This window comes from Pseudophryne corroboree, chromosome 3, assembly GCF_028390025.1.
Source record: "Pseudophryne corroboree isolate aPseCor3 chromosome 3, aPseCor3.hap2, whole genome shotgun sequence".
NCBI lineage: Eukaryota > Metazoa > Chordata > Amphibia > Anura > Myobatrachidae > Pseudophryne > Pseudophryne corroboree.
The window spans coordinates 103,205,245-103,349,423 of NC_086446.1; the positions used below are offsets into that span (position 1 = coordinate 103,205,245).

A 144,179-nucleotide genomic window follows, 5' to 3' on the forward strand; every position below is an offset into this window, starting at 1 on the left:
AGATTATTACATTAGCTTATATCCTCATTAGCTTCCAAGTATAAGCTTTAGTGGAGTATATTAGTAATAAACAGTAATAAGTAGTATTTAGTGAGTGACAGGGCAAACCAAGAGGTGAATTCTGTTAATGGTGTATATGACGAACAGTCTTCCAAACAATGTTTGATGGTGTAGGCAAACAACAATTACTGCCAATATATTGTAGGTCTGGTAGCAAATACAGTCAATGTCCCAATAGAAGCCCTTATGAACAGAGAGCTACTCAGAATAGTTAGTAACAAATATCCAGACCAAAGGGAGGAAATCGGGAAGGAAAAATGAACAAGGCAAATTTGAAGGGTGAGGTAGGAGAGGGAACAAACAAAAGGAGGGGAGAAAAGTAACTATGGTAGTAGGGATACAATACAGGTACAAGGTTAGAAGAAAAAATGACACTCTCCGTGCAGCCAAGATGTTGAGACGCTGTCCAGCTCCAGTAATGATCAGTATTCAGCCCGTATGGGAAAAGTGTTCCTGGAAGCCACCGACCTAAAATTCAGCAGGGATGTGAAGCAGGAATCCCAGACTCCGATGCTCAATCAGGCAGCCAGAAAGCTCACAGGGATCTCGGCTTGACACAGGGACTCTGGACCAGGTAGAGTATGCAGCGTCGATCCAGCAGTAAACAGCAAGCAGCCCGGAGCCCCCAGACAGATAGGCAGCTGAATAAAATCTCCATGGCCAGTGGTTACTCTCTGTATCCTCTCAGTTTACATGCAAGCATGCCACATAGGGCACTAAGCACTACTCGACTCCAAGCCCTGAGGAGTAGCAGTCCAATGCAACAGCGGGTCACAACAGAGAGTGTCAGAGGGGACGAGAGTGAGACACGCCAAGCAGGGAACTCAAGCCTCCTGGAGAAGTGAACTCCAGCGTTCGCGGTCCAACATCCAGCAGCGCGGGAGATCCGTGGGCAGCCCCCGTCCAGCACACAACAGCAACCAGGTCGATACCACCAGGCAGATCGTCACGTGAGCGGTAAGTTGTTTGTAATGTTCAGCGGTTTCCCGCAGCTCTTCCACAGTCCCCAAAGCAGGAATGCCACGTGTCGCGGCAGGCACCTCTCCGCTCCAATTTGTAGAGAATAATAGTCCAGATCAGTGTCAGGATCTGACGGAGGGCACAGGACAGGGTGAAGATGAGGTAAGAAAAGCAGGGGATATGATTAATGCAGCTTGAGCTTCCCGGAGATGAGAAGTCCAGTATTCGCGCCAAAATGTCTGGCGGTCATCAGCACCACTAATACAGGGCTGGATTCCGGGGAATAATAAGTGCTCCGTCCAAAATACACAAGTCCTCCACTACCTCAAGCCCCAGTGAGTGTATATGAGCAGAAAAATATCATTTCAGATGGGTTTAGAGGCCAGATGAAGGTAGATATATCCCGACTTGTAGGAGCTGTAATAAAAAGCGGCCATGCACGATGCTCCGCCCCTGGAAGTCCCAGAGCGGGCATTTTAAATATTTGTTAGAAAGCAATTTGGCATTTACAACATATATATATATATATATATATATATATATATATAGAGAGAGAGAGAGATAGATACACAGGTATTCTGAGAGATCACTGCATAAAAATGGGAGGAGTCAGAACTGGAAGGGGGAGGAGGAATAAATGGGAGAGGAGGAGTCAGTATTAATTTTAAGTCTAGATCCGCCCCTGGTATCAGCCCAACCCCCAGACTTATGCATTATTTAGTCAATAAAATTTAAGACGCATAAATTGGATATATGGGGCGGTGTTCAAATGATATATCACACCCAATCTCCTTTCTTAAGTGATCCCCCTGTTATCGCGCATATTACGCCCATAGTAATCAGGTTTAGTTGCATAAAGGGTTGGGCGCCCTCGCTACCTCCGTCAGCAGAAACAGAACGGGTGTAGAAGTAACTGTGTACTAAAGAAAGCACCATGCAATGCCAAATGGACAGAATGTGTGAAACATGAGAGGTGGACTGTACAGGACTGTTCAATGCCGAGGTGCACGTAGTGTATAAATCAGCAGCTGACAATCCTAATACAACACAGGGTGGGCAATGAGTACAACAGGTGCAAGGCCACAGAGTGAGATGCTTAAAAAGACAAGTACTCTGCTTATGAGGCAACATAGTGCACTACTATAACTTACTGTCAACTAAATGACATTTATGTTACATTAGAAGGACACTAATATAAGGCAACTGCAACCTAGCAAGCCAGAACGTACGTAGCTGCAGTGGGGGCGTGGTCAGACTGTATAGGGGGCGTGGTTTATCTCCCAGCTGTCCCTCTCTCGGTGGCCCCAGCTGTACGCCCATCACCGTTAGGGGGCGATGTGCTGAGGGAAAAGACTCATCTGCTGCTGCTCCTCCCACTGGCCGCCAGGTGGCTGCGCCGATGCGACTGAGGAATGTGCTGTTGGAGGCTTTTATTATTTGCTCAATTCCGCTGCAGCGCCGCCACCTGGTGAGCCGGTGGAGACGCGGGTGATTGTGTCGCTATCCCAAGAGGCCAAAGTGTTCCCTTGCGTCCTGGGAGCTTAGTTATTAGACGCCCCGATAAAATGTGGCTGACGGCTGCGATATTGGCGGCCTACGCATGCGCGTGTGTGTGGCGTGTAGACTGTGGAGCGTCAGCTATGCAAATGTAATACAGGCAAACTTTTACAGTGAGAACAACAATCAAAGTTCAGAGAGCAGTCAGCAGCAGTACAGTAGTGGAAAGAGAACCTGGGGTGAGTGTTACCTATTAAAGTACAATAGTTTTATATACTGTCCCCTTGGATAATTAGGTGCATTAGCCAAGGAGGGGCAGTATAGAAGCTATAACTGTATATTTAAATGTTAAGAGAAACTTTAGATGAGTGACTCTTATCACACAGGACAGCTGCTCACCATGTGGCCAGTGACCCATGTACTTGGTGCCTGCAATAATGAGCTGTGCATAGGGATCTAGCAATTCCATACTTGCCTACCTGACCCTCTCCATGAGGGAGAAAATGCTCTGTTCCTGGACTTTCCTGGTAATGTGTGATTGCCATCACCTGTGGTGAGCTAGGTAATTGATAAGAAAGGTGTTTCACCTCAGGTGATGGCAATCATACATTACCAGGAAAGTCCAGGAACAGAGCATTTTCTCCCTCATGGAGAGGGTCAGGTAGGCAAGTATGAGCAATTCTAATGGCTTCTCCTGCAGGGTCCTTAGCGGTAAGTGCCAAGAAGGCGGGCACCGTATAGCCATGTTAATGTAAATATTAGCTAATTGAACATTATTCAGTTGTGTGTTTTTTTTTTTAACAAATATGCTGATTTTATACGAGGCTGAAGCCAGCTTCTTATTCACTTCTTTATTCAAATTACAGCTTCTTATTCAGACAATTGAGTTTTGCAAGGGTTAACTAGTCTTGGGCCACAAATTTGACACCTGAAATCAACAATGCGTGGTCACTTACATGTGACCCACTTGTATTTTGCCTGGCCTAACGCTGAAATCAATGACCCGTCCCGCTACGTGACCGCCTCTGCCTGTCAATCAGGCAGTGGCGATCGCAGCCCTGAGATGCTGATAGAATCTCACTGGGCTCCCGAGGTGCGCTCGCTCAGGGCACACTCCACAAAGTAATTCAGACTGCGATCGTTGCCGCTGCAGTGATGCAGTCTGAATTACCCCCTAGGCCTGCAGAGACTGCTTTGCAGAATTTAAGAAAAGCTCCTGATTTCAGGTGTCAAATTTGTGGCCCAAGACTAGTTAACCCTTGCAAAACTCAATTGTCTGAATAGGAAGCTGTAATTCGAATAAGAAGTGAATAAGAAGCTAACTTCAGCCTCGTCTGCTTTATTAAGAAATTTGATGCTGAAGTTTAAATAGCTAAGTTTCTCAAAATCTGATTTAAAAAGAAATTATGCATTTTTGGGGCATTTCTTGGGGGGAAAAAAATAATTTTATACAGTGTTGTTTTTATAATGTATATTTTATTATTTATTAATAGTTCAGCTGGGTACACACTACAATAATCTCGATACGATATGTAGTTTCCGACAAAATCCAAACAACTTATCGTCCGGATCGTACAGTGTGTATGCCTGAATACGCGCTCCCGCAGGTCGTACATGATTTCTTCTGGTCGGCCGCGCTGTGTGGTCAATCAGAAGATATTGTGTACGATGCCATGCTGACTAATGCAGCATGGCATAGCACGGCGCTCTGTTGTACCGCAGCATCGTGCAGTGTGTATTGGCGGCACGATAAGTTAGGCCAGCGGACACATTGTTCTCTTGTGTACCTAATCTTACATATATTTACCAACATATTTGATTGCACTTTACAATTGGGAACAAAAGGCTAAAGTTCAGAACACGGGGTACACTAACCTTTTTCCATAGATCAATCTATCTATAGAAACAGAGATTTTGACGGAAGAAAAGAACCACTGGTCCAGACCTCCCAACTTTTGATGTAGGTGATGCAGGACTCTGCGGCCACTGGCAAAAAGGGGTGTGGCCTCTGAAGGTGTGGGTGTGACTTCGGGTGGAGGATGTGGCCTAGTGCCACGACCCCCCCCCCCTTTTTTGTCATTTGGGGGCGTACCCAGCGCTCCCTGAGCAGCTGTGCAGTCTCCGGCTAACCCTCCCTGCACTGACTGATGCCGTGCGCAGGCTCATGGCATCTAGTCAGTGATCACCAGCTGCTGAGCAGAGCAGCGGTGATCACTGACTCTCCCAATCTGCTCCCGCTGCCCGCAGGACACTGCGGCCAGTATATTTTTGGATTGTGGGAGGACACAGGAGCACCAGGGAGAATATACAAACTCCACACAGTTAGGGCCATGGTGGGAATCAAACCCAGTGCTGTGGGTCAGTAATGCTAACCATTACATCGATCTATCGATCTATCGATCTATCGATCTATCGATCGCAGCATTCATGAAAGGATTTTTTCACCAAATCACCATCTTTGTTTACTGTGAATAATAAAGCTCTATATGGGCAAAGATTATAGTACAATGCAGAGGAACAGTTATATAAACATTGTGAATGTCTCCAGTAGCAGTCAGTATAAATCAATGACCCTTATTGCAATTTGACACCAATTTGTATCCATAAATGCATGTCAGTGAGAAGTAACCAGGGAGTATAGCAATAAATAAGTCCTAATTAAATATGTCCTAATTAATGTATAAACACAAAGATGGTTCTTGAATCTAGGGTCACTTCTGGTCATCCAGGGAGATATTGATGAGGCCATGATGTGATTCTGGTCAACGTGGCAATTAAAGTCCATAACTGTTGAGGGCTATGCATATTCTTTTAACTCTATGATGAGTTGTTAAACGCAAATGAACTGAGAGACCATGTTAAGCGAGAAATTATATCCATTAAAGCATAATCAGTAGGCAATACAGAACATTTTAATTTTAGCTTCAACACCCAGATTCCCGCACTTGCTCCAATGTTTCGCAGAGGGGGAGATTGTGGACTGCATTTGGAAAACACACTCTAAAAATCCTGCATTTGACACTGACCCTAGTTCACATCTGTGGTGTATACCTCTACTATGTACAACGCAGCTGTGCAGCATGCACTTGCTGCATAACCTATAGACTTGCAGTATGCATAGGGTTTCGGAGAAAAGATGAATCCTCTTGAATTTATACAATAACACACAAAAAACTGGATCCGAAAAAAGTGTATGCTAGAATCACAGAAGCTCACCCAGATCCACGAGATTTAAAAAAAAAAAAAAAAACGTACCCAGATCCACAATTTGATTGGAGGAGTTCCTCTGACCCCTTGTGGTTGGCGTCACATGAAAGCTCCACTTCCCGGTCTCCAGCAGTACCTGCTGTGTGAATGTGGTTTCCTGCTCCAGTGGATGCTGCTGTTAGGCTGAGCACATCTCCTCCAGAGTGTTTAGCAGAAAGAGACAATGGTGCAGACAACCTGAGGAGCCAAGGGATGAAGAGCACTGAGCTGCCAAAGAATCTGTGAGTGAAGCCCTGACGTCATCCCACCTGCGCCAAACGGGTGTGAAGACGGGAGCGCGTGTACCAGCATTGGGACCAGCCGGCAGGACGCGATCCGCAAGAAAGAAGTACAGTCTGGACGTGACTGAAAGGTAGGCAGCACTAGGGACAGTTAGCTAGACTTCCCAACTGCAGCCGCAGTACGGACCAAAGTGCCGGCATTTACAAAAAAGGACTCGAGCACAGGACTACTCACACTAGCACGAAAGTGCTGTAAACATTGCTCACTAACCATTTTTTCTTTTCACAGGTGTTTGCAAAAAAATCTTTTTAATTTTATTATTTTTTTAATTCATTTTACATTTAAGCGCTCCTGTCATTCTGTTTTATAGCTTCTCGACTTGATCACTTTCTAAAATCTAATACACTGGTAAATGTATTTCTCTTATGTCCTAGAGCAGGGGTGGGGAACCTCAGGCCCGCGGGCCATATAAGGCCCGCAAAGCCACTTGATCTGGCCCTCCCGGGCTCACCTAACCAAGGGAGATGCCGGGCACCCACTGAGATTTTGTTACTAGCGGGCACCCGGCTTCTTCCCCTCAGCAGCAGCCAGAGGTAGGAGCTCACTCCTGAGCTCTGGCACTGACAGTGTGCATGAGTGCCTGTGCGGTGCTATGGGAGAGATGTCATGACATCTCTCCTATAGTTCTGAGGAGCAGGCGGCCAGGCAAAGGGCAAGGGTCTGGAAGCAGGAGAGGGGCTGGTGAGTATTGTGTTTTTCTCTGACGTCCTAGTGGATGCTGGGAACTCCGTAAGGACCATGGGAATAGCGGCTCCGCAGGAGACTGGGCACAAAAGTAAAAGCTTTAGGACTACCTGGTGTGCACTGGCTCCTCCCCCTATGACCCTCCTCCAAGCCTCAGTTAGTTTTTTGTGCCCGAACGAGAAGGGTGCACACTAGGTGGCTCTCCTGAGCTGCTTAGTGAAAAAGTTTAAGTATAGGTTTTTTATTTTCAGTGAGTCCTGCTGGCAACAGGTTCACTGCACCGAGGGACTAAGGGGAGAAGAAGCGAACTCACCTGCGTGCAGAGTGGATTGGGCTTCTTAGGCTACTGGACATTAGCTCCAGTGGGACGATCACAGGCCCAGCCATGGATGGGTCCCAGAGCCGCGCCGCCGCCCCCCTTACAGAGCCAGAAGACAGAAGAGGTCCGGGAAATCGGCGGCAGAAGACGTCCTGTCTTCAATAAGGTAGCGCACAGCACCGCAGCTGTGCGCCATTGCTCTCAGCACACTTCACACTCCGGTCACTGAGGGTGCAGGGCGCTGGGGGGGGGGCGCCCTGAGACGCAATAAAAACACCTTAGATGGCGAAAAATACATCACATATAGCTCCTGGGCTATATGGATGCATTTAACCCCTGCCAGTTTTTCCTTAAAAAAGCGGGAGAAAGGCCGCCGAGAAGGGGGCGGAGCCTATCTCCTCAGCACACAAGCGCCATTTTCCCTCACAGCTCCGCTGGAAGGACGTCTCCCTGACTCTCCCCTGCAGTCCTGCACTACAGAAACAGGGTAAAACAAGAGAGGGGGGGCACTAATTTGGCAGATTAATCAATACAGCAGCTATATAAGGGAGAAACACTTATATAAGGTTATCCCTGTGTGTATGTGTATGTATATGTATATGTGTATATATATATATATATATATATATATATATATATATATATATATATATATATATATATATATATATAATATATATATATATATATAATATAGCGCTCTGGTGTGTGCTAGCAAACTCTCCCTCTGTCTCCCCAAAGGGCTAGTGGGGTCCTGTCCTCTATCAGAGCATTCCCTGTGTGTGTGCTGTGTGTCGGTACGTTGTGTCGACATGTATGAGGAGGAAAATGGTATGGAGGCGGACTGGATGGTCTTATGGAAGGAATTACGTGATAGCGTCAGCACTTTACAAAAGACTGTTGACGACATGAGACAGCCGGCAAATCAGTTATTACCTGTCCAGGCGTCTCAAACACCGTCAGGGGCTCTAAAGCGCCCGTTACCTCAGATGGTCGACACAGACCCAGACACGGACACTGACTCCAGTGTCGACGGTGAGGAAACAAACATGTTTTCCAGTAGGGCCACACGTTACATGATCACGGCAATGAAGGAGGTTTTGAACATTTCTGATACTACAAGTACCACAAAAAAGGGTATTATGTGGGGTGTGAAAAAACTACCCGTAGTTTTTCCTGAATCAGATGAATTAAATGAGGTGTGTGATGAAGCGTGGGTTTCCCCCGATAAAAAACTGCTAATTTCTAAAAAATTATTGGCATTATACCCTTTCCCGCCAGAGGTTAGGGCGCATTGGGAAACACCCCCTAGGGTAGATAAGACGCTCACGCTTATCAAAACAAGTGGCGTTACCGTCTCCTGATACGGCCGCCCTCAAGGAGCCAGCTGATGGGAAGCTGGAAAATATCCTAAAAAGTATATACACACATACTGGTGTTATACTGCGACCAGCAATCGCCTCAGCCTGGATGTGCAGTGCTGGGGTGGCTTGGTCGGATTCCCTGACTGAAAATATTGATACCCTGGACAGGGACAGTATATTATTGACTATAGAGCATTTAAAGGATGCATTTCTATATATGCGAGATGCACAGAGGGATATTTGCACTCTGGCATCAAGAGTAAGTGCGCTGTCCATTTCTGCCAGAAGAGGGTTATGGACGCGGCAGTGGTCAGGTGATGCGGATTCCAAACGGCATATGGAAGTATTGCCGTATAAAGGGGAGGAGTTATTTGGGGTCGGTCTATCGGACCTGGTGGCCACGGCAACGGCTGGGAAATCCACCTTTTTACCCCAGGTCACCTCTCAGCAGAAAAAGATACCGTCTTTTCAGGCTCAGTCCTTTCGTCCCCATAAGGGCAAGCGGGCAAAAGGCCACTCATATCTGCCCCGGGGCAGAGGAAGGGGAAGAAGACTGCAGCAGGCAGCCTCTTCCCAGGAACAGAAGCCCCCCTCGCTTCTGCCAAGTCCTCAGCATGACGCTGGGGCCTTACAAGCGGACTCAGGTACGGTGGGGGGTCGTCTCAAGAATTTCAGCGCGCAGTGGGCTCACTCGCAAGTGGACCCCTGGATCCTGCAGGTAGTATCTCAGGGGTACAAATTGGAATTCGAGACGTCTCCCCCTCGCCGGTTCCTGAAGTCTGCTTTACCAACGTCTCCCTCCGACAGGGAGGCGGTATTGGAAGCCATTCACAAGCTGTATTCCCAGCAGGTGATAATCAAGGTACCCCTCCTACAACAGGGAAAGGGGTATTATTCCACGCTGTTTGTGGTACCGAAGCCGGACGGCTCGGTGAGACCTTTTTTAAATCTGAAATCCTTGAACACTTACATACAAAGGTTCAAATTCAAGATGGAGTCACTCAGAGCAGTGATAGCGAACCTGGAAGAAGGTGACTATATGGTGTCTCTGGACATCAAGGATGCTTACCTCCATGTCCCAATTTGCCCTTCTCACCAAGGGTACCTCAGGTTTGTGGTACAGAACTGTCACTATCAGTTTCAGACGCTGCCGTTTGGATTGTCCACGGCACCCCGGGTCTTTACCAAGGTAATGGCCGAAATGATGATTCTTCTTCGAAGAAAAGGCGTCTTAATTATCCCTTACTTGGACGATCTCCTGATAAGGGCAAGGTCCAGGGAACAGTTAGAGGTCGGAGTAGCACTATCTCAAGTAGTACTACGACAGCACGGGTGGATTCTAAATATTCCAAAATCGCAGCTGATTCCGACGACACGTCTGCTGTTCCTAGGGATGATTCTGGACACAGTCCAGAAAAAGGTGTTTCTCCCGGAGGAGAAAGCCAGGGAGTTATCCGAGCTAGTCAGCAACCTCCTAAAACCAGGCCAAGTGTCAGTGCATCAATGCACAAGGGTCCTGGGAAAAATGGTGGCTTCTTACGAAGCGATTTCCATTCGGCAGATTCCACGCAAGAACTTTTCAGTGGGATCTGCTGGACAAATGGTCCGGATCGCATCTTCAGATGCATCAGCGGATAACCCTGTCTCCAAGGACAAGGGTGTCTCTCCTGTGGTGGTTGCAGAGTGCTCATCTTCTAGAGGGCCGCAGATTCGGCATTCAGGACTGGGTCCTGGTGACCACGGATGCCAGCCTGAGAGGCTGGGGAGCAGTCACACAGGGAAGAAATTTCCAGGGCTTGTGGTCAAGCATGGAAACGTCATTTCACATAAATATCCTGGAACTAAGGGCCATTTACAATGCCCTAAGTCAAGCAAGGCCTCTGCTTCAGGGTCAGCCGGTGTTGATCCAGTCGGACAACATCACGGCAGTCGCCCACGTAAACAGACAGGGCGGCACAAGAAGCAGGAGGGCAATGGCAGAAGTTGCAAGGATTCTTCGCTGGGCGGAAAATCATGTGATAGCACTGTCAGCAGTGTTCATTCCGGGAGTGGACAACTGGGAAGCAGACTTCCTCAGCAGACACGACCTCCACCCGGGGGAGTGGGGACTTCACCCAGAAGTCTTCCACATGATTGTGAACCGTTGGGAAAAACCAAAGGTGGACATGATGGCGTCCCGCCTCAACAAAAAACTAGACAGATATTGCGCCAGGTCAAGGGACCCTCAGGCAATAGCTGTGGACGCTCTGGTAACACCGTGGGTGTACCAGTCAGTGTATGTGTTCCCTCCTCTGCCTCTCATACCCAAGGTACTGAGAATCATAAGAAGGAGAGGAGTAAGGACTATACTCGTGGCTCCGGATTGGCCAAGAAGGACTTGGTACCCGGAACTTCAAGAGATGCTCACGGAGGACCCGTGGCCTCTACCTCTAAGAAAGGACCTGCTCCAGCAGGGACCCTGTCTGTTCCAAGACTTGCTGCGTTTGACGGCATGGCGGTTGAACGCCGGATCCTGAAGGAAAAAGGCATTCCGGATGAAGTCATCCATACCCTGATCAAAGCCAGGAAGGATGTAACCGTGCAACATTATCACCGTATTTGGCGTAAATATGTTGCGTGGTGTGAGGCCAGGAAGGCCCCTACAGAGGAATTTCAACTGGGTCGTTTCCTGCATTTCCTGCAAACAGGACTGTCTATGGGCCTAAAATTAGGGTCCATTAAGGTTAAAATTTCGGCCCTGTCGATTTTCTTCCAGAAAGAACTGGCTTCAGTTCCTGAAGTTCAGACGTTTGTCAAGGGGGTACTGCATATACAGCCTCCTTTTGTGCCTCCAGTGGCACCTTGGGATCTCAATGTAGTTTTGGGGTTCCTAAAATCACATTGGTTTGAACCACTCACCACTGTGGACTTAAAATATCTCACATGGAAAGTGGTAATGCTGTTAGCCCTGGCTTCAGCCAGGCGTGTCTCAGAATTGGCGGCTTTATCCTATAAAAGCCCTTACCTAATTTTTCATACGGACAGGGCAGAATTGAGGACTCGTCCTCAATTTCTCCCTAAGGTGGTTTCAGCGTTTCACTTGAACCAGCCTATTGTGGTACCTGCGGCTACTAGGGACTTGGAGGACTCCAAGTTGCTGGACGTAGTCAGGGCCCTGAAAATATATGTTTTCAGGACGGCTGGAGTCAGAAAATCTGACTCGCTGTTTATCCTGTATGCACCCAACAAGCTGGGTGCTCCTGCTTCTAAGCAGACTATTGCTCGTTGGATTTGTAGTACAATTCAGCTTGCACATTCTGTGGCAGGCCTGCCACAGCCAAAATCTGTAAAAGCCCATTCCACAAGGAAAGTGGGCTCATCTTGGACGGCTGCCCGAGGGGTCTCGGTGTTATAACTTTGCCGAGCAGCTACTTGGTCAGGGGCAAACACGTTTGCTAAATTCTACAAATTTGATACCCTGGCTGAGGAGGACCTGGAGTTCTCTCATTCGGTGCTGCAGAGTCATCCGCACTCTCCCGCCCGTTTGGGAGCTTTGGTATAATCCCCATGGTCCTTACGGAGTTCCCAGCATCCACTAGGACGTCAGAGAAAATAAGAATTTACTTACCGATAATTCTATTTCTCGTAGTCCGTAGTGGATGCTGGGCGCCCATCCCAAGTGCGGATTGTCTGCAATACTTGTACATAGTTATTGTTACAAAAATCGGGTTATTATTGTTGTGAGCCATCTTTTCAGAGGCTCCTCTGTTATCATGCTGTTAACTGGGTTCAGATCACAGGTTGTACGGTGTGGCTGGTATGAGTCTTACCCGGGATTTAAAATCCTTCCTTATTGTGTACGCTCGTCCGGGCACAGTATCCTAACTGAGGCTTGGAGGAGGGTCATAGGGGGAGGAGCCAGTGCACACCAGGTAGTCCTAAAGCTTTTACTTTTGTGCCCAGTCTCCTGCGGAGCCGCTATTCCCATGGTCCTTACGGAGTTCCCAGCATCCACTACGGACTACGAGAAATAGAATTATCGGTAAGTAAATTCTTATTTTTTCTTTCTTTTAATGTGTGTGTGTGTGTGTAAGCGGTGCTACTAGGGGTCATATCTAATGGGGGCAGGCTAATTTTTAAGTTGATAATTTTTGTATGGCCCCCGAAGGATTTTATAAATATCCAAATGGCCCTTGGTAGAAAAAAGGTTCACCACCCCTGTCCTAGAGGATGCTGGGGTCCACTTTAGTACGATGGGGTATAGACTGGTCCACCAGGAGCCATTGGCACTTTAAGCGTTTGAGAGTGTGGGCTGGCTCCTCCCTCTATGCCCCTCCTATCAGACTCAGTTTAGAAAATGTGCCCGGAGGAGCCGGTCACAGCTTGGGGAGCTCTCCAGAGCTTTTCTGTTAAAGTTTATCTTCGAGATTATTTTTTTTACAGGAGGCTGTTGGCAACAGCCTGCCTGCATCGAGGGACTGAGGGGAGAGCAGTGTCTGCCCTGCGGGGTCTGAGCCACTGTCTCCGCTGACTGGACATTGAGCTCCAGAGGGGAAAAGATTGCGCCCCGCCACAGAGGAACGCTCACCCCAGCAGCAGGCCGCCAGCCCCTTGCAGAGCTGAATTGTGGCGAGTGAGTCAATGTCCCCCCTAACAAGCGGGGGGGTCGGTGCAAAGATGGCGGCTTCAGGGTAGGAGCGCAGTATTAACTGCGCTCCCGGACGGCTCAGCGGTACTTCGGTGTGGCGCGGAGAGGGGCGCCCTGAGCCAGCACCTGACCCTACACTGACCAAACAAGCCTGTTGTGGTCTGCGGATCTCGGCCAGTACAAAATCCTCAGGCCAGTATAATCTCAACAGAGCGGGAAGACGGCGCCATTAAGGGAGCGGAGCTTCTCAGAGCGGACCCAGCAGCGTTTCAGTGCCATTTTCCTGACTGCAGTTGGATGCAAGTGGAAGATCAGTCCCTCCAGTGCAACTCCAGCTGTCTGTACGGTACCAGCGGGTTGTAGAAGGGAGGGGAGGCTGTGTAGAGACTGTCACCTATTAAGGGACACAGTCAGCGCTGGTTTAGGGTCTCCCTATACCTATAATAGCGCTGTGTGTGGGTTGGCTCCATCTCTGTGTCTCTCTGCCATTCTTGGGGGGGGGAAACTCTGTCTGCCCAGTACCGTGTGTATGTGGGGTGATTGGTGTGTATTTGCAAACATGTTTAGAGACTCTGTTTCATATGCTGCAGAGGATTTATCTTCTCAGGAAGATCCCATCCCATGTAATCAGGATTGCACTGTTGTAGCGCAGTTCCCAGCTAGAGAGCCGGAATGGTTAGCCTCTCTTAGGGGGACTATTTCTCAGATTTCTGAAAGGGTTGCTTGGACTGAGCATGCCACTCAGGTGCTGCAATCCTGTATGGTTGTATGGTCTGATACTGCTCCCTCAGGGTCCCCTGCGGTACATTCTCACAAACGTGCACTTGCCAAAATTATACAGGATGACACGGACACCGATTCTGATGCTGCAGACGGTGACGGGGATGTGCTGAGGGTGTGAACTTCAGATTCATTTCTATAAATATCTAAATGCCAGCATTAATATATGCAGCGGACGCAAGGCGCATCTCATTACCATATACGATAATAGTGCGCTGTACGTTGCAAACACTACATCCCTTAAGAGAAAACAAGCACTCACACACATTGTATGAGTTCCAACGCTCAGTGATGTATATAGTTCTCTCTCTCTCTCTTTCTCTCTCTTTTCTCTCTCTCTCTCTTTCTCTCTCTCTCTCTCTCTCTCTCTCTCTCTTTCTCCTCTTTCTCTCTCTCTCTTTCTCTCTCTCCTCTCTTTCTCTCTCTCTCTTTCTCTCTCTTTTTCTCTCTCTCTCTCTTTCTCTCTTTCTCTCTTTCTCTCTTCTTTCTCTCTTTCTCCTCTTTCTCTCTTTCTCTCTCTTTCTCTCTTTCTCTCTTTCTCTCTTTCTCTCTTTCTCTCTTTCTCTCTTCTCGATCTTCTCTCTCTTCTTCTCTCTTCTCTCTTTCTCTCTTTCTCTCTTTCTCTCTTTCCTCTCTCTTTCTCTCTTTCTCTCTTTCTCTCTTTCTCTCTTTCTCTCTTTCTCTCTCTCCAAAAAACAGCAACGAGCAAACAGATCTTCTTGTGACTGGAATCACCTATACACTGTGTATATTGGGGGAGTACAGGTCTGGTACTGAGTCTTCTGTTATTGGTCCAGTGGAGGGAACATTCTCATTCATGATGTGTTATTTGTCAGTTCATATGCAAGCAACGTCCAGCTTTGAAGATGACATCATAGGGGTTGGGCACTGGTTTCCTGTCCATTTGCTTTCCTTGGAATGTTCTTTGTTCCAATACGAGTGACTTCATATTCCTACATTTAATCATAACTACTCATTGCAATATGCTACAATCTAATCACAGGTATCAAACCAACACACTCATTCCCCTGATTATTTTGACACCAAGCATGACATGTTTATCTTGTTCCGTTCCTTTAATAAATATACATGATGTTATACTCCATTTTATAATTTAAAATGTTATAATGTCTAGTGCTTGACGTGTAAATTATGTGTGGTATGAAATATGTGTTGAATATATCCTTGTGGCTTGTCTGTGTGAATGCGTATGCTACCACATATCGCTATGCACGCTGCGTGTATACGCACGCACAGCGGGTCATCCGTGTGGAGTTTGTATGTAATATTTTTGACTTCGACAAGGGGGACGGCATCACTTACTAAGGGGGTGCAGTTGATGATTGAGGCCGTACGGGATATGTGGCACATTTCTGATACAACTCCTGAGCAGGTTGAGGAGGCCTTTTTCACGGATAGTAAAAGCCCCCCCTCATCTTCCCAGCATCTAAGGAATTAAATGCTATCTTTGAAAAAGCCTGGGAAAATCCAGAGAAAAAATTCCAGATTCCTAAGAGGGTCTTGGTTGCTTTTCCCTTGCCAGAGGAAGATAGAAAGAAGTGGGAGTCTCCGCCGATAGTTGACGCCTCTGTCTCCAGGCTGTCAAAACAGGTGGTTTTACCAGTCCCAGGATCTACCGCGTTGAAGGACCCGGCAGATCGCAAAGTAGATTGTACACTAAAATCCATTTACACGGCTTCAGGGGCTATACTGCGGCCTACTATTGCCTGCGCATGGATCTCTAAAGCTATTGCCAGGTGGTCAATCACTCTGCAGGAGGACTTGACTACGATGGATAAAGGTGACGTTGATTTATTTTTACATAATATTCAGGATTCTGCAGGGTTCCTGGTAGATTCCATGAAGGACCTGGGTTCCATGGCTGCGGGGATCTCCTCCATGTCCGTCTCTGCTCGCAGGGGTCTCTGGCTGCGCCAATGGTCTACGGACGCGGAATCCAGAAAAAGTGTGGAGGGCCTACCATATACGGGTCAGGCTCTCTTTCGGGAGGCGCTGGATGCGTGGATTGCCACGGCTTCCACAGGTAAGTCTCCTTTTCTCCCCTCAGCTGCGCCTGCTACGAAGAATCCTTTTACACCAGCCACGTCACAGTCCTTTCGGCCCACGAGGCTTAGAAAGAAGCATTCTCACACCTTCTTCAGAGGTGGTCGTGCTAAAGGAAAGAAGCCTGCTCCCGCAGGTTCCCAAGACCAGAAGCCTACTTCTGGTACCCCAAAGTCCTCCACATGACGGTAGACGGCTCAGCCTGGAGGAAGGTCAGGTGGGGGCAAGGCTCCGGCATTTCAGCCATGCCTGGATGTCGTCAGGCCTGGACCTCTGGGTACAAGACATTGTGTCCAGGGGATACAGGCTGGAGTTTCAAACTCTCCCACCTCACCGTTTCTTTAAATCAGGCTTGCCAGCCCTGCCGGCAGACAGAACAATTCTTCTGGAAGCTATCCGAAAATTGGTAGTATCCGAGGTCATTGTTCCAGTTCCGCCCCATCAGTGGAACAAGGGTTACTATTCGAACCTTTTCGTGGTACCGAAGCCGGATGGTTCGGTACAGCCAATTCTGAATCTGAAGTCTTTGCACCCTTATCTCAAGGAGTTAAAATTCAAGATGGAGTCTCTGAGAGCTGTCATCTCAGGATTGACGGAGGGGGAGTTCCTGGTGTCCCTGGACATCAAGGATGCGTACCTCCATATTCCCATTTGGACTCCACATCAGGCATATCTCAGGTTTGCACTGTTGGACGATCACTATCTGTTTCAGGTGTTGCCGTTCGGCCTCTCCACAGCACCGAGGGTCTTCACTAAGGTGATGGCAGAGATGATGTGTCTACTCCGCAAGCAAGGTGTGAACATAATTCTGTATTTGGACGACCTCCTAATCAAGGCGTTGTCCAGAGAGAAGTTAAGATCCATTGCTCTCACGACACAATTGCTCAAGGAGCACGGTTGGATCCTGAACCTTCCAAAATCCCATCTGGAGCCGACAAGGATGGGAATTATCCTAGACACAGAAGTGCAAAGAGTGTTTCTACCGGTAGAGAAAGCATTGGTGATTCAAACAATGGTCCGGGATGTCTTGAGGCCTACCCGGGTATCGGTTCATCAGTGCATCCGCCTTCTGAGGAGATGGTTGCCTCCTACGAGGCTCTCCAGTACAGAAGGTTTCATGCTCGTTCCTTTCAGCTGGATCTCTTGGACCAGTGGTCGGGATCTCACCTACACATGCACCAGAGGATACGTCTGTCACCGAAAGCCAGGATTTCGCTCCTCTGGTGGCTACAACTACCACACCTTCTGGAAGGCCGAAGGTTCGGAGTTCAGGACTGGATCCTTCTCACCACAGATGCAAGTCTAAGAGGTTGGGGAGCAGTCGCTCAGGGGGAAACCTTCCAAGCAAGGTGGTCGAATCAAGAATCCCTTCTCCCAATAAACATCCTGGAGCTAAGAGCCTTGTACAATGGCCTTCTGCAAGCAGCACACCTTCTACAGGATCGGGCTCTTAAGGTGCAGTCGGACAACGTGACCACAGTGGCCTACATAAACCGACAAGGCGGAACGAAGAGCATGGCTGCCATGTCAGAGGTGTCAAGAATCCTCCTCTGGGCAGAAAGACACGCGGTGGCGATGTCGGCAATCTTCATTCCAGGAGTAGACAACTGGGAAGCAGACTTCCTCAGCAGACACAATCTCCATCCAGGAGAGTGGGACCTCCATCCGGAGGTGTTCGAGGAGGTAACCAGTTGGTGGGGGGGTTCCTCACATAGACATGATGGCCTCCTATCTCAACAAAAAGCTGCGGAAGTACTGTTCTAGGTCGAGAGACCCACAGGCAGTGGCGGTGGAAGCACTGGTGACGCACGTCAGTGTATGTGTTCCCTCCACTTCCTATGATACCAAAAGTTCTTCAACTGGTAAGAAGAACAAAGGTTCTGGCAATCCTCATTGCTCCAGACTGGCCAAGGAGGGCTTGGTACGCGGATCTACTGGATCTTCTGCAGGAAGATCCACGGCCCTTACCTCTTCGGGAGGATCTGCTGCTGCAGGGGGCGTTCGCTTATCAAGACTTACCATGGCTACGTTTGACGGAATGGCGGTTGAACGCCAGATCTTATCTCGGAAGGGTATCCCGAGTGAGGTTATTCCTACCCTGATAGAGGCTAGGAAGGGGGTAACGTCTAAACATTACCATCGAATTTGGAAAGAATATGTTTCTAGGTGTGAATCCAAAAAAGTTCCTGCGGTGGAGTTTCACCTGGGACGTTTGCTCCTTTTCCTGCAAGCAGGTGTGGATTTGGGACTGAGATTGGGCTCCATCAAGGTCTAGATCTCTGCTTTGTCCATTTTCTTCCAAAAACAATTGGCTGTCCTCCCTGAGGTTCAGACCTTTTTGAAAGGGGTTCTGCACATTCAGCCTCCCTTTGTGGCGCCAACGGCACCCTGGGATCTAGATGTAGTATTGCAGTTCCTACACTCAGCTTGGTCTGAGCCTCTACAGGAGGCTGACATCAAGTTTCTCACGTGGAAGGCGGTCACTTTGTTGGCCTTGGCTTCTGCTCGACGTGTGTTGGAATTTGGGTCTTTGTCTTGTAAAAGTCCCTATCTGATCTTCCATGAAGATAGGGCGGACCTTAGGAATCGTCCGCAGTTCCTGCCTAAGGTTCCATATCAACCAACCTATTGTGGTGCCAGTGGCTATTGACTCCTCGGTTGCTTCAAAGGCCTTGGATGTTGTGAGGGCTTTGAAGATTTATGTGAAGAGGACTGCTCGTCATAGAAAATCTGACTCTTTGTCCTCTATGATCCCAAGAGAATTGTGTGTCCTGCTACTAAGCAGTTGATTTCGCGCTGGATCAGGTTCACTATCCAGCATGCGTATTCTACGGCAGGATTGCCATGTCCAAAATCGGTTAAGGCCCACTCTACTCATAAGGTGGGGTCTTCCTGGGCGGCTGCCCGGGGTGTCTCGGCTGTACAGCTTTGCAGAGTGGCTACTTGATCTGGGTCGAACACGTTTGAGTTTTACAAGTTCGATACTTTGGCCTCTGATGACCTCAAGTTTGGTCAAGCAGTCTTGCAGGAGCCTCCGCGCTCTCCCTCCCGTTCTGGAAGCTTTGGTACATCCCCATGGTACTAATATGGACTCCAGCATCCTCTAGGACGTAAGAGAAAATAGGATTTTAATTACCTACCGTTAAATCTTTTCTCGTAGTACGTAGTCGATGCTAGGCGCCCGCCCAGCGCTTCGTTTTCCTGCATTGGTTTGTAGTTCAGTAGTGCCTGGTTCCTAGGTAAGTTCTGCATTCTTTACTGTTTCAGTATTGTTCCAGCTGTTGCTGTGATTTTCCTGTTGTGTGAGCTGGTTTGAATCTCGCCACTGTCTGTGTAATTCCTTCTCTCGAAGTATGTCGTCTCCTCATGCACAGTTTCTGGACTTTGGTGGGAGGGGCATGGAGGGAGGAGCCAGCCTACACTGTTAAACTCTTAAAGTGCCAGTGGCTCCTGGTGGACCCGTCCTATAGCCCATGGTACTAATATGGACCCCAGCATCCTCTACGTACTACGAGAAAAGGATTCACCGGTAGGTAATTAAAATCCTATTTTCTCTGACGTCCTCGTGGATGCTGGGAACTCCGTAAGGACCATGGGGAATAGCGGCTCCGCAGGAGACTGGGCACAAAAGAAAAGCTTTAGGACTACCTGGTGTGCACTGGCTCCTCCCCCTATGACCCTCCTCCAAGCCTCAGTTAGATTTTTGTGCCCGACCGAGCTGGGTGCAATCTAGGGGGCTCTCCTGAGCTTCTTAGGAAAAGTTAGTTTAGGTTTTTTATTTTCAGTGAGACCTGCTGGCAACAGGCTCACTGCATCGAGGGACTAAGGGGAGAAGAAGCGAACCTGCCTGCTTGCAGCCAGCTTGGGCTTCTTAGGCTACTGGACACCATTAGCTCCAGAGGGACCGAACACAGGCCCAGCCTCGGAGTCCGGTCCCAGAGCCGCGCCGCCGGCCCCCTTACAGAGCCAGAAGCAAGAAGAAGTCCGGAAAATCGGCGGCAGAAGACATCAGTCTTCACCAAGGTAGCGCACAGCACTGCAGCTGTGCGCCATTGCTCCTCATGCACCACACGCTCCGGTCACTGATGGGTGCAGGGCGCTGGGGGGGGGGGGGGGCGCCCTGAGCAGCAATATAAACACCTTGGCTGGCTAAAATACATCACATATAACCCCCAGGGCTATATGGATGTATATTAACCCCTGCCAGATTCCTGAAAAAAGCGGGAGAAAAGTCAGCCGAGAAGGGGGCGGAGCCTATCTCCTCAGCACACTGGCGCCATTTTCCCTCACAGCTCCGCTGGAAGGACGTCTCCCTGACTCTCCCCTGCAGTCCTGCACTACAGAAAAGGGTAAAACAAGAGGGGGGGGGGGGGGGGGGGCACTAATTAGGCACAGTATAATATACACAGCAGCTATAAAGGGAAAAACACTCTGTATGGTGTTATCCCAACATATATATATAGCGCTCTGGTGTGTGCTGGCATACTCTCCCTCTGTCTCCCCAAAGGGCTAGTGGGGTCCTGTCCTCTATCAGAGCATTCCCTGTGTGTGTGCTGTGTGTCGGTACGACTGTGTCGACATGTATGAGGAGGAAAATGTGGAGGGGGAGCAATTGCCTGTAATGGAGATGTCACCCCCCTAGGGAGTCGACACCTGAGTGGATGGGCTTATGGAAGGAATTACATGAAAGTGTCAGCTCTTTACAAAAGACGGTTGATGACATGAGACAGCCGGCTACTCAGCTTGTGCCTGTTCAGGCGTCTCAAAGACCATCAGGGGCTCTAAAACGCCCGCTACCTCAGATGGCAGATACTGACGCCGACACGGATACTGACTCCAGTGTCGACGATGAAGAGACGAATGTGACTTCCAGTAGGGCCACACGTTACATGATTGAGGCAATGAAAAATGTTTTACACATTTCTGATAGTACAAGTACCACTAAAAAGGGTATTATGTTTGGTGAGAAACTACCTGTAGTTTTTCCTGCATCTGAGGAATTAAATGAAGTGTGTGATGTAGCGTGGGTTTCTCCCGATAAAAAACTGATAATTCCTAAAAAGTTATTGGCATCATACCCCTTCCCGCCAGAGGATAGGGCACGTTGGGAAACACCCCCTAGGGTGGATAAAGCGCTCACACGCTTGTCAAAACAGGTGGCACTACCGTCTCCTGATACGGCCGCCCTTAAGGAACCTGCTGACAGAAAGCAGGAGAATATCCTAAAATGTATATACACTCACACGGGTGTTATACTGCGACCAGCAATCGCCTCAGCTTGGATGTGCAGTGCTGGGGTGGCTTGGTCGGATTCCCTGACTGAAAATATTGATACCCTGGATAGGGACAGTATATTACTGACTATAGAGCATTTAAAAGATGCATTTTTATATATGCGTGATGCACAGAGGGATATTTGCCGACTGGCATCAAGAGTAAGTGCGCTGTCCATATCTGCCAGAAGAGGGTTATGGACGCGGCAGTGGTCAGGTGATGCTGATTCCAAAAGGCATATGGAAGTATTGCCTTATAAAGGGGAGGAGTTATTTGGGGTAGGTCTATCGGACCTGGTGTCCACGGCAACTGCTGGGAAATCCACATTTTTACCCCAAGTAGCCTCTCAACATAAAAAGACGCCGTATTATCAGGCGCAGTCCTTTCGGCCCCATAAGGGCAAGCGGGCAAAAGGCTCCTCATTCCTGCCCCGTGGCAGAGGGAGAGGAAAAAGGCTGCAGCAAACAGCCAGTTCCCAGGAACAGAAGCCCTCTCCCGCTTCTGCCAAGTCCTCAGCATGACGCTGGGGCTCTACAAGCGGACTCGGGCACGGTGGGGGCCCGTCTCAAGAATTTCGGCGCGCAGTGGGCTCACTCACAAGTGGACCCCTGGATCCTTCAGGTGGTATCTCAGGGGTACAAATTGGAATTCGAGACGTCTCCCCCTCGCCGTTTCCTAAAGTCTGCCTTACCGATGTCTCCCTCCGACAGGGAGGCGGTATTGGAAGCCATTCACAAGCTGTTTTCTCAGTAGGTGATAATCAAGGTACCTCTCCTGCAACAGGGAAAGGGGTATTATTCCACGCTGTTTGTGGTACCGAAGCCGGATGGCTCGGTGAGACCTATTTTAAATCTAAAATCTTTGAACACTTACATACAGAGGTTCAAATTCAAGATGGAGTCACTCAGAGCGGTGATCGCGAACCTGGAAGAAGGGTATTATATGGTGTCTCTGGACATCAAGGATGCTTACCTCCATGTCCCAATTTACCCTTCTCACCAAGGGTACCTCAGGTTTGTGGTACAGAACTGGCACTATCCGTTTCAGACGCTGCCGTTTGGATTGTCCACGGCACCCCGGGTCTTTACCAAAGTAATGGCCGAAATGATGATACTCCTTCGAAGGAAAGGAGTTTTAATTATCCCTTACTTGGACGATCTCCTGATAAGGGCAAGATCCAAGGAACAGTTGGTAGTCGGAGTAGCACTATCTCAAGTAGTGCTGCGGCAGCACGGTTGGATTCTCAATATCCCAAAATCGCAGCTGATCCCGACGACACGTCTTCTATTCCTAGGGATGATCCTGGACACAGTCCAGAAAAAGGTGTTTCTCCCGGAAGAGAAAGCCAGAGAGTTATCCGAGCTAGTCAGAAACCTCCTAAAACCAGGCCAAGTATCAGTGCATCAATGCACAAGGGTCCTGGGAAAAATGGTAGCTTCCTACGAAGCAATCCCATTCGGCAGATTCCACGCAAGAACATTCCAGTGGGACCTGCTGGACAAATGGTCCGGATCGCATCTTCAGATGCATCAGCGGATAACCCTGTCCCCAAGGACAAGGGTGTCTCTCCTGTGGTGGTTGCAGAGTGCTCATCTTCTAGAGGGCCGCAGATTCGGCATTCAGGGCTGGGTCCTGGTGACCACAGATGCCAGCCTGCAAGGCTGGGGAGCAGTCACACAGGGAAGAAACTTCCAGGGCTTGTGGTCAAGCCTGGAGACATCACTTCACATAAATATCCTGGAGTTAAGAGCCATTTACAATGCTCTAAGCCAAGCAAGACCTCTGCTTCAAGGTCAGCCGGTGCTGATCCAGTCGGACAACATCACGGCAGTCGCCCACGTAAACAGACAGGGCGGCACAAGAAGCAGGAGGGCAATGGCAGAAGCTGCAAGGATTCTTCGCTGGGCGGAAAATTATGTGATAGCACTGTCGGCAGTGTTCATTCCGGGAGTGGACAACTGGGAAGCAGACTTCCTCAGCAGGCACGACCTCCACCCGGGAGAGTGGGGACTTCACCCAGAAGTCTTCCACATGATGGTAAACCGTTGGGAAAAACCAAAGGTGGACATGATGGCGTCCCGCCTCAACAAAAAACTGGACAGGTATTGCGCCAGGTCAAGGGACCCTCAAGCAATAGCTGTGGACGCTCTGGTAACACCGTGGGTGTACCAGTCAGTGTATGTGTTCCCTCCTCTGCCTCTCATACCCAAGGTGCTGAGAATTATACGGCGGGGAGGAGTAAGAACTATTCTCGTGGCTCCGGATTGGCCAAGAAGGACTTGGTACCCGGAACTTCAAGAAATGCTCACAGAGGACCCGTGGCCTCTACCTCTGAGAAGGGACCTGCTCCAGCAGGGACCCTGTCTGTTCCAAGACTTACCGCGGCTGCGTTTGACGGCATGGCGGTTGAACGCCGGATCCTAAAGGAAAAAGGCATTCCAGACGAAGTCATCCCTACTTTGATAAAAGCCAGAAAGGATGTAACCGCAAAGCATTATCACTGCATCTGGCGGAAATATGTTGCGTGGTGCGAGGCCAAAAAGGCCCCGACGGAGGAATTTCAACTGGGTAGATTCCTGCATTTCCTGCAAGCAGGAGTGTCTATGGGCCTAAAATTAGGATCCATTAAGGTCCAGATTTCGGCCCTGTCGATTTTCTTTCAGAGAGAACTGGCTTCAGTGCCTGAAGTCCAGACGTTTGTTAAGGGAGTGCTACATATACAGCCTCCTTTTGTGCCTCCAGTGGCACCCTGGGATCTGAATGTTGTTTTGGGTTTCCTAAAATCACATTGGTTTGAACCACTCAACACTGTGGACTTAAAATATCTCACATGGAAAGTGGTCATGCTGTTGGCCCTGGCTTCAGCCAGGCGTGTGTCCGAATTGGCGGCTTTATCCTGTAAAAGCGCTTACCTGATTTTTCATACGGACAGGGCAGAATTGAGGACTCGTCCTCAATTTCTCCCAAAGGTGGTTTCAGCGTTTTCATCTGAACCAGCCTATTGTGGTACCTGCGGCTACTAAGGACTTGGAGGACTCCAAGTTGCTGGACGTTGTCAGGGCCCTGATAATTTATGTTTCCAGGACGGCTGGAGTCAGAAAATCTGACTCGCTATTTATCCTGTATGCACCCAACAAGCTGGGTGCTCCTGCTTCTAAGCAGACTATTGCTCGCTGGATTTGTAGTACAATTCAGCTTGCGCATTCTGTGGCAGGCCTGCCACAGCCAAAATCTGTAAAAGCCCACTCCACAAGGAAGGTGGGCTCATCTTGGGCGGCTGCCCGAGGGGTCTCGGCTTTACAACTTTGCCGAGCTGCTACTTGGTCAGGGTCAAATACTTTTGTGAAATTTTACAAATTTGACACTCTGGCTGAGGAGGACCTGGAGTTTTCTCACTCGGTGCTGCAGAGTCATCCGCACTCTCCCGCCCGTTTGGGAGCTTTGGTATAATCCCCATGGTCCTTACGGAGTTCCCAGCATCCACTAGGACGTCAGAGAAAATAAGAATTTACTTACCGATAATTCTATTTCTCGTAGTCCGTAGTGGATGCTGGGCACCAATCCCAAGTGCGGATTATCTGCAATACTTGTACATAGTTATTGTTAACATATCGGGTTATTGTTGTTGTTGTGAGCCATCTATCCAGAGGCTCCTCTGTTATCATGCTGTTAACTGGGTTCATATCACAAGTTGTACGGTGTGATTGGTGTGGCTGGTATGAGTCTTACCCGGGATTCAAAATCCTTCCTTATTGTGTACGCTCGTCCGGGCACAGTATCCTAACTGAGGCTTGGAGGAGGGTCATAGGAGGAGGAGCCAGTGCACACCAGGTAGTCCTAAAGCTTTTATTTTGTGCCCAGTCTCCTGCGGAGCCGCTATTCCCCATGGTCCTTACGGAGTTCCCAGCATCCACTACGGACTACGAGAAATAGAATTATCGGTAAGTAAATTCTTATTTTTACAAGGAGGCTGCTGGCAGCAGCCTCCCTGCAGCGTGGGACTAAGGAAGGGAGAGTAGTGTCCGCCCTGCGGGGTGCCACTTACTCCGCTGACAAGACACTGAGCTCCTGAGGGAATAGATCGATCCCCGCCACGGGATCGCTCACCCCAGCAGCATGCTGCTACCCCATTACAGAGCTGAAGATTGTGGCGAGTAAGACACCGACCCCCCCCCCCCCCACCACCACCACCCCCAGCAAGCGGGGGGGGGGGCGGTGTGAAGATGGCGGCAGCAGGGTAGGAGCGCAGTATTAACTGCGCTCCGGGATGGCTCAGTGGTACATAGTGCGACTCGGTGAGGGGCGCCCTGGGCCAGCGCTTGCACCATACATTGGTCACAAAGCCTGTTGGGGTCCCAGGATCTCAGCCAGCATCAATCCTCCGGCCAGTATAATCAGATGAAGAGCGGGAAGACAGCGCCATTTTGGGGGCGGAGTTTCTCCTTAGAGCGGACCCAGCAGCGTTCAGCGCCATTTTCCTGCCTGCACAGCGCTGATCAGGAGAAATAAGGTCCCTCGACAGCAACTCCAGCTATCTCTCACGGTACCAGGGGGTTGTAGAAGGGGGCGAGGGGGGGGGGGAAAGGAGGCTGCAATACGACTGTGTATCCTATTAAAGTCCACAGTCAGCGCTGACAAGGGGTCTCCCTTTGGTTAAAAGCACTGTGTGTGGGTTGGCTCCAATCTCTGTGTCTCTCTCTTGCCATTCTTGGGGGTGAAACTCTGTCTGCCCTCCCCTGTGTGTGTGTGTGTGTGTGTGTGTGTGTGTGTGTGTGGAGTGTTTTGTGGTCTCCCTTTAGCTATGCCCAGGGACACTGTGTCATATGCTGCGGAGGATATGTCCTCCCAGGATGATCCCATTCCATGTAATCAGGATAGCACTGGTTAAGCACAGATTCCAGCAAGGGATCCTGAGTAGTTTTCCTCTATCAAATCTTGGATTTCTCCGATTTCAGACAGGGTTGCAAGTAATGAATCCGCAACCCAGGTATTACAGAACTCTATGGCAGTATGGCCCGATTCTGGTACCTCAGGACGCTCCGCTATATACCCCCACAAACGTGCGCTTGTTCATGTCATGCAAGATGACACTGATACCGATTTTGATACCATAGACGGTACTGGGGATGTGTTGTGGGGGTCTGCCTCTCTTGCAAAGGGGGTGCAATTGATGATATAGGCTATCGGGGATGTGTTGAATGTTCATGATACCACACTTGAGCAGGTTGAGGAGGCTTTTTTCGCTGAAAATAAGAAAGCCTTGCTAACCTTTCCTGCATCAAAGGAATTAAATGCTATATTTGAGAAAGCATGGGAAAACCCTGAGAAAAATTCCAGATCCCTAAAAGGGTCCAGGTGGCGTTTCCTTTCCCTGAAAAGGATAGGAAAAAATGGGAAAACCCGCCAATTGTTGATACATCTGTGTCCAGACTCTCAAAAAAGGTGGTTTTACCTGTTCCGGGATCTGCCGCCTTAAAGGAGCCGGCTGATCGAAAAATTGATAATACACTTAAATCAATGTACACCTTTCGGGGGCCATATTACGTCCCATTATTGCTAGTGCATGGATTGCAAAAGCTATAGTAAAATGGTCAGGCACCATACTTGAGGATTTGGATACAATGGATAAGGGTGATGTTGAATTGTTTTTTGCGTAACATTCACGATTCAGCAGGTTTTATGGTAGAATCCATGAAAGACCTGGGTTCCATGGCTGCGGATATCTCTTCCATGTCTGTTTCAGCTCGTCGGGGACTGTGGCTGCGCCAGTGGTCGACCAACGCAGAATCCAGGAAAAGTGTAGAGTCCCTACCCTACACAGCTCAGGCTCTCTTTGGGGAAGCTTTGGATGCGTAGATATCCACGGCTACAGTGGGTAAGTCTTCGTTCCTTCACTCAGCTGCACCTGCTCCCAAGAAATCCTTCTCTTCATCAGCATCATAGTCCTTTCGGTCTAAGAAGCCTAGAAAGGCCAAACCGTCCAATACCTTCTTTAGGGGAGGTCGAGCTATATCCAAGAAACCTGCTGCGGCAGGTTCCCAGGAAACTAAGCCTGCTTCCAGTACACCGAAGTCCTCCGCATGACGGCGGACCGCGCGGCCTGGAGGTGGGGGCGAAGCTCAGACAGTTCAGTCACGTCTGGGTATCGTCCGGCCTGGATCCCTGGCTGATAAATATTGTGTCCCAGGGATACAGGTTGGAATATCAAAATCTCCCTCCTCACAGATTTTTCAAATCAGGCTTGCCAGTTCTGCTGGCGGACAGTACTGTCCTACAAGCAGCGGTCCAGAAGTTGGTGGAGGCACAGGTCATTCTGCCAGTACCTCCTCATTTACAAGCCACGGGTTACTATTCGAACCTTTTCGTGGTACCAAAACCGGATGGTTCGGTCAGGCCCATTCTGAACCTAAAATCACTGATCCCTTTTCTGAAGGAATTCAAGTTTAAAATGGAGTCTCTCTGGGCGGTGATATCCGGTTTGGAAGAGGGGGAATTCCTAGTATCCCTGGATTTCAAGGATGTGTACCTCCACATTCCGATTTGGCTACCGCATCAGGCTTATCTCCGTTTTGAATTACTGGACTGTCATTTCCAGTTCCAGGCCTTGCTATTCGGCCTCTCTACAGCACCAAGGGTGTTCACCAAGGTGATGGCGGAGATGATGGTTCTACTCCGAAAACGGGGTAAACATCATTCCGTATCTGGACGATCTACTGATAAAGGCATCGTCCAAGGAGGAGCTGTTGCAGTCCATTGTTCTCACAACCCACCTACTCAGAGTCCACGGTTGGATTCTCAACCTTCCAAAATCTCATTTGAAACCAACCCGGAGGTTGTCTTTTCTGGGGATGATCCGCGACATAGAAGTGCAGAGGGTGTTTCTTCCACAGGAAAAGGCGTTGGTGATACAAACAATGGTCTGGGATGTCCTGAAGCCAGCCCGGGTGTCGGTTCATCAATGCTTTCGCCTTTTGGGAAAGATGGTGGCCTCTTACGAGGCTTTCCACTACGGTAGATTCCATGCTCGGGCCTTCCAACTGGATCTCCTGGACAAGTGGTCACGATCTCATCTACACATGCACCAGAGATTTCGTCTGTCGCCAAAGGCCAGGATTTAACTCCTCTGATGGCTCCATTTGCCTCACCTTCTGGAGGGCCGCAGGTTCGGAATTCAGGACTGGGTCCTTCAAACCACAGATGCGAGCCTACGGGGCTGGGGTGCAGTCACTCAAGGGGGAAACCTTCCAAGGAAGGTGGTCAAGTCTGGAAGCCAGCCTGCCGATCAACATCCTGGAACTAAGAGCCGTCTACAACGGTCTTCAGGTGGCCCATCTTCTAAGAAATCGGGCCATTCAGAATCAGAATCCGCTTTATTGGCCAGGTATACTTGCGTATACTAGGAATTTGTCTTCGGTTTGCTATACAACAGCCAAGTAGGTATACCGTAGGGACACAAGTTAGTTACATGTACGTCTAGTCAGTCAGTGTTCAGGAGTTCAGCAGGCGGACCGCTTGGGGAAAGAAACTTTTGAGGCTTCTGGTGGACCTGGCGAGGACAGCCCTGTAACGCCTGCCTGAAGGAAGCAAGTTAAACATGCTGTGGCTGGGGTGTAGCTGGTCTTTTACTATCTTCATTGCCCGATTTTTAGCTCTGGACAGGTACAGGTCCTGGACTGAGGGAAGGTCGGCACCGATGATCTTCTCTGCGGTACTGACCACCTTTTTGGAGCCTGCATCTGTCCCTCGTGTTGGCGGAGCTGTACCATACGAGTATCGAGGAGCACCGTACCGACTACACAATCGCGGAGTAGAAGAGGAGCAGAAGCTTCTGTGGGATGTTGAACTTCCTTAGTTGCCTGAGGAAGAACAACCTCTGCTGTGCTTTCCCAACAGTGGCGTCTGCGTTGGACCCCCATTTAAGGTCTCGGGAGATTGTGGTCCCTAGAAACTTGAAGGAGTCCACTAGCGATACCACACTGTCAGCAATCGTTAGCGTAGGTGCACTAGATGACGTCTTCCTGAAGTCCACTATCATCTCGACAGTTTTGAGGGGGTTGAGCTCAAGGTTGTTGTGAAAGCACCACTGGGCCAGCCGGTCTACTACCCGTCTATAGGCCGATTCGTCCCCGTCCTTGATGAGGCCAATGACGGTGGTGTCATCAGCGAATTTGATGATCTTTACTGATTGCGCCTCTGGGGTACAGTCATTTGTGTACAGGGAGAAGAGCAGGGGTGAGAGGACACAGCCCTGAGGGGCCCCTGTACTAATGGACTGCACTTGAGAGGTGAATTTCCCCGCTTTCACCACCTGTGTCCTATCTGTCAGGAAGTCTACTATCCAGGAACAGGTAGCTTCTGGGACCCCTAGGCGAAGTAATTTGGGGTGGAGGATGCTGGGGATGATTGTATTGAAGGCCAAGCTGAAATCGACAAACCGGACCCTCGCGTAGGTACCGGGAATGTCTAGGTGTTGTAGAATGTAGTGCGGGCCCAGGTTGACTGCATCCTCGACACACCGATTCGATAGATAGGCGAACTGCTGGGGGTCCAGTTGGGGGCCAGTCACAGTTTTCAGGTGATTCAAAACCAGGCGCTTGAACGTTTTCATGACCACAGACGTCAGTGCTATCGGCCTGTAGTCGTTCAGGTTCATGATAGTGGGTTTCTTGGGGACCAGGAAGGTAGTAGACCTTTTGAGGCAGGAAGGGACTTTCTGTAGCTCCAGCGATTTGTTGAAGATCTTGGTGAATATGGGGGTGAGCTGACCCGCACATGCTCTTAGGGCAGATGGTGACACTCCGTCAGGACCCGAAGCTTTCCTGGGTTTGGCTCTTTTGAACAATGCCTCCACCTCTTCTTGGGCGACTTGCAGTGCCTGGGGTTGGCCGTCGGTGTTCGGAGCATCGTAGAGGTGATTGTTTGGGTTGCAGGGGACTTCTTTTGCGAACCTGCAATAAAAGTGGTTCAGTTCGTCTGCTAGTACAAGTACAGTCGGACAATGTAACAATGGTGGCTTACATAAACCTGCAGGGCGGAACGAAGAGCAGAGCTGCGATGTTGGAGGTGACCAGAATCATCCTCTGGGCAGAAAAACACGCGTTGGCGCTCTCTGCAATCTTCATTCCGGGAGTGGACAACTGGGAAGCGTACTACCTCAGCAGACACGATCTCCATCCGAGGGAGTGGGGTCTCCATCCGGAGGTGTTCAAGGAAATAACAGACCTTTGGGGGTTACCCCAAATAGACATGATGGCCTCTCGTCTCAACAAGAAGCTTCGACGCTACTGTTCCAGGTCGAGGGACCCACAAGCAGTGACAGTGGACGCCCTGGTGTCTCCGTGGGTGTTCCAGTCGGTGTACGTGTTTTCACCACTCCCACTCATTCCAAGAGTTCTAAAGCTCGTAAGGAGAACAAGAGTTCAAGTGATCCTCATTGCTCCAGACTGACCAAGGCGGGCTTAGTACGCGGACCTTCTGAATCTCAAGTCCTCTTCGGGAGGACCTGCTGCATCAGGGGTCGTTCGCCTATCAAGACTTACCGCGGCTACGTTTGACGGCATGGAGGTTGAACGCTTGATACTAGCTCGGAAGGGCATTCCGAAGAAGGTCATTCCTACCGTGATACAGGCTAGGAAAGGGGTAATGTCTAAACATTACCATCATATTTGGAAGAAATATGTCTCTTGGTGTGAGTCCCAAGAAGTTTCCTGCGGTGGAATTTCAACTGGGATGTTTTCTCCTCTTCCTGCAAGCAGGTGTAGATATGGGCCTGTGGTTGGGATCTGTGAAGGTCCAGATTTCGTCCCTGTCCAGTTTCTTCCAGAAACAATTGGCTGCCCTCCCTGAGGTTCACACCTTTTTGAAGGGAGTTCTGCACATTCAACCTCCCTTTGTACCGCCTATGGCGCCTTGGGACCTTAGCGTGGTGTTGCAGTTCCTCCAGTCGGACTGGTTTGAGCCTCTACAGGAGGTTGAGGTCAAATTTCTTACATGGAAGGCTTTCACGTTGTAGGCCTTAGCTTCTGCCAGACGTGTGTCAGAATTGGGGGCTTTGTCCTGTAAAAGCCCTTACTTGATATTCCACGAAGATAGAGCTGAGCTCCAGACACGTCAGCAGTTTCTTCCAGTTTCGCCATTTCATATCAACCAACCCAGCGGTGGTGAACCCGCGGCTCTCGAGCCACATGCGGCTCTTTCATCCACTGCATGCGGCTCGAGTCGATCCGCTTCTGGCCACCACTGCCCCACACAGTGCACACGCTGACACAGCCGGGCCGGGCGCACAGACTTCTAAGGTCTCCGGCGGCGGTGTGCATCTTAAATTCGGCGCAGGCCCGTGAGCCAATCAGAGCTCGCGGACTGGCAGCTGAGGCTCCTGATTGGCTGCCGGACCGATGGGACAGTCATCAGTCAGAATTCTGTACTTAGCAACTGGTTGGAGGTCAGAAAATGAAAAGATCACACACAGGATTATGTGTAACCTAGACAGATCAGGCTGACCTGCTAGGGCCCGTCCTAGGGGTTTATTTAATACTTTGTGAACAAATAAACGATATGTGCCAATAACTTTAGCCAATTAGAATATACCATGTATGTCTTGGAACATGAAATACATCAACTGTCATATACGATTATAATTAGCAATTAGAGCATCTTTGAATATGTTTTTTATTGCTTCTCGTGCTTATCAGCCTTCCGGACATATAGACAAGACATCCTTTCTGATGGTCAAATGGTCAGGGTCCCACTGTTCCCGATGTTCAGACATATTGGCGATCTGCCTGACTGGCCTTGGATACATCTTGTGTTGTATGCCCTTGAACAATTCATGCTTGTAATATAATTTTCTGAGTACATAGTTTCTGAATATCTGTGCAGTATTTAAGGATTCATCAATACATGTGATTAACAGTAAATATCTTAATCAATGCGAAACAGCTTGAATCAATATATAATTGCCATACTGCGAAAGCACTTACACTATCAGGGGCATATCTGGCACACTGTGTGGGGGCATGTGTATCTGCACTGGGGGCATATTTGGCACTGTGGGGGCATACATGTATTTGGCACTGTGGGGACGTGTATTTGGCACTGTGGGGCATATATGTATCTGGCACTGTAGGGACGTGTTTATCTGGCACTGTGGAGGCATTTTTATATGTATGTGGCACTGTACTGGGGAATTATATGTATGTGGCACTGTACAACATGACTAAAAACGGGGTTATGACACAAGGTCATACTCCTACAAACGTCGTACCGAAAGGTGTGCGCACAAAAAGAGGGTGTGGCTTTGTGACAACTAGGCCACGCCCCATTTTTTGTGCACACACCTTCGGGGCACGCATGATAGTGGCTCTTATCCCTTGACTATGGAACTTTTTTGCCTCTGACTGGTTGGCCACCCCTGAACCAACCTACTGTGGTGCCATGGCTACTGACTCCTCAATTTCATCAAAGTCCTTGGATGTTGTGAGGGCTTTGAAAATCTATGTGAAGAGGACAGCTCGTCACAGGAAATCGGACTCTTTGTCATGTATGATCCCAAGAAAATTGGGTGTCCTACTTCAAAGCAGACTATATCTCACTGGATTAGGTTCACTATCCAGCATGCTTCAGTGATCGCGCTCCGCAAAAAAATTATTGGGTCCCAGGGACCCCTCACTACGCCACTTTTTCTGGATCCCATCACATATTATGGGGGGGTGAGGGCAGGCAGCAGTTGGGACAATGCTGGGGAAAAAGGATAGAGATATATATATATATATATATCTCTATCTCTCCAGAATTAGGGGACTTTGCAAATTTTTTAAACCGTGCCCAGATTGCTCTGACACTTGTGTTGTTAAAGAGCTCACAGATACTGCCCAGTTGCTTTTGTAGATGCAAATATATATATTTTTTCAGCTTCCAGATACTGTCCCCACTTGCTTGCTTGACTGATAGCTAGCCCCTATACTGCCCCCACTTGCCAGCTACACAGAATGCCCCCCAGTAACAAACCCTTGACGTGTCCGAAAAACACGCCGTGCTGACGTAAGGGAGTTGCAGCTTTTGGACGCATCTCTGTGCTAGGAGGGTTGAGGGAAAGCCGTTAAAATACCGCTAGTCGGGATCCCGGTGGTCACAGTGCAGACGCCAGAATCTCGACTAGCGATGAAATGCCACCGCCGGAATTACAGCGAAGTAGGTGATGTTCCCTCTATGGGTGTCGCAGAATATAACCTGTGGTGAGCGTAACGAGCCACCAGGCCCACATCGTGGCGAGCCCACAAGGGACTTTCTAGCACTCGCCCCGCTGCTGGCATACTGTTGGCCGGGATGCCGCTGTCTGTATACTGACGATCCCGGCCGCCAGTCATTCATACTGAACCCGGGGTGAGTGCTGGTGACAGGCAGCAGGGGATTTTTGCTGGGCTGACAGCCCGGGCAGAACACTGTATTGTACCTGGTGACCCCTACCCACAGGCCTGTAATACGGCTCTGACAGCACCCCTCAATCTGTCATATTGCCCTCACAGAATTCCTCGCCCACCCATTTGTCTCTGTAAATTCCCCCCACACACAAGTCTGTCATACACTGCTTCAGGGGTGGTTTTAAGGCCTACTATTGCCTGTGCATGGACTTGGAAAGCTATCGTAAAGTGGTCAGACACTGTACTAGAGGGCTTGGATACACTAGCTAGAAGTGATATTGAATTGTTTTTAAGTAACATACAGGATTCTGCTGGGTTCATGCTGGAATCCATGAAGGATCTGGATACGCTGAATGCAAGAATATCTTCCATGTCTGTCTCAGCTCGCAGGGGACTCTGGCTACGCCAATGGTCTGCCGACGCGGATTCCAGGAGGAGTTTGGAGAACCTACCCTACACAGGTCAGGCTCTGTTTGGGGAAGCGCTAGATTTGTGGATTTCCACGGCAACCGCGGGTAAGTCACCTTTTCTTCCCTCAGCTCCGCCTTCTACGAAGAAACCCTTCTCCATCTGCTTCGCAGTCCTTTTGGGCCGCTAAGACAAAGAAGTCCAAGCCTTCTACCTCCTTCTTCAGAGGAGGTCGTGCAAAATCCAAAAAACCTGCACCTGCAGGTTCCCAGGACCAGAAGCCTGCTTCTGGTACCTCAAGATCCTCCTCATGACTGTGGACCACACAGCTTGCAGGACGGACAGGTGGAAGCGAGACTCAGACGTTTCAACTACGTCCGGGTGTCGTCCGGCCTGGATCTCTGGGAACAGGATATTGTGTCCCAGGGGTACAGACTGGAGTTTCAAAATCTCCCACCTCACCGATTCTTCAAATCAGGCTTGCCAGCTTTACTGACAGACGGCTATCCTACAGGAAGCCATCCAAAAATTGGAAAGATCAGAGGTCATTGTTCCAATTCCACCTCATCAGCAAAACAAGGGTTAATATTCGAACCTTTTTGTGGTACCGAAGCCAGATGGTTCGGTCAGGCCAATTTAGAACTTAAAATCGTTAAACCCTTATCTAAGGTAGTTCACATTCAAAATGGAGTCTCTGGAGGTGGGGGAGTTTCTGGTGTCCCTAGACACTGTTAGAAAATCACTATCAGTTTCAGGCTCTGCCATTGGTATCTCCACGGCACCGAGGGTCTTCACCAAGGTGATGGCAGAGATGATGATTCTCCTCCGCAGACGGGAGGTGAACATAATTCCATATCTGGACGATCTGCTGATAAAGGCGTCGTCCAGGGAGAAATTGATAGTCCATTGCTCTCACAACTCATCTGCTTACGGAGCACGGTTGGATCCTGAACCTTCCAAAGTCACATTTGGAGCCGACAAGGAGGCTGTTTTTCCTGGGGATGATCCTCGACACAGAATTGCAGAGGGTTTTTCTGCCGGTGGAGAAAGCGTTGGTGATGCAGACAATGGTCCGGGATGTCTTGAAGCCTGCCCGGGTATCGGTTCATCAGTTCATTCGCCTTATGGGGAAAATGGTTGCCTCTTACGATGCTCTGCAGTACGGAAGATTTCAGGCTCGGCCTTTTCAGCTGGATCTTCTAGACCAGTGGTCTGGTTCTCCCCTACATATGCACCAGAGGATATACGTCTGTCGCCGCAAGCAAGGATTTCACTCCTCTGGTGGCTGCAACTGCCTCACCTTCTGCACTGGATCCTTCTCACCATGGATGCAAGTCTTAGAGGTTGGGGAGCGGTCTCCCAAGGGGAAGCCTTCCTGGGAAGGTGGTCCAATAAACATCCTGGAGCTAAGAGCCGTGTACAACGGTCTTCTACAAGCAGCACACCTTCTGCAAGATTAGGCCATTCAGGTGTAGTCGGACAACATAACGACAGTGGCCTACATAAACCGACAGGGCGGAACGAAGAGCAGGGCTGCAATGTCAGAGGTGACAAAAATCTTCCTCTGGGCAGAAAGGCACGCGGTGGCACTGTCAGCAATCTTCATTCCGGGCGTGGACAACTGGGAAGTGGACTTCCTCAGCAGGCACGATCTCCATCCAGGAGAGTGGGGACTACATCCAGAGGTGTTCGCAGAAGTGTCGAGTCTTTGGGGTGTACCTCAGATAGACATGATGGCCTCCCGCCTCAACAAGAAGCTTCGGAGGTACTGTTCCAGGTCGAGAGACCCACAAGCAGTGGCGGTGGATGCCCTAGTAACACCTTGGGTGTTCAATTCAGTGTATGTGTTCCCTCCACTTAACACTCATTCCAAGAATTCTAAAGCTTGTACAAAGAACAAGAGTTCAGGCGATCCTTATTGCTCCGGACTGGCTTGGTACGCGGATCTGCTGGATCTTCTACTGGAAGATCCAAGGCCTCTTCCTCTTCGGGAGGACTTTCTGCAAGAGGGGCCGTTCGCTTATCAAGACTTACCACGGCTACGTTTGACGGCATGGCGGTTGAGCGCCAGATCTTAGCTCGGAAGGGTATTCCGAGTGCGGTTATTTCTACCTTGATACAGGCTAGGAAAAGAGTAACGTCTAAACATTACCATCGAATTTGGAAAAAGTATGTGTCTTGGTGTGAATCCAGGAAGTTTCCTGCTGTGGAGTTTCAACTTGGACGGTTTCTTCTATTCCTGCAAGCAGGGGGTGGATATGGGCCTGCGTTTGGGATCCATAAAGGTCCAGATTTCGGCTTTATCTATTTTCTTCCAGAAACAATTGTCTGTCCTTCCATGAGGTTCAGACCTTTTTGAAAGGCGTTCTGCACATCCAGCCTCCCTTTGTGGCGCCGATGGCACCCTGGGATCTTGACGTGGTGTTGCATTTCCTGCTATCATATTGGTTTGAGCCTTTACAGGAGGCTGAGGCTAAGTTTCTCACGTGGAAGGCTGTCACTTTGTTGGCCTTGGCTTCTGCGCGACGTGTGTCGGAATTGGGAGCTTTGTCCTTTAAAAGTCCCTATTTGGTCTTCCATGAAGATAGGGCGGAACTCAGGACACGTCAACAGTTCCTTACAAAGGTTGTGTCGGCTTTTCATATCAACCAACCTGTTGTGGTGCCAGTGGCTACTGACCCCTCAATTGCTTTGGATGTTGTGAGGGCTTTGAAGCTCTATATGAAGAGGACTGCTCATCGCAGAAAATCTGACTGTTTGTCCTTTATGATCCCAAGAAAATTGGGTGTCCTGCTTCTAAGTAGACGATTTCTCACTGGATCAGGTTCACTATCCAGCATGCATATTCTACGGCAGGATTGCCGTGTCCAAAATCTGTTACGGCCCACTCTACTCGTAAGGTGGGTTCTTCCTGGGCGGCTGCCCGGGTGTCTCGGCTTTGCATCTTTGCCGAGCCGCTACTTTCGTCTGGGTCGAACATGTTTGCTAAGTTTTACAAGTTCGATACTTTGGCCTCTGCAGACCTCAAGTTTGGTCAAGCAGTTCTGCAGGACCTGCGTGTTCTCCCTCCCGTTCTGGGAGCTTTAGTACATCCCCCATGGTACTAATGTGGACCCCAGCATCCTCTAGGACGTAAGAGAAAATAGGATTTTTATTACCTACTGGTAAAAATCCTTTTCTCGTAGTCCGTAGAGGATGCTGGGCGCCCGCCCAGCGCATTGTTATCCTGCAGTGGTTCTTTGGTCCAGTACTGCCATGTTCTTAGGTAAGTTCTGCATTTCTTTACTGGTTTTAGTACTGTTTCAGCTGTTGCTGAGTTTTCAGGGTTGTTAGCCTGATTTGCCTTGTTTGTGTGAGCTGGTCTGAATCTTGCCACTCTCTGTGTATTTCCTTCTCTCGAAGTATGTCGTCTCCTCGGGCACAGTTTCTAGACTGAGTCTGGTAGGAGGGGGATAGAGGGAAGAGCCAGCCCACACTATTAAACTCTTAATTGTGGTATAGACTGGTCCACTAGGAGCCTTGGGCACTTTAAGAAATCAATAGTTTGCACTGGCTCCTCCCTCTATGCCCCTCCTACCAGACTCAGTTTAGAAAATATGCCCGGAGGAGCCGGTCACACTTAGGGAAGCTCCTGAAGAGTTTTCTGCATTTATTTTTCTGTTTGTTATTTTCAGGCACTTCAGACTTAGTGGGGGGGGGGCGGCCCAACCTCTTGAAGGGTTAATGGTCCCGTTCCCCGCTGACAGGACATAGCTCCTGGAGGACCTATTCGCAAGACCCACCACGGCGAGCGTACAGTCCCGCAGCATGCCGCCACCCCTAACAGAGCCAGAAGTAAGAAGAGCGGTGAGTAGATGGCCGGCGTCCCGGTTAGTGGGTCGCCGGCTGTAATGGCGCCATCAGGGTATGGAGCGCAGCGCTGACATGCAGGCTGTGCTCCGGGGCTCAGGATGACATGCGGTGAGTGTGTTTTCACTGTGAGGGGCACGCTGAGCCACTAATGAATACCCACACTGGCCAAATAGCTTCACAGGGGTTCTAACCCACTGTTAAGCAAAACACATACCTCAGGCCAGTATAAAAAAAACTGGAAGCCGCGCGCCATTACGGGGGCGAGGCTTCACTGTGGCCCTCATTCCGAGTTGATCGCTAGCTGTTTTCGTTCGCAGCGATTAGGCAAAATAGCAGCACTTCTGCTCATGCGTATGTGGCGCAATGCGCACCCGCTACGTACTTTCACAACAGTAGATGCTTTTTTACACAAGGTCTAGCGAAGCTTTTCAGTCACACTGCTGGCCGCAGAGTGATTGACAGGAAAGGGGCGTTACTGGGAGGTAACTGACCGTTTTCAGGGAGTGTGCTGGAAAACGCAGGCATGTCAGGTACAAACGCAGGCGTGCCTGGGAAAACGCAGGTGTGGCTGACCGAACGCAGGGCATGTTCGTGAAGTCAAAACAGGAACTAAATGTCTGAAGTGATTGCAGGCTAGGAGTAGGTCTGAAGCTGCTCAAAAATATTTTGATGCCGCTCTGCGATCCTTTCGTTCGCACTTCTGCTAAGCTAAGATACACTCCCAAAGGGCTGCGGCTTAGCGTTTGCACGGCTGCTAAAAGCAGCTAGCGAGGGAACAACTCAGAATGAGGACCTATGAGCGGATCCAGCAGCTCACTAGCGCCATTTTCCCTCTGCAGCTTACACTGACAGGCATCACAGGGAAGCGCAGCTCCTCCACAAAAACTCCATGTCTCCTCAGCGGTACCAGGGGGTTTTAGAAGGGGGGGAGCTCTTAGGGGACTTAGGGGGTCATTCCGAGTTGATCGCAGCACAGCAAAAATCGGCGTGAGCGATCATGTTAAAACAGCAAAACTGCGCATGCGTATGCACCGCAATGCGCAGGCGCGACGTACAGGTACAAAGCGGTTCGTTGCTGAGCGATGGATTTAACGAGGAATCCATTCGCACAGCCGATCACAAGGAGATTGACAGGAAGAGGGCGTTTGTGGGTGAAAACTGACCGTTTTCTGGGAGTGTTTGGAAAAACGCGGGCGTGTCCCAGCGTTGACGTCAGTTCCGGGAACAAAAAGACTGAAGTGATCGCAAGGGCTGAGTAAGTTCAGACCTACTCTGAAACTGCACAAACTGTTTTTCCAGAGCACAGCTGCAAACCCGTTCGCACACTTGCAAAGCGAACATACACTCCCCCGTGGGCGCGACTAAAAGTAGCTAGCGAGCGATCAACTCGGAATGAGGGCCTTAGTTTGGCGACCCAGCTGAGTTTACTTGGCTAAAAGGGCGCGGTGTGGCTGGCTCCATATTCTGTGTCTCCCTGCGGGCTCTGTGAGGGTTAAACTGTGTTTAACCTTCACGTTACCATGTCTATGGACTGTGTTTCCTGCATAGCAGAGTGTCTGTCCTCCCCGGGAGACTCGATACCGTGTACCCAGGATAGTACACATTCTCAGGCCAGTGGGTCAGATCCCCAATGGTTAGATTCCATTAAGGGGATGATCTCTAATATTTCTAATAAATTGTCCCATACTGAGAGATGCAATACTTAAGACAGTATATGGATGACCTGGTGACTAAAGATTCAGTTCCCATACCAGCGTCTCAGACCCCTGCCATTTACCCACAAAAGCGTACTATGTCTCAGCTCATGCAGGCTGATACTGATGACGATACATCAGACACAGAGGAGGGTGAAGTGGACGCAAGTGGGGGGGATGCGGCCCTGTCACAAGGAATACATGCCCTGATAGAAGCTATTAAAGATGTCCTGCACATTACTGACAAGGTGGCGGAGGTAGATGAGGAATCTTATTTTAATGTAAAAAGAAATCCGCTACCTTTTCAGCATCAAAGGAATTGAATGCTCTGTTTGAGGAAACTTGGGCTAATCCTGACAAAAAGCTTCAGATCCCTAAACAGTTAATTACATCCTTTCCTTTCCCTCTAGAGGATAGAAAGAAATGGGAAAACCTGCCAATTGTGGACGCATTGGTATCTAGGTTGTCGCGTAAGATAATCTTACCTGTTCCTGGGGCAGCATCCTTAAAGGACACGGCTGACCGCAAGATTGAGACCACTCTCAAATCGTTATACACTGCTGCTGGGGTGGCCCAGAGACCCACTATTGCTTGTGCTTGGATCAATATGGCCATTGCTAAATGGTCAGGTAATCTAATTAGCGGGTTAGATTCCTTACTCAGGGGGGAGATAATTTTACTCCTACAGCATATTTAGGACTCTGCTAACTTTATGGTGAAGGCCATAAAAGAAATTTGTTTGCTCAACGCATGCATCACTGCCATGGCAGTGTCAGCACGCAGGGGCTTGTGGCTACGCCAGTGCACTGCGGATTCCAGGAAAGGCATGGAAAGTTTACCATTCACAGGTGAGGCCCTTTTTGGAGATGAACTGGATACGTGGATACCCGCGATAGCCTTGGATAAGTCTACATACCTTCCTTCCGCAGCACCCCCAGCTAGAAAAACCTACTCTGCTCCAACTCTGCAGTCCTTTCGGACAGCGAAATTTAAAGGTAAATCCAAGGGTTCTTCTACAGCCTTCACATGCAATAGAGGTAAAACCAGAAATCCAGCAGCTGTAGGTTCTCGGGAACAAACCTCTGGTTCTGCCTCCTCAAAGCCTTCAGCATGACGGTGGACCACACTGCCTGGAAGCCCGATTACGTTATTTCAGTCACATTTGGGCAACATCATGCCAGGATCCCTGGGTCAAAGACCTTATCACCCAGGGTTACAGACTGGAGTTTCAGGAATTTCCACCTCACAGATTCTTCAAATCAGGCTTACCAGCTTCTCCAAAAGCAAGTATGACTTTACAGGCAGCAATTCTGAAACTGGTACAAACTCAGGTCATTGTCCCAGTTCCACTTCAACTACAAAACAAAGGTTATTACTCCAACCTGTTTGTGGTACTGAAACTGGACGGTTTGGTAAGACCCATTTTAAACCTCAAGTCACTGAACCCGTACTTAAGGGTGTTCAAGTTCAAGATGGAGTCTCTGAGAGCGGTGATCTCAGGTCTGGAGGAGGGGTAATTTCTGGTGTCTCTGGACATCAAGGATGCGTACCTTCATATTCCGATTTGGCCGCCTCATCAGGTTTATCTACAGTTTGACTACAGGACTGTCACTACCAGTTCCAGGCCCTGCCATTTGGCCTCTCCACGGCACTGAGGGTGTTCGCCAAGGTAATGGCAGAGATGATGTTTCTACTCAGCAAGCAAGGAGGGAACATAATACTGTACCTGGACGACCTGCTTGTAAAAGCACCATCCAGGGAGAGGTTGTTGGCCAACATTGCCCTCTCAACCCGACTACTTCTGGATCACGGGTGGGTTCTGAACCTACCAAAATCCCACCTGGAACCAACACGGAGGCTTCCGTTCCTGGGGATGATACTGGATACGGAGGAACAGAAGGTATTCCTTCCATTGGAAAAGGCATTGGTAATCCAGTCGATGGTGCGGGATGTTCTAAAACCGACCCGGATATCGTTGCATCTATGCATTCGTCTTCTGGGGAAGATGGTAGCCTCTTATGAGGCTCTGCAGTACGGAAGGTTTCATGCAAGGCTCTTCCAGCTGGATCTGTTGGACAAATGGTCCGGATCTCATCTTCACATGCACCAGAGGATCCGTCTGTCGCCAAAAGCCAGGATATCTCTTCTGTGGAGGCTTCAGACTTCTCACCTGACCGAGGGTTGAAGGTTCGGGATTCAAAATTGGATTCTGCTAACCACAGACGCAAGCCTCGGAGGTTGGGGAGCAGTCACCCAGGGGGAACCGTTCCAAGGAAAATGGTCATGTCAGGAAACCATTCTTCCACTCGACGTTCTGGAGCTAAGGGCCATATACAACGCCCTTCTACAGGCGTCACATCTTCTTCAAGATCACGCCATTCAAGTTCAGTCGGACAATGTGACGGCAGTAACGTACATAAACCGACAGGGCAGAACGAAGAGCAGAGCAGCAAGGTCAGAGGTAACAAAGATTCTCCTCTGGGCGGAACGGCACGCGGTGGCACTGTCGGCAAACTTCATTCCGGGTTTAGACAACTGGGAAGCAGACTTCCTCAGCAGACATGACCTCCAGGGGCCTTCACCCGCAGGTATTTGAGTCCTTGACACGTCGGTGGGGAATTCCATAGATCGACATGATAGCCTCTCATCTCAACAAGAAGCTAATGCAGTATTGTTCCAGGTCGAGGGACCCACAAGCAGTGGTAGTGGACGCTCTAGTGACTCCATGGTTCTACCAGATGGTGTACATGTTTCCACCCATTCCATTGATCCCCAGAATTCTGAAAAGAATAAAAAGGGAAAAGGTTCAAGCAATTCTCTTTGCTTCGGACTGGCCAAGAAGGGCATGGTACGCGGATCTACTGTAGATGCTCCTAGAGGACCCGTGGCCTCTGCCTCTTCACGAGGATCTTCTACAACAGGGGCCATTCGTCTATCAAGACTTACCATGCCTACGTTTGACGGCATGGAGGTTGAGTGCCAAATTCTAGCCTGACAAGGGATCCCGGACAGGGTTATTCCAACCTTGATCCAAGCCAGAAAAGGGGTAACGTCTAAACATTACCAACGTATTTGAAAAAAATAAGTCTCTTGGTGTGAAGACCGTCACACTGTTGGCCTTGGCTTCAGCATGGCGTGTGTCGGAGCTGGGGGCGCTGTCTCACAAGAGCCCCTATTTGATTTTTTCATGAAGATAGAGCTGAACTCGGAACTCCTCAGTAATTTCTTCCTAAGGTGGGGTCTGCATTTCATAGCAACCAACCTATTGTGGTTCTGGTACTTACTGGCACCTCTGCTACCTCACAGTCCTTGGATGTTGTCAGGGTTTTGAAGATCTCTGTGAAGCGGATAGCTTGTCACAGGAAATCTGACTCGCTGTTTGTTCTCTATGATCCAAGAAAATTGGGTGTCCTGCTTCAAAGCAGTCAATTGCTCACTGGATCAGGCTTACTATCCAGTATGCTTATTCTACGGCAGAATTGCCAATTCCTAAAGTACAGGCCCACTCTACTAGGTCGGTGGGTTCTTCCTGGGCGGCTGCCCGGGGTGTGTCAGCTTTACAACTCTGCCGAGCAGCTACTTGGTCAGGTTCAAACATGTTTGCTAAGTTCTACAAGTTTGATACTTTGGCCTCTGACGACCTACAGTTTGGTCAATCAGTTCTGCAGGAACCTTAGCACTCTCCCACTCTGTTTGGAAGCTTTGGTACATCCCCATGTTACTAATGTGGACCCCAGTATCCTCTAGGACGTAAGAGTAGATAGGATTTTGATTACCTACGGTAAATCCTTTTCTCGTAGTCCGTAGAGGATACTGTGCGCCCGCCCGGTGCTTCGTTCTTCCTGCGCGGTTACTTGGTTAAGTATTTTTGGTTCAGCTGTTGCTGTTCTTGTTTAAAGTTGGGTTAGCATTGCTTTCCTCTGTTTTGTGTGTGCTGGTTCGGAATCTCACCACTATCTTTATCTATCCTTCTCTCAAAGTATGTCCGCCTCCTCAGGCACGTTTTTTAGACTGAGTCTGGTAGGAGGGGCATAAAGGGAGGAGCCAGCCCACAATATCAAATTCTTAAAGTGCCCATGGCTCCTAGAGGACCTGTCCGGTGCCCGTGGCTCCTAGTGTACCCATGGTACTAAATGGAACCCCAGTATCCTCTAGGGCAGTTATTTTCAACTTTTTTTTTACTCGCGGCACACCGAACAATGTTTTAAAATTGCCAAGGCACACCATTCGTTCCCCACAGAACCCCCCCCCCAAAAAAAAAACACACATTGGCCCTCACAGTAATACAAAATCCACACATACATTGGCCTACACAGAAAAAAACAATGACATTGCTCCCCACATAAATCATGTTGCTCCTTACATAAATCCTATTGCTCCCCACGTGAATTATTCACATTGTTCCCCCCATAAATCCTATTGCTCCCCACAGGAAAAATAAAATAGCAAATATTAGCCCCTACCGGTCCGCTGTCCTCCCTGTCCCTCAGTGGCGGGGGTTTTTCATAGTGGATTGCTGCGAATACTGAGCAGCGGGCGGTCGGGCAGTTGTGGATGTGGGTTGGCAAGGAAAGCTGTGGATGCAGGCGGAAATTGGAAGATGTGTATGTATGCAGGCGGGTGGGCTGGCTGGGTGGTGAGATGCGGCGGCTGTGACCTATAATATCACACCGCCGTGTCATCAAGGCACAGGTCACAGCCGGAGCATGAATGATCCTCTAAGAAGAGCCTGGGCCAACAGTTCACTCTAAAGGTGCAGAAAGCTGCTCTGGCTCCGCGGCACACCTTGCAACAGGTCGCGGCACACTGGTTGAAAAAGCCCACTCTAGGGATGACGAGAAAAGGATTTACCGGTAGGTAATTAAAATCCTAATTTCCTTACTTCATACTGCTACAGTATAATACATCAGGAGGTCACAATTCTGACACCCCCATCCCGTCCAATGAAACCCTGACATCCGGCATGCCGACTAACAGGTACTATTCCCATAGAGTGGGAATAGTCCTGTTAGTCGTTTCGTTCCCCCTCCCCCACCGGCATTCTGCGGCCGGGATCCCAGCCATCGCTAAAGCGTACCCAGCCCATACTTCAGTACTAAATACATTTAAGCCATAGCATTATTAATATCTCTAAAGTGTCTGATATTTGGTCCAGGCACTGCACACATGACCTGAAAAACGTGGCCACCAAAATAATGTTATGTTTATGTACCTAATCTATAGAAATTGTATATATTACTTGTTCATTTCCTAAAATCAAAACATACACAGTAAAACATTTACAGCAGATTCAAGGGGGGCAATTCAATTGGCCACGGGAGTTACCACTGGTTTTAGCTCCTCAGATCTACAGTATATGTGAGGACATTTTGTAAAAAAAAAGTTGTCCATTAAAGGGTTAAAGGTTCCTCATCAACAGGAAGCCTCCAGCTGTTGCATGTACTGGTGCTCAGCCTACTCTAGTAGACCATATATTGCAAGATGTTCTCAGCTATTCACAGATAAGGGAAACTCCCTTTCTCTACAGACACCTTTTAGAAAAACAAATGCAAATGGAGGAGAAATCGTATTAAGGTGAACGTACTGGAAGGTCGACTTTCTATAGGACTGTGAGTACCCTTTCTTAGTAATTTACTTAGAGCCCTTGTGGAGTTCTACTCCAGATACTAGTATATCGTGTGTCAAGTGTTCCATAATGTGCAGGAAAAGGGCTTTCGTAATTCTGGGTGTACTGTGACAAATGTGTAACCGTGATTAAGGCAATTATATATGCATCATTTAGCAAATATTTTAAATCTGCTAAACCAAAAAGAAAAATACTAACATGGGAAAAATACTAGAATAAGAGCTGTACTCTGTCCTATATACCTATTACATGGTGCCCAGATAGAGGATTGACAGTGACCGCCCTTGCAGGTTTTGGTTTTGGATCTGTATATTATTTTTTAAATCCTGAAAACAGCTAAAATTACAGAATTATTGCCTGTTTTTGTTTACGTTTCTTCAGTATTATTAACCTCAATAACATTCATTTCCAGTCAGTTTTGACCACCTCACAATATTGTTTTCATCCAGTGTCTGATCTTGCAGATTTTAGATTCCATATAAGAGAGCTGCAGCTGGGAATCAGCGCAATTTCACTCCCTTTCTGCCAGGATGTCTGCAATAAAGTGGAAATGTTTAATACAAAAATTAGTTGTGTATATCGGTCAAAAATAGACATATTTATTTATATGGTGATGGTACATACCTTGCGTAAAGCTGGCTGAGGCAACCTAAGGCTTTCCACCCGTTGTTGCCAAACTACTCCAGTGGGTGGATCCTTTTCCAGGTAGAACATAACTTTCAGAAACTGATCCTACATTGAGGCTAAAAATAATTTGTAGAGATGATTACAGCATCTAAAAATATATATTGTACAATATTTAGTTTTCATTGTTTGTACTGTGGTCAAAATTGCCTGGAAATTAATATTATTGGGGTTAATAATATTCTAGTGAAACAAAGGAAGTAGATATGCTACCCACTAGAAATTCCACAGCAGCTGGGAGGGGTTTGTCAGACCCCGCTAGAAAATAAACAATATGTAATGGGGTACCAGCGCTAGGAGTTGTATCACCAATTATTCAATAAATCAAATACCACTGGATCAGTTGTAATATTTAATAGACATAATTATCACATGTATTAAAAACGTGAAGATGAAGGTATTTAGGAATTAACCATACAATTAAAATATAAAATAAAATATAAAATAAATAAAAATTTGCTCTGAGGTGATATTGATTCAAATTACTGGAAAGAACCCAACCATTATTTTAGTGATCCCGGACTTATTAAAGTGCAGATTTCCTCCTCCTTAGAATTATTTGTGCAGTCAGCTGGTAATACCCTTAATAGTACCTCTCACACAGTTCCATGTAAAGATGGTGGTAATTGCTCGTCTGTGCAGATATTCAAGGGGTTTCCATATTCTTGCTGGTTGTGCTGAAAAGGAGTGGTTTGAAAGTATAGTCCTTGGAAATCCAAGTATGCAGAGAAGTCGTTATCTGGATCAGGCTGGACAAAGGTTGGGATTCCACAGCAGAGATAATTATCTAACACTACGGTTTACTTTCAGCTACAGTGTCGCACAATACGTCTGAGTATGAAATAAAATATATTACTGTGGTATCGCCTTCACCCACAGTGTCAAAATAATATATATATATTTCGCTGACGTCCTAGTGGATGCTGGGAACTCCGTAAGGACCATGGGGAATAACGGGCTCCGCAGGAGACTGGGCACAACTAAGAAAGATTTAGGACTACCTGGTGTGCACTGGCTCCTCCCTCTATGCCCCTCCTCCAGACCTCAGTTAGAATTCTGTGCCCGGCCGAGCTGGTTGCACACTAGGGGCTCTCCTGAGCTCCTAGAAAAGAAAGTATATTTTAGGTTTTTTATTTTCAGTGAGATCTGCTGGCAACAGACTCACTGCTACGAGGGACTTAGGGGAGAGAAGCGAACCTACCTGCTTGCAGCTAGCTTGGGCTTCTAGGCTACTGGACACCATTAGCTCCAGAGGGATCGAACACAGGCCCAGCCTCGGTCGTCCGGTCCCGGAGCCGCGCCGCCGTCCCCCTTGCAGCGCCAGAAGCAAGAAGACGTTCCTGGAAATCGGCGGCAGAAGACTTCGGTCTTCATTAAGGTAGCGCACAGCACTGCAGCTGTGCGCCATTGCTCCCCATGCACACCACACACTCCGGTCACTGATGGGTGGGGCTGCAATAAGAGTACCTTACTTGGCAAATTACCACATAATATAGTCATTAAGACTATATATGTGTAAAATCCCCTGCCATAACTATATATAAAAAAGCGGGAGAAGTCCGCAGAAAAAGGGGCGGGGCTATCTCCCTCAGCACACTGGTGCCATTTTCCCTCACAGCTCCGCTGGAAGGATCGCTCCCCAGGCTCTCCCCTGCAGTTTCCAGACTCCATCGGGTAAAAAAGAGAGGGGGGGCACTAAATTTAGGCGCAATCTGTATAATATTAGCAGCTATAGGGGAAAAATCACTGTGTGTAGTGTGAATCCCTGTATTATATAGCGCTCTGGTGTGTGCTGGCATACTCTCTCTCTGTCTCCCCAAAGGGCTTTGTGGGGTCCTGTCCTCAGTCAGAGCATTACCTGTGTGTGTGCGGTGTGTCGGTACGGCTGTGTCGACATGTTTGATGAGGAGGCTTATGTGGAGGCGGAGCAGGTGCCGATAAATGTGATGTCACCCCCTGCGGGGTCGACACCTGAGTGGATGGATATGTGGAAGGAATTACGCGACAGTGTCAACTCCTTACATAAGAGGTTTGACGACATAGCACAGCCGGCTTCTCAGCCTGTGCCTGCCCAGGCGTCTCAAAAGCCATCAGGGGCTCAAAAACGCCCGCTACCTCAGATGGCAGACACAGATGTCGACACGGATACTGACTCCAGTGTCGACGACGATGAGACTAGTGTACATTCCAATAGAGCCACCCGTTATATGATTACAGCAATGAAAAATGTGTTGCACATTTCTGACGTTACCCCAGGTACCACAAAAAAAAAAAAAAGGGTATTATGTTTGGGGAGAAAAAGCTGCCAGTGGTTTTTCCCCCATCAGATGAGTTAAATGAAGTGTGTGAAGCAGCATGGGCTTCCCCCGATAAGAAACTGGTGGTTTCTAGAAAGTTACTCATGGCGTACCCTTTCCCGCCAGAGGACAGGTTACGCTGGGAGACATCCCCTAGGGTGGATAAAGCGCTCACACGTATATCAAAGAAGGTGGCACTACCGTCTCCGGACACGGCCACCCTAAAGGAGCCTGCTGATAGAAAGCAGGAGGCTATCCTGAAGTCTGTATATACACACTCAGGTATTATACTGAGACCGGCTATTGCTTCAGCATGGATGTGCAGTGCTGCAGCTGCGTGGTCAGATTCCCTGTCTGAAAATATTGATACCCTAGACAGGGACACTATATTGCTAACCATAGAGCATATTAAAGACGCAGTCTTATACATGAGAGATGCACAGAGGGATATTTGCCGACTGGCATCTAGAATTAATGCAATGTCCATTTCTGCCAGGAGAGTATTGTGGACTCGGCAGTGGACAGGTGATGCAGATTCTAAAAGGCACATGGAGGTTTTGCCTTACAAGGGTGAGGAATTGTTTGGGGACGGTCTCTCGGACCTAGTTTCCACAGCAACAGCTGGGAAGTCGACATTTTTACCCCATGTTCCCTCACAGCCAAAGAAAGCACCGTATTATCAGGTACAGTCCTTTCGGCCCCAGAAAGGCAAGCGGGTTAGAGGCGCGTCCTTTCTGCCCAGAGGCAGAAGTAGAGGGAAAAAGCTGCAACATACAGCCAGTTCCCAGGAACAAAAGTCCTCCCCCGCTTCCTGTAAGTCCACTGCATGACGGTGGGGCTCCACAGGCGGAGCCAGGTGCGGTGGGGGCTCGTCTCGGACACTTCAGCGACCAGTGGGCTCGCTCACGGGTGGATCCCTGGATTCTACAAGTGGTATCTCAGGGGTACAAGCAGGAATTCGAGACGTCTCCCCCTCGCCGTTTCCTCAAATCCGCCTTACCAACAACTCCCCCAGACAGGGAGGCAGTGCTGGAGGCGATTCACAAGCTGTATTCTCAGCAGGTGATAATCAAGGTGCCCCTCCTTCAACAAGGACGGGGTTACTATTCCACAATGTTTGTGGTACCGAAACCGGACGGTTCGGTGAGACCCATTTTAAATTTGAAATCCTTGAACACTTATATAAGAAGGTTCAAGTTCAAGATGGAATCGCTCAGGGCGGTTATTGCAAGCCTGGACGAAGGGGATTACATGGTATCACTGGACATCAAGGATGCTTACCTGCATGTCCCCATTTACTCTCCTCACCAGGAGTACCTCAGATTTGTGGTACAGGACTGTCATTACCAATTCCAGACGTTGCCGTTTGGTCTGTCCACGGCACCGAGGGTGTTTACCAAGGTAATGGCCGAAATGATGATACTCCTTCGTAAAAAGGGAGTTTTAATTATCCCGTACTTGGACGATCTCCTTATAAAGGCGAGGTCCAGGGAGCAGTTGTTGGTCAGAGTAGCACTATCTCGGGAAGTGCTACAACAGCACGGCTGGATTCTGAATATTCCAAAGTCGCAGCTGGTTCCTACGACACGTCTACTGTTCCTGGGGATGGTTCTGGACACAGCCCAGAAAAAAGGGTTTCTCCCGGAGGAGAAAGCCAAGGAGCTGTCCTCTCTGGTCAGAGACATCCTAAAACCAGGACAGGTGTCGGTACATCAATGCACACGAGTCCTGGGAAAAATGGTAGCTTCGTACGAAGCAATTCCATTCGGAAGGTTCCACGCAGGGACGTTCCAGTGGGACCTGTTGGACAAATGGTCCGGGTCCCATCTCCAGATGCAACAGCGGATAACCCTATCGTCCAGAACCAGGGTGTCTCTGCTGTGGTGGCTGCAGAGGGCTCATCTACTAGAGGACCGCAGATTCTGAATACAGGACTGGGTCCTGGTGACCACGGATGCCAGCCTTCGGGGCTGGGGGGCAGTCACAAAGGGAAGAAATTTCCAAGGACTGTGGTCAAATCAGGAGATTTCTCTTCACATAAATATCCTGGAGCTAAGGGCCATTTACAATGCCCTAAGCCAGGCAAGACCCCTGCTTCAAAACCAGCCGGTACTGATCCAGTCAGACAACATCACGGCGGTCGCCCATGTAAACAGACAGGGCGGCACGAGAAGCAAGATGGCGATGGCAGAAGCCACAAGGATTCTCCGATGGGCGGAGAATCATGTGTTAGCACTGACAGCAGTGTTCATTCCGGGAGTGGACAACTGGGAAGCAGACTTCCTCAGCAGGCACGACCTCCACCCGGGAGAATGGGGACTTCATCCAGAAGTCTTCCAAATGCTGGTCAACCGGTGGGAAAAACCACAGGTAGACATGATGGCGTCCCGCCTCAACAAGAAGTTAAAAAGATATTGCGCCAGGTCAAGAGACCCTCAGGCGATAGCGGTGGACGCTCTAGGGACACCATGGGTGTACCAGTCGGTTTATGTGTTTCCTCCTCTGCCTCTCATACCCAAGGTACTGAGAATAATAAGAAGGCGAGGAGTGAAAACCATACTCGTGGTTCCGGATTTGCCAAGAAGGGCTTGGTACCCGGAACTTCAAGAGATGCTTGCAGAGGACCCTTGGCCTCTGCCGCTCAGACAAGACCTGCTGCAGCAGGGACCCTGTCTGTTCCAAGACTTACCGCGGCTGCGTTTGACGGCATGGCGGTTGAACACCGGATCCTGAAGGAAAAGGGTATTCCGGAGGAAGTCATCCCTACCCTGATCAAAGCCAGGAAGGATGTCACCGCAAGACATTATCACCGCATTTGGCGAAAATATGTTGCTTGGTGTGAGGCCATGAAGGCCCCGACGGAGGAATTTCAACTGGGTCGATTCCTGCACTTCCTGCAAGCAGGGGTGTCGTTGGGCCTCAAATTGGGGTCCATAAAGGTCCAGATTTCGGCTCTGTCGATTTTCTTCCAGAAAGAACTGGCTTCCCTGCCTGAAGTTTTGACTTTTGTCAAAGGAGTTCTGCATATTCAGCCTCCTTTTGTGCCCCCAGTGGCACCTTGGGATCTCAATGTGATTTTGGCATTCCTGAAATCACATTGGTTCGAACCACTTAAGACTGTGGATTTAAAATGTCTCACGTGGAAAGTGGTCATGCTGTTGGCCCTGGCGTCGGCCAGGCGGGTTTCAGAATTGGCGGCTTTGTCTTGTAAAAGCCCTTATCTGATTTTCCATATGGATAGGGCAGAATTGAGGACTCGTCCTCAGTTTCTCCCAAAGGTGGTCTCAGCTTTTCACTTGAACCAACCTATTGTGGTGCCTGCGGCTACTAGGGACTTGGAGGATTCCAAGTTGCTGGACGTAGTCAGGGCCCTGAAAATGTATGTTTCCAGGACGGCTGGAGTCAGAAAAACTGACTCGCTGTTTATCCTGTATGCACCCACCAAGCTGGGTGCTCCTGCTTCTAAGCAGTCTATTGCGCGCTGGATTTGTAGCACTATTCAGCTGGCGCATTCTGCGGTAGGCTTACCGCAGCCTAAAACTGTAAAAGCCCATTCCACACGGAAGGTGGGCTCATCTTGGGCGGCTGCCCGAGGGGTCTCGGCTTTACAACTTTGCCGAGCAGCTACTTGGTCAGGGGCAAACGCGTTTGCAAAATTCTACAAATTTGATACCCTGGCTGAGGAGGACCTGGAGTTCTCTCATTCGGTGCTGCAGAGTCATCCGCACTCTCCCGCCCGTTTGGGAGCTTTGGTATAATCCCCATGGTCCTTACGGAGTCCCCAGCATCCACTAGGACGTCAGAGAAAATAAGAATTTACTCACCGGTAATTCTATTTCTCGTAGTCCGTAGTGGATGCTGGGCGCCCATCCCAAGTGCGGATTGTCTGCAATACCTGTACATAGTTTTTGTTACAAAAATCGGGTTTTGTTGTGAGCCATCTCTTCAGAGGCTCCATTTGTTATCATACTGTTAACTGGGGTTCCTATCACGTGTTATATGGTGTGATTGGTGTGGCTGGTATGAGTCTTACCCGGGATTCAAAATCCTTCCTTATTGTGTCAGCTCTTCCGGGCACTGTTTCTAACTGAGGCTTGGAGGAGGGTCATAGGGGGAGGAGCCAGTGCACACCAGATGGTCCTAAATCTTTCTATAGAGTGCCCAGTCTCCTGCGGAGCCCGTCTATTCCCCATGGTCCTTACGGAGTCCCCAGCATCCACTACGGACTATGAGAAATAGAATTATCGGTAAGTAAATTCTTATTTTTTTCAACACTGGGGCAGATCCCCCTGAATGGACATACAGAGCACCCCTATACAGACACAACAGCCCCTGGATGTATTCTGGGGCACAGCATAACAAAATTATATATTTTTTCTTATTTTAAATGTATAAAATATTAGTTTTATTTTTTTAACACTCGGGCAGAGCTCCTGAATGCATGGACAGATCACTCCTGGAGGACACAGTAGCCCCTTATCAGATACAGACCACCCCTGGACTAATAGTGATAGGACACACCAGCCCCTGGATGTATGGACAGACCACCCCTAGGTGGGCAGAGCACCCCTTGTCGGATACAGCAGACGACAGACAGAGCACGCCTGGACTGATACACTAGCCCCACAGCAGCCACCAGCCCCTTGTCCCACAACCCACACTGAAACGGATACGTCTGGTCAGTCGACAGCCGGAGTGAAAATGGCGCTGATCACCGGGAACCTTTATAGAATCCAAAACCCTCGGAGAATCCATCAGCGGGTTGATGATGTTTTGCCTCGGTTTGGGTTCAGAGTCTGACAGTGAAACCCCGAGCCGGACTCTAATCTCAAAGTTTGGTTGGGTCCGGTTCTCGGAGAACTCCGCTCATCTCTAGATACTATAATACATTGTAATTCTCTAGCAACTGGTATTGAGTTGTATTTTTTTACACAAAATGTATATTTCTTTCTGATGTGAGTGCATGGTGAACCGGTATAGTGTGGAGCTGTGGCGCTCGGAGCAAGTGCATTCACTGGGGTAAATTTATTAAGATGGGAGTTCTATTTGAGATGGGATGTTGGCCATAGCAACCAATCAGATTCTACTTCTCATTTATCTAGCACCTTCTAAATGATAGTACCTGGAATCTGGTTGGTTGCTATGGGCAACATCCCATCTTAAATAGAACTCCCATCTTAGTAAATTTACCCCACTGTATTTGCTACAGTTCAGTATCCATCAATAGGAAAATACATATGACCCCATTCTTTGTTCACTGTAATGCCGCTCACCACCACTCCCTGACCCCATACTTCACCCAGTGTAATTCCTCTTACTATCATACTCCACCTCCTCTCCAACACGCCACCCCTCTGATACACTAGTATGTGCCCCCCTGCACACTAGATAGGTCACCACATTACACTTTCTGCGCATTTTTAGTTTTCTGGCATTGGTGTCGCCCGACAAGGGGCGCAGTCACGGTTCACATGGGCATGGCACGCCCCCCTCTTTTTGTACGTTGTGCGGCTGATCAGAGCACAAGGAGGCGGAGTCAGCTGTACTCTTGTCTATGACTGTCCTGTGTCATGAATGCATAATTGCATGTTTGTGAATATTAAATTTAGAAGGCGGAATCCAGCAGAATAGTTGCTAGTTATGTAGTTATAGCTATCTCACTTACCTGTATATATTATATAGCAAACACCTATGTATTATATGTAGCACCCACCCACACACAGATGCATATAAGATATCGTCCTGTTGGCCACACCCCCTCCCCATAGACTCGCAGCATTATTCCATGAGAGGGCAAGGTTCTGATCGCGGGCTCGCAGCTTTAAAAAAATAAAAAAATAATTATATCCGTTTAGTTTCTCTTACGTCCTAGAGGATACTGGGGTCCACATAAGTACCATGGGGTATAGACTGGTCCACTAGGAGCCTTGGGCTCTTTAAGAAATCAATAGTGTGGGCTGGCTCCTCCCTCTATGCTCTTACTACCAGACTCAGTTTAGAAAATGTGCCAGAGGAGCCGGTCACGCTTGGGGAAGCTCCTGAAGAGTTTTCTGCATTTATTTTCTGTTTGTTTTCAGACAGGGCTGGTTGGCACCAGCCTGTCTGCTTCATGGGACTTAGGGGGGGGACGGCCCAACCTCCTGTAGGTTTAATGGATTGGTCCCGTTCCCCGCTGGCTGGACACTGAGCTCCTGAGGGTCCTATTCGCAAGCCCCACCACGGCGAGCGTACAGTCCCGCAGCACGCTGCCACCCCTAACAGAGCCAGAAGTAAGAAGAGTGGTGAGTAGGTGGCCGGCGTCCTGGGTAGCGGGTCGCCGGCTATAATGGCGGCATCAGTGTATGGAGAGCAGCACTGACATGCAGGCTGCGTCTCCAGGCTCAGTACAACATGCTGTATGTGTGTGTGTGTGTGTGTTTCCGCTGTGAGGGGCGAGCTGAGCTTTTTAAAATTACCCTACACTGACAAACAGCTTACAGGGGTTCTCTAACCGGGAAGACCGCGCGCTATTACGGGGGCGGGGCTTCGCTATGAGCGGATCCAGCAGCTTACCAGCGCCATTTTCCCTCTGCAGCTCACACTAACAGGATTTGCAGGGAAGCGCAGGGCCTCCACAAAGACTCCACGTTTCTTCAGCGGTTACAGGGGCTCACAGTAAGGGGATACTAAGCCCTATTAAGGAGCTTCGTTTGCGACCCCGCTGAGCTTGGCTTTAGCATAAAGGGCGCGGTGTGGCTGGCTCCATCTTCTGTGTCTCCCTGTGGGCTCTGTGTGGGTTAACTGTGCTTTCACCTCTACTGCGTGTGAGTGTGTGTGTCCCTTCACATTACCATGTCAAGGGAGTGTGTTTCCTGCACAGTAGAGTGTTTGTCTTCCTCGGGGGATTCACTCAGGGCCCGATTAACAATGGGGCGGATGGAGCTGCAGCTCCAGGCCCCCAATGAAAAATAGTCCCTCCGGATCTGCTGCAATTTGCCATCCGTTGCATGCAGCGCGACTACCTAAGCAACTCCTGTAACATCATGAACCTAGCCTATGGGGTAGCCGGTGCCAGTAGTGTCAGGCAGTACATGTCGAGTACCACCCGCCCTGCTGTCTGCCTCCGCTGGTGAACGGAATCCGACATGCTCGGATGCTGTGGCTAGCTATTTCCTCCTGAGGAGGAGTATCTAGGGCGGGCGCCCAACAGAGGGGGTCGTTGTCAGCCAGAGCAGCATACCTGCTGGGTGCTACTGCTTCCTGAAATGATGTGCTCCCAGCGTAGTGGAGGCTGGGCGTCTCTCCCTTCTGCCAGGAAGGTATCTCAGTGAGTATTTCTCTTCCTCTTATGCAATGATACAGCTGCTGTATGGTGCTGTGTCCCAGCATGGGACACAAGCACCACATTACTATGATGAATGGAATGTGTGGTGGAGAGAGTAGCAGCAACATCAGCTTCTTGGGGGAGTGCTAGCTGCGCTCTCGGAGGAAGCCATAGACACTGTGCATTGCAGTGTTATATCTTCCTGTAAATGCTGCCTGTCCCGTGTATGTACTAGGAGAGCCAGGTGCTCTCACTCTCCCTGTGCAGCTATATATAGTTGTAAAACCCCCACATGACTTCCCTGCCAGCAGAAGCTCCTGCATACCTCTCCAGGCCAGCTGCAGGATCCTTGTAGTGTAGGTTATGTTACTGGGTCCTAGTGCTGCTACTGGAAACGTTTGTGTGCTCATTTTTGTTAGAAGATTAACAAAACATACGTAGATGTTAATAAAGGCTGGTATTAGCCATATGGGTGTTAAAAATTTAGTTAGTGATGATTTTGCTTAAACTCCTTAAGGGAATATTTAAGCCCTTATTATGCATATTTTGCCACTAACTAGGGTGATAGGAGCCATGCTCATGTTGTCAGTGCCAACCGTAACTACCTCACCCCTGTACTGCCCCCTTACCCTTAACCCAGGGTGCCTGACACCTCATCCCTGTGCTGCCCACTCACCCCTGTGTCTAACACCTCATTCCTGTGCTGCCCCCTTACCCTCACCCCTGTGTTCGTCACCTCATCTCTGTACTGTCTTTTTACCCTCACCACTGTGCCTGACACATCACGCCTGTGCTCCCCTTTACCCTCACCATGTGTGCCTAGCACCTCACTCCTGTGTGCCTGACACATCACCCCTGTGCTTCCCCCTTACCCTCAGCCTGTGTGCCACGTTACATCACCCCTGTGCTACCCACTTACCCTCACCCTGTGTGCCCAATGTCTTACCCCTGTGCTGTCTCCTTTCCCTCCCCATGTGTGTCTGCCACCGCACCCCTGTGCTACCCCCTTACCCTCATCATATGTACTTGTGTCCTCTTACTGTGTGCTGCCTCCCCTGTGCAGGGTTCATTAGCTGTTAATTTTATTGGGTGTAATTTGGGGGTAGCATAGTGATATAGTGCTTGTATGTAGTGTGGGGATGTAGTTCACTGATATATGGATATGTAGTGTGGGTAGGTAGCATTGTGGTGTAGTGTAGGAAGGCAGTTGGGGAGGTATAGGCCCTCATTCCGAGTTGATCGCTCGCTAGCTACTTTTTGCAGCTGTGCAAATGCATAGTCGCCGCCCACGGCGGAGTGTATTTTCCCTTTGCAAGTGTGCAATTGCATGTGCAGCCGAGCGGTGCGAATACGTTTTTTGCAGTTTCTGAGTAGGTCTGAACTTACTCAACCCTTGCGATCACTTCAGCCTGTCCAGTCCCGGAATTGACTTTAGACACCCGCCCTGCAAACGCTTGGACACACCTGTGTTTTCCCTACCACTCCCAGAAAACGGTTAGTTGACACCCATAAACGCCCTCTTACTGTCAATCTCCTTGCGATCGGTTGTGCGAATGAATTCTTCGCTAGAAGCATTGCACAGCAACGATGCTGTTTGTACCCGTACGACGCGTGTGCGCATTGCGGTGCATACGCATGCGCAGTTTTGCGGTTTTCTTAACTGATCGCTGCACTGCGAAAATCGTCAGCGAGCGATCAACTCAGAATGACCGCATAGTGCGGAGACTTTAGGTGCATTCACAAGGTGAGATATTGACTATGCCCGATTTTGACTATGTGATTTCCCTTGAACTCCCCCGGAGCCCAGAAGCACTGATTTTTGACTATCTGTACTTTCGATTTTGACTATGTACGATTTTGACAATCATTTGTACACTATATAGTTAAGATTGACTTGCCTGTCTAGAGTCTATCTAGCCTTGCGATGGCAACTCCGCGGGAGTGCGCATTGGGATCGCAAGGTGGCTAACACCTTGCAATTTGCATTTACTTTCCGTGCGATTTTGACTATAGTCAAAATTGAAAGGAGAAATCTCACCGTGTGTACACACCTTTAGAGAGTAGGTAGCATAGTGATGTAGTTTGGGGAGTTAGATATAATGAAGGAATGCAATTTGGGGAAGTAGTGATATGGGGTAAGTTTTTATGAAGCAGTGATAAGAGTGGAGAAGTGAGCCAGGGAAGAAGTTGCCCATGGCAACCTATCAGCTGCTCTGTATGCAAATTATAAATATTACATCAATGCTGATTGGTTGCCATGGGCAACTTCTCCACTCTTTTCACTTGCTAGTACATATCCCCTCTTTCTCATACGTCCTAGAGGATGCTTCAAGAACCATGCGGTATAGACGGGATCCGCAGGAGATATGGGCACACTATAAGACTTTGAATGGGTGTGAACTGGCTCCTCCCTCTATGCCCCTCCTCCAGACGCCAGTTAGATTCTGTGCCCAGTGAGACTGGATGCACACTGAGGAGCTCTACTGAGTTTCTCAGAAAAAGACTTTGTTAGGTTTGTTATTTTCAGAGAGACCTGCTGGCTACAGGTTCCCTGCATCGTGGGACTGAGGGGAGAGAAGCAGACCTACTTCTGTGAGTTTCAAGGCTCTGCCTCTTAGGCTACTGGACACCATTAGCTCCAGAGGGTTTGAGCACTACAGTACGCCTAGCTGCTTGTTCCCGGAGCCGCGCCGTCGCCCCCTCACAAAGCCGGAAGATAGAAGCCGGGTGAGTATGAGAAGAACGGAAGACTTCAATAACGGCAGATGAGATGCCGCACTGCGCGCAATGCTCCCACACATTACACAGCACGCTAGGGCGCAGGGGGGGCGCCCTGGGTGGCATGAGACCTCAGATCAGACTGGCATGAGCGATAACAGTGCTCCGGGCACTAGTTAAGGGACCCCCGCCAGTATAATCATAAATTTGAGCGGGACTGAAGTGCGCCATGTAGTGGGCGGGGCTTAGCCGCATAGCTCTGACCAGCGCCATTTTCTCTCCTCAGAAGCTGCAGAGACCGCTGACCCTGTCCTCCACACTGCTGTACAAGTAGCAGGGTGAAAAAGGGGGCGGGGGGGGGGACACAAATAATTTGGTGCTGATTGATATATATAAAAAGCGCTAACAGGTCTGGGCAGTCACTTTACTGGCCTCAGTACCGGGATAGGCGCTGGGTGTGAGCTGGCAGAACTCTCTCTGTGTCCCTCTTGCAGGCTTTATTGTGGGTCTGTCTCCTATAGCCCCAGTGTGGTTGTGGGTGTCGGTACGTGTGTGTCGACATGTCTGAGGCTGAAGGCTCTTCCCAGGAGGAGGCTGGAGTGGGGACAGAAAATACTGTGAGTGGCGCTGTGTCGGCACCGCCGACGGATGATTGGGTAAATATATTGAGTATTTTAAATGCAAACGTGACTAAGTTGACTAAGAGATTCGATAAATCTGAGTTTAAGAACTAAACATGGAGAAAATACATGGAAGATGCTTTGTCACAGACCCAGACCCCTTCGTGGTCACAGATACGTGCATTTGCCCAGATAGTAGATACAGATACCGACACGGACTCTGATTCCAGTGTCGACTATAGTGATGCCAGATTACATCCAAAACTGGCTAAGAGTATTCAGTATATGATTGTGGCAATAAAAGACGTACTACATATCATTGAGGACCCTGCTGTCCCTGATACTAGGGTCTGTATGTATAAAGGAAAGAATCCTGAGGTTACGTTTCCTCCCTCTCATTAACTGAACGCGCTGTTTGAAAAGGCTTGGGAAAATCCTGACAAAAAGATTCAGTTTCCCAAAAGAATTCCAGTGGCATATCCGTTCCCCTCTGGGGACAGGGAAAGGTGGGAGTCAATCCCCACGGTAGACAAAGCTTTATCGCGTCTATCTAAAAAGGTGGCGCTTCCGTCCCCTGACACGGCAGCCCTAAAGGATCCTGCGGATCGTAAACAGGAACATACACTAAAATCCATTTATGTCACTACAGGGTCGCTACTCAGGCCTGCCGTTGCGGCAGGATGGGTGAGTAGCGCTATTGAAAAGTGGGCAGATAACTTGTCATCTGAGGTAGATTCCCTAGACAGAGATATTTTACTGTTGACTCTGGATCACATCAGGGACGCTGCAGCATATTTAAAAGAAGCCGTAAGGGATATTGGCCTTTTGGGTTCAAATCGGCCTTGCCAGCTTCTCTTCCAGAAAGGGAGATAGTAAGAATTGCGATATTAAAGTTGTGTCAAAATCAAGTGATTGTCACGGTACCCCCGTCTCAACAAGTGGAAGGTTTTTATTCGAGTCTGTTCGTGGTCCCGAAGCCGGATGTCTCAGTCAGACCGATTCTGAACCTAAAATCCCTCAATTGCTTTTTAAAGAAATTCAAGTTCAAGATGGAGTCTCTACGAGCAGTGATCTCGTCTGGAGGAGGGGGATTTTATAGTGTATATCCTCCACATCAGGCTTACCTGAGGTTTGCTGTGCAGGATTGTCATTACCAATTTCAGACGTTGCTATTTGGTCTGTCCACGGCTCCGAGGATTTTCACCAAAGTAATGGCGGAAATGATGGTTCTCCTGCACAAGCAGGGAATCCCAATTATCCCGTACTTGGACGATCTCCTCATAAAGGCGAGGTCCAAGGAGCAATTGTTAAAGAATGTTGCCCGTTCACTGACGATTCTGCAACAACACGGTTGGCTCCTAAATTTGCCAAAATCACAGTTGGATCCTGGGTATGATTCTGGATACAGAATTGCAGAGTTTTTCTTCCAGTGGAAAAAGTTCTGGAAATACAGAACATGGTAAAACAGATTCTGGAACCGGCAAAGGTGTCAGTTCTTCACTGCACTCGGTTGCTGGGGAAGATGGTGGCGGCCTATGAGGCCATTCCGTATGGCAGGTTCCATGCCAGGGTGTTTCAGTGGAACCTGCTGGACCAGTGGTCCGGGTCTCACCTGGACATGCACCGGAAAATAATTCTATCTCCCAAGACCAGAATTTCCCTTCTGTGGTGGTTGCACAGTTCTCACCTTCCGGAGGGACGCAGGTTCGGGATTCAGGATTGGATCCTGGTAACCACAGATGCAAGCCTCCGAGGCTGGGGAGCAGTCACACAGGGAAGAAACTTTCAGGGAAAGTGGTCAAGCCAGGAAGCTTGTCTACACATAAACATTCTGGAATTAAGGGCCATCTACAACGGCATACTGCAAGCAGAACATCTTCTTCGAGGTCTGCCGGTTCTGATTCAGTCAGACAACGTGACAGCAGTGGCGTACATAAACCGCCAAGGCGGAACAAAGAGCAGAGTGGCGATGGCCGAGGCCATGAAGATTCTTCGCTGGGCGGAAAGACATGCCAGCGCTCTTGTCAGCAGTCTTCATTCCAGGAGTGGACAACTAGGAAGCAGACTTCCTCAGCAGGCACGATCTCCATCCAGGAGAGTGGGGTCTTCATCAAGAGGTCTTTGCAGAATTGACAAGTCGTTGGGGAGTTCCTCAAGTGGACATGATGGCGTCCCGCCTCAACAAGAAACTTCAGAGATATTGTTCCCGGTCAAGGGACCCCCAAGCGATAGCGGTGGACCCCCTAGTGACACCATGGGTGTTTCAGTCGGTTATGTGTTCCCTCCACTTCCACTCATTCCGAAGGTGATAAAAATTATAAGAAGAACAAGGAGCCAGTCACCGCTAGGGGAGCTCTACAGAGTTCTCTTAGAAAAAGGTTTTTTTCTTTATTTTTTCAGAGTTTGTTATTTTACAGGGAGGCTGCTGGCGAGGAACTGATGGGGGTGGGGGGGAGGAGTGTCCGCCCTACGGGGTCTTGAGCCACTGCCCCCGCTGACTGGACATTGAGGTCCAGAGGGGTCCGATCGCACCCTGCCATAGGGGAACGCTCGGCCCGGCAGCCAGCCACCACCCCCAAAGGGAGCTGAAGTGAGGCGAGTGAGTCACTGTCCCTCCTTGTAAGCGGGGGGACAGTGTGAAGAAGGCGGCTAGAGGGTAGGAGCGCGGTTAAAGACCTGGAAGGCTCAGCGGTACTGTGGTGCGGCGCTGGGAGGGGCGTCCTGGGCCAGCTCCGGTCCCTCCACTGACCACAACAAGCCTGTTGGGGTCTGCGGATCCAGGCCAAAATCCTCCGGCCAGTATAATCAGTATAATCTTTCAAGGAGCGGGAAGACAGCGCCATTGAGGGGGCGGAGCTTCTCCTCAGAGCGGACCCAGCAGCGTTCAGCGCCATTTTCCTGCCTGCAGCTCACTGCCAGTGATTACACCGGTCCCTCCAGAGCGACTCCAGCTATCTTTACGGTACCAGGGGGTTGTAGAAGGGAGGGGAGGCTGTGTGAAGACTGTGTCACCTATTAAGGGACACAGTCAGCGCGGGTTTAGGGTCTCCCTATACTCTAATAGCGCTGTGTGTGGGTTGGCTCCAATCTCTGTCTCTCTCTGCCATTCTTGGGGGGGAAACTGCCAGTACTCTGTGTGTTTGTGGGGTGTTTGGGTGTGTGACAACATGTCTAGGGACACTGTTTCATATGCTGCAGAGGATTTGTCTTCCCAGGAAGACTCCATTCCATGTAATCAGGATTGCACTGTTTTAGCACAAATCCCAGCTAGAGAGCCTGAATGGTTAGTCTCTCTGAGGGGGACTATTTCTCAGATTTCTGATAGAGTTGCTAGGACTGAGCATGCCACTCGGGTCCTTTATGGTTGTATGGTCTGATACTGCCTCCTCGGGGTCCCCTGCGGTACATTCTCACAAATGTGCACTTGCAATTATGCGGGACACTGACACCGAATCTGACGCTGCAGACGGTGACGGGGATGTGTTAAGGGGGTCAGCATCACTTGCCAAATGGGTGCAGTTGATGATTGAGGCTGTTAGGGATGTTTTACACATTTTGGACACAGCTCCGGAACAGGTGGAGGAGGCCTTTGTTACAGATGCTAAGAAGCCCCCCTCAACTTCCCGGCATCCAAAGAATTAAATGCTATCTTTGAAAAGTCATGGGAAACTCTGGAAAATAAATTCCAGATTCCCAAGAGAGTCTTGGTTGCTTTTTCATTCCCTGAGGAAGATAGAAAGAAATGGGAGTCCCCACCAATAGTCGACGCCTCTGTCTCCAGGCTGTCCAAACAGGTGGTGTTACCAGTTCCGGGATCTACCGCGTTAAAGGACCCGGCAGATCGCAAGGTGGATGCTACGCTGAAATCCATTTACACGGCTTCAGGGGCTATATTGCGGTCTACTATAGACTGTGCTTGGAATGCTAAAGCTATTGCCAGGTGGTCAATCACTCTGCAGGAGGAATCGACTACGCTGAATAAAGGTTGATTTATTTTTACGTAATATTCAGGATTCTGCAGGGTTCCTGGTGGATTCCACGAAGGACCTGAGTTCCATGGCTGCGGGGATCTCCTCCATGTCCGTCTCGGCTCGCAGGGGTCTCTGGCTGCGCAACTGGTCTGCGGACGCGGAATCCATGAAGTGTGTGGAGGGCCTACCATACAAAGGTCAGGCTCTCTTTGGGGAGGCGCTGGATGCGTGGATTGCCACGGCTACCGCGGGTAAGTCTCCTTTTCTCCCCTCCACTGCACCGGCTATGAAGAAGCCTTTTTCATCAGCCACGTCACAGTTCTTTCGGCCCGCGAGGTCTAGAAAGAACAAGCCTTCGACCACCTTCTTCAGAGGTGGTCGTGCCAAGGGAAAGAAACCTGCTCCCGCAGGTTCCCAGAGCCAGAAGCCCGCTTCTGATACCCCTAAGTCCTCCGCTTGACAGTGGACAGTTAGGCCTGGAGGAGGGTGAGGTGGGGGCAAGACTCCGGCAGTTCAGCCACGTCTGGGTGTCGTCGGTTCTGGACCCCTGGGTCCTGGATATAGTGTCCAGAGGGTACAGACTGGAGTTTCAAGATTCCCCGCCTCACCGTTTCTTCAAGTTAGGCTAGGCAGACAGGACGATTCTTCTGGAGGCCATCAGAAAATTGGTGGTGTCAGAGGTCATTGTTCCGGTCCCACTTCAGCAGTGGAACAAGGGTTATTATTCAAACCTTTTTGTGGTACCAAAACCGGATGGTTCTGTACGGCCTATTCTAAACTTAGTGTTTGAACCCTTATCTCAGGGAGTTAAAATTCAAGATGGAATCTCTAAGAGCTGTTATCCCAGGACTGTCGGAGGGGGAGTTCCTGGTGTCTCTGGACATCAAGGATGCTTACCCCCACATTCCCATTTGGGCGCCGCATCACGCATATCTCAGGTTTGCGCTGTTGGACGACCACCATCAGTTCCAGGCGCTGCCGTTTGGCCTCACCACAGCACCGAGGATCTACACCAAGGTGATGGCGGAGATGATGGTTCTCCTCTGCAAAGGGGGTGAACATAATTCCATATCTGGACGATCTCCTGATCAAGGTGTCGTCCAGGGAGAGGTTGTTGCGGTCCATCACGCTCACGACGCAGCTGCTCAGGAAGCACGGTTGGATCCTGAACCTTCCGATGTCTTGTATGGAGCCGACAAGGCCGCTGTTTTTCCTGGGAATGATCCTCGACACGGAAGTGCAGAGGGTATTTCTCCCGGTGGCGAAAGCGTTGGTAATTCAAACAATGGTCCGGGATGTCCTAAAGACTACCCGGGTTCTGTTCATCAATGCATGCGCCTTCTGGGGAAGATGGTTGCCGCCTACGAGGCTCTGCAGTACGGCAGGTTTCATGCTCGACCTTTTCAGCTGGACCTCTTGGACCAGTGGCCGGGCTCTCACCTACACATGCACAAGAGGATATGCCTGTCTCTGAAAGCCAGGATTTCACTCCTTTGGTGGCTGCAACTTCCGCACCTTCTGGAAGGGCAAAGGTTCGGAATTCAGGACTGGATCCTTTTAACCACAGATGCAAGTCTAAGAGGTTGGGGGGCAGTCGCTCTGGGGGAAACCTTTCATGGACGATGGTTGGATCAAGAATTGCTTCTACCAATAAACATCCTGGAACTCAGGGCCGTGTACAACGCCCTTCGGCAAGCAGCACACCTTCTACAGGATCTGGCTGTTCAGGTGCAGTCGGACAACGTGACCAGTGGCCTTCATAAACTGACAAGGCGGAACGAAGAGCAGGGCTACCATGTCAGAGGTATCAAAAATCCTCCTCTGGGCAGAAAGGCACGCGGTGGTGATGTCCGCAATCTTCATTCCGGGTGTAGACAACTGGGAAGCAGACTTCCTCAGCAGACACGATCTCCATCCAGGAGAGTGGGGCCTCCATCCGGAGGTGTTAGAGGAGGTAACCGGTTGGTGGGGGTTCCTCACATAGACATGATGGCCTCCCGCCTCAACAAGAAGCTGCGGAGGTACTGTTCCAGGTTGAGAAACCCACAGGCAGTGGCGGTGGACGCACTGGTAACACCGTGGGTGTTCATGTCAGCGTATGTGTTCCCTCCACTTCCTCTGATACCAAAAGTTCTTCAACTGGTAAGAAGAACAAAGGTTCTGGCAATTCTCATTGCTCCGGTCTGGCCAAGGAGGGCTTGGTATGCGGATCTGCTGGATCTTCTGTTAGAAGATCCAAGGCCCTTACCTCTTCGGGAGGATCTGCTACTGCAGGGGCCGTTCGCTTATCAAGACTTACCATAGCTACGTTTGACGCCAGATATTAGCTCGGAAAGGTATCCCGAGTGAGGTTATTCCTACCCTGATACAGGCTAGAAAGGGGGTAATGTCTAAACATTACCATCGTATTTGGAAAAAATATGTTTCTTGGTGTGAATCCAAAAAAAATTCTGCGGTGGAGTTTCAACTTGGACGTTTGCTCCTTTTCCTGCAAGCAGGTGTGGATATGGGCCTGAGATTTGGTTCCATCAAGGTCCAAATCTCTGCTTTGTCCATCTTCTTCCAAAAACAATTGGCTGTCCTCCCTGAGGTTCAGACCTTTTTGAAAGGGGTTCTACACATCCAGCCTCCCTTTGTGGCGTCGACGGCTCCCTGTGATCTGGACATGGTGCTGCAGTTCCTGCAGTCTGCTTGGTTTGAGCCTCTGCTGGAGGCTGACATCAAGTTTCTCAAGTGGAAGGGGGTCCCTTTGTTGGCTTAGCTTCTGCTCGACGCGTGTCGTAATTGGGGGCTTTATCTTGTAAAAGTCCCTATCTGATCTTCCATGAAGATAGGGCGGAACTTAGTACTCGTCCACAGTTCCTGCCTAAGGTTGTATCGGCTTTCCATATCAACCAGCCTATTGTGGTGCCAGTGGCTACTGACTCCTCAAATGCTTCAAAGGCCTTGGATGTTGTGAGGGCTTTGAAGATTTATGTGAAGAGGACAGCTCGTCATCGAAAGACTGACTCCTTGTTTGTCCTCTATGATCCCAAGAAAATTGGGTGTCCTGCTTCTAAGCAGTCGATTTCACGCTGGATCATGTTCACCATCCAGCATGCATATTCTACGGCAGGATTGCCATGTCCAAAATCTGTAAAGGCCCATTCTACTCGTAAAGTGGGCTCTTCCTGGGTGGCTGCCCGGGGTGTCTCGGCTGTACAACTTTGCCGAGCTGCTACTTGGTCTGGGTTGAACACGTTTGCCAAGTTTTACAAGTTCGATACTTTGGCCTCTGATGACCTCAAGTTTGGTCAAGCAGTGTTGCAGGAGCCTCCGTGCTCTCCCTCCCGTACTGGGAGCTTTGATACATCCCCATGGTACTAATATGGACCCCAGCATCCTCTAGGACGTAAGAGAAAATAGGATTTGAATTACCTGAATGGTAAATCCTTTTCTCGTAGTCCGTAGTGGATGCTGGGCGCCCGCCCAGCGCTTCGTTTTCCTGCATTGGTTTTTATTACACTGCTCAAAAAAATAAAGGGAACACTAAAATAACACATCCTAGATCTGAATGAATGAAATATTCTTATTAAATACTTTGTTCTTTACATAGTTGAATGTGCTGACAACAAAATCACACACAAATTATCAATGGAAATCAAATTTATTAACCCATGGAGGTCTGGATTTGGAGTCACCCTCAAAATTAAAGTGGAAAAACACTACAGGCTGATCCAACTTTGATGTAATGTCCTTAAAACAAGTCAAAATGAGGCTCAGTAGTGTGTGTGGCCTCCACGTGCCTGTTTGACCTCCCTACAACCCACACAAGTGGCTCAGGTAGTGCAGCTCATCCAGGATGGCACATCAATGCAAGCTGTGGCAAGAAGGTTTGCTGTGTCTGTCAGCGTAGTGTCCAGAGCATGGAGTCGCTACCAGGAGACAGGCCAGTACATCAAGAGACGTGGAGGAGGCCGTAGGAGGGCAACAACCCAGCAGCAGGACCGCTACCTCCGCCTTTGTGCAAGGAGGAATAGGAGGAGTACTGCTAGAGCCCTGCAAAATGACCTCCAGCAAGCCACAAATGTGCATGTGTCTACTCAAACGATCAGAAACAGACTCCATGAGGGTGGTATGAGGGCCCGACGTCCACAGGTGGGGGTTGTGCTTACAGCCCAACACTGTGCAGGACGTTTGGCACTTGCCAGAGAACACCAAGATTGGCAAATTCGCCACTGGCGCCCTGTGCTCTTCACAGATGAAAGCAGGTTCTCACTGAGCACATGTGACAGACGTGACAGAGTCTGGAGACGCCAAGGAGAACCTTCTGCTGCCTGCAACATCCTCCAGCATGACCGGTTTGGCAGTGGGTCAGTAATGGTGTGGGGTGGCATTTCTTTGGAAGGCCACACAGCCCTCCATGAGCTCGCCAGAGGTAGCCTGACTGCCATTAGGTACTGAGATGAGATCCTCAGACCCCTTGCCATATGCTGGTGAGGTTGGCCCTGGGTTCCTCCTAATGCAAGACAATGCTAGACCTCATGTGGCTTGAGTGTGTCAGCAGTTCCTGCAAGACGAAGGTATTGATGTTATGGACTGGCCCGCCCGTTCCCCAGACCTGAATCCAATTGAACACATCTGGGACATCATGTCTCGCTCCATCCACCGCCACGTTGCACCACAGACTGTCCAGGAGTTGGCGGATGCTTTAGTCCAGGTCTGGGAGGAGATCCCTCAGGAGACCAACCGCCACCTCATCAGGAGCATGCCCAGGCGTTGTAGGGAGGTCATACAGGAACGTGGAGGCCACAGACACTACTGAGCCTCATTTTGACTTGTTTTAAGGACATTACATCAAAGTTGGATCAGCCTGTAGAGTGTTTTTCCACTTTAATTTCGAGTGTGACTCCAAATCCAGACCTCCATGGGTTAATAAATTTGATTTCCTTTGATAATTTTTGTGTGATTTTGTTGTCAGCACATTCAACTATGTAAAGAACAAAGTATTTAATAAGAATATTTAATTCATTCAGATCTAGGATGTGTTATTTTAGTGTTCCCTTTATTTTTTTGAGCAGTGTAGTTCAGTACTGCCTTGTTCCTAGGTAAGTACTGCGTTATTTACTGTTTCAGTACTGTTTCAGCTGTTGCTGAGTGGTTACGGTATGTTGGCCGGATTTGCCTGTTGTGTGAGCTGGTATGATTCTCGCCAGTATCTGTAATTTCTTCTCTCGAAGTATGTCGTCTCCACGGGCACAGTTTCTAGACTGAGTCTGGTAGGAGGGGCATAGAGTGAGGAGCCAGCCCACACTATTAAACTCTTAAAGTGCCAGTGGCTCCTGGTGGACCCATCTATACCCCCACGGTACTAATATGGACCCCAGCATCCTCTACGGACTACAAGAAAAGGATTTACTGTTCAGGCAATTAGAATCCTATTTCCCTCTTGGTTGTGTGTGCTGGTTCGAATCGCACCACTGTTCTTTTAAGTCCTTCTCTAAAAGTATGTCAGTCTCCTCGGACACAGTTTCTAGACTGAGTCTTGTAGGAGGGACGTAGAAGGAGGAGCCAATGCACACTATTGATTTCTTAAAGTGCCCAAGGCTCCTACTGGACCCGCCTATACCCCATGGTACTAATGTGGTCCCCAGTATCCTCTACGGACTATGAGAAAAGGATTTATATTTTGCATACTGGTTTAGTCATTGTGCAGTTATTGCCAGACTAATATGGATAAGTGAATACAATATGGAAGCTGACCGATCGAGAATATAATTGTAGCTTTGCTTTAACAAGGCTGGGTAAACACTTGAACCATGGCCCGGCATCCCGAATGGGTTGACCAATCCAATGATTTGGCAAATTGTGCATACACACCTACGAATCCGCAGCCCCACTTGCCTGGACACAGGAACCAGTAGTGACGTCATTGTTGGTGGTTCTTTGCGGCCGGCATATGCATTGGTTGGCGGGACACCCATACAGATGTAATGATATAGCTGCAGAATATATTGGCCTCTGCTGTGCTGTACAGCCGACGTGATACTAGTGCCGCTGGCTCTGGGTGCACTCAGCGAATCAGATTGTCTCCCTTTCATTACAGTGTGGTGGCTGCAAGGGGCTCTCAGTCTGCACATCATTGTGATCAGGGAAGCTCTAAGGCAGGGGTGGCCAAACAGTCGACCACTGTGTAGAGAGCGCAGCGCACGCTTTTCCTGCCTGCCGCCTTGCCCCTCAGTCTGGTCTCCGGCAGTGACGGCGAAGTGTATAGCTAGCTCGCGGACCGGCGCCTGATTTGAGATATTCATGCTGCCGTCACCACCGGAGACCAGACTGAGAGGTAGGGCGGCAGGCAGGAGAAGCGCGCGCTGTGCTCTCTACACAGTGGTGAACGGCACTGTGGGGGCATATCTAGCACTGAGGGCACATGGCACTGCGGGAGCATATCTGGCACTGTGGGCACATGGCACTGTGTGGTCATATGTGGCACTGTGGGGGCATATCTGGCACTGTGGGGGCATATCTGTATCTGGCACTGTGGGGTCATATCTGGCACTGTGGGCACATGGCACTGTGGGGTCATATCTGGCACTGTGGGCACATGGCACTGTGGGGGTATATCTGTATCTGTCACTGTGGGGTCGTATCTGGCACTGTGGGAGCATATCTGGCACATTAAGGCTACGGACCCTTTTTTTTTTTTGTTATACCACGCCCACTTTTTTGTTATGCCACGCCCCTTTTTTGGGGCGCGCGCTGTTATCCCACCTAGGTAGATCACAATAGCTTTTCAGCTTTAAAAGTAGATCGCCGACTCAAAGTCTGGCCACCCCTGCTCTAAGGGGTCTAATTACTAAGCCTTGGATGGAGATAGGGTGGATGGAGATAAAGTCCCAGCCAATCAGCATCCAACTGCCATTTCATAGATTGTTTTTGAAAAATGTTAGTTAGGAGCTGGTTAGCTGGTGCTTTTATCTCCGTCCACTTTATCTCCATCCAAGGCTTAGTAAATAGCAAGATCAGGATAATCTCCTGAGACTAAAGCTGGGTACACACTGGTGTATGACAGCGCAATGTATCGTTACAGCATGCATGTAACTGCATGCTGTCGTTCATTACATCGTGCCATCTGACGTACAACACATCAGATAGGAAGTTGTGATAAATAACACTATATGTCGCGCCTAATATATCCTTCTGATCCACGTCAAAGCGATATATCGTACAATGTATTTCTTAGTGTGTTCCCAGCCTAAGAGCTTTCCTGCTCACCACAGTGATGTACAGAGATTGAAAGAGACTGACAAGTCACTTTGAGTCCCGCTTGGCTGCATGTCATACATGTCACTGCTGCCTTGGTGACTATGAATAGCTGCACAACACACTCCACCACCACTGGTTGTGTATAAAATCTGTGTCTCCAGCTGCCCCACCTCACCACTAGAACTGTCTGTCACTGTCTACAGTTTTGTATATATGTGGGGTTTCTGCACACTGGGTGCCCCATCAGCTGACTCGAGCAGATGGAGGCTTGGGTGACTTGTTGCTGCAAAATGCTGACCAGGTTTGATGGCGGTCACTCAAACTTTGTCTAGGATATCATCAGTGGCGATGAATCCTGGACTACAGTTTCAACCCCGAGACCAAACAGTCGGACCAGTACACCCCAGTTGTAGGTTTGCTGCCACAGAAGTTCTGATGTGAGCGCAGTGTGGGCAAGCAGGTGGTGGCTGATTTTGTGGCCAAGAAGCCATTTTCCAGGCACTGTCCAAGATATCACGCTTATAATGCCCTTCTTCATCATGTCAATGCACCTGCCCACAAGTCCAGGATAGTGGTGGATTTTCTGGCCCATGAATGCATCCAGGAGCTTTGTCATCTGCCATACAGTCCTGGCCCCATGCGACTTCTTTGTGTTCGCCCATTTCAAGCGCAAGATTGGTGGGGTTCATTTTAAGTCACCGGAAGCTGCAGTGGAGACCTTCATCCAGCATGTAGAAGACATGCCTTCTTCAGACTGGTCCAGCTGCTTCACCAAGTGGTTTGAGTGCATGCAACTTTGCATAGACTTACTCCTCTGGCAAATACTTTGGAAAAATGTCATGTTCACTTTTTTTGTAAATATAATACCTTTTGTGCATCTGGAAATTTATAGCACGCCCTCATATTTCTAGATATTTAAACCTCTCTCTCCCCCCTCCCAATATGTTTCTCTATTCACCTCCCCTTGTGTGCCTCTGCCTGTCCCCCATCTGTCCCTCTGCCCACCCAACCCTTGTGAGCAACTTCCACCTTCCTAGCTGTGTCTCTCTGCTTGGGGGGGCTATTTTTTTCTTACTGGACCCCACAAATTCTGTTGGCAATTCTTCCTGTACCCAACACATCCCTGTAAAAATCTGAAAATAATAACAAATATCAACATACTGTATATTTAAAATCTTGTTTGGTGTGCCATGAGTTGAAGAAGGTTGAAAATCACTGGCTTATTGGGTGGTATGACCGTTTATACTGGATCACCCAAGATCCTCTTTTCATTATTTGTTGTTCACTAAATGTTAAACCTGTCGGAATGTCCTTTTTCCTGCATTAAATTGACCACGGTCTCAGTGTCTCCCTAAAAGAAAGCAGCGTGGAAACATCGCCCAGCTGCCTGCAGCCTTCTCATTCCAAAATAATGATTTTCTTGGAATGTAGGATTTATGAAATTTTTATTAAATGAGGTGATCAAGAAATTAACCAATAGTCCCCATATTACCCTACAAAATGTGACAATTGTTAGACTTATTTTATTTATAATGCACCGGTATATTACGTTGCACTGTATATGAGGAGGTTTTTACACAAACAGATGGCATACATTGCCACAAAATAGAAGGGAAAACTGCTCTGCTTAAACAAACGTGCGCCAGGAGGTGCAGACAACCACTGATACATAGAGTGAGGCAGTAACCAGTGTAGCTGGTAATGGAGACGCATGTACCTGGATATAGGTGCTGTGCTATTCCTGGCTCTAAATACATGATTATTACAGGTACAGAGCTAGTTCCTGGCATTGAGCAAGTCATGACTACAAGCATTGCCCTCTTGTGCTGATGACCTCTGGACTTGATTATCCAGGATTGCAGTAGAACACGGGGTGATTCAGACCTGATTGATGTGCTGCAAATTTTGCTGTCCTGCGATCAGATAGTCGCCGCCCAGGGGGAGTGTAAAATTGTCCCGTGCAAGTGTGCGATCGCATATGTACGCCGTGCGAAAATGTGCCTCAGTCAGTGGACAGCTGCAAATCAGTTCGCAACTCACCATTGAATGGTTTTTCCTACTCCAACTGTGCGAAAAAAGAACAGGTTGATCGGGGGCCGGAGATGACATCAGACACCCTCCCAGATTACGCTTGGGAACGCCTGCGTTTTCCGTGACATTCCCAGTAAACAGTCAGTTACCACCTATAAACAGCCTCTTCCTGTCAATCACCTTGCGAACGCCCGTGAGATCAAAATTTTCGCACACCATCCTGTCGCTGTTTGGCAACACACGTGTGCATTGCAGTGCATACGCAGTCAATCGATAATTGCCCGCTGAGCGAAAAACACACAGCAATAATCAGGTCTGAAACTGGCCCACAGAACTAAAGCAGTTGGATGATGATTTTCTCGCTGTTACAGGATGTTCTGTAAATTCCTCTTATTTAGCATACGGTATAATTTACTCTGCAATTCCCCTACTCAAATAGTTCCTTATGTTAGCTATTCTAACTTAAAATAAAGATGGAGTATACAGTCAGTTTTCACACTACTTTAATTGGGCGCCTGTTTCTTTTTACTATTAAAAAAACAAAAACTCAACCGAAAACTTGACCCTAATTTAAAAAGCTAAAAATAAGACCCTAAGGGGTCTATGTACTAAGCCTTTGAAAGAGATAAATTGGAAGGAGATAAAGTACCAGCCAATCAGCTCATAACTTCCATGTTACGGCCTTTGTTTGGGGAAAAAAGGACAGTTAGAAGCTGACTTATTGATACTTTATCTCCATTCACTTAATCTCTATCTAAGGCTTAAACATAGACCCCTAGCACATTTTACTGATTAAATAGTGTTCCTGATAGATCTAGGCTCTTTGGCTACACAGGTATTAATGAGACACACTTATGGGCCCTACACATTTGGCGAGGTGCCCGACGGCCGATACGGGCGACCCGGCGGCGGGGGGGCAGTGACGGGGGGAGTGAAGTTTCTTCACTCCCCCCGTCACCCGGCTCCATAGGCGTGCAGGCAAATATGGACGATCTCGTCCATATTGGCCTGCATGTACAGCCGACGTGTCACCAGCGATGAACGAGCGCGGGGCCGCGCATCGTTCATCGCTGGTGACTCCACTCTGCACGATATGAACGTTATCTCGTTAATGAACGAGATCGTTCATATCGTGCAGTGATATCGGCATGTGTGTAGGGCCTAAAAAAGGCATTAGTAACAGAAAAAAGTCTATTGAGAAAATGATTCATATATCTTAGCCTTAGCATAATACACAGGTTCTCAAACTCGGTCCTCAGGACCCCACACGGTGCATGTTTTGCAGGTCTCCTCACAGAATCACAAGTGGAATAATTAGCTCCACCTGCGGACCTTTTTAAAATGTGTCAGTGAGTAATTAATACACCTGTGCACCTGCTGGGTTACCTGCAAAACATGCACTGTGTGGGGTCCTGAGGACCGAGTTTGAGAACCACTGGCATAATATTTAGTCTGTTTATACCAGAGAAACCCATCACTTGCTTCTGTGTCTGGAATAAGGTTGGTCTTCTTAATGTGGACAGGTTTTGGGGGTTATTTAGGTTTGTTTAAAAATAAAGCAGACAGTAATTACTATGCGCAGAAACAATATAACCCACCCAAATCTAACTCTCTCTGCACATGTTACATCTGCCCCACTTGCAGTGCAACATTTTTGCCCAATTGCTAACTTTCTGCAGTGGGGTACACTGTGTTCCACAGGGAAAACAATGGGTGTACAGTGGATCTTGATCCAGAGAGGCACCAACATGCTAAAGCTTTAGGCTGTCCCAGGATGCATTGTGGGTCCTCCTCTATAACCCCGCCTCCAGGCACTGTGAGCTCAGTTTCGAGTTGGTACCTGTAGAAGCAGTTCACTAACAGGAGGGCTGCGCTGGGCAGCCCTGAAGAAAAGCTTTTTCAGAAGACTTCAAGGGACGCAGCACTGATATGTCAGGGTGATATTCAGCGCTGCGACTCCGTCACCTCCCAACCGGCATTGCATACTCCCGCGGCCTGTTCCCGGGTACTTGCGGCAGAGACACTACGGCTCTAGACACGCGGTTGCAGACGCTCTCCTGGTTCGCGTGGCTGCTACGGGGAGAAGGTACCCCAGGCGGGACCTGCCATTAAATTGCGTTCCGATCGCATGTCTAGGGAGACAGACTGCGACTCTGGCATGGACACTGTCACCGAGCAGGGACCCCACTATATCCACCAGGTCATAGGATTACAGGTCGGGTGTACTAACGCCCCTGTTAATAAGGCTCCGTAGTACCAGCGCTGAGGCCCAGCATAGGGGAGGCGGCACTTGACCTGTAGCTCCTCCCCGGCCCAGGGCACCATCTACTGCAGATTTTCCCATCCTGGAGCGTCCTCACACTCTACCTCACTCCCTGACTGAGACGCTGGGCGCCATCTTAGAGCATAGCTACAACTGGACTCTGGGACTGCAGGGCAAGGTCTCCCTTGTAAAGCCGCCTGTATACAGCGCTTTGATTTTACAAACACTTGAGTATTCTACATGTCTATATAGACAGCGTTAGTTAAGAAAAAGTGTACCAATTACAGGATATATTGTACGAGTATTCTGATATATACCTCCCAGTTTTCCGGTCTAGGACGGTGCTGTATGTATATATATAAGTTGTAACACTGTAGGGGTGCAAGGTGCCTTTTCCTGGGGAATATGGCAGCACGCAGCAGCTGAGGAACAACACAAGTCCAGTTTCTGGTACAACTGACCCCGGCCAGTTTTATTGAAACAGAAAATAAAACAAACCCCAAAATAAAAATACCTTGCCTATCCGGCACTAACTAAACATAAGACGTTCCTAACTGTCACTAAACAAAACACAGAGTTCTTCAGTACATACTGTATAGCTTACTTGCATCAGAAAGCGTGTCTCTCACACACAGATCCTGCAGCCTTCCCAGGCAGTCTGCCCATACTAATCAGGTTAGAAGCACTATATCACTCTTACACAGCTGAAACCCTGATTAGCCCTCTGTGAGGCCAAAGACCCGAACTGGGCCCAATGTCTAGAACTCGCCTTATCTCTCTCTCAGAGCCTTTACCCAGCTTTTACAGCAAACTGAAAAGGTTCAGACAAAACAAAAAGCATTTTTCCTAGAAGTTAACATTTTCTAAAACATGTAAGACAAGAACCTGGGACAAATATACCTGCCCTCAAACACTATCCCAGTGTTCTTGTCACATATCCCCCTCCCCTGTTTCGACCTAGGGGCCGGAACACTTGTAGCCCCCAAACAGAAGATGCGAGACAATGCATCTGCGTTGGCCAATTGTGTTCCCGGTCTATGTTCGACAGTAAACTTAAAGTCCTGCAACGCTAGAAACCATCTAGTTACACGAGCATTCTTGCCTCTATTTACATACATCCATTTTAAAGGGGCATGGTCTGTCACTAGTCTGAATTGTCTACCCAAGAGGTAATATCTCAAGGTATCTAGTGCCCACTTAATGGCCAAAGCCTCCTTTTCCACAATGGCATACCTTTTTTCATGCTCATTGAGTTTCCTACTCAAATAAATGATAGGGTGTTCGTCCCCATCTCTGGTTTGGGACAGCACAGCACCTATCCCTACCTCTGAGGCATCTGTCTGTACCACAAATTCTTTTGAAAAATCTGGTGTTATCAACACCGGTTGTGAACACAAAGCCACTTTTAACGCTTGGAACGCCTTTTCTGCATCAGGGTTCCATTTCACCACATTTGACTGCTTCCCTTTGGTAAGGTCTGACAACGGCACCGCTGTGGTCGCAAAATTAGGAATAAACCGTCTATAGTACCCAGTAATTCCCAAAAAAGCCCTTACCTGTTTTTTATTCACTGGACGAGGCCAGTTTTGAATAGCATCAACTTTATTCAATTGGGGCCTAATCAGACCTCTGCCTATGGTGAAGCCCAAGTATTTGACCTCCTCCATTGCGAGGCAGCACTTCTTTGGGTTAGCAGTTAACCCTGCCTCTCTGAGTCCAGTACTGCTTGTACTTTAACCAAATGTGACCCCCAGTCTGTACTGTGAATTACCACATCATCCAAATAGGCAGCTGCATATTTTCTATGGGGCCTCAAAATTTTATCCATCGCCCGTTGAAAGGTTGCTGGAGCCCCATGCAACCCAAAGGGTAACATCTTATACTGGTACAGCCCCTCCGGAACCGAAAAGGCTGTTTTTTCTTTGGCGCTATCAGATAAAGGTATTTGCCAGTAACCTTTGGTCAGGTCCAATGTGGTGAGAAACCTGGCTGTTCCCAGCCTTTCTACAAGCTCATCCACACGGGGCATGGGGTATGCGTCAAACTTGGACACCTCATTTAACTTACGAAAGTCATTACAGAAGCGTATGCTACCGTCGGGCTTCGGGATGAGCACTATGGGACTGGACCACTCACTGTTAGACTCCTCTATGACTCCAAGTTCTAACATGGTTTTAACTTCCTTAGAAATAGCTTCTCGCTGAGCTTCAGGAATCCTATATGGCTTTAAATGAACCCTGACCCCTGGTTCTGTGACAATGTCATGTTTTATTATGGTCGTTCGGCCAGGCAGCTCTGAAAATACCTCCCTATTTTGGATGAGAAATTCTTTAACCTGATTGTTCTGATCAGCTGATAATGTCTCTGACACCTTCACTGCGGGAAGCAACCGGGGTGAAGACACCGAAGGGCAAGGCTCCGCTGACAGAGACAACCTATCTTTCCAGGGTTTGATTAAGTTAACATGGTAGATCTGTTCGGGTTTTCTCTTTCCCGGCTGGTATACTTTGTAATTAACCTCATTCATTTTTTCCCTAATCTCAAATGGACCCTGCCATTTAGCTAGGAATTTGCTTTCCACAGTGGGTACCAAAACAAGAACTCTATCTCCAGGAGCAAATTCCCGTATCTTGGCACTCCGGTTATAGACCCTCTGTTGAGCACTTTGGGCCTGTTCCATGTGCTCTCTGACAACAGGTACCACGGCTGCAATCCTATCCTGCATTTGTGTTACATGCTCAATAACGCTTCTATAAGGAGTGGGCTGTCCTTCCCACGTCTCTTTGGCAACATCCAACAGCCCTCTGGGGTGTCTACCATACAACAAATCAAATGGAGAAAACCCCGTAGAGGACTGAGGAACTTCTCTGATGGCCATTAACAAGTAGGGCAACAAACAATCCCAGTTTTTCCCATCTCTCTCAACAACCTTTTTTAACATACTTTTTAATGTTTTATTAAACCTTTCCACCAACCCGTCAGTTTGGGGATGGTAGATGGACGTCCTGAGGTGAGTGACCTTAAATAACTTGCACAATTCTTTCATGATCCTTGACATAAATGGAGTACCTTGGTCAGTCAAAATTTCTTTTGGTATTCCCACTCTACTAAATACCTGCACCAGCTCCCTAGCTATCGCCTTGGTTGTGATAGTGCGTAAAGGGACAGCCTCAGGATATCGAGTGGCATAGTCCATAATTACCAGGATATACTGATGGCCCCGAGCAGACTTTAACAAGGGCCCCACGAGATCCATGGCTATTCTGTCAAACGGGACCTCTATAATAGGCATGGGAACTAGTGGGCTCCTGAAATGGGGTCTAGGGGCATGATACTGGCATTCAGGACAGGAAGAACAATATTCAGACACTTCTTTATAAACCCCTGGCCAAAAGAACCTTTGTAAAACTCTTTCAGTGGTTTTTTCTGCCCCTAAATGTCCTGCGGTAACGTGACTATGAGCTAAATCTAGTACCGTTCTCCGATAAGGCTGGGGAACTACCAGCTGTTCCACCACATCCTCACCCCTTTTGACAATGTGGTACAAGAGCTCATTACAGATGGCCATGTGGGGATACGTAACCCTGTCACCTGGTACCACAGGTTCCCCATTAACAATCTTAACATTCTCTCTAGCCTTTATTAAGGTAGGATCCTTTAACTGTTCAGACGCAAACAGATCCTTCTTTACCTCCAGGTCAGGCACGCTTTCAGTTCTAACTACTATGTCTCTGTTCCCGGCAAGAGGGTCCTCACTGGACTCCCCATCTGTCACTTCCCCAGCCAAACTAGCAAAAGGCAAAGGGCCAGAAAGTTCCGAAGACCCACGTACATCCATAAAATCACCGGTATTATCAACTGGCTTTTTACTTCTCACATCTGTTGATAACCGTGATTCCCACAGTTTCCAAAAATGAGGAAAATCCCTCCCTATTATGGCCTCATGCACCAAGGTAGGGACCAGTCCCACTTTAACCATTGCTGACCCACAACAAGTTTCTATATTCACCTCAGCAGTGGCATAATGTTGGGTATCCCCATGTATGCAAGTTACCCCAATAGGTATTTGCTGGACCTTTAAGGGGTTCACTAACCCAGCTTTCACGAGGGTAACTAAACTTCCTGAATCTAGCAAGGCCTCTACCCGGTTACCTTCTAAGAACACATCACACATTTGTTTTTCCAGCTCAGGTGAAGGTACCACAGTACAGGCTAACCTAGCAAAGAAAGACATTCTGCGACATTCAAAGGCAGCATCACATTGCATGGGTTCTTGCGTGACTGGGCAATTGGCAATAACATGACCTGGCATACCACACCTAAAACATTTAACCACACGATTATCAACCCATTTGGGCAGCATAGACCGTTCTAGCCCCATTGGCCTGTTTCCAGGGCCAGTGTTTACAGTCTCTCCAGCCTTGCGTTCTCTTAACCGCCCAGCAACGTTTTCCCGCGGAACAGTCTTACCAGTCTTTACTGAAGGGCGCTGTCGAGGATCTATGGGTTGCTGGGTGGTCATCAGTAGTTCCTCTGCTGCCAAATACCTCTCTACCATGTCCACTAATTGGTCAGCAGTACCCGGGTTTCCATGGCTCACCCACTTGCGCAGGACCATGGGCAAAGATCTCAAGTAGCGGTCCATGACGACTCTTTCCACCATCTGGGGACCAGTTAATGTCTCTGGCTGTAGCCATTTTTTTGTTAGCTGAATAAGGTCGTGCATCTGGGAGCGCGGAGGCTTCTCCATGGCGTACAGCCAACGGTGCACCCGTTGTGCTCGTACTGACAGCGTGACTCCCAGGCGGGTCAGGATCTCAGTCTTTAGTTTATCATAGTCCCGAGCCTCAGCAGGGCTTAAATCAAAGTAAGCTTTTTGGGGCTCACCTGACAGGAAAGGTGCCAGCAGACTGGCCCACTGTGCTTTCGGCCAGTTCTCACGCTCGGCAGTCCTTTCAAACGTGGTCAGATAGGCCTCCACATCATCAGCCTCTGTCATTTTCTGCAGGAAGTGACTGGCTCGTATAGAACTAGAGCTGGTTGGAGCACTGACGGCCACATCTCCAACCCGAGCTGCAAGTCTCTGCACCACTTCTGCTAAGGCCTCTCTATCCTGACGCTGTTGCCTGTAAAGTTCATCAACAACTGCCTGCTGTTGTCTTATTTTCCTCCATTGCCACCTGCTGCTGTCTGTTGGCCTCCTGCTGTAGTCTCCAATTTTCCTCCATTGCCACCTGCTGCTGTCGGTTGGCCTCCTGCTGAGCCGCTGTAGCTTGCAGCAAGGCTTTAAGCAGATCCTCCATGTCAACAGATTTTTCAGGCGGCTTTGCAGCTGCTTTCACCCAGGACATATATCAAACCCTCAGGGGTGAGTCTCAGTAACTTCACACTGGGCTGTATCTGCATAAACCACCGTTTTCTGCAGGCCTCACAAAGCTGCTGCTTTCACTTATGCGCAGAACGGCCTGCTCGCATTCTCCACCAAGTTGTAACACTGTAGGGGTGCAAGGTGCCTTTTCCTGGGGAATATGGCAGCACGCAGCAGCTGAGGAACAACACAAGTCCAGTTTCTGGTACAACTGACCCCGGCCAGTTTTATTGAAACAGAAAATAAAACAAACCCCAAAATAAAAATACCTTGCCTGTCCGGCACTAACTAAACATAAGACGTTCCTAACTGTCACTAAACAAAACACAGAGTTCTTCAGTACATACTGTATAGCTTACTTGCATCAGAAAGCGTGTCTCTCACACACAGATCCTGCAGCCTTCCCAGGCAGTCTGCCCATACTAATCAGGTTAGAAGCACTATATCACTCTTACACAGCTGAAACCCTGATTAGCCCTCTGTGAGGCCAAAGACCCGAACTGGGCCCAATGTCTAGAACTCGCCTTATCTCTCTCTCAGAGCCTTTACCCAGCTTTTACAGCAAACTGAAAAGGTTCAGACAAAACAAAAAGCATTTTTCCTAGAAGTTAACATTTTCTAAAACATGTAAGACAAGAACCTGGGACAAATATACCTGCCCTCAAACACTATCCCAGTGTTCTTGTCACAATATATATATATATATATGTATGTATGTATGTGTGTATGTGTGTGTGTGTGTGTGTGTGTGTGTGTGTATATATATATATATATATATATATATATATATATATATATATATATATATATATATATATATATATATATATATATATATATATATATATAGTGTGTGTGTGTATATGTATATATATATATATATATATATATATATATATACACACACACACACACACACACACACACACACACACACACACACACACACACACACACACGTACTAGTCCCGTGCAGTTTTATTGCCATACCAATAATTATCTCCATTGCTGTGTGTGTGCCTGTATCTGCTGTAAGGTTTCACTTTGTGTTTCCCAGAGATCTAGCACTATGTTCTGTACTCTAAGGGACTAGGTGCGTCAGGGTCATTTATATAGTGCGTCACAGTATTTACCTATTCTACTGTGTACTCAGTCACATAATACCGGATTTATTCGCAGGTGTTGTGTACTGGAGACTCAGTCACATACCAACAGATTTATTTGCAGGTATTATACTCTGTCTAGCTTCATCGTACGGATTCGCTCTATGTTGCATTTGTGTACAGTGTCTAACAGAAAGGGCAGTAAAGCTGTGGATGCTCCTGCATCATGCAGAGCATGCTCCAAGGATCTACCAGAGTGGGAAGCTTTGAATGATGGTCTGTGTACTGCGTGCCATACACCCCCTAGTCAGTCCGCAGCTCCTGTAACCAATCAGGAGCCACCGTGGGCAGCGTTCTCAAACTTACTAGGTACTCTAGTTGAACGCCTAACGCCCCCTATGGGACCACATGTGTCATTACAGCCTCAAATTGTCCTTATGGTTAATTTGTCTAATCAGTTACAGCTTTTAACTCAAACTTTGGTAAGACAAAAATCTATCCCAGGTCACTCCCATGTCTCTGGGTCATCTAAGTGGGCTGCTTCCTTTTCTCAATCCACAAATTTCTTAGATGTTTCATCTGAAGAGGAGGTTACTGTCCTGTCAAACACTGAACTTGGTGTATCTGATGAGGATTCTGAATTACAAATCAATGGTCCTGCTCTAGTGGTTGCTATTAATGAAATCCTACAAATCGCTGATGATGAGGAATCCAATACTGTCACTAAGAAAACTGATATTTATAAAAGGAAGAAGGTGGTTAAAAATCTATTGCCCCATTCTGACCATTTGGTAGACATAATGCAGGAACCCTGGGCTAATCCAGGGAAAAAGTTCCCTCTCTCTCAACGGGCCTTGGCTCGCTATCCTCTCCCTGCAGAGCTATGTAATAAGTGGGAAAATTCACCTCATGTCACCCACCTAGTGGTGTCATCCACTCTGCCTGTCACTACTATCACTTTACTTAAAGGACCGACCGATAAGCGTGTGGAGGAATGCCTGAAATCTATTTACTCCCTTACAGGTGCTGTACATAGACCCACTTTTGCTGCCTCTTGGGCTGCTAAAGGTATCGAAGCATGGGTTCAGGCAATTGAGAATGAGCTGCCCGAGGATATATCGGTCACTGCCAGACAATACCTGTCTCACATTATCGCCACCGCCTATTACATACAGGAGGCGTCCTTTGAGGCGGCTGTGTTGGTAGCCAAGGCATCGACTACGTTTGTCCTGGCTTGCCGTATTCTGTGGTTGAGGTAATGGAAGGTGGACCTGGACTCCAAAAAGACCTTGGAGGTACTTCCTTTTAAGGGAGACATTTTATTTGGAGAAGACCTAAATAAAATTGTGTCTGAACTGGCGGCGGCTAAGACTGCCTTCCTCTGAAATACTAATACTTCTGCACAGAAGGCAAAAGGTACCACTTTTCGTTCCTTTTGGCCTCAAGGGAATGCAAAAGGTCAGGCATACTTGAGACAATCTCGTGCTTCCAAAACCACCAGCTTCTGCAGTTCACCCAGGTCTGGTTAAAGACCACTTCAGACGCATGGGTGCGAGAAGTTTTCTCTGACAGGTACGCAGTCTCGTTCAAGAAATGCCCCCCTCGCCAATTTTGCGCCACTGTTATTCCCTCTGATCCGTTAAAGGTGCAAGCTCTGCAGCAAGTGGTGAGTTCTCTCCTGGATACCAGAGTGGTAGTGCCGGTACCCCTGTCTCAGACAGGCAGTGGTTACTACTCGACCCTGTTTCTAGTTCTGAAACCCAATAGGTCCTTCCGGCCTATTCGTCACTAAACAAGTTTGTGAGAGTGTCCATGTTCCGTATGTAAACTCTGCGCTCAGTTGTACTGGCGATGGAACCAGGAGACTATACGGTATCCCTGAATATACAGGTTGCGTACCTGCATATACCTATTACCAAGTCCCATCAGCAGTATCTGCTGTTTGCTATTGGCAAGTCACACTATCAGTTCCAGGCTCTGCCATTTGAACTTGCTACGGCTCCTCGGATTTTCACCAAGGTTATGGCCATTATGATGGCACATCTCCGTCGCCAGGGAGTCAGGATCCTGCCGTATCTGGACCACTTGCTGATCCTGGTAAACTCCCACAATGTCCTCATTAGTCATCTACAACTGACGATAAGCTTCCCTTCCTACAAGCCCATGGGTGGCTCATTAATTGGAAGAAATCCTCGCCGGTCCCAGCTCAGAGTATGGTGCACCTGGGAGCACTCCCGGGCACACACAGTCAACGTCTGTTCCTGTCTCCAGAGAGAGTCCTGAAACTTCAGGACAGGATAAGATACTTCCTTTCCTGCAACAATGTGTTGATACACTCTGCGATGCAAGTACTTGGCCTAATGGTGTCGACATCTGACATGGTGGAGTACGCTCAATTTCATACCCGCCCTCTGCAGAAGTTAATCCTTTCCAAGTAGGACGGCCTACCTCATCCGATCAGGTCTCACATGATCACTTTGACTCCAGAGGTTCGGCTATCACTGACCTGGTGGCTTCAGGACCAGCAACTGACCAGGGGACATCCCTTCTGGATCCCTGACTGGGTCCTGTTGACAACAGATGCCAGTCTGCAGGGATTGGGCACAGTGTTGGAGCAACACTCTTTCCAGGGTTACTGGACTCTGGAAGAATCACTCCTTCCGATAAACATTATGGAGTTGCGGGCAGTGTTCAATGCCTCCTAATACAGCACAGGCTTTTTCAAGTAAGGTCATACAATGCCACCACAATGGCATAAATAAATCATCAAGGCGGCACTCAGAGTCGCATGGCCATGAGGGAAGTGTTGTTAAAAATCCTCGGTTGGGCGGAACACCATCTGACAGCAATATTGGCAGTGTTCATTCCGGGGGTCCTAAACTGGGAAGCGAACTTCCTCAGTCGTCAGGACGTACACGCCGGAGAGTGGAGCATCCATCCAGAAGTATTTAAACTCCTAGTGGACAAGTGGGGTCTACCGGATGTGGATCCGATGGCGTCTTGACACAATCACAAAGTTCCGGTCTTTGGATCAAGGACCAGGGATCCTCAAGCAGTGTTCGTGGACGCACTAGCCATTCCATGGAACTTTTGGCTGCCATACGTGTTCCCTCCGGTGTCACTCCTGCCCAGAGTAATAAGGAAGTTCAAGCAAGAAGGAGGAATCCTACTTCTGATCACTACAGCGTGGCCCAGACGGCACTGGTTCTCAGATCTTCAGGGTCTCTCGATAGAGCGTCCCCTTCTACTTCCGCAGCGCCCAGATCTCCTCGTTCAGAGCCCCTGTGTATATCAGGATTTGGCTCTGTTGGCTTTGACAGCGTCGCTCTTAAAGCTTCGGTTCTGAGGGCCAAAGGATTTTCTGAGGCGGTCATTCAAACCATGTTGAAGGCCCGTAAACCGGCTTCTGCTCTGATTTATCATAGGGTCTGGAATTCTTACTTTGCTTGTGAGCCACTAACAATCATGACGCTTACAAGTTTAGTACGGCCAAACTTTTGGCCTTTCTATAACAGGGTCTGGACTTGGGCCTTCGTCTGGTCTCCATCAAGGTTCATATTTATGCCTTGTCGGTTTGGTTCCAGAGAAAAATTGCGACTCTACCTGATGTTCATACATTCACTCAGGGTGTGTTACGGATTAAACCTCCTTACATTCCGCCTTTGGTTCCTTGGGATTTGTCGGTGGTTCTGGAGGCATTACAAGAGTCTCCGTTTTGAGCTTCTTGAATCTGCTGACCTTAAGTGGCTTTCTCTTAAGGTTTTGTTTCTACTGGCTATTGCCTCTGCTAGACGGCTGTCGGATTTGGGTGCCTTGTCTTGTAGGTCTCCCTATCTGATTTTTCACCGTGACCGGGCGGTTCTTAGAACACGTCCCAGGTACCTACTTAAGGTGGTGTCCTCTTTCCACCTTAATCAGGAGATTGTGGTTCCGGCCTTTGACTCTCCTGAATTGTATTCCAAAGAGCGGTCTTTGGATGTGGTACGGGCTTCCTGTATCTATGTGAAGAGTACAGCTCCCATCAGGGAGACTGATTCTCTCTTTGTACTGTTTGGTTTTCACAAATGTGGTTGGCCTGTTCACAAGCAGACCCTGGCCAGATGGATTAGAATGGTGATTGCACATGCTTATGTACAGGCTGGTCGCCCACCTCCTGTGACTATCAAGGCCCATTGTACTCTGTCTGTTGGACCTTCTTGGGCGGCCCGCCGTGGTGCGACCCTTGAACACGGTCCTCAGTGAACACGTTCATAAGGTTCTATGCCTTTGATACATCCGCCTCCCAGGATGCTTCCTTTGCCGGGTTCTTGTGCCCGCTACAGTGCGTGCCCTCCCTTGAGGAACTGCTTTAGGACATCCCCGATGTTATTCGCTGTGGAACCCAGTGTACCCCGCTGCAGAAAACGAGATTTATGGTACGAACTTACCGTTGTTAAATCTTTCTGCGAGGTACACTGGGTTCAACAGGGCGCCCACCCTGACGCACTTAGCTTCTTTGGGTTTGTATGGAATTAGCCGCTGACACCTACTCCTGTCGCGAGAATGTGGTGTATGTGGCTACTAACGGTTGTCGTCTTTTACCTGCTACTGCATTGGACTGGTTAACAAAACTGAACTCCTGTGCACGGAGGTGGGGTTATAGAGGAGGCAGCGCTGTGCATTCTGGGAACAGTCAAAGCTTTTATCCTGTTGGTGCCTCGGCTCAAGATCCTACTCTACACTCCGATGTTATTCCCTGTGGAACCCAGTGTACCTCGCAGAAAGAGGTTTTACAATGGTAAGTTCTTACCATAAATCTCGTTATCCTTGCTCTCTGGGATAGCTACTGAATAAGCATTTTCACAGACAGACAAAAATGTTCAACAAAAAAATATCCATGAATACCAGAAGACACTAGGGAGCAGTATTGCGTTGATAATAAGAATAAGTAATAATATAATTTCTCTGACGTCCTAGTGGATGCTGGGAACTCCGAAAGGACCATGGGGAATAGCGGGCTCCGAAGGAGGCTGGGCACTCTAGAAAGATTTATGACTACCTGGTGTGCACTGGCTCCTCCCACTATGACCCTCCTCCAAGCCTCAGTTAGATTTTGTGCCCGACCGAGGTTGGATGCACACTAGGGGCTCTCCTGAGCTCTTAGAAAGAAAGATAGACTTAGGTTTTTTATTTTCAGTGAGACCTGCTGGCAACAGGCTCACTGCAGCGAGGGACTAAGGGGAGAAGAAGCGAACTCGCCTGCTTGCAGCCGGATTGGGCTTCTTAGGCTACTGGACACCATTAGCTCCAGAGGGATCGACCGCAGGCCCAGCCTTTATGTTCGGTCCCGGAGCCGCGCCGCCGTCCCCCTTACAGAGCCAGAAGCAAGAAGATGGTCCGGAAAATCGGCGGCATGAAGACATCAGTCTTCACCAAGGTAGCGCACAGCACTGCAGCTGTGTGCCATTGCTCCTCTCACACACTTCACACTCCGGTCACTGAGGGTGCAGGGCGCTGGGGGGGGCGCCCTGAGGCAGCAATAAAAACACCTTGGCTGGCACAAATACCTCAATATATAGCCCCAGGGGCTATATATGAGGTAAATACCCCTGCCAGATTCCATAAAAAAGCGGGAGAATAGGCCGCGGAAAAGGGGCGGAGCTATCGCCCTCAGCACACTGGCGCCATTTTTCCCTCACAGCTCCGCTGGGGGGAAGCTCCCTAGCTCTCCCCTGCAGTCTACACTACAGAAAAGGGTTAAAAAAGAGAGGGGGGGCACTAAATTTAGGCGCAGTATACATTATATAGAAACAGCAGCTATAGGGGACATAACTCAGTTAGTCCCTGCATTATATAGCGCTCTGGTGTGTGCTGGCATACTCTCACTCTGTCCCCCCAAAGGGCTTTTGTGGGTCCTGTCCTCGTTTAGAGCATTCCCTGTGTGTCTGCGGTGTGTCGGTACGGCTGTGTCGACATGTTGAATGAGGAGGCTTATATGGTGACGGAGCAGAGGCCGATATATGTAATGTCGCCCCCTGTGGGGCCGACACCAGAGTGGATGGATAGCTGAAAGGTATTAACCGACAGTGTCAACTCCTTACATAAAAGGGTGGATGACGTAACAGCTGTGGGACAGCCGGCTTCTCAGCCCGCGCCTGCCCAGGCGTCTCAAAGGCCATCAGGGGCTCAAAAACGCCCGCTCTCTCAGATGGCAGACACAGATGTCGACAAGGAGTCTGACTCCAGTGTCGACAAGGTTGAGACATATACACAATCCACTAGGAACATCCGTGACTTGATCCCGGCAATAAGAAATGTGTTATACATTTCTGACATCAACCCAAGCACCTCTAAAAATGGGTTTTAGGTTGGGGAGAAAAAACAGGCAGTGTTTTGTTCCCCCATCAGATGAATAAATGAAGTGTGTGAAAAGCGTGGGTTCCCCCGTTAAGAAACTGGTAATTTCTAAAAAGTTACTGATGGCGTACCCTTTCCCGCCAGGAGGATAAGTTACGCTGGGAGATATCCCCTAGGGTGGATAAGGCGCTCACACGGTTGTCAAAAAAAAAAAAAGTGGCACTGCTGTTTTAGGAACGGCCACTTTGAAGGTACCTGTTGATAAAAAGCAGGAGGCTATCCTGAAGTCTGTATTTACACACTCAGGTACTAGACTGAAACCTGCAGATCGTGCTGCTGCAGCGTGGTCGGTGACCCTGTCAAGCATACTAGTTTGCTAATATGAGAACATATTAAAGACGTCGTCTTATATATGAGGGATGCACAGAGGGATATTTTGCCGGCTGGCATCCAAAATGAATGTAATGTCCATTCTGTCAGGAGGGTATTAGAGACCTGTCAATGGACAGGTGATGCTGACTTAAAAGGCGCATAGAGCCTTATAAGGGTGAGGAATTATTTGGGGATGGTCTCTGGGACCTCGTATCCACAGCAACGGCTGGGAAGAAATATTTTTACCTCAGGTTTCCTCACAGACTAAGAAAGCACTGTATTATCAGGTACAGTCCTTTCGGCTTCAGAAAAGCAAGCGGGTCAAATGGCGCTTCCTTTCTGTACAGAGACAAGGGAAGAGGGAAAAAGCTGCACCAGTCAGCCTGTTCCCAGAATCAAAATTCTTCCCCCGCTTCCTGTGAGTCCACAGCATGACGCGGGGGCTCCACAGGTGTAGCCAGGTACGGTGGGGGGCCGTCTAAAAAAAATTTCAGCAATTAGTGGGCTCGCTCACACGTGGATCCCTGTTTCTTTCAAGTAGTATTTCAGGGGTACAAGCTGGAATTCGAGATGTCTCCCCCCCGCCGTTTTCCTCAAATATGCCTTGCCGACAACTCCCTCAGGCAGGGAGGCTGTGCTAAAGGCGATTAATAAGCGGTATTCCCAGCAGGTAATACTTCAACAAGGACGGGGTTACTATTCCACACGGTTTGGGGTACCGAAACCGCATGGTTCGGTGTGACCCATTTTATATTTAAAATCCTTGAACACATACATAAAACAATTCAAGTTCAAGATGGAATCGCTCAGGGCGGTTATTGCAAGCCTGGACGAGGGGGATTACATGGTATCCCGGGACATCAAGGATGCTTACCTGCTTGTCCCCATTTACCATCCTCGCCAGGAGTACCTCAGATTTGTGGTACAGGTTTGCCATTACCAAGGTAATGGCCGAAATGATACTCCTTCAAAAAAAAAGGGAGTTTTAATTAAAAAAATCCCGTACTTGGACGATCTCCTAATAAAGGCACGGTCCAAGGAACAGTTGTTGGTGGGAGTAGCACTATCTCAGGAAGTGCTGCGCCAGCACGGCTGGATTCTGAATATCCCAAAGTCACAGCTGGTTCCGACTACACGTATACTGTTCCTGGGTATGATTCTGGACACAGTCCAGAAAAAAGTGTTTCTCCCGGAGGAGAAAGCCAGGGAGTTGTCTTCTCTAGTCAGAGACCTCCTGAAACCAAAACAGGTATCGGTGCATCACTGCACGCGGGTCCTGGGAAAGATGGTAGCTTCTTACGAGGCAATTCCATTCGGCAGGTTCCATGCCAGAATCGCATATTCAGATGCATCGTTTAATAACCCTGTCTCCGAGAACCAGGGTGTCTCTTCTGTGGTGGCTGCACGGTGCTCATCTTCTAGAGGGCCGCAGATTCGGCATACAGGACTGGGTCCTGGTGACCACGGATGCCAGCCTTCGAGGCTGGGGGGCAGTCACAAGGGGAAGAAACTTCCAAGGACTATAGTCAAGTCAGGAGACTTCCCTTCACATAAATATTCTGAAACTAAGGGCCATGTACAATGCCCTAAGTCAAGCAAAATCCCTGCTCCTACACCAGCCGGTGCTGATCCAGTCAGACAACATCACGGCAGTCGCCCATGTGAATCGACAGGGCGGCACAAGAAGCAGGATGGCAATGGCAGAAGCCACAAGAATTCTCCGATGGGCGGAAAATCACAAATGATTGTAAATCAGTGGGATTGTCCACAGGTGGACATGATGGCGTCCCGCCTAAACAAAAAACTAGAGAGGTGTTGCGTCAGGTCAAGAGACCCTCAGGCGATAGCTGTGGACGCTCTAGTGACACCGTGGGTGTATCAGTCAGTTTATGTGTTCCCTCCTCTGCCTCTCATACCAAAGGTATTGAGAATAATAAGAAGGCGAGGAGTAAACACAATTCTCTGGGTTCCGGATTGGCCAAGACGAGCGTGGTACCTGGAACTTCAAGAGATGATCTCAGAGGACCCGTGGCCTCTGCCGCTCAGACAAGACCTGCTACAGCAAGGGCCCTGTCTGTTCCAAGACTTACCGCTGCTGCGTTTGACGGCATGGCGGTTGAACGCCGGATCCTAAAGGAAAAGGGCATTCCGGAAGAAGTCATTCCTACGCTTATTAAAGCCAGGAAAGAGGTTACAGCAAATCATTATCACCGCATAGGGCGGAAATATGTTGCATGGTGTGAGGCCGAAAGGGCCCCAACAGAGGAATTTCAACTAGTCGATTTCTGCATTTCCTGCAAGCAGGAGTGAATATGGGCCTAAAATTAGGTTCCATTAAGGTACAGATCTCGGCTCTGTCGATTTTCTTTCAAAAAGAACTAGCTTTAGTACCTGAAGTTCAGACATTTGTAAAAGGAGTGCTGCATATTCAGCCCCCATTTGTGCCTCCTGTGGCACCTTGGGATCTCAACGTGGTGTTGAGTTTTCTTGAAATCACATTGGTTTGAGCCACTTAAGACCGTGGATCTGAAATATCTCACGTGGAAAGTGGTCATGTTATTGGCCTTGGCTTCGGCCAGGCGAGTATCAGAATTGGCGGTTTTATCATGTAAAAGCCCTTATCTGATTTTCCATATGGATAGGGCAGAATTGAGGACTCGTCCCCAGTTTCTCCCTAAGGTGGTGTCAGCGTTTCACCTGAACCAGCCTATTGTGGTGCCTGCGGCTACTAAGGACTTGGAGGACTCCAAGTTGCTAGACGTTGTCAGGGCCCTGAAAATATATGTTTCCAGGACAGCGGGAGTCAGAAAATCTGACTCGCTGTTTATTTTATATGCACCCAACAAGCTGGGTGCTCCTGCTTCTAAGCAGACTATTGCTCGTTGGATTTGTAGTACAATTCAGCTTGCACATTCTGTGGCAGGCCTGCCACAGCTAAAATCTGTCAATGCCCATTCCACAAGGAAGGTGGGCTCATTTTGGGCGGCTGCCCGAGGGGTCTCGGCTTTACAACTTTGCCGAGCTGCTACTTGGTCAGGGGCAAACACGTTTGCAAAATTCTACAAATTTGATACCCTGGCTAAGGAGGACCTGGAGTTCTCTCATTCGGTGTTGCAGAGTCATCCGCACTCTCCCGCCCGTTTGGGAGCTTTGGTATAATCCCCATGGTCCTTTCGGAGTTCCCAGCATCCACTAGGACGTCAGAGAAAATAAGAATTTACTCACCGGTAATTCTATTTCTCGTAGTCCGTAGTGGATGCTGGGCGCCCATCCCAAGTGCGGTTTATCTGCAATACTTGTACATAGTTATTGTTAACTACATCGGGTTATTGTTGAGCCATCTGTTGAGAGGCTCAATTGTTTCATACTGTTAACTGGGTATAATATCACGAGTTATACGGTGTGATTGGTGTGGCTGGTATGAGTCTTACCCGGGATTCAAAATCCTTCCTTATTGTGTACGCTCGTCCGGGCACAGTGTCCTAACTGAGGCTTGGAGGAGGGTCATAGTGGGAGGAGCCAGTGCACACCAGGTAGTCATAAATCTTTCTAGAGTGCCCAGCCTCCTTCGGAGCCCGCTATTCCCCATGGTCCTTTTGGAGTTCCCAGCATCCACTACGGACTACGAGAAATAGAATTACCGGTGAGTAAATTCTTATTTTACAATTTGTATACCTGGATTAGCGACAAGGTTATCCAGTATAGAACTATCTGCAACTTACACACTTATCTGTCTTGTCAGCTATGAAACCAGACTGCAGTCTTTGTCCTTTCTGTCAGAACAAACTTTTAAATCAACATTAGTATATAAGCATTTAACCCTAACTGTCCCATAAAATACATATTTTTGTATCCATGTGACAAATAGCATATTTCCATTTATTCCTTTATAATACTGTGTCTCCCAACAGGAATGTAATCGCACATATTGTCCTCTGGTGTCTTCTTGGGAGATCGTAGCGGGAAGAATTATCAGAAATAGAAGAATGTGGCAGAATGTCTAAGAAGCGTGGCAATATCGGGAAACCCAGCCTGGCTGACATTAATGAGGGCATCACCAAAACACTGGACATGCAGAACACACAGGAGGCTATGTCTGTGATTCCTAACAGTAAAGGGACTTCAGAGGTCTCCACTGGGTCAGGTCATAAGGATCCAAAGCAAGCCTGCCCTACACAGCCTACATACAGCTCTGAGTCTGAGGAGAGCTCTCAGGCTGACTCCGGCCTGGAGGACAATAAGTCTGAGAACAGAAGAAAGGGTGAGTACCCCTGTCCGGAATGTGGAAAAGTCTTTGCTTATTTATCCTACCTAAATATACACCGGAGAGTGCACACAGGGGAGAGACCATATGAATGCAAGGAGTGTGGGAAACGTTTTGTACAGAAGCAGCATCTCCAGTCCCATCACCGTACGCACACCGGAGAGAAGCCGCATCAGTGCTCAGAGTGCGGGAAAAGGTTTTCATGTAAATCAGATCTTTCCATCCACATGAGAACGCACACGGGAGAGAAGCCATATAAATGTTCTGAATGTGGGAAAGGATTTACCACCAGCTCACATCGTCGTATACACGAAGCTTCCCACACAGGAGCAAACCCCTTTCCATGTTCTGAGTGTGATAAAGCTTTCCCTACGAAGTACCAGCTACGCATCCACCAGATTGTCCACACGGGAGAGAAGAACTTTGAGTGTCCTGAATGTGGAAAATGCTTCTCTACTAGTGGGCATCTCAGCAGCCATAAGCAGACGCACTCGGGGGAAAAGCCTTGTAAGTGCTCTCAGTGTGGGAAAGCATTTGCTTGCAGAGCCTATCTTCGTCTCCATCAGAAATCCCACACAGGAGAAAAACCATTTGCATGTAACGAATGTGCAATGTGTTTTCCCGGCAAAGCTCATCTTGCCAATCACATAAAAGTCCACACAGGAGAAAAATCATTTGCATGCAAGGAATGTGCAAAGTGTTTTTCTGACAAATGTTATCTTGCCACCCACATAAAAACCCACACAGAAGAAAAAACATTTGCATGTAACGAATGTGCAAAGTGTTTTTCTAACAAATCTGGTCTTGCCAGACACACACAAACCCACACAGGAGAAATTAACTATAAATGCCCCAAGTGTGGAAACTGTTTCCAGAACATATCTGACCTCAATAAGCACAAGAGAACCCATGATGATATGTATGCGTGTTCTGAGTGTGACAAACATTTTAAACACAAAGGTCATCTTGAGCAGCATGAAAAAATACACACTGGAGAGAAGCCATTTGTGTGTGCAGAGTGTGGGAAACGCTTTACACAGAAAATAGCGATGCTTACACATGGGCAGAGAATCCACAATGTCGGAGTAAAAGCGTTTAAATGCTCGGAATGTGGGAAAGGTTTTGTTTTCAAGGTTGAGCTTAAGAAACACGAGAGAGTTCACACAGGAGAGAAACCTTTTCCTTGTACTGAATGTGGTAAATGTTTTAGAATTCGCTCACAGCTGGTTGTTCATCTCAGACATCACACTGGAGAAAAGCCTTTCTCTTGCTCGGAATGTGGAAAAAGTTACCGTGACAATGGTGATCTTATTAAGCACAGGAGAGTGCACAGAGAGAAACCATTTGTGTGCTCAGAGTGTGGAAAAGCATTTAGTAGCAACGGCCAGCTTGTTTCACACCAGAGATCTCACACAGACGAGAGACCATTCACCTGTTCCGAGTGTGGTAAATCCTTCAAACATAGGGGAACTTTTGTCAGTCATCAGAAAATTCACACAGGGGAGAGACCATTTGCATGTTCAGAATGTGACAAGCGGTTTATAATGAAATCGGAGCTCGTTAACCATAAGATGACTCATACTGGTGAGAGGCCATTTCCATGTTTGGAATGTGGAAAATGCTTTACAAATAAGAAAACCCTGAGATTGCATCATAGAAGCCACACCGGGGAGATGCCGTACGAGTGTTCAGAGTGTAGTAAAAGATTTAGATATAATTCAAGTCTTGCAATGCACAAAAAGAGCCATTCAGGAGAAAAGCCTTGCTTGTGTCCTGTGTGTGGGCTAGCTTTCATTTATCCCTCTGGGTTGGCTCGTCATCAAAAGCTTCATGGGCCAGATGCGGAAAGTGATTCAACATAAGCTAGCCACATACATAGGAGCCATTATACACACAAAAATCGGAATCTAGATTCTGTTTGATTTAAGGACCCTTAGTCCAGTTCCTGATTATTATATTTTTTTGCATACCTAGTTAATGGAGATTTAGTCTTTCAGATTTTGCATTCTCAGGCAAGTTAGGTGATCACAAGCTTGCAAAAACCCTGCGCCTAATTGGCTATGCCTCCATGGGGGGTGTTCAATTGAAGTCTGAAACTGCCGTCTTGTCGGAAAGACAGCAGTTTCCGACTGTTTTAGGTCGGAAAGGGTTCCAACCTATTCCATGCAACCCCATTTTTCCCGACAAGTCGGGAAACCTGACTTGTCGGAAAGCACGCGGATCGGCGGCTTAAGCGGCTGATTACTGTGTATTGTATTCACGGCCAAACTCGACAGGTTTTAGACCGGTTTCCGACCGTGTCAATCCGACTTTGAAAAAAGTCAGATTGGCATTGTTGGGAAAAGGCCAAACCTGTCGGGTTTGGCCGGGCATTGAATACTCACATGTCGGTTCTTTTCCATCGGAAAAGATCCGACATGAACTGAATACACCACTGTCTCCTACAGTCAGCTGTGTCAGCATTCCAGCCATAACATCTCAATGCTTTTGGCAGACATACAAAAACCTGCAGGCGGGTATCTTTCATACCTTCCTAACAAGGGTGTAGCTATAGTAGATGTGGGGGGTGTGGCTGCTATGGGGCCCAGCCCTTTTCCTGCATCCAGTTACGCTCACCTCCTGACACCTATGGGGCTCAGGAGTGGAGTACCCACCCCATTCTGAGTAGTGCATGGGGGTGGGGGTGAAAACCCTATAGCTTAGCCCTTATAGGTATAGTTACACCCCTGCTTCTTAAGATTGGCAACTCCTCATCTTGTCGATTCCCCTGAAAAGTATTTATTTGGTGTCACTTATCTTAAGGGTCTGAAGCTCGCCATTTGTCACCGTGATGTGGCCAGTGCCTCTGAATCTGGCACCGGGTGCATTTATACAATGGGGAACATCCTCGGGTAATAATATCATATAGCTGAGAAGAGTTTAGTTGTTCCCCTGATTTTAAGCTACAGTATTATTAGCAATTGCTGTATTGAACAATATTATTTTAGATTCCCTCCATGGGGGATATCCAATTAACTGCTGTAAAATACCATGGTTAATGGATTCCCCCGGGGTTAGCCGATTCGTCCCTGACCGCTGACATTTATGAGGAATTGGGGCGTTCCTGATAAGCAGCCCTCAACCATTTTTGCGTAATAACGCAAGGGTCTGGGAACTTATCTCGCATCGCATTACCGTAAACAGGTAATTTACCGCACTGTAAAAACAGACTGTATGGGGATAGATCAATAATACTATCGGTCTATTGTAGTCCTAGGCTTGACATATTTTTCTAAAATCTAGGAACTAGGATAAAATAGTAGGAGCCAGATCACCATCCCCTCAAAAAAATCAAAAACTGAAACCCAAGGCCCCGCTCTGTCCCCAGAGCTACATTAATGAGCATTTCCATCCCACTCTCACCGCCCCCTTGGCAAACCAACACCTATGGCCACATAACTAAGGGGGTACCCCCCAGGCAAACCAGCTCTCCACAGCCACATTGCTGTGCTGCTAACCCCCGGGCAAGCGACAACCTCCCTAACGATCCCCCCATGGCCACATTAATGAGCAGCTAACACCCCATGGGCAACCAACCCCAAAAGCCACACAACTAAGGAGGTACCGTCAGCCAAACCACCCCTCCACAGCCAACTCCCAGGCAAACAATCCCCCCTCTCTTTGCTCACAAAATGTATGTACCTAACCTCTATGGCGCCAGAATCCTCGGCCATGCATAGACCCTCTTACCAGAAAGCTCTTTGCAGCCAGAGTTGAATGGACAGGCACAGCAATCAATGCAGGCTGGAACGGACAGGCACAGCAGTCGGCGCAGGGGGACGGACACACGGCAGATGCACTCCTGTGCAATAAATGGTCTCCGCAATACAGGCTCTCCCATGACTCTCTGCTGGGATTGACAAGGATTTGCCTCCTCCCTCCTCGCAGCCAGGCAGCAAAATCTAGAGGCCATGGTGACCTGGCCCTGGGATTTGTCGGGCCCTGTTTTAGTCCACTTATGTTATGTGGTAACATAGGCAATTAGACACCGGGCCACGTGTCTTAGTTGCTTGTGTTATGCTTTATGTAAAATGCAATACATGCTTTTTTAATATAGTAGTTATAAAAAAAAAAAAGTAGAGGCCCTTTTTTTTTAATACAGGTTGAGTCTCCCATATCTAACATGCTGGGGACCAGAAGTATTTTGGATTTTTCCGTAATTGGGAATATTAGCATGCCATAATGAGATATATTTGGTATGGAACCCAAGACTAAACACAGAATGCATTTTTATGTATCAGATACACTTTATACACAAAGATTGATGGTCATTTTATACAATATCTATAATAATTTTGTGCATGAAACAAAGTTTGTGTACATTCCACCATCAGAAAACAAAGGTGTCACTGTCCCAGCCTTGCTCAAATAAATTTGGCTCTTATTTTTGTATATGAGGGGCAACCTATTGGGCCAGTAAAAGGAAATGATTACTATATGATTACAGTCTAATACTTATTATACAATCAATAATTCAGTTATTTGCTATCTCTAAGCCTCCATGGAAAATATAAAAGTTCCAGAGTCGGTAGATGTTCCATACAGTGCCAGTACCAGGCTGTAATATAGTGATCCTGTAGAAAATACAATACATTACATTGATTAATAGTTGTAAATCTTTTTATATGAAAGAATTGCATAATATCTTAGACACACATTCTCAGGAGAGCGCTGCAGCGTATTTCTGTAGTGGAGTGTGCTACTGTGCAGTCTCCAACAAAATGGATGCTTCATTTCGTTACCAAGATGTCTGCTGATAGTGTCTGTGCATGCACATCCCCATCTTCGCCATAGTGTATGAGCAACATGGTGGAGGACGGATGTCCTCCTCTTAGCTCCAGAGACCTTCAACATTACCCGCTAGATCCGCTGTTCCAGAACCCTGACTATCTGTCAGTAGACCTTTTCCGCTACAGGCTCCAGCTTTTGCTGGCGTTACCCTATAGAAACCTATGGGCTGCTTTTCGCATTCCCCCTGAGAGGGATCCAATCTGATTCCTCCCTGCACCTCCAGTGGTCGCGGCAGCCATCTGTGCATACGCAGAGGGACTCTCTGGAAGAAACCTGGAAGTCCCATCATTACAAAGAACAGCTCATAACAGGAGAGCTGTCCTTTGCATTTCTAATCGCATATATTAATACGTATGCAGTAAGTATAGTTGCGGTAAGTGAAGGGATGTACCGCATCATGGAAGCGATACTTAGTAGCCACTATCAGGAGAGTGCAGCAGCTGTCTCCTCCCTAACATCAGGGACACACACACACACACACTCAGGAGAGTGCAGCAGCTATGTCCTCCCTAACACCAGGGGGGGACACACACTCAGGAGAGTGCAGTAGCTTGCTTCTAACAGTAATAGTTGCCATTCACCACCTGGACACTGTAAAAGCAGTTGCTATTGTAGTTGTACCATATATAAAGGGAAGATGTTCTACAAGGCTACATACAGTATATGCACATTATAACAATTCAAGTAAGTCTATGTCCATACTTGCCTACTTTTGAAAACTAGAATCAGGGAGATTATAGTATGTGCATTGCAGAGTGCTGCGTGCCGCTGAGGGGGCGTGTCATACTCTGCCCAAAGGGCGGTTCTAGTTCCACAAATGGGCGTGTCTATGCTTAAATGCTTGTTGTGAGATATTTCTGTATAACATTCGTAACTATATATTTTGGAAAGTTTTACAAGTATTGATACTAACATTGCTGTGTGCAATACGGGGATTCTTGTTTGCAATATATATTCCCTGTGATATTTCTTTTCTACTCCCTAAGCACAATATACATGATAAATGTGATGCCTATGCAATAAATGTAATTTGACCTTGTGTGAACTCATCCCTAAACATATAAATAAATTATGATTTTGGTGTATTACTTTAATATTTTATTGTGGACACTGCACGGTCTGCATCTTGTAGGCACTACCTATTTTTATTGTATGTTCTGTTTTCCATATCATAACAGCATTAACCAGATCATTACAGACACAGTGTTTCAACTACAGAAAGATATACAACAATTCTAAACCTAACAGCAGAAGCAGATGCTATGGATGAGTGCACAGAAGCACAGATAAGACCCTGTGTTTGAGATCATGTGTTTCTGTCTCTCTGTCTTTCCTGTCAATGGTTCCCACAAGGGGCGATAATGAGAGTCATCAGCATTGACTCCTAGGCAGCTACATCAAATAACTGTTCTTGCAAAGAAACTCCTTAATCAGGAGTGGTTCTTGGCGCCGGCAAACAGTGCCTGCACTGGGGGCGCTGCAGCCTTCGGGCGCAGCTGCAGTAACCCCGCAGGCGACCGCCGCCTACCTGCACCCCACTTCCTGGCTGCAGCAGATGCCATGGGTTGTGTGGGCGCCCGCTGCAGCCGGTGCCACTGTCAGATGCTAGAGGTCATAATTGACATCTAGTGTCTGTGCTGCGTGCTATGGGAGAGACATCATGACGTCTCTCCCATAGAGAGGAGCTGCGGGTGGCCAGACGGAGCAGCAGTGGTCGGGAAGCAGGAGTTGGGCTGGTAAGTATATTTTTGTGTTTTATTTTGTGTTTGTAAGCGGCTACTAGGGGGCACAGTGACTGAGCACAACTACTGGGGCAAATCTACTAGTGGCACAACTACTGCGGGCACAGGTACTTGGGGCAAATCTACTGGGGGGATAGCTACAGGAGGCACAACTACTGGGGTCACAGCTACTTGGGACAAATTACTGGGGGCACAACTGTGGCCACGCCCCTCCCCTATGAAGCCATGCCCCTATTTTATTATGGGTGCCGTAGGCACGCACTAACTGTTTTTAAACGGGGGTGGGGGGCACCAGGGGAAACTTTGCCCTGGGAGCTACAAGGTGTAGAACCGGCCCAGTCCTTAATGTGTCACCCCTGGCAGAATCTGTAGAATTCGGGAGATGTGACAGACAAAGCAGGGTAGCAGGAGATTTCTCCTACGTCCTAGAGGATGCTGGGGACTCCGAAAGGACCATGGGGTATAGACGGGCTCCGCAGGAGACATGGGCACTTTAAGACTTTAAATGGGTGTGAACTTGCTCCTCCCTCTATGCCCCCCCTCTAGACCTCAGTTAGATTCTGTGCCCAGAGGAGACTGGTCACACACAGGGGGCTCTCCTGAGTTTCTTTGGAAATAGACTTTTGTTAAGTTTTTCATGTTCAGGAAGCACTGCTGGCAACAGGCTCCCTGCATCGTGGGACTGAGGGGAGAGAAGCAGACCTACTTCTGTGAGTTACAAGGCTCTGCTTCTTAGGCTACTGGACACCATTAGCTCCAGAGGGTCTGATCGCTTGGGTCGCCTTGCAGCTCACTCCCGGAGCCGTGCCGCCGTCCCCCTCACAGCCAGAAGTCGGAAGACGGGTGAGTATTAGAAGCAACGAAGACTTCGTGAAAGCGGCAGAAGACTTCAGTCTTCCGGAGGTACCGCGCTGCGCGCCATTGCTCCCACACGCACAAGGCATTGCAAGGGTGCAGGGGGGGGGGGCGCCCTGGGCAGCAAATATTACCTCATATAAGGGGCTGGCATGTATGTAAGGTGTGGTGGCACCATTCCAGGGACCTCCGCCAGCATAAAAAGAGGGGATGGAAGCGCGTCATGTTGGGGGCGGGGCTTCGTCCTCCAGCTCTAACCAGCGCCATTTTCTCTCCACAGCTTGCTGCAGAGACACTGCTCCTGGCCCTTCACTGCACACAAGTAACTGGGTGCTTGAAAAAACGAGGGGGGGGGGCACAAATTTGGTGTTTGTTAATATTGTTATAATATATAACAGCGCTTACAGGTTTCTGACCGGTGGGGCGCTGGATGTGAGCTGGCAAACTCTTTCTCTGTCCCTCTGAAAGGCCTTGCTGTAGGTCTGTCCCCTGTAGCCCAGTGTGTTGAGTGGTGTCAGTACGTGTGTCGACATGTCTGAGGCTGAATGCTCTTCCCAGGGGGAGGCCCGTGTGGGGACTGAACAGAATGAAGGAGTGACTCCGTTGGCACCGCCGACTGCTGATTGGGTGGAGATGTGGAGTGTTTTGAATAAGAGTGTGGCTTTGTTACACAAGAGGTTGGATAAATCCGAGGCTCAGAACCAGGCAGAGAGGTAGTCCCACTCACTCAGGCACCCTCGGGGTCCCAAAAACGTTAATTTACCCAGATATAAGACTCGGATACCGACACGTACTCTGACTCCAGTGTCGACTATGATAATGCGAAGCTACATCCTACGGTGGCTAAGAGTATTCAATACATGATTGTGGCAATAAAAGACGTGTTACATTTCACAGAGGACCCCGCTGTCCCTGACACAAGGGTCTGCATGTTTAAGAGAAAGAAGCCGGAGGTAACGTTTCCTTTCTCGCATGAAATGAATGCTCTTTTTGAAAAGGCCTGGGAAACTCCGGATAAACGGTGGCAGATTCCCAGGAGAATTGCTATGGCATACCCGTTTCCTTCCCAGGATAGGGTTAGGTGGGAGTCGACCCCCACAGTGGACAAAGCTCTAGCCCGTTTGTTCAAGAAGGTGGCGTTGCCGTCACCTGAGATGACGGCCCTTAAGGATCCGGCTGATCGTAGTTAGGAAACTACCTTGAAGTCTATTTATGTCACGACAGGTACGCTGCTCGGGCCGGCCGTGGCGTCGGCATGGGTGAGTAACACTATTGAAAAGCGGGCTGATACCTTATTATCTGAAATAGACACTCTGGATAGGGGTAGAGTACTGTTGACACTGGGTCATATCAAGGACGCTGCGATCTATCTCAAGGATACTGCAAGGGATATTGGCCTCTTGGGATTGAGGGCCAATGCCATGGCAGTCTCTGCTAGGAGGGCATTGTGGACTCATCAATGGATTGGTGATGCTGATTCTAAAAAGGCTATGGAGGCTCTGCCCTATAAGGGGGAGGTTTTATTTGGTGAAGGCCTCGCGGACCTGGTTTTTACAGCTACCGCGGGTAAGTCCTCGTTTCTGCCTTTTTGTTCCTCCGCAGCAAAAGAATACGCCTCAATACCAGATGAAGTCCTTTCAGTCACAGAAGTTCCGTAAAGGACGTGTGTCTTCCTTCCTAGCCAGAGGTAAGGGAAAGGGAAAGAGATCACCGGCCGTGGCAGGGTCTCAGGAGCAGAAGTCCTGCCCGGCTTCTGCCAAGTCCACCACATGACGCTGGGGCTCCCCTGCGGGTGTCCGCACCGGTGGGGGCGCGTCTACAGCTTTTCTCTAACGTCCTAGTGGATGCTGGGAACTCCGAAAGGACCATGGGGAATAGCGGCTCCGCAGGAGACTGGGCACAACTAAAGAAAGCTTTAGGTCACCTGGTGTGCACTGGCTCCTCCCACTATGACCCTCCTCCAAGCCTCAGTTAGATTTTTGTGCCCGGCCGAGCTGGAGGCACACTAGGGGCTCTCCTGAGCTTCTAGAAAGAAAGTATATGTTAGGTTTTTTATTTTACAGTGAGACCTGCTGGCAACAGGCTCACTGCATCGAGGGACTAAGGGGAGAAGAAGCGAACCTACCTGCTTGCAGCTAGCTTGGGCTTCTTAGGCTACTGGACACCATTAGCTCCAGAGGGACCGACCGCATGGAACTGGCCTTGGTGGTCGGTCCCGGAGCCGCGCCGCCGTCCCCCTTACAGAGCCAGAAGCAAGAAGAGGTCCGGAAAATCGGCGGCAGAAGACATCAGTCTTCACCAAGGTAGCGCACAGCACTGCAGCTGTGCGCCATTGCTCCTCATACACACTTCACACTCCGGTCACTGAGGGTGCAGGGCGCTGGGGGGGCGCCCTGAGCAGCAATAAATACACCTTGGCTGGCAAATATATCACAATATATAGCCCCAGAGGCTATATATGTGATAAATACCCCTGCCAGAATCCATAAAAAAGCGGGAGAAAAGTCCACGAAAAAGGGGCGGAGCTATCTCCCTCAGCACACTGGCGCCATTTCTCCCTCACAGCTCCGCTGGAAGGAAGCTCCCTGGCTCTCCCCTGCAGTCTACACTACAGAAAAGGGTGAAAAAGAGAGGGGGGGGGGCACTAAATTTAGGCACAGTATATATAACAGCAGCTATAGGGGACATAATTCAGTTAGTCCCTGCATTATATAGCGCTCTGGTGTGTGCTGGCATACTCTCACTCTGTCTCCCCAAAGGGCTTTTGTGGGGTCCTGTCCTCTCTTAGAGCATTCCCTGTGTGTGTGCGGTGTGTCGGTACGGCTGTGTCGACATGTTTGATGAGGAAAATTATGTGGAGGCGGAGCAGATGCCTATAGAAGGGATGTCACCCCCTGCGGGGCAGACACCTGAGTGGATGGTTTTATGGAAGGAATTACGTGCAAGTGTCGACTCCTTACACAAAAAATTTGACGACATGCCAAATGCGGGACAGCCGGCTTCTCAGCTCGTGCCTGCCCAGGCGTCTCAAAGGCCATCAGGGGCTCTAAAACGCCCGCTACCTCAGATGGCAGACGCAGATGTCGACATGGATACTGATACCAGTGTCGACGACGATGAGTCTAATCTAATGCCCACTAAGGCCATTCGTTGCATGATTGAGGCTATGAAAGAGGTGTTACACATTTCTGATATAAACCCAGGTACCACTAAAAAGGGTATTATGTTTGGGGAGAAAAAACTACCCGTAGTTTTTCCCCCATCGGAAGAATTAAATGAAGTGTGTGAAGAAGCGTGAGCTTTCCCCGATAAAAGATTGGTAATCTCTAAAAAGTTACTAATGGCGTTCCCTTTCCCGCCAGAGGATAGGGCACGTTGGGAAACACCTCCTAGGGTGGATAAAGCGCTCACACGTTTGTCTAAAAAGGTGGCACTACCGTCTCCGGATACGGCCGCCCTCAAGGAGCCTGCAGATAGAAAGCAGGAGGCGATCCTGAAGTCTGTATATACACACTCAGGCATTATACTTAGACCAGCTATTGCGTCAGCATGGATGTGCAGTGCTGCTGCTGCGTGCTCAGATTCCCTGTCAGAAAATATTGACACCCTAGACAGGGACACTATTCTGCTAACCATAGAGCATATAAAAGACTCAGTCTTATACATGAGAGATGCACAGAGGGAGATCTGCCGGCTGGCATCTAAAATAAGTGTATTGTCCATTTCTGCTAGAAGAGGCTTATGGACTCGGCAGTGGACAGGGGATGCAGATTCTAAAAGGCACATGGAAGTTTTGCCTTATAAGGGTGAGGAGTTATTCGGGGATGGTCTCTCGGACCTAGTTTCCACAGCAACAGCTGCGAAGTCAGCATTTTTACCCCATGTACCCTCACAGCCTAAGAAGGCGCCGTTTTATCAGGTGCAGTCCTTTCGGACCCAGAAAAACAGGCGAGGAAAAGGCGGGTCCTTTCTGTCCAGAGGCAGAGGTAGGGGAAAAAGGCTGCAACAAACAGCAGGTTCCCAGGAGCAAAAGTCCTCCCCCGCTTCTTCCAAGTCCGCCGCATGACGGTGGGGCTCCACAGGCGGAGCCAGGTACGGTGGGGGGCCGCCTCAAAAATTTCAGCGATCAGTGGGCTCGCTCACAGGTGGATCCCTGGATCCTTCAAATAGTATCTCAGGGATACAAACTGGAATTCGAGGCGTCTCCACCCCACCGGTTCCTAAAATCTGCCTCGCCGATTACTCCCTCAGACAGGGAGGCTGTGCTAGCGGCAATTCACAAGCTGTATTCCCAGCAGGTGATAATCAAGGTGCCCCTACTTCAACAAGGACGGGGTTACTATTCCACATTGTTTGTGGTACCGAAACCGGACGGTTCGGTGAGACCCATTTTAAATTTGAAATCCTTGAACACGTACATAAAAAAAAATTCAAGTTCAAGATGGAATCGCTCAGGGCGAGGGCAAGCTTGGACGAGGGGGATTACATGGTATCCCTGGACATCAAGGATGCTTACCTGCATGTCCCCATTTACCATCCTCATCAGGAGTACCTCAGATTTGTGGTACAGGATTGCCATTACCAATTCCAGACGCTGCCGTTTGGACTGTCCATGGCACCGAGGGTGTTTACCAAGGTAATGGCAGAAATGATGATACTCCTTCGAAAAAAGGGAGTTTTAATTATCCCGTACTTGGACGATCTCCTAATAAAGGCGAGATCCAGGGAGCAGTTGTTGGTAGGAGTAACATTATCTCAGGAGGTGTTACACCAGCACGGTTGGATTCTGAATATTCCAAAGTCACAGCTGGTTCCGACGACACGTCTACTGTTCCTGGGTATGATTCTGGACACAGCCAGAAAAAAGTGTTTCTCCCGGAGGAGAAAGCCAAGGAGTTGTCATCTCTAGTCAGAGACCTCCTGAAACCAAAACAGGTGTCGGTGCATCACTGCACGCGAGTCCTGGGAAAGATGGTGGCTTCTTACGAAGCAAATCCATTCGGCAGGTTCCATGCCAGAATCTTTCAGTGGGACCTGTTGGACCAATGGTCCGGATCGCATCTTCAGATGCATCGCCTAATAACCCTGTCTCCAAGAACCAGGGTGTCTCTGCTGTGGTGGCTGCAGAGTGCTCATCTTCTAGAGGGCCGCAGACTCTGCATACAGGACTGGGTCCTGGTGACCACGGATGCCAGCCTTCGAGGTTGGGGGGCAGTCACACAGGGAAGAAACTTCCAAGGACTATGGACAAGTCAGGAGACTTCCCTACCCATAAATATTCTGGAACTAAGGGCCATTTACAATGCCCTAAGTCAGGCAAAACCCCTGCTTCTTCACCAGCCGGTACTGATCCAGTCAGACAACATCACGGCAGTCGCCCATGTAAACCGACAGGGCGGCACAAGAAGCAGGATGGCGATGGCAGAAGCCACAAGGATTCTCCGATGGGCGGAAAATCACGTTCTAGCACTGTCAGCAGTGTTCATTCCGGGAGTGGACAACTGGGAAGCAGACTTTCTCAGCAGGCACGACCTCCACCCGGGAGAGTGGGGACTTCATCCAGAAGTCTTCACACTGCTTGTAAATCGTTGGGAACGGCCACAGGTGGACATGATGGCGTCCCGCCTAAACAAAAAACTAGAGAGATATTGCACCAGGTCAAGGGACCCTCAGGCGATAGCTGTGGACGCTCTAGTGACACTGTGGGTGTACCAGTCAGTTTATGTGTTCCCTCCTCTGCCTCTCATACCAAAGGTACTGAGAATAATAAGAAAACGAGGAGTAAGAACAATACTCGTGGTTCCGGATTGGCCAAGACGAGCGTGGTATCCGGAACTTCAAGAGATGATCTCAGAGGACCCATGGCCTCTGCCGCTCAGACAGGACCTGCTGCAGCAGGGGCCTTGTCTGTTCCAAGACTTACCGCGGCTGCGTTTGACGGCATGGCGGTTGAACACCGGATCCTAAAGGAAAAGGGCATTCCAGAGGAAGTCATTCCTACGCTGATTAAAGCCAGGAAAGATGTAACTGCAAAACATTATCACCGCATATGGCAGAAATATGTTGCTTGGTGTGAGGCCAAAAAGGCCCCAACAGAGGAATTTCAACTGGGTCGATTTCTGCACTTCCTACAGGCAGGAGTGACTATGGGCCTGAAATTAGGCTCCATTAAGGTACAGATCTCGGCTCTGTCGATTTTCTTCCAGAAAGAACTAGCTTCACTACCTGAAGTTCAGACATTTGTAAAAGGAGTGCTGCATATTCAGCCCCCTTTTGTGCCCCCAGTGGCACCTTGGGATCTCAACGTGGTGTTGAGTGTCCTAAAATCACATTGGTTTGAGCCACTAAAAACCATGGATCTAAAATATCTCACGTGGAAAGTGGTCATGTTATTGTCCTTGGCTTCGGCCAGGCGTGTATCAGAATTGGCGGCTTTGTCATGTAAAAGCCCTTATCTGATTTTCCATATGGATAGGGCAGAATTGAGGACTCGTCCTCAGTTTCTCCCAAAGGTGGTATCAGCTTTTCACTTGAACCAACCTATTGTAGTGCCTGCGGCTACTAGGGACTTGGAGGATTCCAAGTTACTGGACGTAGTCAGGGCCTTGAAAATTTATGTTTCCAGGACGGCTGGAGTCAGGAAAACTGACTCGCTATTTATCCTGTATGCACCCAACAAGATGGGTGCTCCTGCTTCTAAGCAGACTATTGCTCGCTGGATTTGTAGCACAATTCAGCTGGCGCATTCTGCGGCTGGACTGCCGCATCCTAAATCAGTAAAAGCCCATTCCACAAGGAAGGTGGGCTCATCTTGGGCGGCTGCCCGAGGGGTCTCGGCTTTACAACTTTGCCGAGCTGCTACTTGGTCAGGGGCAAACACGTTTGCAAAATTCTACAAATTTGATACCCTGGCTGAGGAGGACCTTGAGTTCTCTCATTCGGTGCTGCAGAGTCATCCGCACTCTCCCGCCCGTTTGGGAGCTTTGGTATAATCCCCATGGTCCTTTCGGAGTTCCCAGCATCCACTAGGACGTTAGAGAAAATAAGATTTTACTCACCTGTAAATCTATTTCTCGTAGTCCGTAGTGGATGCTGGGCGCCCGTCCCAAGTGCGGATTGTCTGCAATACTTGTACATAGTTATTGTTAACAAAAGGGTTATTGTTGAGCCATCTGTTGAGAGGCTCAGTGTTTTCATACTGTTAACTGGGTATAGTGTCACGAGTTATACGGTGTGATTGGTGTGGCTGGTATGAGTCTTACCCGGGATTCAAAATCCTTCCTTATTGTGTCCGCTCTTCCGGGCACAGTATCCTAACTGAGGCTTGGAGGAGGGTCATAGTGGGAGGAGCCAGTGCACAGCAGGTGACCTAAAGCTTTCTTTAGTTGTGCCCAGTCTCCTGCGGAGCCGCTATTCCCCATGGTCCTTTCAGAGTTCCCAGCATCCACTACGGACTACGAGAAATAGATTTACCGGTGAGTAAAATCTTATTTTTTTGTCAGGTCTGGGTTCACTCGGGCCTGGACCCTTGGGTGCTAGAAATTGTGACCCAAGGGTACAAACTGGAGTTTCAAGACGTGCCTCCACGCCGACTTTTCAAATCGGCCTTACCAGCTTCCCTTCCAGAAAGGGAGGTAGTGAGTGCGTCAATACAGAAGCTGTGTCAGCAGCGGGTCATTGTCGAGGTGCCCCCATCACAACAGGGGGAAGGGTTTTATTCAAGCCTGTTTTTGGTCCCGTAGCCGGATGGCTCGGTCAGACTGATTCTGAATTTAAAGTCCCTCAATCTGTATTTGAAAAGTTTCAAATTCAAGATGGAATCTCTGCGTGCAGTGATCTCCAGTCTAGAGGGAGGGGATTTTATGGTATCAGTCGACATAAAGGATGCTTACCTACATGTCCCCATATATCCTCCTCATCAGACGTACCTGAGGTTCGCTGTTCAGGATTGTCACTACCAATTTCAAACGTTGTCGTTTGGTCTTTCCACGGCCTGAGGATTTTTACCAAGGTCATGGCGGAAATGATGGTGCTCCTGCGCAAGCAGGGGGGTCACAATTATCCCGTACTTGGACGATCTCCTGATAAAGGCGAGATCACAGGAGCTGTTGCTAAAAAACGTTGCGCTGTCCCTGACTGTTCTGCAGCAACATGGATGGCTCCTAAATTTGCCAAAGTCGCAGTTGATTCCGACAACACGGCTGTCGTTGGGCATGGTTCTGGACACGGATCTACAGAGAGTTTTTCTCCCGGGGGGAAAAAGCTCTGGAAATCCAGTCCATGGTCAAGGACCTTTTGAAACCGACAAGAGTGTCGATTCATCAGTGCACTCGAGTGCTGGGGAAGATGGTAGCGGCCTACGAGGCCATTCCGTTTGGCAGATTTCATGCCAGAACATTTCAGTGGGACCTGTTGGACAAATGGTCCGGGTCCCATCTACACATGCATCGGAGAATATGCCTGTCCCCCAAGGCCAGGATTTCTCTACTGTGGTGGCTCCAAAGTTCTCACCTACTGGAGGCTCGCCGGTTTGGGATCCAGGATTGGGTCCTGGTAACCACGGATGCGAGTCTCCGGGGTTGGGGAGCAGTCACGCGAGGGGAAAATTTCCAGGGAAAATTATCAAGCCAGGAAGCTTGTCTGCACATAAACATCATGGAATTAAGGGCCATTTACAATCTCCTTCGCGGCCTACCCGTCCTGATTTAGTCGGACAACATAACAGCGGTGGTGCACATAAACCGCCAGGGCGGAACAAGGAGCAGAGCAGCGATGGCGGAGGCCACAAAGATTCTTCACTGGGCGGAAAGACATGTAAGCGCTCTGTCGGCGGTCTTCATACCAGGCGTGGACAAGTGGGAGGCAGACTTCCTCAGCAGATACGATCTCCATCCAGAAGAGTGGGGTCTTCATCAAGAGGTCTTTGCAGAAGTGACAAGTCATTGGGGACTTCCTCAAGTAGACATGATGGCGTCTCGCCTCACAAGAAGCTTCAGGCATATTGTTCCAGGTCGAGGGACCCTCAGGCACTTGCAGTGGACGCGCTAGAGACGCCGTGGGTGTTTCAGTCGGTCTATGTGTTCCCTCTGCTTCTGCTCATTCCGAAGGTGTTAAAAATCATAAAAAGAACAGGAGTTCGGACGATACTCGTTGTTCCAGACTGGTCGAGGAGGGCCTGGTATCTGGATCTTCAGGAATTGCTCGTGGAAGATCCCTGGCCTCTGTTACGGCAAGGACCGTGCGTGTTCCAAGACTTACCGTGGCTGCGTTTGACGGCATGGCGGTTGAACGCCAAATTCTAGCTCGAAAAGATATTCCCAGAGAGGTCATTCTGACTTTACTGAAGGCTAGAAAGGAGGTAACGGCGAAGCATTACCACCGTATTTGGAGAAAATATGTCTTGGTGCGAATCCTAGAAGGCGCCTACGGAAGAATTTCAGCTGGGTCGTTTTCTCCATTTTTTGCAATCAGGCGTGGATGCGGACCTAAAGTTAGGCTCCATTAAAGTGCAGATTTCGGCCTTATCTATTTTCTTTCAAAGGAAATTGGCCTCGCTTCAAGAAGTACAAACTTTCGTGAAGGGGGTGCAGCAATTTATGTGGCCAGAATGGCTCGTATTAGGAAAACAGAGGCGCTGTTTGTTCTATATGCTTCCAACAAGGTTGGGGCTCCTACTTCTAAGCAGACTATTACACGCTGGATCTGTAATACAATTCGGCATGCACATTCTACGGCTGGATTGCCGTTACCGAATTCGGTGAAGGCCCATTCCACTAGGAAGGTGGGCTCGTCTTGGGCGGCTGCCCGGGGTGTCTCAGTATTACAGCTTTACTGAGCAGCTACTTGGTCGGGGTCAAACACGTTTGCAAAATTCTACAGGTTTGATACCCTGGCTGATGAGGACCTCATGTTTGCTCAATCGGTGCTGCAGAGTCATCCGCATTCTCCCGCCCGGTCTGGAGCTTTGGTATAAACCCCATGGTCCTTTCGGAGTCCCCAGCATCCTCTAGGACGTATGAGAAAAGAGGATTTTAATACCTACCGGTAAATCCTTCTCTCTTAAGTCCGTAGAGGATGCTGGGCGCCCGTCCCAGTGCGGACTCTATCTGCAGTACTTGTTAATGGTTATTGCTTATGTTACACAAAGGTTGTGTTTTGGTTAAGGTCAGCCTGTTGCTGATTGGTTTGATTCACGCTGTTAACTGGTTTTAGTTAAATGCCATGTTGTACGGTGTGGTGTGAGCTAGTATGTATCTCACCCTTAGTTAACAAAACTCCTTTTCCTCAAAATGTCCGTCTCCTCTGGGCACAGTTCCTATAACTGAGGTCTGGAGGAGGGGCATAGAGGGAGGAGCCGGTTCACACCCATTTAAAGTCTTAAAGTGCCCATGTCTCCTGCAGAGCCAGTCTATACCCCGTCCCCAGCATCCTCTACGGACTTAGAGAAAAGGATTTACCGGTAGGTATTAAAATCCTATTTTTTGGCTGAAACCGGAGGCTCCCGCAGGATGCAGGAGGGTCGGCAACTATGTCTATGTCACAAGGTCCAATGTTATTTCTTGCCTTACTGAACCGTTCTATATACACTGTATAGTTTTCAGCACAAAGGTGGTTCTACCAGAGATAGCATAAAAGTTCATAGCTTAGTGTAAACACTATGCCCAATCCATTGCCAGCAGCCTCTACTTCCCCTGGCTCTTCTGTGGTACAGGCTGAGGGCAGCCTGCCAGGGAATACAGCATATCGCAGGCACAAGTGTAGTAATAACTTCATTAGTTCTGCTGATAATGGTTTTGCTATAAAATATATCCTTTTCATGTGTCCTTGAAGGGAATGGAAAGTAACTTTGCAATGTGGGTGGATCCTTTGTTTTGTGCATGCTGCTGCTAGTGTTTATTATCCCCTAGTCCTATATCTGTACCTTCATAAGTAACTATATAGGCTCATTTATTAATAAGTGATACTAACATTTCACTGCGAGTGATAAATTGCACCAGCCAACCAGCTGCTGTAATTTTTCAAACACAGGAACTGATTGACTGGTGCAATGTATCACTCATTGACAAATGAGCCTATTTATCTGTCACCACGTTATCACTTTTGAAGGTTTAATACATTTGGACCAATGTAACTAATAGGCATATAAAATATTTGAGGGATTAATGGAAATACTAATGTTTTAAATTTTGTATTGAAAAATCCATTTATTCTTTTCTGGCAGAGGTGAATGGGAGGAAAACATAGACAAGAGAACAATGGTCAATGTGTAAGATTAAGAATCAAGGTACAGAATCAAACAATAAACTGGTCAAGCTCATCACCTAGCATATTGGTAACTGGATGAAGCAGTTGAAGAAATACTATAAGCCCACTGTGAGAATGGTACGCTATTGAGAAGGCAGCCATTTTGTGTGTGGAACCAAAACGCCATTTCTCTATGAACCCATGACATGATATATTATGTCAATAGAATGGTAATTAATTCATAGTCATTGAGTAGTGTTTGGAATTCCCTGCCTGAGAGAATAGTAATGGCGGACTCAGTCAACACCTTTAAGAATGGGTTAGATAAATTCCTATTGGATAAAGATATTCAGGGTTATGGTGCGTAGGCACGCATTATAGTTAATATAACTAGTCCTTTAATAAGACTGCATAGGAGACCACAAATAGGTTGAACTCGATGGACAGTTGTCTTTTTTTCAACCTTAGTTACTGTGTTACTATGTTAGTAGATAGGTCTATAAATTATTAACTCTGGCCTAAACTAGAGATGTATGCAAACTCATTAGCAGCCACAAATGTGAACGCAGCAACGGTGTGCAAACATGCAAATGCATACCACCACCACAGGACCATCGCGGTACATGCGCAGTGCGATTTATCTCCGAACTGCTGAAAAAAGGGATTGTGTATGACTGTCAATCAGGCCCCCAACCTGCAAAATGGCTGCTTCCAGCATGACTCGACAGCAGGGGCACTGTAGCTGTTGAAATTTGTGGCAAATGCACTCCTCTGAGGCCATGTTGTGTCCTGTGCTAACTCTGAGTTGTTTCTTCCTCTCAAAAAATAAATGATTCTGATGATTGCATCACTGATTTTTTTATTACTATTACTGAAATGCCTAGTAACTAATCAAAGAGGTGTAGCCTATGCAGTGCCATTTCTAGCAGCGGGCGAGCCATGCGACTGCACAGGGCGCCCACTACAGCACTTTTCAATGTCCTTGACTGCTCCCACTCCTCCCCATCATAGTACTTTGCTCGGAGGGCGGAGCTCTGTGGAATGACGCTTTTGCGCTTTGACGTCTCCAATGCAACGCGTCATTTTGTGAAACTCCACCCCCTGAGTGGAGAACTATGAGAGGAGCTGAGGGAGAAGGGGAGCAACTAGCGGGCTGTAAGCCTGTACCACTGTACACACCCCTGGCAACTAGCAGTACACACTCCTGGCAACTAGCATTACACACCCCTGAGCCCTGACAACAAGCATTACACACCCCTGGCAACAAGCATCATACACCCCTGGCAACTAGCATTACATACCCCATAGGCCTGACAACAAGCATTACCCCTCGCAACAAGCATTACACACACCTGGTAACTAGCATTACACCCCCCTGGCAATGAGCATTACCCCTGGAAATGAGCATTACACACCCCTGGCAACTAGCCTTAGAAACCCCTGGCAATGAGCATGACACCCGTATGAAAGCATGAAACCCCTTTCAACGAGCATGGATCCTAGAGCATGAAACCCCTGGCAACGGAAATGACACCCAGCACGTGAAACCCTTGGCAACGAGCAGGTAATTTAAAAGTAATAAGAAGCTTTACATTAACACAAAATGTATCACGGCATTGCAGTGTGTTGCATAATATGGGGCAGGAGGCATTACCGTGTGGGGCTTAATATGGTGGAATTTAATATTTTTTTGCCTGTGGTAGTTGAGGTTTGTTGGTGCAGGGTCAAAGACTGGGGTGTAAGGTAGTCTTTCCCTGTGTGGCTGCGCCCATTTTAGCTGGATCACACCTGTTTTAACAAGGCCACACCCTCATCAGAAGTCTCATGGGGGGTGCATTTTTTTCAAATGTCGGTGGGGGGGGGGGGGGGGGGCCACAGTTTTAAATCTCGCAGTTGGAGCCAAATTGGTTAGAAACTGCCCTGAGCCTACATGTGGTATTATATATACGCTCTCACTATTATACCCTGTGGATTGCCTTAGTAATTCACACCCCCTACCACTTTTCCTTATGTTCTGTTTATCAATGTGCACTCCAATGCTTTATACTGTTTAATAACTGAAGCCTTGTAATTAAGTGCGCTGAAAAGATATATAAATACGTACTATAAACAGTATCATTTTCCTCACATACAACCATAGATTATACATTTAATAAATGAATATACGCCTCCACGTCCAACCCTGGCAACAACTGTCTCCACTGGAGCCTTATTTAAACAAACTACATCAACATTCTCATTAGCACCAGCTACACCAATATCCTCCTCATCCTGGTGTACTTCTGCAGTGACATCCTTAATCTCAATGTCAGAACGTTTATTGGCGCTGCTCCTCCCAACACTTGCGGCGGGCGTGCAAATGGTGGAAGGAGCCTCCTCTTCCCGTACAGTAGGGGTGGGGAACCTTTTTTCTACCAAGGGGCATTTGGATATTTATAAAATCCTTGGGAAGCCATATAAAAATTATCAACTTAAAAATTAGCCTGCCCCCCAGTAGATATGCCCCAAGTTAGTAGTTATGACCCCAGTCACTTGTTATTCCCCAGTCAGTTATGCTCCATTAAATATGCCCCCTAGTTGCGCAGCTTACAAACATACAGTAAAAGAAAAAAAACAATACTCACCAGCCCCGCACCTGCTTCCGGACCGTTGCCCTCCGCCTGGCCTCCCACTCCTCAGAACTGTGGGGGAGACGTCATGACATCTCTCCCATAGCACCGCACAGCCACACACGCACACTGCCAGAGCTGGAAGCCGGAGCTCAGGAGTGAGCTGCCTCCAGCTGCTGCTGAGGGAAAGAAGCCCTGCTCCTGCTAATAACAAAATCTCAGCGGGCGCCCGGCATCTCCCTCAGTTAGGTGAGCCTGGCCAGGCCGGATCAAGTGCCTCTATGGGCCTTATGTGGCCCGCAGGCCTGAGGTTCCCCTCCCCTGCCGTACAGTATTCAAAAGGTCAGGCTTATACATTGCAACCGCAGACACACTTGGACTCTCCTTGGGGATTGGTGATATTTCTGAATGCACAGTTGGTTCCTGTGCCTTAACAAGTTTAATTTTTTAAAGTCTTCTACAGGGAGGACAACTTACATGATCACTATGAGATGCAGAACCACCAGTCATAAACACAGTCCAAGGCCTTAGCCTTTCCTTTCCACTTCATGTAGTGAATGGCATATTGCCAATTTTACGTTTCTCGTCAGCTAACTACTTTTTTTTTAATCTATCACCGTAAAATACTGCTTCTTTGATTTTACATTCCCTCTACGCCATTGAGCATCGGCCTTAGCAGATAATGTTGATGGACTTGCATTGTCAAAGTCATTACTAGTGGCAGAAGCTTCAGCACTAGTAGGAAGTGGTTCCAGATCTTTAAATTGTTTGTCCTCCATTTCTATCACCACGAAGTGGGATACAGCGTCGCATAAATGAGTCGGAAATATATATAATAATTACACACTGTGGTTGACTTCACCGATAGCATCGCACAAGTGAGTCAGAAATATGTAGAAGTATTTTTTTTATATCACACCGGTGGTTACAGTATCGCACAAATGAGTCAGAAATATATATGATAATTACACACTGCGGTTGACTTCACCGACAGCGTCATACAAATGAGTCAGAAATATGTAAAAGTATTTTTTTATATCACACACCGGCGGTTACAGTGTCGCACATATGAGTCAGAAATATATATAATATTACACACTGTGGTTGACTGCCTATAGAGGCACACAATACATTTATGACTAGGAAATAATATACTGCGGTCTGACCGGCACTGTGACAGTACAAACAAAAACTGGACAGATGGACAGATCACTCCTTTCAGATACAGCAGGCAGAGAAAGCACCCCTTATTCAGATACAGCCAATAGACAGCACCCCTTTTTCAGATACAGCAGACAGAGCACCTTTTTTTCAGATACAGCAGAGAGAGCACCCCTTTTTCAGATACAGCAGACACAGAGAGAGCCCCCTTTTTCAGATACAGCAGACAGGGAGAGCACACCTTTTGCAGATACAGCAGACAGGGAGAGCATGCCTTTTCCAGATACAGAAGACAGAGCACCCCTTTCAGATGCAGCAGACAGGGCACCCCTTTCAGATACAGCAGACAGAGAGAGAGCACCCCTTTTAGATACAGCAGAAAGAGAGCGCATCCCTTTCATTTACAGCAGACAGAGCACCCCTTGCAGATACAGAAGCACCCATTTTAGATACAGGTGACAGAGCACCACCCCACGCAATGCCAGACACAGTACTGGAGACGGATATGTCTGTCCAGTATGCTCTCCACAGCTGGAGTGAAGATGGCGCCAATGCACAAGACTTATATAGAATACAAAACCCGCAAAAATCCAACAGCGGGAAGATGACGTTCGGCCTCGATTTGGGATCCAAGTAAAGCGGGAAGTCCCGAGCCAGATGCAGATCCAGGCTCGGATCGCAAAGTTTGGGGGTTCGGTTCCTCGGGAATCGAACTCACTCATCCCTAGCGGCACTAATATCTGATGTTGCAGCCGATTGTATGATCAGTGTTGTGCCTTTGTGCGCACATCAGCAGATTCATGCCATGGGTGGTGGGCGTCACAATAGGAAAGCCAATGGCAGCAGCAGTACCAAAAAGTCACAGCTTTTTTTTGTTCAGTTATTTTACTGGTAGCTTCATATAGTTAGAAATCTCATAGTTTTTATGCGTGATCAAGTGGCTGTGTGGGGGGGGGGGGTGTTTGGCTGGGATGCAGCAGGTTAAGGGTTTGAGTCCTAGGTGTGGCAGTATATTGAAATATGTTATGTAATGAGGGGTATTGTGGCTAAATGGCGGCGAGTTCACAGATTGAGTGCCTGAATGTGGTATAAAGTGGATTTGTGTCCAAATCCATTTTCTTGCAGTGTTCTATAAATGAGCTTGTATGTGTGTATACACACACACATATATATATATATATATATATATATATATATATACACTGCTCAAAAAAATAAAGGGAACACTAAAATAACACATCCTAGATCTGAATGAATGAAATATTCTTATTAAATACTTTGTTCTTTACATAGTTGAATGTGCTGACAACAAAATTACACAAAAATTATCAATGGAAATCAAATTTATTAACCCATGGAGGTCTGGATTTGGAGTCACCCTCAAAATTAAAGTGGAAAAACACACTACAGGCTGATCCATTTTTGATGTAATGTCCTTAAAACAAGTCAAAATGAGGCTCAGTAGTGTGTGTGGCCTCCACGTGCCTGTATGGCCTCCCTACAACCCACACAAGTGGCTCAGGTAGTGCAGCTCATCCAGGATGGCACATCAATGCGAGCTGTGGCAAGAAGGTTTGCTGTGTCTGTCAGCGTAGTGTCCAGAGCATGGAGGCGCTACCAGGAGACAGGCCAGTACATCAGGAGACGTGGAGGAGGCCGTAGGAGGGCAACAACCCAGCAGCAAGACCGCTACCTCCGCCTTTGTGCAAGGAGGAACAGGAGGAGCACTGCCAGAGCCCTGCAAAATGACCTCCAGCAAGCCACAAATGTGCATGTGTCTACTCAAATGATCAGAAACAGACACCATGAGGGTGGTATGAGGGCCCGACGTCCACAGGTGGGGGTTGTGCTTACAGCCCAACACCGTGCAGGACGTTTGGCATTTGCCAGAGAACACCAAGATTGGCAAATTCGCCACTGGTGCCCTGTGCTCTTCACAGATGAAAGCAGGTTCTCACTGAGCACATGTGACAGAGTCTGGAGACGCCAAGGAGAACGTTCTGCTGCCTGCAACATCCTCCAGCATGACCGGTTTGGCAGTGGGTCAGTAATGGTGTGGGGTGGCATTTCTTTGGGGGGCCACACAGCCTTCCATGTGCTCGCCAGAGGTAGCCTGACTGCCATTAGGTACCGAGATGAGATCCTGAGACCCCTTGTGAGACTATATGCTGGTGCGGTTGGCCCTGGGGTTCTCCTAATGCAAGACAATGCTAGACCTCATGTGGCTGGAGTGTGTCAGCAGTTCCTACAAGACGAAGGCATTGATGCTATGGACTGGCCCGCCCGTTCCCCAGACCTGAATCCAATTGAGCACATCTGGGACATCATGTCTCGCTCCATCCACCAACGGCACGTTGCACCACAGACTGTCCAGGAGTTGGGGGATTCTATAGTCCAGGTCTGGGAGGAGATCCCTCAGGAGACCATTCGCCACAACATCAAGAGCATGCCCAGGCATTGTAGAGAGGTCATGCAGCCACGTCGAGGCCAAACACACTACTGAGCCTCATCTTGACTTGTTTTAAGGACATTACATCAAAGTTGGATCAGCCTGTAGTGTGTTTTTCCACTTTCATTTTGAGTGTGACTCCAAATCCAGACCTCCATGGGTTAATAAATTTGATTTCCATTGATAATGTTTGTGTGATTTTGTTGTCAGCACATTCAACTATGTAAAGAACAAAGCATTTAATAAGAATATTTCATTCATTCAGATCTAGGATGTGTTATTTTAGTGTTCCCTTTATTTTTTTGAGCAGTGTATATAGGGGGTAATTCCAAGTTGATCGCAGCAGGAATTTAGTTAGCAATTGGGCAAAACCATGTGCACTCCAGGGGAGGCAGATATAACATGTGCAGAGAGAGTTAGATGTGAGTGAGTTATTTTATTTCTGTACAGGGGCCCTCATTCCGAGTTGATCGGTCGCAAGGCGAATTTAGCAGAGTTACACACGCTAAGCCTACGCCTACTGGGAGTGTATCTTAGCATCTTAAAATTGCGACCGATGTATTCGCAATATTGCGATCACAAACTACTTAGCAGTTTTAGAGTAGCTCCACACTTACTCTGCCAGTGCGATCAGTTCAGTGCTTGTCGTTCCTGGTTTGACGTCACAAACACACCCAGCGTTCGCCCAACCACTCCCCCGTTTCTCCGGCCACTCCTGCGTTTTTTCCGGAAACGGTAGCGTTTTCAGCCACACGCCCATAAAACGCCGTGTTTCCGCCCAGTAACACCCATTTCCTGTCAATCACATTACGATCGCCGGAGCGAGGAAAAAGCCGTGAGTAAAAATACTATCTTCATAGCAAAGATACTTGGCGCTGTCGCAGTGCGAATATTGCGCATGCGCACTATGCGGAATTTCACTGCGATGCGATGAAAAATACCGAGCGAACGACTCGGAATGAGGGCCCGGGTAAATACTGGCTGCTTTATTTTTACACTGCAAATTAGATTGCAGATTGAACACACCCCACCCAAATCTAACTCTCTCTGCACATTTTATATCTGCCTCCCCTGCAGTGCACATGGTTTTGCCCAGTTGCTAACTAAATTCCTGCTGCGATCAACTTGGAATTACCCCCATAGTTGGAAAAGGTGCCCGGCGCTTCTGGTCCTGTTGTGGTGGTAATGCCTGGGTGCCCTCCGTACTGATACAGACAGTTGAGCAGAGTAAGACAGCGTCACTCCAGGACTTTGAATCTTTAAAAGTGTATTGAAACAAATCACATGTCCAACATTTCGGGGCCCGCAGCTCCTTTTTCAAGGTGTGAAATGGTGTGTAAAGAAACCCACTTACCTTTTAAAGCCTGTAACCACCATTTGTGAGGAGGAGCATCACCCACACCGCCAGCACTACCGGGTGCCGGGGACTTCCGGCGTCTCGCGGACTCCACGTCACACGTGTCGCTGGTGCACATCCGGTGTCCCTTGGTTATGACGTCACGATCAGTACATGGCGTGGTAGCCATAGCTACCATTGCCACTTTCCAATGTGCTTGCGTGCCAGGTACTGCAAAGAAAAAAGTGAAAAAGAAAATAGCATTCATTGTCATATACAGCAGTATTCGTTATAATAAACGTTAAGTGCATGACTGTGATAAGTGTAAGTATTGGTAATAAAATGCATATAGCACACGAGAGAGCGTGTGTTTTAATTACTGGGGAAATTAATTCCATCCATATTATTAATCTAAATGGGTAACATACCCCCTTTCGGGATGACCTCCTCTAGATCAAATCTAAAACGTGTTTCTAGATATAAGACTGTATGTACATATCTCTATCACATATCACTATCTAAAATCTCCAGCCCCGGTAACTACCTGAATATGTAAGACCTAGCTACCTTAAGTGTTCCCTTTATACTAGTTCAAATACATATTGTATATCCCCTATATTGGATGGTTAATGTTATTCTAGTAAGAGAAAGGCACCTAATCGTGGTATACTGGACAGAGAAGGAAAGCCCAGTAGCCCGACCCCTCTTCACATATATGAGGATTATTCGGGGCAGGGTACTCCTGTCAATCAGTTCTTCTGGGCTAGCTCTTGCCAAGGGTATTCCACAGGATCTGTTCATAAAGCCCATTCGGCTGAATGGTATCCAATTTAAACATTCAGCGGGCTTCCATCTTCAATAATTTTCCATTTCTATCTCCACTCCTTAGGTTGCTGGGGACATGGTCAATGACCATATGTCTTAACGCTCTAAGATTATGATGTTTATCAACAAAGTGCTGGGCGACAGGCTGGTCTGATTTTCCATTTTTAATTGCTGCAGATATCGCAGACCTATGTAGTGCCATCCTCTGTCTCAGGTTCCTAGTCGTTTTTCCCACGCACACAAGCCCGCATGGGCATATGATAAGGTAGATGATGTGGGTCGTGGTACAGGACAGTACATGGCGAATACTGAATGTCTGTTCCCTACTGGGATGTTTAAATGAGGTCCCTGTTAACATGGATTTACATGTAGTGCACCCCAGAAATTTGTAACACCCGAGTGCCTTAGAAAGGAAATTAGATGGAGGGTTGTGGTCAAAACCTGTAACGTCTGAATGCACTATACTGTCCTTAATGTTCTTGCCTCTCGTGAAACAGCTCATAGGTCTTTTGGACCTGAAACATTGCAATTAGCTATCTGTCAACACTATAGGCCATAGTGCTTTGGTGGCTCTTTGGACTACCTGACTGGAGGTGCTGAACTTACTCTTCCATGGGATGACATTCTTTGTGTCCTTGCCAGTTTTTGTCAGCAAGGTGTCTCTCAATGGAAAGGACTTCTTGTTTTTGTTCTTGTAACTTAGATCATATCCACGTCTGGCAAACGTGTCCACTACTTTATTCAATTCTACCTCTAGTGTATCATGGTCACTGGATCCTCACCGTCCTCACTAGTTGTGATCTTGGAAGCCCTCTGATGAGGGGTTTAGGGTGGTGGCTGTCGGCTCTCAATAGCATGTTTTTATCCGTTGGCTTTGTATAGAGTGTAGTGCTGATCTTGTTGTTCAAAATTTTGACCATTACATCAACATAATTCATGGTGATGTTATCACTCTGATAGGTAAATTTAATGTAGTCAGCTTTCAGGTTGATATCCTCCATTATTTTCATGAAGAGATCAGCTCCTCCTGTCCATAACATAAACACGTCGTCTATGAAGCGACAGTATAGCAATATGTGTTGTGCTATGTCCTTGTTTTCAAAAAATAGTTTCTTTACTTCCTTGAACATAAACACATTGGCATAGGAAGGCGCTACGCTACTGCCCATAGCGCAGCCATTCTGTTGTAGGAAAAATTTCCCGTCAAACAGGAAATAATTCCTGTGCAATGTCAAGTACAAGAGATGCATAAATAATTCCATGTCCACAGCCTGCATATTCTCATCCTGTAGGAATGCCCTCCACCTAAGGGGTGGAGATAGACATAGAAAATTATTGAAGAAGGAAGCCCGCTGGATGTTGAAATTGGATACCATTCAGCCGAATGGGTTTAATGAACAGATCCTGTGGAATACCCTTGGCAAGAGCTAGCCCAGAAGAACTGATTGACCCTGCCCCGAATAATCCTCATATATGTGAAGAGGGGGTCGGGCTATTGGGCTTTCCTTTCCTTCTCTGTCCTGTATACCACAATTAGGTGCCTTTCTCTTACTAGAATACCATTAACCATCCAATATAGGGGATGCACAATATGTATTTGAACTAGTATAAAGGGAACACTTTAGGTAGCTAGGTTCTACATATTCAGGTAGTTACCGGGGCTGGAGATTTTAGATAGTGATATGTGATAGAGATATGTACATACAGTCTTATATCTAGAAACACGTTTTAGATTTGATCTAGAGGAGGTCATCCCGAAAGGGGGTATGATACCCATTTAGATTAATAATATGGATGGAATAAATTTCCCCAGTAATTAAAACACACGCTCTGTCTTGCGCTATATGCATTTTATTACCAATACATACACTTATCACAGTCATGCACTTAAAGTTTATTATAACGAAGACTGCTGTATATGACAATGAATACTATTTTCTTTTTCACTTTTTTCTTTGCAGTACCTGGCGTGCAAGCACATTGGGAAGAGGCAACAGTAGCTATGGCTACCACGCCATGTACCAATCGTGACGTCATAACCAAGGGACGCCAGACATACACCGCCGACACGTGTGACGCGGAGTCCGCGAGACGCCGGAAGTCCCCGGCACCCGGCAGTGCTGACGGCGCAGGTGATGCTCCTCCTCACAAATGGTGGTTACAGGCTTTAAAAGGTAAGTGGGTTTCTTTACACACCATTTCACACCTTGACAAAGGGAGCTGCGGGCCCCGAAACGTTGAACATGTGATTTGTTTCAATACAATTTTAAAGATTCAAAGTCCTGGAGTGATGCTGTCTTATTCTGCTTAAATATATATATATATATATATATATATATCTATCTCTAATGCTTCTGAGATTAACTTTCTTGATGTGTCCGTACAAGTACAAAATGGGACATTATCAACAGGGATCTATAGGAAGCCCACTGACAAAAACATTCTTTTGCTCGCATCAAGTTTCCATCCACTCTCAACTTGTCCATGTGGCAAGGATCACGTCAAATCGCGAGAAGTTACATGAGGCCCTCACGCAGATGGGTGATAATTTCATCAACAGAGGCTATTATATCACTGAAGTCCGACAAGCCATAGACAAATGCTTACAGCTACCACGGGACGAGTTATTGAAGCCTCGGGTCCTGGTCTTTGCCAGTACATACTCAATCTCTTCAAGTAATGCTCGGCAATCTATTCGTAGACACTGGCATATCCTTCAAATGGATCCTGTGATGAGTGTCACAACTGAGGGCCTGAGCTGACGGGAGGCAGCCTCAGTTGTAGGGGCTGAGATGTAACGGAACCTGGGAGGTTGTATCAGACCCCTAGACATGTAAGTAACATGTAGAATAACTGCCCGAAGGCGTGACCACGACAACCAGGATAAAAGTCAATGATGTTTATTATGACATACTCCGTAACACAGCAGCAAATAAGAAAACATAAAACTCAGCAGGGAAATAATACAGTTCCTGGGTACTACAGGGTGGCAAGGGCCACAGGGCTCTGGTAGTATGAGATAGTTCTTATAATCTTCTAGTTGGGAAGTCCTTACCAGGCCCGACTGTAGCAATGGAGATAGCCCAGGATCGTACCAGCTGGTGTTCCAGGAAGAGCTGGGCTGCTGTGGATAAAACGGCTGCTGTGGATACTGGCTGGAACCAGACTGATGTTGGCACGGAGTGGATACTGGCTGGAACCAGTTAAATAATATATGTAGCTTGAGAGCGATGAAATATGAAATGATATATGGAGCTTGAGAGCGGTGAAATAATAATACCGGTGATAAATGGTAATCTGTAGAAAAGGGTACCGGCACTTTAAGAAGAGCTGATCTCTGCTGGAAGCTGATTGCTGTAAGCAGGTGGATCTATGGCTGGAAGCAGATGAATCCAAGAGGATAGGAGAGTCAGGCTACACCGCAGGTGGAATGCTGGTGCGGGTCTCTTTAGTGGAGGTTTGGAGATAGGAACTGGAACCTGGAAAACAACCACAGGAGAGAGACAAACTGGAACTAGGTTTGACAACCAAAGCACTGACGCCTTCCTTGCTCAGGCACAGATTACTTATACCTGCAGCAAGGAAGGGATTGGCTAGGCAATTATGCAGATTAACATTGCAAACAGCAGATTGGTGGAAATGAACAGATGACAGAATCCAAGATGGCTGCGCCCATGCAGACACTTGGAGGGAAGTTTGGTTTGTAATCCATGTGGGAATTAAAACAGTAATGGCGGCGCCGGCCACAGGAGACAGGAGACGCCAGACTGATAAGTGCACATTTAACCACGCGGGCACAGCGGAGGCCGCGGGAGACGCCATTCCGGATGTAACAGGCGTTGTGGTGACCGCGTCTCAGAGTGACAGGAGAGGAGGCAGGAATGTGGACATCAGTATAACAGATGGGATCCGGTCCTGGAACGCTGAGCCAGCCTTAGGAGGCATCTGAAGGGTAAGTAATGGCGTCCAGATACCCGGATCGTGACAGCACCCCCCCTTTAGGAGTGGCCCCAGGACACTTCTTTGGCTTTTGAGGAAACTTGGAATGGAATCTCCGGACCAAGGCAGGAGCATGGACATCAGAGGAATTGGTCCATGAGCGTTCCTCAGGGCCGTAACCCTTCCAGTCAATAAGATACTGTAGTTGACCGTAACGGTGACGTGAGTCCAGGATCTTGGCCACTTCATACTCAACGCCTCGTTGAGTTTGGACTTTCGGAGTTGGAGGAAGTGAGGAATGAAACCGATTCAGAATCAGCGGTTTCAACAGGAAAACATGGAATGTCCTGGGTATTTTTAAGAAGGGAGGTAACTGAAGTCTGTAAGCAACAGGATTGATGACTTGCTCAATTTTGAAAGGACCAATGTAGCGAGGTGCAAACTTCATACTGGGAACTCTTAACCTCAAATTCTTCGTGGATAACCATACCCGATCACCCACCTTGAGAGCAGGAACCGCTCTACGCTTCTTGTCCGCAAACTTCTTATACCTGAACGATGCCTTGAGCAGAGCTGCTCGTACACTCTTCCAGTTGTTTGCAAACTGATGAAAGGTGATATCCACTGCTGGAACAGAAGTTGCTGGGAGCGGTTGGAATTCAGGGACTTTAGGGTGGAATCCAAAGTTGGTGAAGAATGGTGTTGAAGAAGATGAGGAATGATACTGATTGTTATGACAGAACTCGGCCCAGGGAAGTAATTGAACCCAGTCATCTTGAGATGAAGACACATAGATGCGGAGGAAGGCCTCCAAGTCCTGATTCACCCTCTCAGTTTGACCATTGGTCTGAGGATGGTAAGCCGTGGAAAACTTTAGTTTGACTTGGAGGACTTGACATAAACTTCGCCAGAATTTGGCTGTGAATTGAACTCCTCGATCTGAGATAATTTCTTCAGGCAGACCGTGGAGTCGGAAGATCTCTTGTATGAACACTTGAGCCAACTTGGAAGCTGACGGAAGACCGGTGAGAGGAATGAAGTGTGCCATCTTGGTGAACCGGTCAACTACCACCCAGATGGTATTGAACTTGTTGCACATGGGTAAGTCTGAAATGAAATCCATCGACAAATGGGTCCATGGTCGACGGGGAACGGATAGTGGAACCAGTTGCCCCGCAGGCGACTGGCGGGATACTTTATGTTGGGCACACTTTGGGCAAGATGCAATAAACTCCATGACGTCCTTTCTCAGAGTTGGCCACCAATAGGACCTAGAGATAAACTCCAGGGTTTTTTGGATACCTGTATGTCCGGCAAAACGGGAAGCATGGGCCCAATGCATGAGCTTCTTCCTCAGTACCGGCTTCACAAAACTTTTCCCTAGTGGGGGCGTAGAGTCCATCCCTACCGTGGAGAATGCCAACGGATTGATAATAGGATGCTTGTCTGAAGACTCTGACTCATTTTCTTGCTCCCATGAGCGGGAAAGGGCACCGGCCTTGCGATTCTGAGAGCCCGGACAGAACTGGAGTTTAAAGTCGAACCTGGAAAAGAAAAGTGCCCATCTGGCCTGACGAGGGTTGAGACATTGTGCGCCTTTCAGATATAAAAGGTTCTTGTGGTCTGTAAGTATGGTGATTGAATGAGAAGCTCCCTCCAACAGATATCTCCACTCCTCTAGAGCGAGCTTGATGGCTAGCAACTCCTGGTCGCCAATGGCATAGTTGCGCTCCGCTGGGGAGAACTTCCGGGAGAAGAAACTGCAAGGATGTAAATGGCCATCTTTAGCCCTCTGAGATAACACCGCTCCTACTCCAACGGAGGAGGCATCCACCTCTAAGATGAAAGGAGAGTCGATGTCGGGCTGTTTCAGAACTGGTGCAGAGATGAACCGTTGTTTTAAGAGATGAAAAGCTTGCGTAGCTTCTTCAGACCACTTGGACGGGTTAGCACCCTTCTTAGTTAAAGCAGTAATAGGCGCCACAATGGTGGAAAAGTCTCGTATAAACTTTCTGTAATAATTGGCGAACCCTAAGAACCTCTGGACCCCTTTGAGGGTTATGGGTATCGGCCAATTCTGGATTGCTTGTAGTTTCTCAGGATCCATCTCTAGTCCGGAACCGGACACAATGTAACCTAGAAACGGAATGGACTTGACTTCAAAGACGCATTTCTCTAATTTGCAATAGAGATGATTGACACGGAGACGGGACAGAACCTCTTTTACCCAAAAACGATGTTCCTCTAAATTGTTGACAAAAATGAGGATATCATCTAGATAGACCACGACATGACGGTATAAAATGTCTCTGAAGATCTCATTGACAAAATGCTGGAAGACAGCTGGAGCATTGCTCAATCCGAAGGGCATGACGAGGTACTCATAATGTCCGTCACGGGTGTTAAAGGCGGTCTTCCACTCGTCACCCTCACGGATCCGGATGAGATTGTATGCACCTCTCAAGTCCAGCTTTGTGAAGATGGTAGCTCCGCTAACTCTATCAAAGAGCTCAGTAATCAGGGGTAGTGGATAGCGGTTCTTGATGGTAATGTCGTTCAGACCTCTGTAGTCGATGCACGGACGCAGACCACCATCTTTTTTCTTTACGAAAAAGAAGCCTGCGCCGGCTGGAGAAGAGGAAGGTCGAATGAACCCTTTTGCTAGGTTCTCTTTAATGTATTCCTCCATAGAATGCGTCTCAGGCAGAGACAACGGGTAAGTTCGGCCTCGAGGTGGAACCTTCCCTGGAACGAGATCAATCGGGCAGTCCCATTCTCTATGAGGAGGAAGGATATCAGCAGAAGCCTTACTGAACACATCCGTGAAATCTTGATATGGAGGAGGTGGAACATCAGACGACCTGGGGGAGGAAGAACAGACAGGCAATACTTTAAACAAACATGTCTCAGCACAGGAGGGACCCCATGCCAGAATCTGCGTAGTCGTCCAATCAATAGATGGATTGTGAAGACGGAGCCATGGAAGGCCCAGGACCACAGGATGTGTGGCTCTTGGAATCACTAAAAAAGAAATAAATTCGGAATGAAGAACTCCCACTCTCAGACGAACTGGTAGAGTCCTTAGAGAAATAACTGCATCAAAAATCTTGCTGCCATCCACGGCAGTTAAGGAGATGGACGAAGGAAGTCTCTCGGTGGGTAGGGACCACCGTTTAACATAGGCTTCGGTAATAAAGTTCCCAGCTGCTCCGGAATCAAGGAGGGCAATGACGTTCCGATAACGTTGAGCAACTTGAAGCGAGACTGGGAGATTACAATCGTGAGGAGATGGAGAGGAGATCATTACTCCTAGCCGGCCCTCTCCTTGGCGAGCTAGGATTTGGAATTTTCCCGGACGGTTGGGACAGGCATTGATGGTGTGAGACGGAGCTGCACAATAAAGACAAAGAGACTCAGAGAGACGTCTTCGGCGCTCAGCAGGAGTTAGACGAGAACGGCCAAGTTGCATGGGCTCATCTTTAGATGGTGACAGTTGGCGAGGAGGAGGAGCAGAAGATTTTGGAGCAGATGATCTTCCACGCTCAGTTGCTCTTTCTCTGAAACGTAAATCAACTTTCGTGCAGAGTGAGATTAGCTCATCTAACTTGGAAGGTAAGTCTCTGGTAGCTAACTCATCTTTAATACGCTCAGATAAGCCATGCCAGAATGCAGCATACAGGGCCTCGTCGTTCCAAGCCAGTTCGGATGCCAGGATCTGGAACTGTATAAGATATTGTCCTACAGTACGTGATCCCTGGCGTAAACGGAGAATCTCAGATGAGGCTGAAATTACCCGGCCGGGCTCGTCGAAGATACGCCTGAATGTTGACACAAATGCAGTGTAGGAGGATAGCAGGGTGTCGGACCTCTCCCATAATGGTGATGCCCAATCAAGGGCTGAGCCACTGAGAAGAGAGATAATGTAGGCAATTTTTGTACGGTCACTGGGAAAATTGCCAGGTTGTAGCTCAAACTGAATCTCACACTGGTTGAGAAATCCCCTGCAGAATCTTGGAGATCCGTCAAATTTTGCTGGCGTTGGAAGATGAAGACGTGGAGCAGAAATGGGTAAGGTGGGTGGGGTCATAGCTGGAGTCACTGTGGTTGACGCACTGGACGCGTCTGATCCACGGAGGGTTGTCTGAATCCCATCCAGCCGAGTAGAGAGATCCTGGAGACAGCGGATGATGTGGCCCTGTGCAGCCTCCTGATGTTCAAGTCGGGCTGCCAGTTCTTGCATCGGCCTGGCCGCTTGATCCTGGTCTCCGGCTGGATTCATATGGTCAGTGCTTACTGTCACAACTGAGGGCCTGAGCTGACGGGAGGCAGCCTCAGTTGTAGGGGCTGAGATGTAACGGAACCTGGGAGGTTGTATCAGACCCCTAGACATGTAAGTAACATGTAGAATAACTGCCCGAAGGCGTGACCACGACAACCAGGATAAAAGTCAATGATGTTTATTATGACATACTCCGTAACACAGCAGCAAATAAGAAAACATAAAACTCAGCAGGGAAATAATACAGTTCCTGGGTACTACAGGGTGGCAAGGGCCACAGGGCTCTGGTAGTATGAGATAGTTCTTATAATCTTCTAGTTGGGAAGTCCTTACCAGGCCCGACTGTAGCAATGGAGATAGCCCAGGATCGTACCAGCTGGTGTTCCAGGAAGAGCCGGGCTGCTGTGGATAAAACGGCTGCTGTGGATACTGGCTGGAACCAGACTGATGTTGGCACGGAGTGGATACTGGCTGGAACCAGTTAAATAATAAATGTAGCTTGAGAGCGATGAAATATGAAATGATATATGGAGCTTGAGAGCGGTGAAATAATAATACCGGTGATAAATGGTAATCTGTAGAAAAGGGTACCGGCACTTTAAGAAGAGCTGATCTCTGCTGGAAGCTGATTGCTGTAAGCAGGTGGATCTATGGCTGGAAGCAGATGAATCCAAGAGGATAGGAGAGTCAGGCTACACCGCAGGTGGAATGCTGGTGCGGGTCTCTTTAGTGGAGGTTTGGAGATAGGAACTGGAATCTGGAAAACAACCACAGGAGAGAGACAAACTGGAACTAGGTTTGACAACCAAAGCACTGACGCCTTCCTTGCTCAGGCACAGATTACTTATACCTGCAGCAAGGAAGGGATTGGCTAGGCAATTATGCAGATTAACATTGCAAACAGCAGATTGGTGGAAATGAACAGATGACAGAATCCAAGATGGCTGCGCCCATGCAGACACTTGGAGGGAAGTTTGGTTTGTAATCCATGTGGGAATTAAAACAGTAATGGCGGCGCCGGCCACAGGAGACAGGAGACGCCAGACTGATAAGTGCACATTTAACCACGCGGGCACAGCGGAGGCCGCGGGAGACGCCATTCTGGATGTAACAGGCGTTGCGGTGACCGCGTCTCAGAGTGACAGGAGAGGAGGCAGGAATGTGGACATCAGTATAACAGATGGGATCCGGTCCTGGAACGCTGAGCCAGCCTTAGGAGGCATCTGAAGGGTAATTAATGGCGTCCAGATACCCGGATCGTGACAATGAGACATTACTGTGATAAGCCGCCTTTGTTTTGCTATCGGCGTAGCCGGAACTTGAATGAAAAAGTAACCTTCTCTGACATAAGCCCACGTGTGGGTAGGGGAACTAACTGGCTGCAACTCCAAGTGGGTGCCTTCAGATGCCATGGTTGTGTTAATTGCAGTTTCATGATGACAGGCAAGACGTGCTGTCACCCGTCCAAGGGATCTAGGTACACCCTGCGACATAGGATGACTTGCAAAACTAAATATGTGACATACATGATCATTTGTCCTTGCAAGAAAGTTTACATAGCGAAGACGATACGTATGCTTAAATCGAGGATTGCCATGCATAGATCCTCTATAAAAAAAAAAGGCGTACCAGAAATTGGATGGCAGTACCCCTCCCGTTGCCAAACATTTTGTCACTGTTGGACACAAATTGAGCGAGTTTTCGTACATGCCCATTGATCATGTCCCACCCCTGAGAAGGGGAGGGGAAAGGCATAGGCTCTTACTCCAACAAGAGTGTTGTTGGATTTACAGAATGGAGACAATGGCCCCCGAGGTCTTAATGAGTTCTCATTTGTCTCGTTTCTCTAGGTACATTATGATCTGATGGGCCCTGGATACTTTGTGTAGGCATTGTGTACACGTATTAGGTTTAGTATGTTTTGGTATACCTCTGTATACAGCATATTCAGTGTGCTTATGGTGGCTATTGATAACAACTACGTGCCTTCTTCTAATGTTAGATATGCACAATGTTTTTTGTTATTAATTTTTTTGTATGTTTCAGTGTGCAGGGACATCTGTAACACCAAGATTATAATAGTGTTCACGCTAGGCTGTTTTAGCAGGGCGCCGCGCCCTGCCCGATTTTTTAAGGGCGAAACCCGCCCTGCCCTTTCTGCGACGCCCTGCTAAAACAGCCGCCCACTTTCTGCCCTCTCAGCGCGTAAAGATGCCGTGCGCATGCACGCGACATCCATTCACGCTGCGAGAGAGCTTGGAGGAAGCCCAACATCTCTGTAGGTGCTGGGCATGCCCCCAACAGTGACGCCGCCGGCCGCCCCCCGTCTGTGGGCTGAACCATCCACTTGTATTACATGTCATTGACCCCACCACTTTTGGTACAGGCGAGCTTGTGCCCATCACGGACCGGCACCCTGCCCTGCCCGTCCCCTAGAGTGAACACTATATAGAAAGGTACTTACTAATGATAACATATTAATGGAGCTTTTGTTTCACCAGTGGCCCCTTTTGGTGTTATTTGGTCTATGCACACTTGTTAGTTTGTATTTATTCAGTTATTATATGTTGTGTATTTTGTTATATTGTTGCTGGTGTAGCCACTAATAATCAGGGGGTCTAACGCCTGTTGCACCGGGACTGTTGGGACCAATTGCGCTCCACAAAGGGGGACTTCCGCCCAGGTGACGCGCAGCTTGCGTTCCACGGACCGGAATTTCCGGCCTGGTGGTGCACGGCGTGCGTTTCACCGGCGGTTGCTTCTTGATGTGTGAGGCGCGGCAGGATCGGTCTCTGTGGGCGGCGCGGGACTCCAGGTGTTGGTGGTGAGTGGAGCGCTGTGAGCATATATTGTGCTCACAGTTGATGCAACGGTTGCACTGCACGCAGACACTTTCTCTAACGTCCTAAGTGGATGCTTGGGACTCCGTAAGGACCATGGGGAATAGCGGCTCCGCAGGAGACTGGGCACAAAAGTAAAAGCTTTAGGACTACCTGGTGTGCACTGGCTCCTCCCCCCATGACCCTCCTCCAAGCCTCAGTTAGATTTTTGTGCCCGAACGAGAAGGGTGCACACTAGGTGGCTCTCCTGAGCTGCTTAGTGAAAAGTTTAGTTTTAGGTTTTTTATTTTCAGTGAGACCTGCTGGCAACAGGCTCACTGCATCGAGGGACTAAGGGGAGAAGAAGCGAACTCACCTGCGTGCAGAGTGGATTGGGCTTCTTAGGCTACTGGACATTAGCTCCAGAGGGACGATCACAGGCCCAGCCATGGATGGGTCCCAGAGCCGCGCCGCCGGTCCCCTTACAGAGCCAGAAGACAGAAGAGGTCCGGAAAATCGGCGGCAGAAGACGTCCTGTCTTCAACAAGGTAGCGCACAGCACTGCAGCTGTGCGCCATTGCTCTCAGCACACTTCACACTCCGGTCACTAAGGGTGCAGGGCGCTGGGGGGGGGGGCGCCCTGAGACGCAATAAAACACCTTGGATGGCAAAAAATGCATCACATATAGCTCCTGGGCTATATGGATGAATTTAACCCCTGCCAAAATACATAGAAAAACGGGAGATAAGGCCGCCGATAAGGGGGCGGAGCCTATCTCCTCAGCACACTGGCGCCATTTTCCCTCACAGCTCCGTTGGAGGGAAGCTCCCTGGCTCTCCCCTGCAGTCACTACACTACAGAAAGGGTTAAAAAAGAGAGGGGGGGCACTAATTACGCGCAGTATTAAAGATACAGCAGCTATAAGGGGAAAAACACTTATATAAGGTTATCCCTGTATATATATATAGCGCTCTGGTGTGTGCTGGCAAACTCTCCCTCTGTCTCCCCAAAGGGCTAGTGGGGTCCTGTCCTCTATCAGAGCATTCCCTGTGTGTGTGCTGTATGTCGGTACGTTTGTGTCGACATTTATGAGGAGAAAAATGATGTGGAGACGGAGCAGATTGCCTGTAATAGTGATGTCACCCCCTAGGGGGTCGACACCTGAGTGGATGAACTGTTGGAAGGAATTACGTAACAGTGTCAGCTCTGTATAAAAGACAGTGGTTGACATGAGACAGCCGGCTACTCAGCTTGTGCCTGTCCAGACGTCTCATAGGCCGTCAAGGGCTCTAAAGCGCCCGTTACCTCAGATGGCAGATATAGACGCCGACACGGATACTGACTCCAGTGTCGACGGTGAAGAGACAAATGTGACTTCCAGTAGGGCCACACGTTACATGATTGAGGCAATGAAAAATGTTTTACACATTTCTGATAATACGAGTACCACCAAAAAGGGGTATTATGTTCGGTGAGGAAAAACTACCTGTAGTTTTCCTGAATCTGAGAAATTAAATGAGGTGTGTGATGATGCGTGGTTTTCCCCCGATAACAACTGATAATTTTTAAAATGTTATTGGCATTATATCCTTTCCCGCCAGAGGTTAGGGTGCGTTGGGAAACACCCCCTAGGGTGGATAAAGCGCTCACACGCTTGTAAGGGCTCTACCCTCTCCTGAGATGGCCGCCCTTAAGGATCCTGCTGATAGAAAGCAGGAGGGCATCCTAAAAGGTATTTACACACATACTGGTGTTATACTGCGACCAGCAATCGCCTCAGCCTGGATGTGCAGTGCTGGGTTGGCGTGGTCGGATTCCCTGACTGAAAATATTGATACCCTAGATAGGGACAGTATATTATTGCCTATAGAGCACAGGTTCTCAAACTCGGTCCTCAGGACCCCACACAGTGCATGTTTTGCAGGTCTCCTCACAGAATCACAAGTGAAATAATTAGCTCCACCTGTGGACCTTTTAAAATGTGTCAGTGAGTAATTAATACACCTGTGCACCTGCTGGGTTACCTGCAAAACATGCACTGTGTGGGGTCCTGAGGACCGAGTTTGAGAACCACTGCTATAGAGCATTTAAAAGATGCATTTCTATATATGCGTGATGCACAGCGGAATATTTGCCGACTGGCATCAAGTCTAAGTGCGTTGTCCATTTCTAACAGTAGAGGGTTATGGACACGACAGTGGTCAGGTGATGCGGATTCCAAACGGCATTTGGAAGTATTGCCTTATTAAGGAGAGGAGTTATTTGGGGTCGGTCTTTCAGACCTGGTGGCCACGGCAACAGCTGGAAAATCCACGTTTGTACCCCAGGTCGCCTCTCAACATGAGAAGACGCCGTATTATCAGGCGCAGTCTTTTCGGGGGCAAGCGGGCAAAAGGTTCCTCATTTCTGCCCCGTGACAGAGGGAGAGGAAAAAGGCTGCAGAAATCAGCCAGTTCCCAGGAACAGAAACCCTCTCCCGCCTCTGCCAAGCCCTCAGTATGACGCTGGGGCTTTACAAGCAGAATCAGGCACGGTGGGGGCCCGTCTCAATGAATTTCAGCGCGCAGTGGGCTCACTCGCAAGTAGACCCCTGGATCCTTCAGGTGATATCTCAGGGGTACAAATTGGAATTCGAGACGTCTCCCCCTCGCCGTTTCCTAAAGTCAGCTTTACCGATGTCTCCTTCTGACAGGGAGACAGTTTTGGAAGCCATTCACAAGCTGTATTCCCAGCAGGTGATAATCAAGGTACCCCTCCTGCAACAGGGAACGGGGTATTATTCCACACTGTTGTGGTACCGAAGCCGGACGGCTCGGTGAGACCGATTCTAAATCTAAAATCTTTGAACACTTACATACAGAGGTTCAAATTCAAGATTGAGTCACTCAGAGCAGTGATTGCGAACCTGCAAGAAGAGGACTACATGATGTCTCGGGACATCAAGGATGCTTACCTTCATGTCCAAATTTACCCTTCTCACCAAGGGTACCTCAGGTTTATGGTACAGAACTGTCACTATCAGTTTCAGACGCTGCCGTATGGATGGTCCACGGCACCCCGGGTCTTTACCAAGGTAATGGCCGAAATGATGATACTCCTTCGAAGGAAGGGAATTTTAGTTATCCCTTACTTGGACGATTCCCTGATAAGGGTAAGATCCAGGGAACAGTTGGAGGTCGGTGTAGCACTATCTCAGGTAGTGTTGCGGCAGCACGATTGAATTCTCAATATTCCAAAATCGCAGCTGATTCCGACGACTCGTCTTCTGTTCTTAGGGATGATCCTGGACACAGTTCAGAAAAAGGTGTTTCTCCCGGAGGAGAAAGTCAGGGAGTTATCCGAGCTAGTCGGGAACCTCCTATAACCGAGCCAAGTCTCAGTACATCAATGAGATGGTTCTGGGAAAAATGGTGGCTTCCTATGAAGCAATCCCATGCGGCAGATTCCACGCAAGAACTTTCCAGTGGGACCTGCTGGACAAATGGTCCGGGTCGCATCTTCAGATGCATCAGCGGATAACCCTGTCACCAAGCACATGGGTGTCTCTCCTGTGGTGGTTGCAGAGTGCTCATCTTCTAGAGGGCCGCACATTCAGGACTGGGTCCTGGTGACCACGGATGCCAGCCTGCGAGGCTGGGGAGCAGTCACACAGGGAAGGAATTTCCAGAGCTTATGGTCAAGCCTGGAGACATCACTTCACATAAATATCCTGAAGCTAAGGGCCATTTACAATGCTCTAAGCTCAGCAAGACCTCTGCTTCAAGGTCACCCGGAGTTGATCCATTCGGACAACATCACGGCAGTCACCCACGTAAACAGACAGGGTGACACAAGAAGCAGAAGGGCAATGGCAGAAGCTGCAAGGATTCTTCGCTGGGCGGAAAATCATGTGATAGCACTGTCAGCAGTATTCATTCCGGGAGTGGACGACCTCCACCCGGGAGAGTGGGGACTTCACCCAGAAGTCTTCCACATGTTTATAAAATTCGACAAGTATTGCGCCAGGTCAAGGGACCCTCAGGCAATAGCTGTAGACGCTCTGGTAACACAGTGGGTGTACCAGTCAGTGTATGTGTTCCCTCCTCTGCCTCTCATAACCAAGGTACTGAGAATTATAAGATGGAGAGGAGTAAGCACTATATTCGTGGCTCCGGATTGGCCAAGAAGGACTTGGTAACCGGAACTTCAAGAGATGCTCACGGAGGATCCGTGGCCTCTACCTCTAAGAAGGGACCTGCTCCAGCAAGGACCCTGTCTGTTCCAAGACTTACCGCGGCTGCGTTTAACGGCAGGGCGGTTGAACGCCGGATCCTGAAGGAAAAAGGCATTCCGGATGAAGTCACCCCTATCCTGATCAAAGCCAGGAAAGATATAACCGCAAAACATTATCACCGCATTTGGCGAAAATATGTTGCGTGGTGCGAGGCCAGTAAGGCCCAGACGGAGGAATTTCAACTAGGTCGATTCCTACATTTCCTGCAAACAGGAGTGTCTATGGGCCTGAAATGGAGGTCCATTAAGGTTCAAATTTCGGCCCTGTCAATTTTCTTCCAAAAAGAACTAGCTTCAGTCCCTGAAGTTCAGACGTTTGTGAAAGGGGTACTGTATATACAGCCTCCTTTTGTGCCTCCAGTGGCACCTTGGGATCTAAATGTAGTTTTTGGGTTCCAAAAGTCACATTGGTTTGAACCACTTAAATATGTGGAGTTAAAATATCTCACATGGAAAGTGGTCATGCTGTTGGCCCTGGCCTGGGCCAGGTGCGTGTCAGAATTGGCGGCTTTATCCTGTAAAAGCCCTCATCTGATTTTCCATTCGGACAGGGCGGAATTGAGGACTTGTCCTCAGTTTCTCCCTAAGGTGGTTTTCAGCGTTTCACCTGAATCAACCTATTGTGGTGCCTGCGGCTACTAGGGACTTGGAGGACTCCAAGTTGCTGGACGTTGTCAGAGCCCTGGAAATATAGGTTTCCAGGACGGCTGGAGTCAGAAAATCTGACTCGTTGTTTATTCTGTATGCACCCAACAAGCTGGGTGCTCCTGCTTCTAAGCAGACTATTGCTCGTTGGATTTGTAGTACAATTCAGCTTGCACATTCTGTGGCAGGCCTGCCACAGCCAAAATCTGTAAAAGCCCATTCCACAAGGAAGGTGGGCTCATTTTGGGCGGCTGCCCGAGGGGTCTCGGCTTTACAACTTTGCCGAGCAGCTACTTGGTCAGGAGCAAATACGTTTGTAAAATTCTACAAATTTGATACCCTGGCTGAGGAGGACCTGGAGTTCTCTCATTTGGTGCTGCAGAGTCATCCGCACTCTCCCGCCCATTTGGGAGCTTTGGTATAATCCCCATGGTCCTTACGGAGTCCCCAGCATCCACTTAGGACGTTAGAGAAAATAAGAATTTACTTACCGATAATTCTATTTCTCGTAGTCCGTAGTGGATGCTGGGCGCCCATCCCAAGTGCGGATTGTCTGCAATACTGGTACATAGTTATTGTTACCAAAAAATCGGGTTATTATTGTTGTGAGCCATCTTTTCAGAGGCTCCTCTGTTATCATGCTGTTAACTGGGTTCAGATCACAGGTTGTACGGTATGATTGGTGTGGCTGGTATGAGTCTTACCCGGGATTCAAAATCCTTCCTTATTGTGTACGCTCGTCCGGGCACAGTATCCTAACTGAGGCTTGGAGGAGGGTCATGGGGGGAGGAGCCAGTGCACACCAGGTAGTCCTAAAGCTTTTACTTTTGTGCCCAGTCTCCTGCGGAGCCGCTATTCCCCATGGTCCTTACGGAGTCCCCAGCATCCACTACGGACTACGAGAAATAGAATTATCGGTAAGTAAATTCTTTTCTCTATCGTCCTAGTGGATGCTGGGGTTCCTGAAAGGACCATGGGGGGGAATAGCGGCTTAAAGAGCTGCTTAGAAAAAGTTTAGCTTAGGTTTTTTTATTTTACAGTGAGTCCTGCTGGCAACAGGATCACTGCAACGAGGGACTTAGGGGAGAAGAAGTGAACTCACCTGCGTGCAGGATGGATTGGCTTCTTGGCTACTGGACATCAGCTCCAGAGGGACGATCACAGGTACAGCCTGGATGGTCACCGGAGCCGCGCCGCCGGCCCCCTTGCAGATGCTGAATCAAGAAGAGGTCCAGAATCGGCGGCAGAAGACTCCTCAGTCTTCTAAAGGTAGCGCACAGCACTGCAGCTGTGCGCCATTTTCCTCTCAGCACACTTCACACGGCAGTCACTGAGGGTGCAGGGCGCTGGGAGGGGAGCGCCCTGGGAGGCAAATGAAACCTATTTGGCTAAATAAATACCTCACATATAGCCTCCGGGGGCTATATGGAGATATTTAACCCCTGCCTGTATACACTAAAGAGCGGGAGACGAGCCCGCCGAAAAAGGGGCGGGGCCTATCTCCTCAGCACACAGCGCCATTTTCCTTACACAGCTCCGCTGGTCAGGACGGCTCCCAGGTCTCTCCCCTGCACTGCACTACAGAAACAGGGTAAAACAGAGAGGGGGGGCAAAATAGTGGCAAAAAATTATATATAAGAGCAGCTATACAGGGAGCACTTATTATAAGGCTATCCCTGTCATATATAGCGCTTTTTGGTGTGTGCTGGCAAACTCTCCCTCTGTCTCCCCAAAGGGCTAGTGGGTCCTGTCTTCGTTAAGAGCATTCCCTGTGTGTCTGCTGTGTGTCGGTACGTGTGTGTCGACATGTATGAGGACGATATTGGTGTGGAGGCGGAGAAATTGCCAAATATGGGGATGTCACCTCCTAGGGGGTCGACACCAGAATGGATGCCTTTATTTATGGAATTACGGGATAGTGTCAACACGCTAAAGCAGTCGTTTGACGACATGAGACGGCCGGACAATCAATTAGTGCCTGTCCAGGCGACTCAAACACCGTCAGGGGCTGTAAAACGCCCTTTGCCTCAGTCGGTCGACACAGACCCAGACACAGGCACTGATTCCAGTGGCGACGGTGACGAATCAACCGTATTTTCCAGTAGGGCCACACGTTATATGATTTTGGCAATGAAGGAGGCGTTACATTTAGCTGATACTGCAGGTACCACTAAACAGGGTATTATGTGGGGTGTGAAAAAACTACCTATAGTTTTTCCCAAATCAGAAGAATTAAATGAGGACCCTTTCCCGCCAGAGGTTAGGGCGCGCTGGGAAACACCTCCTAGGGTGGACAAGGCGCTCACACGCTTATCTAAACAAGTGGCGTTACCCTCTCCTGAGACGGCCGCACTTAAAGATCCAGCGGATAGGAGGATGGAAAATATCCAGAAAAGTATATACACACATACAGGTGTTATACTAAGACCAGCTATAGCGACAGCCTGGATGTGCAGTGCTGGAGTAGCTTGGTCAGAGTCCCTGATCGAAAATATTGATACCCTGGATAGGGACAATGTTTTACTGTCTTTAGAGCAAATAAAGGATGCATTTCTTTATATGCGCGATGCACAGAGGGATATCTGCACACTGGCATCACGAGTAAGTGCTATGTCCATTTCGGCCAGAAGAAGTTTATGGACACGACAGTGGTCAGGCGATGCGGACTCAAAACGCCATATGGAAGTTTTGCCGTATAAAGGGGAGGAGTTATTTGGAGTCGGTCTATCAGATTTGGTGGCCACGGCTACAGCCGGGAAATCCACCTTCTTATCTCAAGTTACTCCCCAACAGAAAAAGACACCGACTTTTCAACCGCAGCCCTTTCGTTCCTTTAAAAACAAGAGAGCAAAGGGATATTCATATCTGCCACGAGGCAGAGGAAGGGGGAAGAGACAGCAACAGGCAGCTCCTTCCCAGGAACAGAAGCCATCCCCCGCTTCTACAAAAGCCTCAGCATGACGCTGGGGCTTCTCAAGCAGACTCGGGGGCGGTGGGCGGTCGTCTCAAGAATTTCAGCGCGCAGTGGGCTCACTCGCAGGTAGATCCCTGGATCCTGCAGATAATATCTCAGGGGTACAGGTTGGAACTAGAGACAGATCCACCTCGCCGTTTTCTGAAGTCTGCTTTACCAACGTCCCCCTCCGAAAGGGAGACGGTCTTGGAAGCCATTCACAAGCTGTACTCTCAGCAGGTGATAGTCAAGGTACCTCTTCTACAACAAGGAAAGGGGTATTATTCCACTCTATTTGTGGTACCGAAGCCGGATGGCTCGGTAAGACCTATTCTAAATCTGAAATCCTTGAACCTGTACATAAAGAAGTTCAAGTTCAAGATGGAGTCACTCAGAGCAGTGATAGCGAACCTGGAAGAAGGGGACTTTATGGTATCCTTGGACATCAAGGATGCGTACCTCCACGTTCCAATTTACCCTTCACACCAGGGGTACCTCAGGTTCGTCGTACAAAACTGTCACTATCAGTTTCAGACGCTGCCGTTCGGATTGTCCACGGCACCTCGGATCTTTACAAAGGTAATGGCCGAGATGATGATTCTTCTTCGAAGAAAAGGCGTATTAATTATCCCATACTTGGACGATCTCCTAATAAGGGCAAGGTCCAGAGAACAGCTAGAGTTGGGATTAGCACTGTCTCAAGAAGTGCTAAAACAGCACGGATGGATTCTGAATATTCCAAAATCCCAGTTAATGCCGACAACTCGTCTGCTGTTCCTAGGGATGATTCTGGACACGGTTCAGAAAAAGGTTTTTCTCCCGGAGGAGAAAGCCAAGGAGTTATCCGAGCTTGTCAGGATCCTCCTAAAACCAGGAAAGGTGTCTGTACATCAATGCACAAGAGTCCTGGGAAAAATGGTGGCTTCTTACGAAGCAATTCCATTCGGCAGATTCCACGCAAGAATTTTCCAGAGGGATCTGTTGGACAAATGGTCAGGGTCGCATCTTCAGATGCACCAGCGAATAACCCTGTCTCCAAGGACAAGGGTATCTCTTCTGTGGTGGTTGCAGAGTGCTCACCTATTGGAGGGCCGCAGATTTGGCATACAGGATTGGATCCTGGTGACCACGGACGCCAGCCTGAGAGGCTGGGGAGCAGTCACTCAAGGAAGAAACTGAGCCTGGAAACGACTCTTCACATAAACATTCTGGAACTAAGAGCAATATACAATGCTCTAAGCCAGGCAGAACCTCTGCTTCAGGGAAAACCGGTGTTGATCCAGTCGGACAACATCACGGCAGTCGCCCATGTGAACAGACAGGGCGGCACAAGAAGCAGGAGAGCAATGGCAGAAGCTGCAAGGATTCTTCGCTGGGCAGAGAATCATGTGATAGCACTGTCAGCAGTGTTCATCCCGGGAGTGGACAACTGGGAAGCAGACTTCCTCAGCAGACACGACCTTCACCCGGGAGAGTGGGGACTTCATCCAGAAGTCTTCCACATGCTGGTAAACCGTTGGGAAAGACCAATGGTGGACATGATGGCGTCTCGCCTCAACAAAAAACTGGACAGGTATTGCGCCAGGTCAAGAGATCCGCAGGCAATAGCTGTGGACGCACTGGTAACGCCTTGGGTGTACCAGTCGGTATATGTGTTTCCTCCTCTGCCTCTCATACCAAAGGTATTGAGAATTATACGGCAAAGAGGAGTAAGAACGATACTAGTGGTTCCGGATTGGCCAAGAAGGACTTGGTACCCGGAACTTCAAGAGATGATCACGGAAGATCCGTGGCCTCTACCTCTAAGGAGGGACTTGCTTCAGCAGGGTCCCTGTCTGTTTCAAGACTTACCGCGGCTGCGTTTGACGGCATGGCGGTTGAACGCCGGATCCTAAAGGAAAAAGGCATGCCGGAAGAAGTCATTCCTACTTTGATTAAAGCAAGGAAGGAAGTAACCGTGCAACATTATCACCGCATTTGGCGAAAATATGTTGCGTGGTGCGAAGATCGGAGTGCTCCGACGGAGGAATTTCAACTGGGTCGATTCCTACATTTCCTGCAATCAGGATTGTCTATGGGTCTCAAATTGGGATCTATTAAGGTTCAAATTTCGGCCCTGTCGATTTTCTTTCAAAAAGAATTGGCTTCAGTTCCTGAAGTCCAGACTTTTGTTAAGGGAGTGCTGCATATACAGCCTCCTGTGGTGCCTCCAGTGGCACCATGGGATCTCAATGTGGTTTTGGAATTTCTAAAATCCCATTGGTTTGAACCACTAAAAAAAGTGGATTTGAAGTATCTCACATGGAAAGTGACCATGCTTCTAGCCCTGGCTTCGGCCAGGAGAGTGTCAGAACTGGCAGCTTTATCTTACAAAAGCCCATATCTGATTTTCCATTCGGACAGGGCAGAACTGCGGACTCGTCCGCATTTTCTCCCTAAGGTGGTGTCAGCATTTCATCTGAACCAGCCTATTGTAGTGCCTGCGGCGACAAGTGACTTGGAGGACTCCAAGTTACTGGACGTTGTCAGAGCATTGAAAATATATATTGCAAGGACAGCTGGAGTCAGAAAATCTGACTCGTTGTTTATATTGTATGCACCCAACAAGATGGGTGCTCCTGCGTCTAAGCAGACGATTGCTCGTTGGATCTGTAGCACAATCCAACTTGCACATTCTGTGGCGGGCCTGCCACAGCCTAAATCTGTAAAGGCCCACTCCACAAGGAAGGTGGGCTCATCTTGGGCGGCTGCCCGAGGGGTCTCGGCAGTACAACTTTGCCGAGCAGCTACGTGGTCAGGGGAGAACACGTTTGTAAAATTTTACAAATTTGATACTCTGGCTAAGGAGGACCTGGAGTTCTCTCATTCGGTGCTGCAGAGTCATCCGCACTCTCCCGCCCGTTTGGGAGCTTTGGTATAATCCCCATGGTCCTTTCAGGAACCCCAGCATCCACTAGGACGATAGAGAAAATAAGAATTTACTTACCGATAATTCTATTTCTCGGAGTCCGTAGTGGATGCTGGGCGCCCATCCCAAGTGCGGATTATCTGCAATAATTGTACATAGTTACTGTTAACTAATTCGGGTTATTGTTGTAGGAAGCCATCTTTCAGAGGCTCCTTTGTTATCATACTGTTAACTGGGTTTAGATCACAAGTTGTATGGTGTGATTGGTGTGGCTGGTATGAGTCTTACCCGGGATTCAAAATTCCTCCCTTATTGTGTACGCTCGTCCGGGCACAGTACCTAACTGGCTTGGAGGAGGGTCATAGGGGGAGGAGCCAGTGCACACCACCTGATCGGAAAGCTTTACTTTTGTGCCCTGTCTCCTGCGGAGCCGCTATTCCCCCCCATGGTCCTTTCAGGAACCCCAGCATCCACTACGGACTCCGAGAAATAGAATTATCGGTAAGTAAATTCTTATTATTTTTTGGCATGGCACTATGACACTTTAACTGGTTATTCCACTAATGAAGGTTAAACACCGAAAACGGCTGTTTGGGAGCTTGCCAGTGATGTACTTCTGCTGTATCACGATGAGTATATGCTGATGTCGATTTGCTTTACCTGCTTATTATATGAAGTTCAACATGGAGTAAAAATGAGTTGAATATCACGCAGTGTGCTGGTTCTGTCTAAACCTTACCGTGAAGGTGTGAGACTGACGTGATTCTCTCTCTCTCTCTATATATATATATATATATATATATATATATATATACATACACACATACATACTGTGTATGTATGTGTTTATATATATATATATATATATATATATATATATATATATATATAATGTATATGTGGGAAGGGACATCATAGTATGGACTTTCTCAGGGATCAATATTGTCTTGCCCTCTCCCCGCAAGGCATACGCCTTATGTCCCTATTGGAAAAATATATGTATGTATGTATTTCTTGCCTTTTTTCTCCTTTAGAAAATCTTACTTTCTCTATCGTCCTAGTGGATGCTGGGGTTCCTGAAAGGACCATGGGGAATAGCGGCTCCGCAGGAGACAGGGCACAAAAGTAAAGCTTTCCGATCAGGTGGTGTGCACTGGCTCCTCCCCCTATGACCCTCCTCCAAGCCAGTTAGATTTTTGTGCCCGGCCGAGAAGGGTGCAATCTAGGTGGCTCTCCTAAAGAGCTGCTTAGAAAAGTTTAGCTTAGGTTTTTTATTTTACAGTGAGTCCTGCTGGCAACAGGATCACTGCAACGAGGGACTTAGGGGAGAAGAAGTGAACTCACCTGCGTGCAGGATGGATTGGCTTCTTGGCTACTGGACATCAGCTCCAGAGGGACGATCACAGGTACAGCCTGGATGGTCACCGGAGCCTTGCCGCCGGCCCCCTTGCAGATGCTGAAGTAAGAAGAGGTCCAGAATCGGCGGCAGAAGACTCCTCAGTCTTCTAAAGGTAGCGCACAGCACTGCAGCTGTGCGCCATTTTCCTCTCAGCACACTTCACACGGCAGTCACTGAGGGTGCAGGGCGCTGGGAGGGGGGCGCCCTGGGAGGCAAATGAATACCTATTTTGGCTAAAAATACCTCACATATAGCCTCCGGAGGCTATATGGAGATATTTAACCCCTGCCAGAATCCGTTAAGAGCGGGAGACGAGGCCGCCGAAAAAGGGGCGGGGCCTATCTCCTCAGCACACAGCGCCATTTTCCCTCACAGAAAGGCTGGAGGGAAGGCTCCCAGGCTCTCCCCTGCACTGCACTACAGAAACAGGGTTAAAACAGAGAGGGGGGGCACTAATTTGGCGTTAGAAATATATAAAAAAGATGCTATAAGGGAAAACACTTATATAAGGTTGTCCCTATATAATTATAGCGTTTTTGGTGTGTGCTGGTAAACTCTCCCTCTGTCTCTCCAAAGGGCTAGTGGGTCCTGTCCTCTATCAGAGCATTCCCTGTGTGTGTACTGTGTGTCGGTACGTGTGTGTCGACATGTATGAGGACGATGTTGGTGAGGAGGCGGAGCAATTGCCTGTAATGGTGATGTCACTCTCTAGGGAGTCGACACCGGAATGGATGGCTTATTTAGGGAATTACGTGATAATGTCAACACGCTGCAAGGTCGGTTGACGACATGAGACGGCCGACAAACAATTAGTACCGGTCCAGACGTCTCAAAAACACCGTCAGGGGTTTAAAACGCCCGTTTACTTTAGTCGGTCGACACAGACACAGACAGGGACACTGAATCCAGTGTCGACGGTGAATAAACAAACGTATTCCTTATTAGGGCCACACGTTAAAGGCAATGAAGGAGGTGTTTCATATTTCTGATACTACAAGTACCACAAAAGAGGGTATTATGTGGGATGTGAAAAAACTACCGTAGTTTTTCCTAAATCAGATAAATTAAATAAAGTGTGTGATGATGCGTGGGTTCCCCCCGATAGAAAATTATGGGCGGTATACCCTTTCCCGCCAGAAGTTAGGGCGCGTTGGGAAACACCCCTTAGGGTGGATAAGGCGCTCACACGCTTATCAAAACAAGTGGCGGTACCGTCTATAGATAGGGCCGTCCTCAAGGACCAGCTGACAGGAGGCTGGAAAATATCATAAAAAGTATATACACACATACTGGTGTTATACTGCGACCAGCGATCGCCTCAGCCTGGATGTGCAGAGCTGGGGTGGCTTGGTCGGATTCCCTGACTAAAAATATTGATACCCTTGACAGGGACAGTATTTTATTGACTATAGAGCATTTAAAGGATGCATTTCTATATATGCGAGATGCACAGAGGGATATTTGCACTCTGGCATCAAGAGTAAATGCGATGTCCATATCTGCCAGAAGATGTTATGGACACGACAGTGGTCAGGTGATGCAGATTCCAAACGGCACAAAGGTGTATTGCCGTATAAAGGAAGAGGAGTTATTTGGGGTCGGTCCATCGGACCTGGTGGCCACGGCAACTGCTGGAAAATCCGCCGTTTTTACCCTAAGTCACATCTCTGCAGAAAAAGACACCGTCTTTTCAGCCTCAGTCCTTTCGTCCCTATAAGATCATATCTGCCCAGGGATAGAGGAAAGGGAAGAAGACTGCAGCAGACAGCCCATTCCCAGGAACAGAAGCGTTCCACCGCTTCTGACAAAGTCTCAGCATGGCGCTGAGACCGTACAGGACCCCTGGATCCTACAAGTAGTATCCCAGGGGTACAGATTGGAATGTCGAGACGTTTCCCCTTCGCAGGCTCCTGAAGTCTGCTTTACCAAGGTCTCCCTCCGACAAGGAGGCAGTATGGGAAAAAATTCACAAGCTGTATTCCCAGCAGGTGATAATTAAATTACCCCTCCTACTACAAGAAAAGGGGTATTATTCCACACTATATTGTGGTACTGAAGCCAGAAGGCTAGGTGAGACTTATTCTAAAAAAATTTTTTGAACACTTACAAAGGTTCAAATCAAGATGGAGTCACTCAGAGCAGTGATAACGAACCAGGAAGA

At 48.4% G+C, this 144,179-nt stretch overlaps 1 protein-coding gene across 3 annotated transcripts; it reads left to right on the forward strand.

Annotated features, from left to right (window-relative positions):
• Nucleotides 1–2,473: 2,473 nt before the first annotated feature.
• Nucleotides 2,474–97,667, forward strand: LOC135054894 (zinc finger protein 665-like). Of its 3 annotated transcripts, XM_063958350.1 has the most exons (3): nucleotides 2,474–2,756; nucleotides 45,079–45,160; nucleotides 91,400–97,667. In XM_063958350.1, the coding sequence occupies exon 3, from the start codon at nucleotides 91,485–91,487 to the stop codon at nucleotides 93,612–93,614; it is 2,130 nt and encodes a 709-aa protein (XP_063814420.1). In that variant the 5' UTR covers nucleotides 2,474–2,756; nucleotides 45,079–45,160; nucleotides 91,400–91,484; the 3' UTR covers nucleotides 93,615–97,667. The 3 variants fall into 3 exon arrangements, with proteins under 3 accessions (XP_063814420.1, XP_063814419.1, XP_063814421.1); XM_063958349.1 differs by lacking the exon at nucleotides 45,079–45,160; XM_063958351.1 differs by lacking the exons at nucleotides 2,474–2,756; nucleotides 45,079–45,160 and adding an exon at nucleotides 55,375–55,464.
• The last annotated feature ends 46,512 nt before the right edge of the window (nucleotides 97,668–144,179 follow it).

Bases quoted from the DNA above. Each gene is read 5' to 3' on its own strand.
- LOC135054894 (XM_063958350.1), top strand. From the start codon at position 91,485: ATGTCTAAGAAGCGTGGCAATATCGGGAAACCCAGCCTGGCTGACATT.